The sequence below is a fragment of the Thermobia domestica genome, chromosome 9 (genome assembly GCF_964235325.1).
Source record: "Thermobia domestica chromosome 9, izTheDome1.hap1.1, whole genome shotgun sequence".
Lineage (NCBI taxonomy): Eukaryota > Metazoa > Arthropoda > Insecta > Zygentoma > Lepismatidae > Thermobia > Thermobia domestica.
Genome location: NC_137462.1, coordinates 174968392 through 175112570, shown reverse-complemented (window position 1 = coordinate 175112570; position 144179 = coordinate 174968392). Strand labels below are relative to the sequence as shown.

At 35.8% G+C, this 144179-nt stretch overlaps 2 protein-coding genes across 5 annotated transcripts; one reads left to right on the top strand and one right to left on the bottom strand.

Moving 5' to 3' along the window:
• The first annotated feature begins 13964 nt into the window (after positions 1 to 13964).
• Zfrp8 (Zinc finger protein RP-8) lies at positions 13965 to 40967 on the top strand. Its single transcript, XM_081725479.1, has 4 exons — positions 13965 to 14699; positions 22870 to 23040; positions 26621 to 26835; positions 40747 to 40967. The coding sequence occupies exons 1-4, from the start codon at positions 14177 to 14179 to the stop codon at positions 40906 to 40908; spliced, it is 1071 nt and encodes a 356-aa protein (XP_081581605.1). The 5' UTR covers positions 13965 to 14176; the 3' UTR covers positions 40909 to 40967.
• Positions 40968 to 51296: 10329 nt separating this feature from the next.
• On the bottom strand, positions 51297 to 130982 carry LOC145695224 (uncharacterized). 4 transcript variants are annotated; one of them, XM_081772220.1, is made up of 7 exons: positions 130684 to 130982; positions 113589 to 113754; positions 100345 to 102488; positions 84934 to 85045; positions 82209 to 82303; positions 69148 to 69408; positions 51297 to 57654 (listed from the first exon to the last, which is right to left on the bottom strand). In XM_081772220.1, the coding sequence occupies exons 3-7, from the start codon at positions 102482 to 102484 to the stop codon at positions 56840 to 56842; spliced, it is 3423 nt and encodes a 1140-aa protein (XP_081628346.1). In that variant the 5' UTR covers positions 102485 to 102488; positions 113589 to 113754; positions 130684 to 130982; the 3' UTR covers positions 51297 to 56839. The 4 variants fall into 4 exon arrangements, with proteins under 4 accessions (XP_081628346.1, XP_081628343.1, XP_081628345.1 ...); XM_081772217.1 differs by lacking the exon at positions 84934 to 85045 and adding an exon at positions 85112 to 85223 and having other exon boundaries at positions 130684 to 130980; XM_081772219.1 differs by lacking the exons at positions 84934 to 85045; positions 130684 to 130982 and adding exons at positions 85112 to 85223; positions 130443 to 130664.
• Positions 130983 to 144179: the final 13197 nt, after the last annotated feature.

Sequence of the window (144179 nt, the reverse complement as noted above, 5' to 3'; positions counted from 1 at the left end):
TCATCAAATTTAGCGATAAAATCGAAGAGAAAGCGGAGGGTTTGCAATGTTTCAATACTTCATCAACCATTGCAAGTCTTGCGATTCCTTCATATCGTACCTTGCACTTACCGGAGTGTAATATTCCTGTAATTCCAGCGTTTGGTTTTCATCATAAGACCAAGTATAGAACTAAAGCTTTGCAATGGCTTATGTATATGGAAGACCAATTAGGGATAGAAATCCACCATGCTAGGAGAGGTGAAAAAAAGTATATTGGTAGCTACATGGTCTGCGGATGACACGAAGGACTCAACTCTGCCTTCGAATTTTATGGGTGTTTTTCCATGCCTGTAGTCATGGTTTCCCTTTTAACCGTGATGACATTCTACACGATGCTCAAGACTCGTACAATACGATGGAGAAACGATATGAGCAAACCGTGCTTCGCCGTAGGTACCTGAAAAGTATGGGTGTAAACCTATACGAAATATGGGAATGTTCTTGGGACAATAAGGTAAAGACGGATAAGGAAGTACAATAGTTTGTTCAAGAACATTGTACTAATATTCCTGATTTTCTTATTCCCAATAATTGTTACAACGGTGCTCGCACGGAAGTTTTCCGTTCCTACGTCAATTATGCGAGTGACGAGCGAGTCGAGTATGCCGATGTAACAAGTCTTGAGCCCATGGGTGATGGCACGTAAACTTATGCAAGTTAAATCACCTAAGATTCATACGTGGTCGGACTTTCCAGATGTGGAAAGTATTCACGATGTAGTGAAATGCCCCATCTTGCCTCCAAAGACCTCTATTTTCCGATCTTACCATACGCACGGGAGATCGATTACTCTTTGTTCTTTGCCGCACATGCATGCATGCCACACATACTAATGATTGTACTCCGTGGTGCTGAGTGTGCTCTCACAGGAACATTTTGTACACCAAAGTTACACCTTACTCTTCCAAAAGGTTATAAAATAATCGATATGCATGAGATATGGGAATTTGAACTCTTGGATACTGAGGAGGGGAATTGAGGTGGTCTATTCGGGACTCATGTGAATTCTTTCCTTCAGATGAAGCAGGAAGGCTCGCGTTTTCATGCTTACGGTACTACTGAAGAAGGCAAACAAAAATATATCGAAAAATTTTATGCCTATGAAGGCATGCGGCAATGTGCAAAACTACACGTCAATACATGGGAGCAACTCACAGACATGCCACAGAGTGTAATCGTTAGTGGTGAGGTCACGTTTCTTATGTATTTAACGACGGCAACATATGAAATTCAAAGTGTGGTCCCAATGGCCATCTCATCTTCACGTACAGAGACATTGAAATTGAAAACGTACCATTAGAGATTTCCAATGTAATACTAGCCGTATTTAATAGTTCGTGGGATAGATTTAGACTATACAAACTACTGACAGCAATTTACTGTGACACTGACAGCATCATGTACCTACAGAAAAAAGATGAGGAACCTTTGGGTAATCGGAAACTGGGTAATCTGACAAATGAAATTCCAGAAGGTTGGGAGTTTACAACCTTTATCGGTTTAGGTGCCAAAAATTATACTATGAGGCTAACAAATGTCCAAGGGGATGTTCGACATATATTCAAAATTAGGAGGATAACACTAAAAATAGGACCTCTCAGAAAATTAACTTTGAGAGTTTCTACAAATTAGTGTCTGGACAATTAGAGCCCACCGTAATAGAAAATACAAATAGCATCGTGAGTAGACCAATCTTTAGCTGTAGAGAGTCAAAGACACACCGTAAGGTCAACAAAAAACGAAAACGTAGTGACGAGAATGACGTGACTGACGATGAACTTATACGAAAAAGTGCAAGTGTACCTTACAGTTATAGGCCCACGAATGAGTGAATGTGACTTGTATGAATGTCTTTTCGTGCTGAGAACCCTTTAAATTATTTGTTCCTAATTTATTGTTATTAATTTTTAATTAATTAATTAATTTCTTTTTCTTTGTACCATATGCAATGCATACTCGGTGTTAATTATTTATTAGATTGGTTTCTGTGAAACCTCATCTTATTTATTGTATTGTATGCATAGGATACTCATTGTTTAAACTAGTCATTTCGAGTTTTAATATATTTATAACGCAGTGAGTGAGTGTGTGTATATAAAGCAAATGCTCTATTTTATGCATTCATTTGAGTACAAGATGATAGTTTCAGCATCTCTCTACTATATTAATCTCTGGTCCTTCAAGGGCTGGTAAAACTTGGTTTGTAAATCGTTTACTTAGTGAACGTGATCAAATGTTTAGCATAAAATTTATGTTTAATATTTGTTGGTGTTATGGTGCTGTAATACCAAAATTAGATGCAAATGCAAATGTACATTTTGTAGAGGAAATACCTGACATCAATAATTTTGAAATGAAAGAAAATTCATTAGTAATACTTGATGATTGAATGTCAGAAACTAATGGTGATGCTAATTTATTTACAAAGTATGCACATCAAAAAAGTTAAGAATATTTATTATTTAAAATTTATTTCCAAAAGCATAACATGCACGTGATATTAGTTTAAATGCACGTTGTATTATAGTATTGAAAATTCAAGTGATAAATTACAAATACAATATTTAGCAAGGCAAATTATATCTCGGTATAGTAAGGAAATCGTGAGTGTGTTCGAAGAAGTAACACGGGAGCCTCACATTTATTATGTGACTTGACATAGAAAACAAACGATGCATTGCGATTACGTACAAATATTTTTTCCAATGAAATCATGTATGTATACGCTAACGTAAAAGACATGCGTACAGAAATTTTTATTTAAACTGCATCAAATGTTCAAGGGGAAACAACACAACAAGAAGGTCCGTGCTCTATGCAAGTGTAAAATTCAAAACTAAACCAAATTTTACAAAATGCTTGAGGGGATTTAAGAAGAACAATTTCTCATGTAACTAAAAGCACAGTAAAAGGAAACATCCCTTTAAATTCTCGTGAGAAGCAATGTTTACGTAGACATAAAAGATCTTATGTATTCTATCTCAGCAGCGTACTTCATTAAAGAAAAAGAAGTTGTTACTACAAAAAGGTGGTGAGCTTCTACTGTTAATCATGGGACCACTTCTTGCAGCAGTAGGAAGTAGTATTTTTAGCCGTTATGTATGTCAGAATTACTTAAAATGAATTTAGTTCCTGAAAATGCTGTACATGTACAACCGAATCTTAAATCCATAGATTCACATTAATCACGTTTAGATAAAGAAATGAATAACATTTTAAAACGTCATGATCTTAGTGTACACCAAAAGTGGAAATTATATCAGCAAGCTTTGCATCGGTATTTACAGTATACTTTATCTTGACATAAACCTATTACTTTACCTGTCATTCAAGAAAAAGAAAAAATAATAATCATCAACTTTCAAACATGATAACAATACCCCTATTTTACCATTTGTATGAGGCATTTTACAATCAGTACGGAAAACAGTTCATAGGAAGACATCTATTATTAAAACAGTTGACAAGTTCTGATAAAAGTCAGTGGGATAAGTCTGGTATAGTACGTATTCATGGAAAAACAATACCAGGTTTAAATATTATAGATTTATTAAATGATGTTCGTACTAGAAAATATTCAAGATATAATATAGGAATTCATGAATTTAAAAATTTATTAGATCTTAATGTTCCTAAAGAATTTATTGGAACACCAGCATCAAAACTGAATATTAGTAGTACTAGTACTAGTAGTAGTACTAAAAGACAACTTAGTCGTAAAGTAAGTAAATCATCTAGTACTGGACGGTAGCAATTTTTTAAAAACATTGGAAAGAATATAGTACGTAAAAATGACAAAATATTATGATTATTCAAATCCTGATTCTTTATCAGGTACATTACATCGTAAAACGAAATTGTCTAAAAACAAAATTAGGAATTGGTTAGCTTCTCAAGATGCTTATACATTATATGCACCAGCTCGTAAAGTATTGTTAGTGCACCAAATGAGACATTACAAATTGATTTCGTAGATATGCAAAATATTGCAATGTATAATAATAAATATATATTACGTTGTATTGATATTTTTTCAGTTTATGCGTATTGTGTTCACTTGAAAGCAAAGAATGATCCTGAAATGGTAAAAGCAATAACAAAAATTTAAAAACTTTCTAGTTGCCCATGCTTAATTTACAAACAGATTTAGGCGGTGAATTTTATAATCGTCATGTAAAACAATTGTTAAAAAATAAAAAATTCAATTTTATAGTGTTGTTTCTTAAATTAAATGCTCGCTAGCAGAACGCTTTATACGTATATTAAAAGAAAGATCGTATCGTTATTTTACTGCAAAGAATACTTATCGTTATATTAATATATTAGATCAAATTGCAAAAAGTTATAGACATTCATATCATTCAAGTATTAAAATGGCACCTGGAAAAGTAAATGATGCTAATATGAATCAAGTGTGTGAAACATACGGAAATAAAATAAAAAAAGAGTTCAACTTGTAAATTTAGATTACAAGTGTTAGTCGTGCGTGTTAGTAAGTATAAACATGTATTAGAAAAAGGATATTTACCTAAATGGTAACAAGAAATATTTATTGTTGATGAATGTATTAAATCAGATCCGGTCACTTATAAATTAAAAGATTGGAGTGGTGAAGAAATTAAACGAATATTTTATGCTCAATAATTACAAAAAGTAATTATAAATTCAAAGAAAACGTCTCATTGAAAAAGTATTGAAGCCTAAAAATGGGTGGATGTATGTAAAATGGTTGGGATATCCACCAAGTATGTATTCGTGGATTAGATCAGATTCTGTTCAATCTGCAAAATGAATTCCAACTTTACACACGACTTTGACGTTACTTTTCCTTCAAATGCAAGTAGCAATCTTCTTGATAATAACTCTACAACATCGTTTCAAGTTAAATTAGCACAACCTATTTATTTAAGTAATGGGGAACTGAGTGTTGCATTAACCCTTTGGGGGTCGCGGCTTATTGGGATATTTTTTAGACTCAGTCAAGCAGCTACTGCATCGTCACTATTTATCGTAGGATCATGGTTCATACCTCATTATCTTCAGAATTGAACCGGCTTTTAAATGGTATTACTTGCATGATCATAGCATATACCAGGAGAGGGAAAAATGATGTCAAAGGAAAATTTCGGAGGGAATTTTTTCACAATTTGAGCCCCTCTGGAACGGCCCTGTGTGAACGTAGAGATCTAAAAAATCTGATAAATACTACTCGGTACACAGAATGTGTGCCAAATTTCAAGTTTCTATCTTGAATAGTAAGGGCGGGAGAAATTTTATAAAGAAATTCCCATAATGCTCCAACCATACGTAGATATCGGATATCCACATAAAATTTTTCTTTATACAGATATGAAATATCAATTTCTAGGTTATACAAAACCATTATTATTATTTATAGCAACAACCTCTGACATTAAATACGGAAAAGTTCAAACAATTACCTTTGAATATATTCATTATATGCCACTTGCAAACTTTTGTTTTAACACATTCGAAATACTATTAAAAGATCATAGAAAGGCGAAATTTCTCATTTCGTTCTGGGACACTGACCGTTACATTACATTTTAAACGCTCTCGTGCATCTGCTAAATAATAATAATAGTAAAGATGAGAACAAGGGATGTCGGTGTTACTTATCATCGTGGATGTTGAATACCATATTTTTCAGGACCTGTGTATCAAAGGAGGCATGGGATAGGTAGTTTCTTTAAACGGTTATTTCGTTTTGCTTTAACATTTCTTAAACAAGGTGCAAAAACTGTAGGGCGTCAAGCATTACAAACTGGTGTACAAGTTGCGGGTTATGTATTAGAAAATCGTCCATTTAAAGAATCTGTTCGTGCACGTGTAAAACAAGCTGGTGATAGTTTAAAGACAAATGCGTTAATAAAGTCGGACAGTTGCTAACTGGCAGCGGCAAGAAACGGTCACGCAAGAGGCAGGCTCCTGCAATTGTAAAGTTTGGACCACCAACAAAACGTAAATATATAAGCGATGTCTTTTCATAAAGGCGCTCCTAAATTCAAATAGTTCTGAATGTTGTACCAATGAATTTTCTATCTTTCCTATACCAATTACAAAAACAGCTATTGAAGCAACTACAAATGCTGAAATGGGTTTGTTACACTTCTCGGCCTATCACGATAATGATAATGAGTTTATTGTAAAGCAGCTAGCCATTATAAATATTGACGTTCCCCTTCTTCAAAATTGGACTTTAAACCACCATTTCCTTTAAATAAGTTAACTGAGCCTGATCATAACTACAAACAAGTATCTAGGTGAGAATGTGTATGGCATTACCTGGCACGAAGGCGATGTAGAATATTCACATCTTAAGGAAATACTTCAAAAATATTGTTTAAATACTACAACCAGATACACATACGGAATAACTAGGAAGTGTTTTTTCTTCAAGAAATTCTTCAGAGATGTTACAAATTTAGAAGAAATAAACTGCCCAAAGTATACTGCTTTAAGTTTTCACATTTGTAGGTGACAACATAATAAACAACGTTTCGGACAATATAGGTGCAGTGTTCATGAAGCATTACTGTATAGTGAATATGTGAAAGTGTATGACTGTTACATGTGAATAACAGTGATAGTTACATAACTACTACGATTAAAAATAATAATCATCATCTATAGTGACGAATTGTTAAAAGAGTAAATAACTGATAAAGTGACTGTGATTTACCCTATTGACAGATTTCCTGTAACGGTAGAACCTCTTGGTGCACTTGTGATTAATCTCAATACATCTGATTCTAGTAGATCGCATTGGGTTGCAGTGTACATCGATGAGAAAAAACATGGTTATTACTTTGAGTCTTGCTATGAACATTTTGAAGGAAATAAAAAGCTTTTTATCAAAAATACTAAAATATATTTTACGAATAATCATCAATATCAACATGATAATTCTGTGTTGTGTGGATATTTTGTTGTATTCTTTTTGCATCATATTATTCGCACTCATTTATTTCAAAATTGTTTAAAAATGTTTAACAAGAAAAATTTGAAAAAGAATGATGATATCGTTTATAAACGTGTAAACATTTTTTAAAACAGAAAACAAATATTTTTTTATTTTTTATATTTTATTATATATATACATTTTTTATTTTTAATAATCATATATACATTTTTTAATTTTTCAATATTATTTTTAAACTTACATTCCTGCAATTGCTCCGAAAAAACATTACAATCTTGATAATGCATTAGTTAATGCTGTTGATATTTCATATTTCCACCAATAATTCAACTGTAGTGCATTACGATATGCATATCCTGATTTCTTTACAATATTTGTGTAAGAAGTACAATATTCATTAAATGTGTTTCTACATAATTCACTTAATGAAGGACAGTGTTTTGTTTCTAAATCAATGACACTGTCTAATGCAAATATTCTCTTAATCCAAAGAGATTTCTCTTAACATTTACAATAAAAGGTTGAATTCGTTGCACATAATTAATATACAAGGTTCTGTGTGCATGATACAGTATATCGTTTTGCTATTATATTTCAAACCGTGTAAATTTAATGTTAACCAATCAATTTATTTTTAACAACCTAGTGGTAAATTATAATATATTGATGATTCTACCAAGCAATTGATATTTACTATATCATCGCATGGAGTTAATTAAAACTCACGAATAATAAATTCGTTATCACACATTTTAAAATCTTGAATATCGATAATATACTTATTTACGCATGGTGAAATTCCATTTGTATGATGAATGAGAAACGGCATATGTCCAACAAATTCTGTATTTTTTAAAAGATCACAAGTTTTACGCATAAACCATATAAATGAGATTTCACTATGTTCTTGTTCAAACACTTCAAAAAGTTCACTAAGAGTTTTATCAAGAGATAAGTACTTCGCTGCAAATGTTTCAGCATTATGAAGATGAGTACAATCATGAGGAAGATTTAACTTGCCTTCCATGCATTCAATTGGATTATTGTTACGTAAGTATACTTTTATAGTTTTTAATACACAATTCACATTAATATTTTCACCACTACATAACGCAGATGAAACACTAGCACTATTCGAATACATTTTTTCAATTTGGAATGTCCGATTTCCGTCTGTCTTTTCTTACGAAAATGTCCAGTAATTCCGGAAGATAGTCTCTATCATTTAGTAATTCCGCATGTTTCATAGAATTTTTCTCTTGTTAATATTTCAATATGTGTGTTTGCATACAGGTGAAACACTTCTTCAACACTAGAACTTGCTATAATACTCCAGGCACGGGTTTCCAATGACTTTCGGTGCACATTCATACAACTTTGAGCAAAATCATGATAGGATCCTTCTCTACATCCGTCGCATATTAATGTATCGTTGAAATCCTATTTTTCAATAGCCTTCTTTATACATTCACGGTCCACTTTTTGACTATTACAACAACAATCTAAACACCAAAATTGCGATGTTCTTCAAAATACAACTGGAGATGGCGGTTGGGTTGGTGAAAGTGTTAGCATTGGTGATTCTATTGCATCAAAATCATATTCTTCATCTGACGATGATTCGTATATTTCTGTTTCAGCATCAGATATAGTTTCAGTGTTAACTTTGCAATGCGCCTCTTTCTCAAAGAGATGCATGATGTCTATATATATATATATATATATATATATATATATATCCCGCTATAATCCGAATTTAAAGTATTTCCATAGCCGCAAGGTAAGCACGTGTACATCAATCGTGGCGCGAAACTTCTTTTGTATTACCAATTACCACAGGCACATGTTTCAACATGTTCGCCTACCGCATCCCCACTCTTCTTTGTATTCTCCGCTGACAATATGTTATAAAAATGACATGAAATCTTTGAGTTTTACGTCCCACGTTTATGCCGGTTAGGTTAAAGGAGACGGTGATGATGAGTAATGAATGAAATGTTGGAATGAAGAAAGTGGGAGGAAACGGGAGAACCCCGAGAAAACCCACGTACACGGTGGTGGACAATAGAGTTCACTTGGCTGGGGCCTGGACCCCAAGCACCAGAGGTGAACGCTTTACCACTGAGTCACCGCGGCCCCGACAAATGTTATGTTCAGCCACCGCGGCACCAAACTTATTTTTTATTACTCTGTCGACATTCTGTAATGTCTACCCGGCGCGGCGTCGGTCTTCTTTTCTATTTGGCTTCATGCTTTAACATGTACATGTAAGGTGATCACCCGACAACGCCAACTTTCGATCCCACCCAACCGGTTTCCAAAATGCGTGCAAAATGTTTAGTTCGTCTCTTGAGTTCGACAGCGAAAGTCGTACGTGAATCACGCCCTGTATATGTACCAGTATAGCCTACCATGAAAAACAAATTCTTAATATGTTCACACTCAAAGAGTGTTCTGAACTTGCTAGGCAAACGATCGAATTAAAAAGTTACGCATGAATAAAGTTTATTCCCTCCCATCTCTTAGTCCTTCGAAACAAAGTTTATCTTGAGTATGTATAACATACGAATTGTGAAAAACAATATGATCACAACATAGCTGCTCTCCAGAGTATGCTTTACCATACGATTTAATTAAAATAATATGATCCAATTTAAAATATTGTGTAATTAAAAAATAAAAATTACTCCGATAAATAATTTGGATTCGAGACTAATTTTGTTTTAGTATCATCACAGCATAGTTGTTCTAATGAGCTTCATATCAAATCGAAAGAATATATAACTACGAACGAATATGCTGTGCATACGAACCAATGAAATAAAATAATATTATTGAATTAAATAAAATAAAATAATGTCATTTTGATTTTCCCAAGAATATGTTCTGCATATTTTAACAACCTTTGTAGAAACTACAGCATCCCTCCTTACAACCAACCTTTCCAGGAACCAGTCTGACCACCTAACGGTCTGTCAATAAATCTTTTCCCTCCTAATGACCTGACCGACCACACCTGGTCCAGAGACTAGGAAGTGGTTAAGTAATAAAACAATCAATCAAACAATAACTATTGTCTACCACTTGTAGCGACTGGTCTACTTGCTTCACATTGACAAAAACTTTATTCATATGTCATAACCAATAGCATAGACTTATTTTGTGTTATTATTTCATTAACACAAATTTTACATGCTGTGGTCATGTATCTACTGAAACGTGTATCACAGTGTCCCATTGGAAGTCTAGTCCTCTACAGGTCTGTGAAGTTGGCCTACCCAAATTAGCTCACCCACTTTTATCTACATAAGCCGTTAATTCCTCGTTAGTTCCTGTTAGTTCTTACATAAGTTCCGTTAGTTGCGCTATTTTAAAGAAATTATAAACAAAACCAAGGAGTAATCCAATTTCACATGTGAAGTTGTCGTACCCAACAAGCTTTCCCACATTTTAGGCATAAATCGTTAGTCCGTCGTTAGTTCCCGTTAGTTCTTACAGAGGTTCCGTTAGTTCCGCGCTTTTATACAAATAAGAGCAAATAAGAACATAAACAAAAATATGGATAGGCTAACTTGACATGCAAAGTTGTCGTACCCAACAACCTTTCCCACATTTTTCGACATGAATCGTTTGTTCATCGTTAGTTGCCGTTAGTTCTTAATAAAGTTCCGTTAGTTCGGCGATTTTGTAGAAATTAGAGCATAAAGAAAAATGTGTGTGTAGGCTAACTTCACATGTGAAATTTTTTGTACCCAACAAGCTTTCTCAGATTGCTCGACATCAATCGTTAGTTCCTCGTTATTTCACGTTAGTTCTTACTAAAGTTTCGTTAGTTGCAGACTTATTTATTCGAAAGATGTCATTCAACAATAAGATACTTGCGATGTGCATTGCCCCGTCGGTCTCACTTCCTTTATTACTGCTGCAGAGGCTTCCAAAATTCCGATGTTTGTCTGCAATATTAAATAATGCATGTGACACTGAAAGTTTTTGTTTAACATGTAGACTTAAAGTGTGTAATACAGTAACCTCACTTACTAATATTTAAAAGTAATATAACTTTATGTTGTGGAATCTTTCAGTTTAACGTCCGACGATCATGCCCTTTTAGGCTAAAGAAGACGATGCTTAAAGCAACTGAATGATGAGGGAACAATTGATGGAATGAGAAAGTGGGAGGAAACATGAGTATCCAAGAAAACTCACGGACAACGTGTTGTCCACCTGAAACTTATTACTTGTTCGTGGATCGAACCAGGGTCCCCATGCACAGAGATGTGCTTTACCACTAAGTCACCGTGCAACTTTATGTTGAGTTGGTAAAACTGTTAACCTGGTGGTGGTGGTTTTCCATATATGATAAAATTTCATATCGCTGGCGATATGTGCATAAAATTTCAGCGTTTAGTATTTATTAGTTAAACTTTAGAAGATAAATGGTCACCATGTTTAAACATACAGTAGGCTGCATTTAATAATATGGTAATAAAATGACAGTATGTTACGAAGTTATACTGTAACAATTTACAAATTCGGTTTATTAAAAGGTTTACGGAATCCTTTACCTACATAAGTGCGGAGATTAAACTGTATAAGTAAAACTACAGAGGAGGAGGTTTGCATTACTTTAATAAAAGTTTATCAAAACTATTTTTCTGTATTAAGCTCTATCAGTGTCTTTTTCTTCCTGTTCGTCCGCAACAATCTTGTTTCATTTTGCAAGTTTTTAAAATCCATTGTTAGTTGACAACAATTGAAAAACACGGAAGTTCTCAATTTCTATTGTCGTGGCACTCAAAATCGTTAGCGTTTATATTGAGCATTATTTCTGAGTTTTTATCTATAGTTTTAAATAGTTATTTCTTATTTTGTAGGGTTGCCAGACGGACAGATTGAGAACTTTTTTAGACTTTGCATTAATATATAAATATATTCGTGGATAAATCTGATAATGGTTTTCGAATACGACGCCATTTGTTTTTGCTTTTTTAACCATTGATTTATCTCAGGAACTATTAACCTGTTTACTTTCAAATGAAATAAAATTTTAATGAAGCAATTTTCAAAACGAACTCGCATTATATACATTAGGTTCCGGGAGAAAGTGGCAATAGTTTGCGAAATGGTGGTATGTGTGATTCTAACCTTGTCACATGTGAAGTTAGCCTACCCACACATTTTTTCTTTATGCTCTAATTTGTATCAAACCTCGGAACTAACGGAACTTTTGAAAGAACTAACGAGAACTAACGAGGAACGAACGAGTCGTGTCGAAAAATGTGGGAAAGGTTGTTAGATACGCCAACTTCACACGTGAAGTTATCCTACCCACACATTTTTGTTTATGTTCTAATTTATTTAAAATCGCGAAACTAACGGAACTTTTGTAAGAACTAACGGGAACTAACGAGGAATTATCGATTTATGCCGAAAGCTTGTTGAAGTTGGCCTACCCATTGGTTTTTGTGTATAATTTCTTTACAATCACGAAACTACCGTAACTTTAGTAAGAACTAACGGGAACTAACGGCTCATGTGTATAAAAGTGGTTAAGCTAATTTGGGTAGGCCAACTTCACAGACCTGTCCTCTACCTTAGACAGAACATATATGAAATAAGGCTTACAATGTAATCTGTTCTGAGTCGTCTGATTATATTTATTAAAAAGTAAAAGAGCCATATGCAGAGTTGTTCTGACGCGTGATTAGTGACATACTAAAAAGTTCGACTAACATGTTTCCTACAGTAGTCAGGCTTTTAATATGAACCTAATCATGCGTCTAAACGACTCTGCATGAGGCGAAACATTTGTAGTACAAGGTTATCAATATAATTGATACAATTTATCATGTGGTTCCTAAGAAAGTCGTAATAACTGCAGGGGAGGCTTTAGGATTTTAATTTTGGGTACACCCGCTCCCTCGCTTATGGATACGTATGCATATTTTATTGATTAATGATGTAGGAAATTACTTTTACAGTAGTGGTTGTTGCTATTTGTTAAATAATTATCTACCATTACTATAAACAGTGAAAATATATTCACTCTTTATTGTATTTTTTGGCGTTTGTATATTTTTTCAAAATTTTGGGGTAGGTCTTTGCCTACCTGGCTAAAGCCGCCACTGCATAACTGCTATGCAGATTATAGCAAACTTGCATTGCGTTGACGCTAACCACAGCGGAATCTGTACTCATAAAAAGTACACAAACCCTTATTCCATACTAGCCTTCACAAATTTGTGGTGTGTAATGTAACACAAAACATTAAAAAATTATTTATAATTGTTATTCCTATTATCGCAAGAAAATAACGAAGATATTTTGCTATGGTAGCTCAAAACTTTCATTTGTGTTTGTGGTAATTGGCATCAGTTAACACCACTTATGCGATTTGATTTACTTCGCTCTGAGCAGAATTTTGCAAAGCTTGCATGAAATTACTCCCCGTAGCAGTAGTTAAAGAGAATTTAGTTTTTTTCGGCGTATCACAATGTTAAAAAAAACTTTCTCACAACCCTAAAGCAACACACATTTGAATAATAAAATAAATATTACAAGTCTTGCTACACTACGAGTACCAGTCTTCGCAAGATTTGCAGATCGAAAAAAGTGTGAAAACAAAAATTGCGCTATGGTAGCAAAAAATTCTAGAATAAGGTCCTAGAGAAGTTTTTCCTTAGAACAGGGTTTCTCAACCTTTTCCAACGTCATACCACCAAAGCATATTATTAATAATTACTTTCAAAAGTCGTATGTACCACCAACAGCGTCTCGCATACCACAGTTTGAGAACCCTTGGCTTATAACATAGTGATAAAATTATGACTTCCCTCATCAGTCGCCACTAAATATTACCGTCGACCAACGTATGAAAATTCGTGTGCTTTTTTGTTTAATTTTATGTATGTTTAGCTAGTTTTTAAAATACCTGAATTTGTGCAATCATTTAGTTAGTTTTTAAAGCTTTTAACTAACTACACTGATTTCGACAGATGACTATCTCTATCCGTTAAATATCAACGTGCGTGCAGTTCGATATTTGTTAATCTGACTGTGTTTAAGTCAAATCAGTTTATGTATAGTTTTATATTGAACCTCCAGTAATATTGATTGGATGTACATTTAATTTATTTCTCAGTAAGATCTTCGTTAGGAGTAAATAGTGTAGTTTAAGTATATGACTGCGGAATGGAGTCCTCAGACACTGAAGTTGATATTGGCTTTATAGAAAAGTGTTCTGCTTGGAAGTTACAGAGTAGATTTTTTCCAAGTAAGATTGGGGGAAAGCCAGCTTGGCTCCATTTATCAGAGATTCCGAATTTAGACGAAGTGAAGTGCTTGAAGTGTAGTAAACCATGTTTGTTGCTTTGTCAGTTGTATGCCCCAATTGAACAAGATGAAAGTTGTTTTCATCGAACAATATTCGTGTTTCTTTGTCGAGATGATGAATGTTGTGAAGATAATAATAATAAAAATTTCGTCGTGTTTAGATGTCAGTTAGGAAGAAATAACTCCTTTTATTCGTTTGAACCGCCAATAGAGGAAGAGAGCTGGCAAGCTGAAGTTACGGCTGAAAAATATACCAATTTATGTCGAGTATGCGGCCACAAAAGTGCCAATCATTGTAGTAAGTGTAAATTGGCGAATTATTGCACAAAACAGCATCAGGTGATAGACTGGAAAGCAGGACATAAAGAAGAATGTATGAAAAGTAAGATTTATAAAAAAAAAAAATCATCTGGAGGAAGAGTGTAATTGCCTTTAGAGGTGTACTGAGTAAGGGTTAACTTTAGAATGACTGCTCTAGCTGGTATACTCACTCAGAAATGAGGAATTATACTCTATTAATTTTATGAAAATGGGTCAAAACTCCCTTAACCTTAAGCTAACCCGTTCCTACCCCTATCCTGCACTACTCTACTATACCCTTTTAAAGCAGTCTTACTTATCAATGCGCAGCTGGAGCGTGTAGTGTAAGGTTTATCCCTGATTTGATTTAATAATAGTCCGTGATAAAAACGATAATATCACGGTTAAAATGAGTAAGTGCTGTAACGCAACGTAAATTGTATTTTGGCAATATTTTATTTTTGTGTTATTTTCTTATTATTTATGAACGTACTAGCCAAGATGTAAAACATAACATATTTTTAGCATGGGTTGCCACTTTTTATAAAAAGAAGAAAAAACTTATTAAGGAACTAATTTTATTTTACGTATTTAGGTTTGTTGCTTTAAGACTTGTGCCATAATTTTGTTGCCATATGACACCTTATATTAAATCTGAACCATAGTTATTGTAAAAAGAAAAGGTAATTGTTAAGAACAGCTACTTCTCATCTCCGATGCACGAGGATACTTCTTACTATTGCACTAGCTACAAAATTGATTCTATTTCATGTACAAGTGGTAATGCAACACATAAGAAACCCAAATCATGTTGTATTCACACTCCAATATGAAGTGAGAATACAACGTGATCTGGGTTTCTTATGTTATATTACCACTTGTACATCAAATGAAATCAATTTTATAACTAGTGCAACACTAAGAAGTATCCACGTGCACGAAATATGCGATATGCGTTCAATTGCCCCCACACATACTCATACATTAAGTACAAGGGCACTAGACAAACATATATATTAAGTACAAGGGCACTAGACAAACAAATATAGTTAGTACAAGGGCAACATTTAACAATGCGACGAAAAGGAGAATAACGACCAGGAAGCATTCATTTTCACATACCTCAAATGATTAAAGGATTACAAGGGCACTACAGGGATACGCATTTAAGTACAAGGGCCAAATTAAGAAATGCAACGAAAAAGAGAAAAAGGGCCAGGAAGCATTCATTTTCACATACCTCAAATTGTTGAAGGATTACAAGGGCACTACAAGGATACACATTTAGGTACAAGGGCCAAATTAAGAAATGCAACGAAAAAGAGAAAAAGGGCAAAGAAGAATTCATTTTCACATACCTCAAATGCTTAAAGGATTATAAGGGCACTACAGGGATACACATTTAAGTACAAGGGCCAAATTAAGAATTACAACGAAAAAGAGAAAAAAGGCCACGAAGCATTCATTTTCACATACGTCAAATGATTCAAGGATACAACCGAGCGACTTCAAACTGTGTCTTCTTTCCCTAAGGTAATTCTTATTTCAACAACACCACACTCAATAATATTCCATAAGTGACACACTCACATAACTATAATCACTGTCAATCACTCCCCCCGACATTTTTTTATTAGCGTGTTCTCTTCACATTCCACGTGCACCTCGTCGCCATATTGCTCTGCCTCCTCCTTCACTCAGCTGCTGCCTATATTAATCTGCGCAGACGCACTTCCATGATTCAATGACGTCACATAGAACATGTGAAAATCGCAAAACGCCTATGTAAATAAAGAACGTTGACAACACAACGAGAGCGGAATACACATACGTCTTCTTTAATTTCAAATCACTCATTAACTAATTAAAATTGGGTATATTACCAACTTTTTAAGTCGGTAGATATTCAATGAATAATTCCTGAAAGTATGGCGTTTCTCGTCCTTCCCTAAATGGGAAGTACGTCTCCTTAACTATAACCAAAGAAAATACTATAGTGGTCATTCCTGAAGGACAATAAGATATTTAATTTGTTTATCATTTACTGTACGGGTAATACTGTATGTCGAAAAATCTTACCGTAGTAACCAATACTCGTAATACCTTGCAGCTGTGTAGAATATTTTAAAAATGCAGATTAGTTTTTAGTTATTTTTCGCTTTTTTTGAACAATACTATTACTTATAAGTGCAAAGACCACATTCTAGCACTATAATTATATCAATATCCGTCTACTTTCAAAAGTATATCCATGCCGTTTTTACTATTTTTTGCTTTGCACTTTGAAAAATAAAATGCACAATAGAATGCTGTACTGTTACTATTTATTTTTTTTAAAAGATTTAGTTTTTGTTCATAACTTTGAAAAATAAAATGCACAATAGAATGCTGTACTGTTACTATTTATTTTTTTTAAAAGATATACCTATATTACTCATCAAATTGCTAATCCCAACAATTATTTGTGATATATGCATTTTCCAATCTTCTTTGCTTTTTTTTGCGCACAATTCTGGACGGTGAACAGTTCAACTTACTCTCTTTTTTTTACGGAAATTCTTTTTAAAAGCACAGAATACAAATGATAAAGACTAATTTTGACAATTGTAAAGACACTAGTTCAACAATTTAAAACACACTAAACCAGAAAAGTAAACAATAATAATTACATAAACAAATGAAAACAAACAAAAACATAAACAAAATATTTAAAATATTGTAGGGGAAAAACTGAACGCTACAGTGCATATGAAACAGAATTGGGATATTAAATTCCACTGTTGATTTTTTTTTTCTTTTCACGAAAGAGGAAACCAGTAGTTTATGTTTACAACTGTATATAAGGGCTAAAATGAGTAAGTGCATATCAAACAGGATTATGTAATGTAGTAATATCCACCGGCTGAGTATTTCTGCACTATATTTCGTTTACAAGTGTGAAACCATTACCGTTTTTCTAACCTATGTGATTTTATGCGATATCATGGATTTTTAGCACTATCCTTGTTTATGTGCATACTGTCCGACGCTGTGGAGCCTGGTACCACGCGGGCCACCCTTTCTGTTCTCCTGTCCTGACTGTTAGATAGCGTTCGCGGTTTTATTGATCATCTTGCACAAACAGGTGTGTCATTTTTGCATCATTTTTATGGTATACGTCCGGACGCGTACTATTTATACCTGTAAGGGTAAGTTGTCGCAAAGTTAATGGGTACCCATGAATACAGTTTCAACCGTACAAAACAACAACTAAGGCACTACGAGTGAATTTCCTGATGTAATATTTGCATATAATGGGATGCAGGTTATAGGATAATACGTAATCATTTTCAGTGCACATCAGGTTGCACGCATATTATCAACCTCTACGCAATTATTTAGACATGTACCAAGTTAATAACAGTCCAGAACCTCTTAGGGAATCATTTAAAGAAAAAAAAAAAAGAAATGGAAGATTTTTTTTTTTTTTTAAACTTGACGGACTGTTGTAATTGCACCCAGGTGTAGTCCAGGAACTAAACTAAACTTACCTAACCCTTAATATGCTTCATCAACTCTGCGGCACAAAAACCGTAGTATGATGACAGAAGTGGTAGTAAACTTTTAGTACGTGAGTTCATTTGTAAATACTTCCTATGCTCTCTTTCCCTTGGTATCATTGATCAAAAATTCGGATTAAGAATTTAACTTTCACTTACGTCAGGTTATACTTTTCTTATATTTGTATCAACTACTAGCGCTGATCGATTTTATCGATGCTAGCACTGGGATTCATATACCATAACAGAAATCATATTTAATTTCCACTACAGGGACCTACCAGCAAACGATTCCTTCGTTGATTGCGTGGGCCCTCTCAACTTCACTGTCGACCGTACCGCCAACCTCCTCGGCCATCATCGACTTTGTTGACCTCCTCAGCAGAAGGGAAACTCACTTCTAGGTTTCCTATGGCGCCGTTTTGTTGTTGTAATGTGAAAGGCTTCGAAATTTGTTATTTCTGTGAAAAACTCATGTGAAATATTTTTATGAAGTAATTTTGAGCAGAGTGGATTGATTTAAATGACCTGATTTTATAATAAAATCGTTGATTAAAGTCGAATTTCGAAATAAATTAATTTCAAGTGAAAGTAACTGCCAGACTGTATAACTATAAAGTGTCAAATTTTAGAGGAGCCGAATCATACTGGACTGAAGTCTAGGTCAACTTATATGTTAGGCTTCTAAAATAATATCTGACTTAAGGCATTTTTATCCGATAACGGGACAATCCTGCTTTCTTCTCTTCGTAACATAGGATTTGTAAATTATTAAATATTGCACCGGGGTCATTCCACGTCAATTCAACTAAAATTTTGGCGAAATTTAACCCACTATCGCAGATTTGGATGAAATTTAGTAGAGTTATAAAACTTTTTATGCTGATTGCAAATATGTAAATTTTATTGCAATAGCATTAGCGATTCAGAAGTTATTGCATTTCAAAAATGAGAAGAAAATCCATTTTTAACAGTCGCGACATGATATTTCCCCGTTTTGTAAGAACACTTAAAAAAATCATAGTTCGGTTCCTATTAATGCCAGAAATATGATTCTTTTTTTTAATTCAGATTGTCTTGAAGTTGTTTACCAAGAAAAAAACGAAAATTTTCCGTAGAGCTCATAGAAAATTTATAGTCATTTGAAAGGTAATAGTTTGAGGGGGAAAAAAAAAGACGAACGCCATTTTGTAAATTTCAAACCTTTATTTCTCAAAATCTCCATCATGGATTTCAATGAATTTGTTTTTGTTTGAAAGCTTATTACATCTAGTTTCACATATATAAAAATTGTGATGGGCCCTCAAAGCACTGAAGAGAGATCCCAGTCAGTATTGCTAACTTTCTGAAATAAACTTTTTCCAATAACTTCCATTCGATTTGACATATCCACCCCAAACTTGTTATAAGTACTCTTCGGTGTTCTAAAAACACGTCTGTGAGCATTACCACTCCTTCCAAGCAACCCAGTTATCGGGGTTGCCTGTCACAGCGTTAGACGTATCAGTGTCCACACTGCATTATTATGTGCGACATTACAAATATACCAAACCGTGTGAACCAAGTACTCCTAATTACTGAACTACCAATTTCGTAAAAACATAATATATATATTCATTTATACGGAACAAATGTTTGTATTATGTAGTGATGTACGAAGTAGCACTATAACTATTTTCGAATGTTTCTCCTTGTTCATAAATAGTAGACGGAGTAGATAAAAGAGTACATTACTAATATAAACATGCGTCAATTCATATCTTAAACTAATTATGGAGGTTTGAAACTTGATTTATTTTCTTGTTGAATTGAAACGTAGTTGAAACTAGTTTATTTGTCTATTTTCTTTAACCTTTAAGAAAATCTGGAAATTGCAGGATTGAGATTCATTTTTGATTAATTTAATATTTGAGGTTTTCCAATTTTGGCTGTATAGTGTTCTGAGATATAGAATGCCATTTTCCCGAAGTACGGCGGTAACACCCATTTGTTTTTCTTAATTGAAAAATCCCAATAATTTCGCTCTACAAGTCCACATCGGGGAAATTATGATCTCCATCCCCGTTTTTTTAGGCTTTCTTATAAACTAAATGAAATAGTTAAAAATATAACGCACATAAACAAGGATAGTGCTAAAAATCCATGATATCGCATAAAATCACATAGGTTAGAAAAACGGTAATGGTTTCACACTTGTAACTGTTCACTTGTAAACGAAATATAGTGCAGAAATACTCAGCCGGTGGAAATTACTACATTACATAATCCTGTTTGATATGCACTTACTCATTTTAGCCCTTATATACAGTTGTAAACATAAACTACTGGTTTCCTCTTTCATGAAAAGAAAAAAAAAAATCAACAGTGGAATTTAACGCGAAACAAAGTTTCGAACCTCAATTTAGTACGGAAAAGACTTTAGCAAAACGTAGTATTTTGTTACTCAACAAGTTGAATCCGGAGTATGAAGTAAAATAGGGAATATGAAGACAAGAGGTAAAGAACACATCACAGATCCCAATGATGATGATGGTTTATCAGATTTATCTCAACATTTATTTTAACAAAAACATAACCTAAAATACATATTATATGTATGTATGTATGTTTTAAAAAGTGCCAGATTATAGCAGTTGCGAACATTAGGAGAGTTAAGACGACCTGCTGAAACAACGAAGTGCGTAATTTTATGAATGACTGTGCTAAGAGTGTTAAGTTATTCCTTTATTTTTGTATAATAATAAAAATAAATACCAAATACTGATATTTGTTTGAAGTGTTTTTTTTTTGTGTGTGTGTGTGTATATATATATATATATTATCGAAGCAAGCTAGATTCCTCAATAGGGATGGCCAAAACCGGTTTCCTTTTTTCCAAAACCGTTTTTTTTTTCTTTCAAAAACCGGCCAGGTTTTTAATTGAAACTGGTTTCACTTTTCTCCAATAGAGTTTGGATTTTTTTTACTGAAATGAATGTGATTTTTGCTGAAGCCAGTATCTTCTGGTCTTCTTCGTGTATTATTCATTTCCAAACAAGTAAAGGTGGATCACCACCCGGAAGTCAAATCATATTTTAGCTCATTTCCTTAACTGCTGCGCAATGAAACGTTGCATATTATAAATATTGTACTATAAGATAGAGTATTGTTTCAGCTACAGCACAGGACACTGATTCATTTGGTTGTTTCTCCTGATATCGAAAAATGTAACAAATAAAAGAAAATATTTAATTCGTTTTACCATGAGCACACAAGATGGCACTTGCTGGTAAATCTTACTTGAAGTGCTCCGTTTTAAGAAATGTTTATTTGCATGTGTAAAGTATTTTAAAGTAACGATCTTATAACGAAATAAGATATATTGTTTGACCGTTTTTCGTGTTATGTTCCATATTTTATTTAAATATTAATTTACATTTAAGGAAATAGATTTTGAGACGAAATTGCGCAGAATGCCATAATGCATTGTTGTCAAATTTGTACGTTTACTGTAGTAGTCACAATAAGAAAATTCCTGGATTTTAGCGTTGCAGTTCGAGAAGCGGAATCACGGTAAGGATCGAAAACTAAGTTCTGCAGTAAGTATCTAAGCAGGATTCCATGATTACTCGCTTTATTATCTGGCATCAGTAAACACTCGACACTACCTGGTAATGCCGCACTATTCAAGCAGCGTTTAACATAGCACTGAGAACACCTAGTGATCCACTAATATAGCAAAAAGTTTCTAATATAGAACCGAAACAGGTTTTGAGTTTCCGGTAAAATCTGAAAAACCTGTTTAGTGCCCACCAGTAGTCCGTACCTTAGTACCCGGTAAACATCACGGGATATGTAGTTAAAAGCTTTGAGAATTATTCAAGAATTGAACATAGTAGAGTGAGCAAACGTTTTTGGATTTAATATGCGTGAGCAAACGTTTTTGGATTTACTCTCAAATTACTGACCATGTTACATTACTATTAAGCATTTTGCTGTTTTATATATTACGGCGCTACGAATATTGGTTATTATTTCTTAACTATGTCTTTGAAATGTTTGATAAGTTTGTTCACGAATGTTATGAAAACGTTAAGGTGGTAATAATAATCCACTGGTATATGCATACATGTTATAACCGCTAACAGATAGTACATTACGAAAGTGCATCAAACCATCTTCTTTTGCGAGGAATTATAATCACGAGAGCACCCATATAACAATTTCACGCGTACATTTGAATGACGAACTACCGTCATCCCATTGATCATTGAAACGTATTCGTCGAATTTTTTTTTTTTCTTTCTTTCTTGATTAATTAATATGCATCCTATCACTTTTGTGTTCCATGATTTTGTTTCCACTCTCTCAAACTATTTCTTTGGATGATTGTTATGAAATCTTTCAGGTTTGCTTACGTCCCACGATTATGACTATTAGGCTAAGGGAGACGGATGATTTAGGCAAGTGAACGATGATGGAAGAACTGGTGGAATGATAAAATGGGAGGAAACGGGAGTATCCCAAGAAAACTCACGGGCACGATGTTGTCCACCACAAACTTACTTGGCTGGGGATCGAACTAGGAAGTCCACGCACCCAGAGGCAAGCGCTCTACTGCTGAGTCATAGTGTCCTCATCCCATAGAGATGTTACTAAAGTTGTTGCAGTAATTATATATCTTTTACACTGTGACAAGAACTTAATTATATAAGAGTGGCGTTTTATTCACAGGTATTGTGAGCACCCGACGCCAGTGTGAGTTAGAAAAGTTTCTTTTACCTGAATATGAGGTGGTTATAGAGACAGAGGAATATGTAGATGAAGGAGACGAAAAGAATGAAGAAGAGAGGTTGAAGGAATATGAACAACTTGTAAGAGAAGGAAAAGCAGGATCTTTGCATGGTAAGTGCTGCATATTGAAGCCCAGTTTAATGTACAAAATAATTGAACAATAATAATAATAATAATAAGAAGAAGAAACAATGGTTGTGTATTCCAAATGGAATTTAAAAAGCTCTAATACATATATGATCAGCGCTTTTGTGAGAGCTGGAGAAGTTACAAATCATTGGGTGAAAGAATTCCAAAGGGACTGATAGTATTACTGATGAAACTGAAAGAATCATTATCGAAATAACCTTGAATGACTGTGTTTAATATTTTATGTATGTGTTGAAGGTGATGGATATAAACATGTTAGGTTAAAATTTTGTACGGCGTCACATATTTCAAACATTCTTTGGTCGTCTCTCCACTGATGTAGTTTAATTAAGCAAAGATCTGTCAGAGTTTTCTAGAACAATGATGGTAACATCGAATAGCTTCCGTTTCTATGTCTTCTTTCTTTCAATAGCATTATTAACTTGAAGTAGCTTGTAAATTTCTATGAACATGAGGAATCCATAAATTAGATAAATTCTGAACCCTTAAGCATGACTTAACTATATAATGAATTTGGCTTATGGCATTAAACAATAGAATAGCTACCTCATTTGTAGATGCACTCGAGACATCAGCTTGCTGCCCTTAAGTATTTGCAAAAAACTGATTCGTTATACCACATAGTTTTTTTTTTTTTTTTTTTTTTTTGCACGTCTCTCGTTTTGAATTTTCGTTTCTGTAATTCTCTTCATAATGATTGATATGTGTAATGAAGTGACTCTAAAGTGCTGTCTGGTAGGATTTAGGTTTTGCATGCACATTTGTATATATTTCATACATCATTAATTTCATTATGTGTGGTTTAGTGGCTGAATTAAATAAGTCAATACTATAGCCATACAGAGCAATGCCTCATATCTGCCACTGTTTTCTTCTAATTCAGAAGTAAAGAAAACATGAAATTGTGGGATACAGAAAGGAGGACAGTATCGCTCGTTAAACCAACATATTTAATGGTACGCTGTTATAGGAGGAGAATTGTAATTCTACTTGTGTGCTATTTTCTTGTTATCATGTTTCGTATAATCATAATGAGATGCGATCAGTTTGTAATATCATAGAGGTGCTGCTGCATATGCTAGTACAGTGAGGTATTTTAAACAGAAAAGTAAGATTTGTTTTCCTTTCGTTCTTTCTCAATATAAACAACCAATTTGAAATATTCGATGATTATTTCAGTATGAGAGAATACATCAAAATTTGTGTTATGAAAGCGAATAACAAAGAATTGTACTTTATATGAATAGTAATGTAAATCTTCAACAGTTTACAAAATTTTTCTATATAAATATCTTTCATCGCTCAAACGGTATTGATGTTATACATATTAACCAGCATGTTGAATATTTTGTATTTCATCATCTGAAAACAGTAAAGAAAGTCAATAACAGAAAACCGAACATGCTACTTCAAGCTTATGTCATAATTGAACCTACTATAGTATGATTTTAGTATATATATATATAATAAACAGAATAGTACCTTATTCTAGAAATGTTGCAAAATTTTTCATAAGCGGTTACTACTTTGGTAAGGACTTGGAAAAGAGCTGAAACGTGTTGGGAGTAAGCGTTGGATTTTGAAGAATTAAACTAGGCTAAATAACTAAATAATTAATTATTTTTCAAATTGGTGACTACATCCAAGATTTGTGATTTTTTTCTTTTCTTTTCGAGAATTTTTTTTTCAAATTTAGCTTAATTCAGCCAGGATATTATTTACTTTGGTGTGAAGTCATTATATATAAATGCAACGGAAAGATGATATATATATACTTATCAATGTAATGGAAACAAGTTGAAATGCGTCTGCATTGCAATGGGCAGGCAGAACCACAGCATCAAACTGTTGGTGGTGGTTTATTCTCTGTTGTACGTGAAGAGCACTAGAACGGCTATATGAAATGAAGTGAGCAGACAGTGATAGTGTAAAATATATGATTTCTTTGATTTCTAAAGACAGAAACTTGGCTTTCAATTATGTAGTGCGAGCGTGACGAACGTGGCAATTTGTTGGGTGTGACGTGAGAGAGTGTCCAAGGTGATGACGACTTACAAAATCCACGGCAAAAACACATTGGCGAACACAAACAGTAGTCGGAAGGAACTCTCAGTGACAGATCGAGTCGAACTTAAAGCAGATTGTCACTCAGAACCTTTGTGCAACTGCGGTGCAAGTGACGGAGGAACCCAGGCAGCACCTCCCGCAGCTTATGTCGATAATCAGTCCGCCGCGAGTTACCTGATATGAACATACGGAGTCGGGTTGCACGAGCGAAATCGCTGATAAGGGAACCACGCTTTAGCATGACGTCAGTGGTGCCGCAAACATTCAACAGGGATCACTGATGACTGGAAACATGTGATATGGTCGCATGGCAGGCCGTGTTTATGACGGTGAACGCCCAAAGAACCGTAAAACATGGCGGGGGCTCTGTGATGCTATGGGCCCCCTATATCGTGATTTTCATTGGGTCTTGTACTGAAGGTTAACGATTGCGTTATTATATCGCAATTTAAGGACCATGGGCATCCTATGATCCAGATGTTGTTTTCGGGCAATGGCACCGTAATCCGGGATGATAATATGCCCATTCACACAACCGGCATGGTTTCAGAAACATCGGAATGTGAACACTTTCCCTGGCCTGCCCAATCCCCGGACCTGAACAGTTAAACATCTGTGTTCCGACAATTTCCGCCTCGATCCTCTTTCACGGAACAGAGTGATGCACTGCATGCGGAATGACGCAATATTCTACTTCCTACCGTTCACGACCTTTATTACTCCATTTCACGTCGCATCAGAGCTGTTCCGAGGGAGAAGGGTGGTCCAACACTATATTAATCTGGGTTGTAAGCTTTCCAGGTTTCCATTAAATTGATAAGTATTTGTATATTAACTCCATGAGAATAAGGCATAATAATATATCTTAACCGATACTTTACTTTTAACTGTGAATGTTTTCTGTAACCTTTTGTTTCCAAGTCAATTCTACAAGGTAAGGTCATTCGTACTGATTTTGAGAAAAACTCAGTTTCATAGTGTTCCTTTTATATGACGTAGTTCTGGACTTAATTCTTTCAAATACGTGAAATAGGATACGTTAAACAGAACAGAGGTCAAGAGAGGTGGGGTGGCAAGAAAAATAATCCTCAAGTACTTATAATTCTTATATTGTTCTGGCCCGTAGTGCATTACAAATAGGCCATTACTAGTTTAGACGATAGCGTAGCACTTAAAAACAGAGACGTCCTGAAACCTTTCGTTCTTTTAACGCGTTTATAGGATGAAAGGATGATGATGATAATAGACTCTTCGAGAAAACAAATATGTGTCGTATAATTTCCATAGTTTCCATAGGTAGAAGAATACTTGCTACAACCACGACGACATTTTAATTTAGAAATATTAACTCAGTGTTCAGTCTAAAATAGTTATATCTTCTCTTCTAAAATTTTTATCCTCTCTGCGGTTTGAGCCTTTGACAAAGTTCAGTATTAGTGTATTTCTTGTAAATAATCAGTACTTTTGCTTGCAGGTGACAGTTCTGTTGATACAGATTTGACAAATTTTGCCTTGAGAGAGGACAAACCATTTAGGCGGTTTCTCAAGAGGATATCTCAAAATCCTGAACAAGTTGTAAGATACAAAAGAGGTGGAAGTCCTATATGGTTGTCAGACATACATGTGCCTCAATCTGAGGACATTCCTAATTGTGAATACTGCAATGGCCCTCGACAGTTTGAATTTCAGGTAAGATACAGAACACAATATATATGGAATAACAAAACTAGAATCAAATCAGGGATATAAAAGCAAAATCTGCTAAATCCATTTTTTAATTTTGTCAGGAAACGAAACAAAAATGACTTCCTTATGTTTCAGAATTGTTGAATAATTTTGTTTAGTGGTAGATTTCAATCATCTGCGTTAAGTAATAACCAAAATAAATAAATAAATAAAATAAAAAAAGAATTCAACAATTCTGAAACATTAGGGAGTCACTTTTGTTTCATTTCCTGACAAAATTGAAAAATGGATTTAGCTGGTTTTGCTTCTACACCCCTGATATATAACCATCTATATCAGGTTGTCTAGAAAGTATTGAGCCTTCGGAGGTCAAAATTGAGAATACATTTATTGTGGTTACAACATAACACAGTTCAGTTCGATGATCTTCTGCCAACACCATAACCCCGTGACTATATAACTTGTGTGGTTTCTGGTCAAACAGTTCTGACACTTGGTTTCCACAGGCCTCTTTTGAATTTAACTTAACACCATTCACGGAGTTCAACCTTAACTGTAAGAAATTATAGTCGAAAGGTACAAAGTCTGAACTTTATGTTGGATGCATTAAAACTTTCCAGCCAAGTTTTCTGGATTTCAGACGGATCGTTAAAGATGTATGTGGAATTGCGTTGTCAGCGTGGTTATACAACATTTCTTTCTGTTGACCAATCCCAGCTGTTTGTTCTGAATTACTAGGGCATTCGCGCTAATTGTAGACAGTACAGGTCTGAATTATCGTTTTGCCTGGTGGTCCGTGTTGAAAAAACCACAGTTTTTTAAAAAAATAATTTTTATTGATTTTTTAAAATAACGGACTAAAATTTAAATCATGTTTCTTTTCTTAATTGGTAAATCTACGGGGAATTCAGGTTTCTTTAGTAAGTGATGCTAGAATAAAAGCGAAATCAGGAATTTTCCAATATTTATGTTGTCTTCTGCAAGGTTTTTCTTACACGATAGTTACTCAGTGGCAGTATAATATTGTTCAACCCAACATTTAAGAGCGGGCGCGGTCACTGTGAACTTGGGAATTCAAGTCACTATGATTGGACGAAAGACGGATCTATGTGGTAAGCATATTAACCAGTAAACAACCAAAGTAAAATATGCAGTGTAGAATGTGTTATTATTTTCCAAACTGCAAAAGCATCGCATTACACACTACACAGCGAGTATATAGCCTTTTTAGTGTGTTTTGTTTATAAATTTTTTATACTCCCTTGTTGTAACTTTCTAATCATGAGTATCAGTGCCTTTTGTTTTAAAATATTAAAAATATTGAAGGTAAATTTACATATTAGTATGAATTGTACATGAATATAAATATTTGATTTCAAGTTGCTTGCACTCAGTATGACAAAGGTAATAACACAATATGTAAGATATTTTAGTAGTAAGGTGTTTTTAATGAAGAATGGCTTTCTTTTTTCTAAAAATCTCATTTATTTCTGTTTATTAACAACTAAGTGAAACATTCGCTCTTAGCACGGGAAGCTTTTCCTCATCTAGGAAAAGCAGAATTTTCTAAAACGCTGTCCCACATGTCCACTTATTCCTCATAAAGAGATTATATACTGAGTTTAATCTTCTGAATTGGAGAGATTCGTGATATACTCTATTTTTGGCATACATTTTAACACCCCCTTCCACCTTAGAATGCGCATTTATGAGTGACATGATAAAATCCTGGCTCGAGCAAAGTGCTGTGTTCAAAAATTAGTTCGAAATGGTTCCGTCGTTTTCTCATGACGAGACGTACAACTTCGATTTGAATGTGGAAGGGAAAAAAATATAGATATGGCCTTCTTTTTTCCTTTCAGGCGGAATTTCCGATAACCCTGGTATATTGTCAAATTTACTTTTAATAGTGAACTTGTATACCAAGTTTCATCTAAGTTGATAGACTCGTGAAACCCTCTATTTTTGTCATAAATTTTAAATCCTTCTTCCCCCTTAGAATACACATTTTAATCAAGGTGGTTTGATAAACACTTGGTACTGACTATGCTGAAAAATTCATTTCAATCTGTTCAACCAGTTATATATATATGTATATGTAGACGTTTCATTTACGGTAAAAAGGCTCTCTCACTCCTTCAGTCTATGTTCTTTCACTCAGACCACGTAATTTGTACCACAATTTGCTGTTGTGCTTGGACAATCCAGTGTCATATTCAGAACATCTCTGACGATTGTATTAGAGGGTGTCTACTAAAATTCCAAAATGAAATTTCGTGACTTTTTAGTGACCTTTCCTTTACCAAACCATAAAATTTAGTAATATTTTCAAGAGCGAATTTGGGTGCGAATTGGGATCATTAGGATAGAAGGGGGAATTGGGTGTTATGCTGTTTTTTTTTTCAACCTTTGTTTTTTTCTCACAGGTCATAGGTGTTTCTCTAGTTTTTAAGAACTGATGTATGTTGCAGGTTCTTCTGCACCTATTATGGTAATGGTAAGCTTTCGGCATCTTTCCTTTTCATGCTGCAACATCTTTATTGTTGTTGATCTGATTTCTACAACAGAAGGGGGTAATTGGGTGCAAAATTATTAAAACCATTGCCGGTGTACATAAACCCGTGGGGGTGATTGGGTGTAAATGAAGAAAACTCAAGGTTTCATGTGGTGTATATAATTTGTATTCCACTTAAATACTATTAGTTTTATGTGGCCTAGAAAAAAATTATACCTTTGTTTACGCAAAATAAGGAGTGACTTATTTCTAAATCTCAAAGATATTTGAATGCCTTTTCAAGCCTTCCAGTTATTGTTTATCATCATCACCATAGGTATTCTGCCATTATTGGCAGGTCATTTGCCGCAGCTGAGAAGTTTCCATGCTTCACGGTCTTCCGCTGACCTCTTCGTCTTCACGTATGATCTTTGTTTTTATATCGTCCATTAATTGTAGCCTCCTTCGCCCTCTCCCTGTCTTTCCTGCCACCATACCCTTTAGCACGTCCCTCATGATACAGTTTCTTCTCAGGCAGTCCCAACTAGTTTCTCTTCCTCTTCTCAATAATACCTAAAAGTGTTCTTTTCTCCCCCACGATATCTAACACCCTCTCATTCGTCTTCCGCTCGACCCAACTAATTCTTTCCATTCTTCTCTACAGCCACATTTCAAAGGCTTCCAGTCGTTTTTGATCACTTTTCCGTAATGTCCATGTTTCCGCCCCATACAATAGAACACTCCACACGAAGCATTTTATGAGTCTTTTTCTCAACTCTATTCAAGTTCCCACAAAACAAACTTTTCTTTCTTCTAAAGGCTTCTTTCGCCATTTCTATTCTTGCTTTCATTTCACTTTATGCCATTACTAAGAATACTACCCGGATATTGAAAACTATTCACTTGTTTTATTTTCTAGCCTCCCATTTTTATATTTGATACAGACCGCTTCGTTCCAGTCACCATAGCTTTTGTCTTTCTAACATTTATTTTCATCCCATATTCTTCAAAACCCTCCCTCAAGTTTTCTAACATCCTATTGATTTTCTTTTCAGATTCTGCAACAAGTCCCATTCAATGTTATACATCTAATCATTCTACCTCCTACCGAAATGCCTTCTTCATGCAGGCTCTTTTTCAGTATCTCTTCTAAATGGATATTAAATAATGTTGGCGAGAGACAGCATCCTTGTGGAACTCCCCTTCCAATTGCACTTTCCTCTCTCAGTTTCTCCCCTACTCTAACACTTACTTGTTAGTTCATATATGTTTCTTATGAGTCTTCGATCTTTCCATTCCAACCCAATCTTCTTTAAAACTCCCAATTCACGCGGTCAAAAGTCTTTTCTAGATCATAAATACAACATACACTTGTTCCCCTTTTTCTATAAAAGTTTTACCGATCAGCCTTAATAATCCGATTGCATCTCTTATGCCCTTACCTCTCCTGAATCCAAACTGTTCCTCCTCAACCTTTTCGTTTGTTCTTCCATACAACTTTCTGTTCAGTATTCGGAGCAGAATTTTAACTGTATGAGATATGAGACTAATAGTTCTATAATCCTCACATCTCTCTGGGATCGATTTCTTAGCCATCGGTATCATGATCGTCTTCAGGAAGTCTTTCTGCCACTCTCCTGTTTCATATATTTCATTGCAGAGTCGGAACAATTCTTTCTTGCCCTTGTCTCCCGTTATTGTTTTTAGCCCAGTTTATTGTCCTGTGAACTTAATCCAAAATGTATCAGATACGAATATATATATATATATAATATATAATATAAGCAGTCAGAACTTTGACCGAAAACGTAAAGATAAGAAAAAACTAAAGAATAGGCCCTGATATTTAAACAAATATATCAGAATGTTGAACACTAACGCTAAATAACTATAAACTATTACAATAGAACATGTGTTGGAACTCTGGATTGATAAACAGATCCTATTTACAGCATCAGCACTATTGGCATACGCAACGGCCACTGGAGCCCTAAGTTGAATAAAATAGCATAATAAACCCAATGCACTATCAAACAAAAATACCACAAAAGACAAAGATAGCACAGCATTTAAATGAATTCTAATCAAAAAATGTTCACTTAAGGCATTCCACATCATGCGCTTAATTACCACGTGGGGGTAATTGGGAGGTACAAATTTTAACAAAATTTTAACTGTCTCACAGTGAGGATCCAAGATTGTTGCTCATCACGGCACCATCCTTATGATGTTTTTAAGCAGCAGTAAAATATCAGGATCAAAACATTAATAGATGCGCGATTTATTGTGACTCAAATCAAAACACACACAAACCTGAAATTCGGTTTCAAATATGTCATTTCTCAATCAAATCAGTATTTTTCATTGTTACATCCTCTCAAAATTCATTTTCTTTTCTGATCAACATCTACCCACCCAAAATTTGGGGATAATTAAATTCCATAAAAATATACTGAAATGCAAAATATAAATTTTAAAAAAGTTTTCGTCCAATTACCCCCTCCGCCCAATTCCTCTCTTCTACCCTATATTGATGAAACGAGCTTTCTGATTTTTGAGTTTTTAGGTAAAGGTACGATTTTAGTCAGAGCAACATCGAGATACGTTTAGTGAAAAATCTAGTAGTACACACTGTCATCTCGGAAATATTATAAGGTTTTATACTTATACTTTTACTGAGATTGCTACCTAAAATGCTCGTAGTAATGACGTAGATTTACGCATTCTCAAAGCAAGACCCTGAAATCTGGGTTTATTTACAAATTAAAATTCGGTCAGACGATGAAAATTATCTCAATGCAAGTTTTATGTAATTAAGAAAGCTTATTATGTAAGTTAAACTGACCTACGCACATAGAACGAATTTACAGCTGAGATTATGTAACAGTTTTTAACATTTTGCAATGAATTTTTTAACGTGTATAGTAATATTTCTTTTTGTTTGTTTTTTATTGACAAATGATGTTAAATTTTAGAATTAAAATACACTATAAATAAAAGTTTAAAATTGGCCGGTTTCATCATTAAAAAAAGCGAAAATTCTTTAGAAAACGTTCTTCTAAAAACCGGCTTTTTATGGGGAAAAAATCCATTCAAAAAAAAGAAAAAAGAAAGAAAGAAATTTCTTCATCTCTACCTTTCAAGAAGAGACATTTCCTTTTCCCTGACATACCACTTGCTCCTTTTATGTCTATTGTATTTTACCGTTTCATAAAAAGCCAATTCGCTGTTATAATGGTGGAAGTGGGAAAATCTAGTAATAAATTTAGCCATAGAATTTTACCCTATTTCATTATTATTCTGTATTTTTATACGGGCCAGTACTCAAATGTTTCGTTATGATTGGGTATTTCAGTATGTTAGACCTGACAGTATACCATTTTTCAACAGAAAATGCTATTAGGGGATTGTATTTCTTACAGTAACACCGTTCAATTCACTTTAAACACAGACTGTGTTCAGGGATGTTTTAGAATTAATTGAAGAATGACGCGTTATAATGGTCTTCAGTCAGAACATAATGTTTCTACGTAGAAATTTAATTCGTATATTAACTTATCACAGCTGTACTGAGGTTTGGTGTTCTTATAAATTGTGTAAGAAGTGAATAATAATTTTTGGACATAGTTTGTGCCATTTTAGTTGACGGGATGTATTTCATGTCACTTACTGTATATACTATTTCAAGGAAACAAATTGTAAAATACAAATGTCCAGTATCCACACCATATTTGAGTTAAAGGTAATTAATACAATCAAAATGATCGCGAATTTTCGGCATTATGGGTCTTTAGTGGGTCTAATATTGTTTCAAAATTATATTGCTACAACCCCTAGCATACATGAAATAGATTTGGAGAAGTGAGAATATTTCTATAATTTTGAAATTTCACTTAGTTATTCACAAATTGCCATATGTGGGGATTTGCTTAAGTTATATATTAAATAATGATTCCCCATTATTTATTCAGAAAATGTTTAATGTAAGGATTCGCCTAAGTCGGAGTTGTGAATTTTGCACAACTTTTAATAACTAAAAATAAGGGAAACCGTATTCCAGCATTTTTGAAAATTACGCTCCTGGAAGGGGAAGATGAGGGGGAGTCAATATGTAGGATTATATAGAAGTAAAAGTGGTTCAATGAAAATTCAGGCCATTTTAATATATCTGGCAAAGTCAGATTTGGACAGAAAACTTCTGTTAGAAGAGCAATGAATACGAAAGGAATTTTTAAGTACATATGCATAGGGAAGTAAAGGGCATTCAATTGACCAGAATAAAGTATCACATAAAGGAGATGAAACTCGGCATATAAACTCATTAAAAATAAGTGGACACGGGTGACAGTGTTTTAAAAAATTCTCGTTCTAAGAGGCATTTTCTATTATTTTGTCCTTTCAGCATTTCAGCCACAATTTTATATATATATATATATATATATATATATATATATCTATATATCTATATATATCTATATATATATATATATATATATATATATATATATATATATATATATATATATATATACTGTATATAAAATACAGGGTGGACTATTTATCGTCACACGCCCTTGTAACTTTCAAATTAATGGACAAAAAACCCTGAAATTTTTGTATCATGCAAACATGACCAGGGGATACATTGCTAGACACAAGGTTAACAGTGTTGCCACCGAACATAAAGTTGTATCTTTTCTTCAATGGCACTTTTTCACAATTATATTCAAATAAATTTCTCTTCTCATTTATGTATGAGTGTACTTTACACTCCCTTCCTTCCTGAAACACTACTCAACCTTGACTGCAATGCAAGATGGCGCTCAAGTGGACACTTTACAACTTCTGTTCTTGTTCTACTTTAATTACTCTATCTAATGAAGGGACTTAGTGTATATTCATAATGTTATTTTTCACTGTTTCCTGGTAAGTAATTCATATATATATATATATATATATATATATATATATATATATATATATATATATATATATAAATATAGGTCAATTCATACGAAATGATCCAGTGTAGGTTGCTCGACCATCTCCGAAAATTGTAAAAAATTTGAGTGTGATGAACCTTGTGTATGAGAAGATCAATAACACTATTCACGTTGTCGTATGTACAAGTGTTCCTGAATGGAGCCATCTTTGTTGTTGGTAGGGTGCCAATTTTTGCATTTGCAAGCGTGTACGAAAATTACAGTTGCTCATGAGGTACGAATCAGACGAACACCAAACAAAACCGAATGTTTAGACGAAAGACTGAAGTACACGGAGAATATGTAATCGTGCTTCTAAATAAATATGCAAGGTTGCAAACCAATACATGAAATCACCAGGAAAAGTACAGAAAATTACACTTTTGAAGAGGAGGTATTTTGGAATGCCATAAACTGAGGGGATTCATAAGTTTTGTGCTGAATACTATCGCATGTAAAAAGTCTGCAGAAATATCCACAGCTATGAACCGTACCGTAGATTTAGGGGGTCCGAAAGTTGAAGTTTGATTTTGATGCTATTTTTGAGGCGTAAAATCTCAAGAGGACAAAGTGCTAAAAATTGCTGATTAGGCTACAAATTAATTCTGTATGTGAATAAACTATTTTAAAAAAAGGACTGATATTACATGGAGAAAAAAGTGAGGATATGGTAAAAACGCGAAGAAAGCAAGCACATGCGTGACGATGGTCATAGCCCGGAAAAATTTAAATGTTTGGATATGTTTCATGCTAGATCTCAAAAACTACTCATGGTTCAGCAATTAGGCCCGCTTTCGTTTGCATTCAGTTGTACAAAAGCTTGCGACTGACATTTGTTCCGTCTTTCTAGCTCCATGATCATTGCCACGTCTATATGGGAAAGCGGGGGGGGGGGGGGGGTAGCGCCCCTTTGCACCTACGATACCCATCGCCTAACTGGACCGCGGTACCTAGGCACTCAATGTATCAGCAAAGTGTCATTGAAATCTAATCCCAGTTACGAAAGTTAATGTGCTCACAAGGTTTCGTATATTTCAACTTTGATTATATAGGTCAACTCACTTACGATAGCCACTTTGTGCGCTCACCTGCTCAGACAATCTCTTCCTCCACCAACGGGTGTGCTGGGTGTGGTGGCCACGACCATGGACTATCGCCCTTCAACCGCAATTTCCACTGAAGCAGTACGCGTCGAAGGTGTGTGAGGGAAATTGTAGAACACACCGCTTGTCAAGCTTTCCAGAGCCCCACTATGGTGGTGGGATGCCTTGGCGTGAAGCCTTGTTTCAGAAGGCAAAAGACGCAGAAATCCATCGACGACGCATCTGGTGACTTACAGGTGTGAGCGAGAAGGGTATAACAGACATACCAGTCTCCGGGCCATACGCCAATAATACACGAGAGAACTGCGAGCAGTGTGACTGAATGGATTGTCCATGTAGATCCAGACCTTCCGGGTGTCCCTGCTATACAACTGTGGGATGTGCGTTGTGTATAAGGGTTCCATGATCTTCGTTTGAAAGCAGGTTGCATTCACCTTGGTCTTTGAATCCCACACGATGCATTGGAAACTTCCCACGGGCGCAGAAACCTGCCACCACCATGAAGTCTTTCGAAAACTTCTCGCGACATTCACGGACGAACTCACCGTGGCCCTTCGCATCATGTGGTGAATTAAAAAATGGCCCTGGGCTTATTGGTGTCAAGGTATTGTAGATCCAGGCATCATCCAGAGTGACAACCCACTGCCATTTGTCACCTGAGGGGTATTGTTCATACAACTTTCTTGTGTTCGTGAATCTCTCTTGAATGTGCCTTCGTAAAACATGCCTCATCGCCTTATGACGTTTTTTCAGTCCCAAATTGTCCATTATGATACGACACACTGTGCTTTGTGGTATCCTGCATGAGGTGGCAAGGTTGCTTTGGGTGGGTGGGTTCTCCTTCACAACTGATGCCCTGATATTACAACGCGTGGTGTCCTAGCTGGACATGCCCGTTTCCTTTTCACTCACGACTTGATATTTAGGGCCAGTGCTTTTACAGCGCCGGCTTACTCTTGCTACTCTACGCCTGCTGATATTGTTGCCCTTTGTCGCACACATTTTCACAATTACTGAAGCACTGAATTGTGTTTCGGAAAGTGCACATATGTACCCTTCTCAATAAGGTATCACTTCAACAGATATAATAGCTGTTCACCACAACAACTTCCACACACCATTGTACGTGACTCATCACTGGATTCACGGGCTACTGGCTTCTGATTCCTTCTCCTACGCTGTGCTCATCATCATCTTTGTAAAATTGGCCACCGTAGGTGAATTAACCTTCTGTATTTCAGACCCAGTTACAGAAGTTAATGTGTTCACAAGGTTTCGTATATTTCAACTTTGATTATATTTCAATTACACTTTGCTGATACATTGAGTGCCTTCGTAGCGTGGTCTAGTTACACGATGAGTGTCGTAGGTAACCTCTCCCATATATATGGTCAGTGGTCATGGAGTTAGAAAGACGGAACAAACGCCACACAGTGGGGCCAAGGGGGACAAAATGGAATGTCATGAAAGTGACAATTTGGGCGATAATCTATACGTTTTCTATAGTAAATGAACCGAGGAATCCGGTTGTGATAATGATTTTGCAATTAGCTTTCTTTTTCAATTAGTAAATTGTATTTAAAACGTAACAATGTTGAATTTGTTGAGTTTACGTAGGTTTATTGAGAGGTAAAATAGTTTTGCTTTATGAAAAAAAAAAAAAAAAAAAAGCTGCCCTAACGTGACTGATGTGAATACAGGCAAGCATGCAACAAACAATTGGTTCGAAAAAAAAAAAAAGCATAGGAGGGGTAATGTGAGCAAAATAGTGAATTTTTCAAGGAATTGCACACATGTCTACAAAAAAAGCTCCGCTGAACTCCGCTCTAATTAAAACGTTTTCATGAAACTACTGTAGTAAACTACTTTCTCTGTAAATTGCATCACAATGTGCCGTAAAATGTAGGCATAGCACCGTTGTAAGCTGGCTGACTGCGTTAAGAAAACCCACTTCCCGTGGAGCTACATAGTAGGAAATATAAATAGGGCCGTGTGCAGTGAGTACTATAAAGTCAATTGGCTGTCATGAAGTTTCTATTTAGCAGTTACAGTAGTTGTTGCAGTGAGAGTGTGCGCTCTTTCTGCATAATGGAAGAAGTAGTAAAACATGCCGAACTTTGTGAAGTGCTACTTACAGGTGGATCAGTGGAGTGTTTTATTCACGAAAGATATCAGCACATGCATGAAGATAAACTTTCTCGAATTTGTGATGAAATAAAGAAAAGATTTTTGCCGCATTATGTACAAATCTAAAAATAGTTGATCACAGTAAAACATTTTCGCAAGAAGTATCGCGAGTGGATGAATGGTGAATTTGTGGATGAATGGTGAATTTGTGATTAGTTTCCCCAGTGATGATGCTCCTTCGCCAAAGTCTTCCAATCCTGTTGGAAGGCCTAAAAAGTGTTTTGAAGATCGTTGTGAGAGAAGTAAAAGACGTAAAGCTCACGATCTAAGAGCATCACATTCCCAAAGCGTAATAGATGCTGCTGCTTCGTCGCATTCAGGAAACACATCGGAAAGTTTCAGTGCTGATTTTACATTATCAATCTTTACATAGGCTAAGCTTTCCAAATATCAATACGAGGTAATCAGAGCTGCCACAAAAGAAAAAGGGTTCAATATTTTCCCCAGCTATAAAAAAAAATCCAGCGCACAAAGAAAGATTGTCACCCTAATGATATCAAAATTACCGAGACCTCCGCAGAAGTCCCGCTCCAAAATTTAACCATACAGCCGAAAAGATCCTAAAAACAATAAATGAGAAGGAATTAGAAAAGTTGAACTGTCAGGCACTGACAATGCATACAAAATGGGTCTGGCCAGAACGAGTCCTCTCAACGGTTTGTGAGTGAAAGTGACGCGAGATCAGATGCTAATTTATTTATGACTTCTATTGTGCCTTTACAAATAACCCTACCTGGAAATGAAGATAAATCAATTCATAAAAGAGACCTGAAATAATAAAAACTGAGAAATTGCAGATTGAAAGGAAAATCAAGAACTTGCAAGAAACACGGTTGAACCTAGGGCCCAACTGTATCACTGTAAAACGTTTTATATTTGACAATGTTGGGCGGAAAAGTTGCTCAACATATTAGTGAGACATCTGCAGCAAGTAACTGCTTCATTTGTGGGGCTCGCCCATCGGAGATGAACGACTTACCGAAACTTGAACTGAAGCAATCTAATGTAAAAGGACTGAAGCTTGGGATTTCACCTCTTCATGCTCGAATCAAGTTCATGGAATATGTACTACATCTAAGCTACAATCAACAATTTAAGTCATGGAGGACTACGAAAGATATTCTCTCAATCAAAGAAGCTCCAAAGAAACGCATCCAACAACGATTCATGAATGAGCTCGGGATTAAAATTGGATGTCGTAAAACAGGGTTATGGTTCGACGAATACCGGAAATACCTCCAGGATATTCTTCCGACATTTTTCTTTAACAGCAGAGATTACACACACGAAAACTTGATTCGCCGGCTTGGTATAATACTGGAGGTAATTAACAGCAACTCTGCAACATCAGACCCATACATAACTTTCCTGAGGCCCGAACTAAAGAAGAAACATCTTACTCTAAGTACTGAAGCTACAGGATTATTCATTTAGATTTTCTTTGAAAAATACTTGTCTTTTCAGTTTCTCCTGTAAATTATTTTTAAAGTATGTTATACATAAAAGAAGAATGTATATTTTTTACACCGTTGTTAATAGAATGTATATTTTTTACACCGTTGTTAATAGAATGAACAGCCTTTTCCCGACATGAATAAAGCAAGTTGTTTTTTCACTTTCAAAATATACAAAAATCGTTTTTGAAATCTATGTTTTGTAATTTCCAAGTCACGGACTTATCAAAACACTCATATAAATGTAAGTTTCTTTGTATTATAATTAAGATATACAAAAAAGTGTGCTAAACACAATATTGTGTTATTTTATATGTTATTTCTCTATGATTTACTTAATCTACACTAATATGCAGAGTCGGGCTTCCTCTTTCTTTCTTTTTTTCAAAAAGATATTTCCGACTAGCATCATCCATTGTATGCATCAGAAGTTCACACAGCTCAATTTAATGTTCTATTTGCGAAGATATCTTGCGAAATCTTGAGTGCAGTCAGTCGTAACGTTCCGGAAATGGTTTTATTTGACACACCACCACAGCATACAAGGGAGCACACCATCGTCTGTTTCTTCTACCAACATTGCACTATTATCGAGAATTTTGTCCGTAAAACGGGTGTTTGGCCCCACTGTGCGCCACTCGCAAGCTTTTGCACAACTGTACGCAAATAAAAGCGGGCCTAACTGCTTAACCATGAGTAGTTTTTTAGATATAGCATAAAATATATCCAAACATTTCCACCATCACCATCGTCTCGCATGCCTTTTTACCATGTCCTCACTTTTCTTCTTGTAATATCAGTCCTGATTTTTTGCAATAGTTTATTCACATACAGAATTATTTTGTGGCCTAATCAGCAATTTTTAGCACTTTGTCCTCCTGAGATATTACGCCTCAAAAATAGCATCAAAATCACAAACTTCAACTTTCGGACCCCCATAAATCTACGGTACGGTTCATAGCTGTGGATATTTCTGCAGACTCTTCACATGCAATAGTATTCAGCACAAAACATATGCATCTCTCACTTTATGCCATTCCAGCATACAACCCCTTTAAAAGTGTAATTTTCTGTACCTTTCCTGGTGATTTCATATATTGGTTTGCAACACTGCATATTTATTTAGAAGCTAGAGTACCTGAGTCTCTCCTCTAAACATTCATTTTTGTTTGGTGTTCGTCTGATTCGTACCTCCTGAGCAACTGTAATTTTCGTACACGCTTGCAAATGCAAAAATTGGCACTCTACCGACAACAAAGATGGCCGGCATTCAGGAACACTTGTGCATACGACAACGTGAATAGTGTTATTGACCTTCTCATACACAAGGTTCATCACACTCAATTTTTTATAATTTTCGCCATTTTTGGACCACTTCACATGGATTGACACATATATAATTACGTACATATTTCTGAAAAATTCTTATAAGCGTAAAAAGTAATATGTTATTAAATTTTACATGCTTTTACTTAGCGTTTATGAAGAAGTTAGTCATATCCAATTTCTAAATAATTCTCTTCCATTTTAGTCGAATGAATTGGTTTTCATATGAAATTCAATCAAATAGTTTCATAAATGTGCTTGAGCATTGCATTATGCGTACCCAACCATTTTAGTACAAATATAGTAATTTACTACCTCTTTGTCTGTGCTTACTCATAATAATAATTATTTCTTTGCCTCTTCTCTAGATTTTACCACAGATACTAAATTATCTCTCACTCGACAGTGTTGGAAAGAGCATTGACTGGGGTACATTGGCAGTATATACATGTAAAAACAGTTGTTCTGGCAATCCAGCGTACAAGAAAGAATTTCTATGGAAACAAGATTATGCAAAGGAAACAGGTTAATCATTGAATATCTATCATACGGTATTCTCTTTTAAAGAATAAACTAAGTCAAAAATAAATTCTGGTTTTCTCTTTAAAAATCCTAATTCTGAATCTGTTTTATGTAACTAATTAGTTATGTTATGGATTGTTGAAGTAAACTATCCTCCCTTTTTCTCAGCCCCGAATTAACCTTCTAATGTCAAACAAAAACATTACAAGAGGAAAGTTTTTAATTATCACCATGAACTAATGGAGACAGTGTATTGAGGTTCATGCTTTTTCCTAAGACTTCAACATAATCTGCCTGCAGTTAAACAATTCTTCCATTGTTTTGTGACCTGCAGAAGTCTTCAGATTGGATAGAAAACATACTCTTCCATCTTCATAATGATGTCATCTGTTTGGTCAAAATGACGATCCCGGAGTGAATTTATCTGTGGGAACAGGAAGTAGCATGGTGCCAGATCAGAAGAATGGAGCGAGTGCGACAATATTTCAAAGCTACATCTAGCAGCTTCTGCCGACGCTGCTTGGGTTTTATGGACTGGAACATTGTCCGCAAGGAGACGAATTCCTTTGTTGAACATTATGCGATGTTTTCGGTTAACAGCATCTTGTAACTTCCTGCGAAATGAGTAGTATGTGCCAGTGATAGTACCACCCTTCTGAAGGTAGTCCATAGGACAACCCCACGAGAGCATGACCTTACCTGCAGGCTTTTGCCTTTTTGGAGAAGGCGAGGGAGAATCCTTTTACTACTAGCTTTTTTTTTCCTCGTCTCAGGATCATAGAGATTGATTCAGCATTCGTCCGTGGTTATCAGACGGGCAAAAAAATTTCCATCTTGCTCCAGAAAATTTCGACATACCACACCGTGTTTGTCTCTGAAGAGAAATCAACAAACGTGGAGCACAACGTGCTGACATCTCAGACATGCGCAATTTTTCATGAATAATTTTCGACATACTTTCATAACAGTTCACTTTGCTGCATGATGTTACAGATGGTTATCCTCGAGAGCGAAGGATCAGTTTTTCGATTTTCTTCACTGTGGCGTCGTTGTCCGAGATTGATGGACATCCAGGTCTTGACTTGTCTGTAAGGAATGTGTGGCCTGTTTGTAAATCCCTTTTCCAGCTCACGACAGTATTAATAGGATGATCATACACAAGCTTCATTTACGCGTGAATTTGGCAGGCCTTGTAACCCTTCAAATGCAGAATCGTAATGACGCTATGCGCCTTTACCTCCTCCATCTTGCATCTTAATCATAACTAGCGTTACTTGTAAAGGAAATAAATAATAAACATAATTTTCACTAAATCATGCATATAAGGGTGAAGACATACCGAAGATATGTCGCGGTCGCTGCCTCAATTATGGTACAAACCCATGGATTCAAATGGGTACGCGCATGCCGAAGATATACGCTATATCGCAACCTAGAGGTCGACCGCGATGGTGAATTAGTGGTCACGATGATAAACAACCGAGTTTGTCTTTACATCGTTGTTCAGTGGAAGCATCGATGTAGCTCGTGTTCTCATTGGTTCTCCCTGAAGCGCTGCACGAAATAAAATCTTCATTTGTTCAGAATTTCGTCTGGAGAGGATTGTGTATGTCTATGCTCGAGAGGTTTTGCTGCACTGTTAAATTTGATTATGAAATACATATTAACCCTTAACTGGTATGGTGAAAAATATTGCATTAAAACTCTAGTGTGGTCTGAGAAACCCCAATGAATGAAAATAAGATGTTATCACAAATAATTGCATTTACGTGTCAAATAAGATACATATTATTACATGTGAATGTGTAATACATGAACTATGTGTACATACATAAATTGTGTGATTACATAATTTACTTGTGCATGTAAAATATGCCATGTTATTTTGCACAATCTGGGCAAATACATAAACTGTTCCAAACAAAGCAACTTATGACACTTCACACAAGAAAATTTTGTCTTTCTGTCTTTCTCTCGAGGGCACAACTGACAACGCCCCTTTCTGACACGTGGCTCTGGACTCCCCACTCCTTTATCTCCACCTCTAGTTTTTGCAACAACCTGCTGCAGCTCCCTTGGAAGATACCTGGTTTCACGTCTATCCATATGCTCTTTGATAAGTGCCATGCCTAATGAAGTCAAAAAGGTCCTTTTTGGCATCTTCTGTGCTGTTGAATTAGGTTTGGAGTATGACACAATAGCACTGTTCAGCCAGCAATGTCCAACATTGCGAAGAAAATAGCCATAGGCCATCTCCTTGTTCGTCTCGAAGTAGTGTACGTACCACACAGCTGGTCAAGAGTATCCTCCCCACCATTTGTCTCATTGTAGTTTTCAGGTTTTCCAGAGTCTGTTATCTTCTGGTCGTGATGTATGCTAGACAATAAAATAACTGCTTTGTTGTTCTTCGGAACATATGAACAAAGCGTGAGGTCTGCCAGTATGTCCAAAGAGAATAGATTCAAGTTGTCTAGGCCGGCCAGCTTTGAATTCTTCTGGTATTTCATGTTTGTTGGCTCTCACTGTTCCCAGGATGGTGAGCTTCTCTGTTTTCAATTTCTCAGCACGTTCAATGGAAGTGAACCAATTGTGAACGGTCATATTTCGATTTGTCCGTTTGATGGGTTCAATTAGTCGCAGCACTGTTTGCGTTGGCACTGACACATTTCCGCGAACTTCACTTTTTGAACCAATATAAATGAAAGCATTATTCATATAGAAGTTCCTTGAATCTACAAGACATAGAACTTTTATTCCACATTTATTAGGTTTTTTAGGCATGTACATTTTAAAAGGGCATCGTCCCCGAAATGGTACCAGCATCTTCCAACAAAATACTGCATACAATTATGGATGAATGCATCTCAAATTTCACGAATAGGAGCAAGTTTATCCGTTTCCCTTTGCTCTGTTCGTGTCTGGGCACAGTCAAACCGCAAGGCTGCAAGAATGAACAACAATCTCTTGACACTGATAGTGGCCCGGAAGATGTCTCTACCCGTACCGTCTGAAGCAAAAAGGCTAGAAACATCTTCGTTTCCTGATTTCAATACACCTGCCAGGTATAATAGTCCTACCACTGCTTTGATTTCAATCATATCGACATCACCCACAAATGATGGCAGAGGTTGTTTATACCTGCTTCTCATTTGAGTGATTTACTATAATTTGTAGCATGGTGTTACTGAAGTATAATTGCCAAGTACCTAAAACGTCATTATCACGGACATCCTTTGCAGCTCCACGAACACCTGGCAATGTAACAATGTTATGCGCACGTGTACGTCCAAGTGCTGGGGGATTCTTGCTCCACTTGCAAGATTTATTCTTTCCATAGAAATAATTTGCATCACAAGTGGGCACACAATCTTCTTCCTCGCTAACATCAGTTTCATCTGAGTATATCACCAGGCTCCACTACAACATCTGAGATTTCCGAGGACGAAGATAACTTATTTTCACTGCTATCGCTGGCAGTTGATCCGGAATTTCTAAAGAAGAAGAAGAAAAAAAAGTTAGTGTTAGAGTACGTTTGTTTTTACTTGGCACGCTTTCCGCCTAAAAGGTAGATCTGTCTGCAACACGTCATTGCCACTCCACGGTTAAGTGGAGAGTTGCAATACGCTAGGAAACAGCAAAACGCTGCACCACTCACAAATCACTGTAACACACTTGTTGACGCGTGGCAACTAAGCACTTCAAATACCCGCCAAACAGCAATAACCTTATTTGATAGGCTGGCTGACAACTAACGTCACCTACACGACAAAGCCAATAAGACGTCTATTGGGCTAAAACGTCCAAGTGAGTACTAGCAAAAATACTTTATAAAGGCCAACCAAGTGCACTGCCGGGAAGTGTGCCAAAATAAAACAAACGTATTCTAATCATATCTATGCTTAAAATCTTCAAGTCCCCCCCTCTCCCCAATTCCGAGATTAATAAAAAAGAATTTCTTATAAATTCGTTACTGATATAAAGTAAATAGTGGTAAAGACAGGCACGTATCCATAGGAAGACCATGTCGAATGATGGAATTGCAGTGAGGACTCTTTACCTTGTGGAGTTAATACCCCCTCCAACCCGAAACCTGAAGATATATGTCTCTGATTTTACTGGGAAATGATTTTCTCGCCCAGGTGCTGAAAGAGGACATTTCTTCACGGAAAATTAAAAAAGGTAAATGTCTGATTTATTGATAGGGATAGATAAGAGATGACACTCAAATATTCGTCTCACGTCCATACCTATTTATAAACTGTTTGATCGTTTCAATTTCAAAATATGGTTCGCAGTGATTTTTATATACTGACGGAATAATTTCACATGCGTCACAGCAATGTTTCTCCTCAACAAATCAATTTTGTTGATTTTTTTAAAATTTAAATCACATCTTTCTCTTCGAACAATACAAGTCGCGAACTGAAGAAATAAAACATTAGGAATCAGTATTAAATGTTAATTATGCCATTTAAGTGAAAATATTGAGATTGAATTTTGAATTAATCCCCAATCGTTAATCTATTTCAATCCCAACGTTTCTTAAGCATTAAGGAAAAGGTACAGCAACATTTATCAACATGGCACTTTTTTTTTTTCAAAAATTATTCATATTTGGCAGGGACTTTTTTTTTTTTTTTATCGGGCGGTCCAGAACTAGCTACGTTCGATTTCGGAGAGAGGATCGAACTCCGCTTAATCAGTTATCTTGCGAGAAAGTGTCGTAGTCGAAAGTTGGACTTCTTGGAGAACTGATATTAAAAAACTAAAGTATTATGATGGAAACAAGTTTTTGTCTTGTATTCAGAAAACAAACAAAAGGGTTCTTTGCTAAATTACGATTCTGAAATTAAAATATCGCAGACATTCGTTGATACAGTACATGTTGGTTCTCAGTCTCCGTACATACATACTTTAGAGAAAGAAAGAATCCGAAATGAAAGAAAGAAAAACTACATGAGAAGATGCAATCTAGATTTTTATATGATCGCCGCTAGAGGAGTGTCAGTGTAAGAGGTCATCCGCCCCTAGCCTGAATTTCAGATTTTGGGGGCAGTAATGCAGATATAGAAACCTTTTGCTGAGCCAAGTCCACAGAAAAAAATTGAAGTCCTTACACCAAATAAATACGGACTTTGATCAGTTATAATACATTTCCATTGCCCGTGAGGAGCTATAGGCCTATATTGCTCTCTTGTATATTTTTTGGCCCAAGGATTCCAAGATGGCTCTACTTTCGAGTTTCGGGCCTGCTTAAAATTCTGGAAATTGGACCTAAGCAACTTTCCAGTTTTGATCATCTATATTTCCTCTGTACATATTCAGTGTAGACCCTCAAACTTATTCTGTTGGACTTTGCTTAGCAAAAGGTTTCTAAAACTGCCTTACTGCCCCAAAATCTGAAATTCAGGGTGGGGTGGGGCGGCTGCCCTCCTACCCCACTCACACTCCTATGTAGCGGCTGTCATATCGTGGCATGAGAACCAGAGGAACGTAACTCCATTTTCGTAGGTTTACAAGCGAGAGGACAAAAATATTTTTTTCTTAGAAAGGTGTGTCTTTAATAAGATGGTAATTGAGCTACATTATAACATGATCGACAAGGAGAACAGATGGTATTCCGTTCCATTTACACCAAGTGGGGCTTTCAAAATTATGTCCAAACATGAAGAAAACGAAAACTGCATTTTTGGAGTTACGTTCCTCTGGTTTTCATGCGACGATATGAAAAGATTCCACGCCCTTTGCGAGGTTTGAGTAAATTTATTTCGGGCTCTTGACCAGGGGCGTCATTTAGGGGGGGCAGGAGGGGGCAATTGCCCCCCCCCCAAGAGTTTGAATACATATACTTATTTCAATTGTCTACTAATATACTAGTACAAAACGTAAAGGTCATATGCCGGTGGTACTCTTGCCCCCCTCAAGCGAAGGCTGAAATGACGCCCCTGCTCTTGACTGCGAAGATATTACGTTTTGAAATAGAATTCTTTTGCTGAGCAAAACTGCACCTTATTGAAAGTGGACTTGGATCCATTATGCTCTGAACACCCCAAATATTATTCTTCAATAAAAAATATCCAATTACATAGGCTTGCAGAAAATATTCTAAACTTAGCACAACATGAAAGTGTACTCCAAACATTACTTTTCAAAAATTTATTATTATAAAATAATTTTATTAGCATCACTGTTCTGCAATGTTAATAAAATTTTACAACTAAAATCTCATCCGCCTCTACGAAACGCGAGCTTAGCCCTTAAGGGCATAATTAGGAAGCTTTCACAAGCAATAACTCCGAAATGACTTGTTTTAAAGCTAAAATAACTACACAAGCGTATTTCTGGTAAAATTCTAGCCTTAAAACATGTAACATGATTCTCTTTGCATTTGGAATTTCGAATACAAAGATGGCCGCCATGATGCTTGATAGCACCATCTGATGTGTCAGACCACTTCCAAATTTCATCATTCTCCCTCAACCCGTTCTCAACACACAAGGGTAGTGAACTTTTTTTTCATCCTGTATATTGATAAACTGCGTGAAATCTCCATAGTAGGTAAATTTTAAAATCTACCTAAAAAAGCTTATTACAACCAAGAAAGTACTTATGAGAGTCACTGGCAAGAGGATGTAATAAAAGGGGGTCATGGTAGGAAATAAGTTGAGATTTACTAATCTGTACTGAAATATTCTGTGCTGTAGTCTTAACGAGGATAAAGTAAATGAAGAGTTTGGTTGCAAGTAAAGAGCAAAAAATCGTAACACGTTATTATACGATTTTGAAATATATATTTAAAATACTGTTTTATTAAACTGTTCAAAATGTTTTTTTCGTGTGTTTTTAAAACATTTTGAACATCTTTTTCATGTTTTAAACGCATGTTTTGTTCTTTTTTTCTTTTTTTTAAAAAAAACTTTTCAGACCTACCCTGCCCTAAATACGCCTCTATTATCTAGGAATAAACAGACGCTCACACACAAGTTTCGTCTTAAATGTCGAATGGTGATTTCCCCGGTGGAGCAATGGTTGAGCTCACCGCCTTGCATCAAAAGGGTTCCGAGTTCGAACCCCGATAAGTACTGAAGTGGTTAGAAATCTATATTAAACTATAGGTCTCTAGGCACTGTAATTCAAACTTTATACTCAGTGGGCACTAATAAGGTTCAAGAAGGACTCGAATACCGTTACTTCATACATACATTATATATATATATATATATATATATATATATATATATATATATATATATATATATATATATATATATATATACAGGGTGTTTCAAAACAACACCGACAACGTTTAGGGTGTGATTCCTGACACCAAAATAAGACGAAAAGTATAGACCAACCTGGGTGCACAAATGCTTCCTTTCGGAGTTATAGGCTGCCGAAAACAAGCTCCAATAGTATGAGACCTACCGTGGTTCGGTCAAGACTTTACTTAGGAACTAGTATGTGCCCTATCCATGTTTCAGAATCATGTGGTACTTTCGCAACGACTTTTATAGAGGTAGTTGGTGAGTACTTCGAATTATATGCCTGTAGCCAAACTGCCTCTATAAAATTTTTTGCGTGAATACTTTAGGATTCTGAAGCATGTACTTTTGGATAGTGCACGTACTAGTTCCTAAGTGAATTCTTGACCCGACTACGGTAAATCTCGTAGTTTTGAAGCTATGAACCTTTAAACTTCATTTTTTCAAGTTTTTGGCAGCCTATAACTCCGAAAGGAAGCATTTGTGCACCCACGTTGGTCTATACTTTTTGTGTTATCTTGATGTCAGGAATCTCCTCTCAAAGATTGTCCGTGTTGTTTTGAAACACCCTGATATACCTTATGTAAGTGTTTATATGCAACTCAGGAGGGCGACACTAAAACGTAGGGGGCTTCGCCTCCCCTCTGAGATATGGTTGAATTCAATATAATCCCTAGTCCCTATATCAGGACATCTTCACCCGATGGAAAGCGGTGGCACAGACAAACCACCAAGCTTTGGACAATACATTAGTCATAATTATGTCGAAAGGAGAGAAAATTAACTGTTAACCTCAGTGGATTTGTACAGTATACTGTACATCGAACTTAGGACTTCAATGAACAACAAAACACTGCACTTATATGAGGACAAATGTATTTGAGTAACAGTCCAGTGTTTCTCATTGTTAAAACAAAGAAATGAAAAATATGTACAGTATATTATACATTTTCCTTCAATGAGTGTAAAAAGAAAACGTAAATTTGCCACAGAGGAGGTTAAAGAACCCTAAAACTAACACAGCTGAACATAAAGCAAGTGAGGGCCAAAGCTAAAGTGATTTATTTTCTTCAGTGATTTAATAATATAAAATACATAAATTTCGCCTAAAGTTATGTAAAATGTACAAAATTTTCAAGTTTCGGGGAGAGGAGGGGGGGGTCGGACCTCCCTAAATCACCCATATTATCTTGGAACAGACAGACAGACGCGCACACAAAACGATTTTCGTCTTAAATGTCGAAATGATTTTTCTGGTGCAGCAGTTAACGATTTACAAACCCTGTTTTACGAAGAGAAGAAAGCAGGATTATCTCGTTACCGGTTCAAAACTTCGAGACTTAGGTCAAATATTTTAGAAGCCTAGCGTATAAGTTGACCTAGACTTCAGTCCAGTATGATTCGACTGGTCTAAAATTTGATACTTTATAGTTATACAATCTGACTGTTACTTTCACTTTAAATTAATTTATTTCGAAATTCGATTTTTATTATAAATATCATGTGATTTAAATCAATCCACCCTGCCTTCATCCATCGCGACTTAGACATCGAGGTAGCGACCGCGACTTAAACCTCGACCTTGACTGCGAGATTTCTTCGGCATGTCTTTACCCTAATTTCTGGATGATAATTAAAATTTTCCGATAACCTCTTGTATGTTTTACGAAAAATCGTAGTATTTTTACGAATTTGTCACTAAAATACTTTATTTCCAAATAGGGAAGGACGAATTCAGTCTCCCATTATTGATCCATTTCAACATCAATTAAAACGAGTGTGAATCCTCAGAAAAATTTACGCCATATTTAACCAAAATCATTTGATTTTATTGTACGAAAGCTACGGTAGAATACATTTTTTTTTTTAAAGATTATGGTGTGTATTGGGGTCGGGGGGCTGATTGCTTGTATTTGACTGATATGAAGTGGATTGTGTGAGAACCTCAATGAACATACTCATCATATTGTATCAAAATCGAATAAATTTAGGTAGGAAATGCGGAACATATTTCTACATCCCGGGGACTAGAGAAAAGTTCACTCTCCCGTTGTCAATTGTGAAGCCCTAAAAAAGGTCATATTGAATCAAAATTATTTTTTACTACATTTATTGTGGAACATATCTTTTTAATCAAATATGAGGAGGTATTCATCCTATATAAGGGAGGGAATTTACAACTTTTTTTAAAAATCTCGAACGCTGAGGACTGTGGGAAATCCTCAAAGAAAACACTAACAAAATCGAATGATTATTACTAGTTATCGTTGAACTCTCTTACAAAAAAACGGGAGGGGGGCTAATTCACTTTTACTCCTCCGTGGTCGTAAGTTCATCCAGAGGGGATGATTCGGAAGCCTTAAAGAACTTTCAGTACATTACATCAAAATCAAACATCTTTTTAAAATAAAATTTTCATGAAACATATTTCTTAAATATATATATATATATATATATATATATATATATATATATAAATCAATTTTGGTGAAAGGGTAATTCACCCTCTCACTATTGGTAATTTTAATCTGAAACTGTGGGGATAATCGAAATCTCCTATTATATAAAGTTTTGTCAAAATCGAATAGTTTTTTTGTGATTATCCTGCATAATTGAAGACCTGAAGTAAATTAAGATCTAAGTGCCATTTGAAGAGTTTTGAGATAATGATGTTTTTCCTCGAGAATTCGTGCCGTGCACATACACATCACGCATTCTGTTGGCATGATCTGAACTACTACGCACAGGTTTGGCACTTAGATCCGAATATACTTAAACTGGCTTGGCCCATAGACCATCGTTCCGGTTATAACTCGAAACTTCAGAAAATGACACTTAGATCGATTCAGACTTCAGGTCTTCAATTGTTTTGCGTTCAGAAGTTTTCAGACTTGGAACATGAGGCTGATTTTACCCTCTTATCCTTTATGGATCGCAATCCCAAAAAAATGGGTTATTTTTGCATGTTAAAGAAAAGTACATATCAAATTTTGTTAAAATCAAGAAAGTTATCGTGGAACAGACGGACGGATACACATGCGAATGGCAATCGAGTCGAATGATAGAAGCCTCGCTAACGCTCGCTTCAATAAAGGAAGATCCACTACAAAGGTTTTTAAATTCTGCTGACTTAATACACTGAAAGAGAGACATTTTATTTTCCTCCACTGTGCATACAACAGTTGGGACTTACAATGTGTATAAGTTGATACATACAACTGTACCAATATTTTCCCCCTGAGCTTCTAACAATCAAACTTATAAACAACAAAATGTAAACATCTTAAAATTTGTAAACTGGACGAACAAATAGCACAAAATTAGCTTACTTTTACAGTTGTCTAAAAACTCCTAAAATTAATAAACAAAATACATTAAGAAGAAAAAGAGGACTTTATGTTTTCTCAGAGGATGGCTTATTTATGTAAATATTGGCATGTAAAGGACTTAAATTTTATTTCTAAATTTTGGTTACTTTAGCCTCATGCAATCCAAACTCACTGAAGCTACTGACAAGATAAATAGCAATTCTCTTCGTACCAGCTTCTTCATTAACATATGACTTATAAAAATAGAATAAATTCCATATACACCTCGAAGAGAGTCAACAATATATTGTATGTTAAAAGTCACCAAAAAAATCCATCGACTGTTAGATTGGCAAGTATACATATACATATTGGTATTGTCCAGAAAATAATATATATATTTCAAAACAATGAAATGTTTAATGCTATTATTATTATTTTGAAGATACACGTGCGCGGCTGGCACTGAGAATATTCATCGCATCCCTACGTAGAAAGATAAAAAATTATTCGGGATTACAATAATGCAAAAACTGACTTTGCAGTCTGGTTTTCTTCTTCCAAAATCGGTGAATCTTAAGTGTTGCATGGAATTTACTTCCTGCATAAAACCTGTCTTCAACTATTTTATCGACTGTCTTCCCAGGAAGCTTGAAGCAAGCAAGCATAACTGTTGGGACACTGAAGTAGTTGCGTTTGATTATAAATGTGTTGCTGCTACACTCGTCAGTTACACAGCAATTTTCTCCTACATGTTCTTTTGTAAATAACTTCAGAGCAAAGCATTAATTCGAAAGTAGTTTTCGGTGTGTAACAGAGATTAATGTTTCGTTTACAACCAAGAAATATGTTCTCAAATTCGCCCATCCGTTGTAAAGTTATTTAGAAGAAACATTTAAGGAGAGGGAACAACATGTATGCAATTTTGCTTGCTGGGGACTACATACTCTCCTAAAAATAAACATTTATACTGAAAATCACATGAAGACTATACAGGTAAAACGAGAAATGCCACAAAAATTGACACTTTTTGAATTTTCATATTATGCTCTGATCCTTCCTAGTGTCCAAGTTAATTTTCAACAGTAAATCTATGTATGAAGGAATAGCAATGATTCAAGCATAATTGTTCTGTGTGAGGTGTTAATAAATTGACATAAGGAAATAAGAGTAGTTTTGTTTAAAAATGTTTAAACCGAAATACATAGTTTTTCACAGATATTTTTCTGGTAACTCATCAGTGATGGTAAACTACTGCTGCTTTATAGTTGAAAACTGGAGCGCAGCGATATGGACGAAAGCGAACATGAATTTTAAAATGTCCTATTGAAAAAATGAAATCTTTGAGTTTTACGTCCCACGCTTATGCCGGTTAGGCTAAAGGAGACGGTGATGATGAGTAATGAATGAAATGGTGGAATGAAGAAAGTGAGAGGAAACGGATAACCCCGAGAAAACCCACGTACACGGTGTTTGTCCACCACAGTTTACTTGGCAGGGGCTGGGATCGAACCCGGGACCCCAAGCACCAAAGGTGAACGCTCTACCACTTTTACTCCTGATACGTACTTTTACTCCTTTTTACTTTCCCATTATAAAAAATGTCTTTCTTGTGACTTTCTTTTTACCAGGGTCTTCAGATTCACCTCTAATAAGGTACATTCGCGAAGTCTCCCCTTGGGATTCGTGTAAAATTGATTCAAACACAAAATTCTCAACAGCCCAATGTGTATTGTACTAATTTTAGCGGCCCATACTGGTAATTTGCATTTTTATGGACCTTCATATAGCCGAAATTCAATCATACACTTCTATAACGCTCAGACACAAGTTTCTTTAGATGCAAGTGGACATGAAATGTGGGCATATGCAAAACAAATTGGATTAAGTATTGTTTCTCTGACACACCTTCCCACCCCGGCCGCCATTTTGGATTCAACTTTCGGTTTTTCAAATGGGAATAGGTCCATGTAATACATCAAATTCATGTACAGTCATGTCCAATATGATTGTCGCATACATATAACTGTCTTCTTGTAAGAACATAATTTGATAATGATTTTGCAGGGTACTTTTATTGCTGATACTGTGTGTATAATCGTGAAATGTATATTTGTGGTAAATTTCATAGGAAAAGAATTATAAATACTAAAATTAGAATGAGTAAAACAAAATGTTGCTAAATGGACTAGAAAGTTTCATTTTTGTTTTATTGTTCTTATTTACTGCTCTTTTGACATGAAATTTGCCACATACATGTCTTGGCCGATTATACATACAGTAACGTTATAAGAAATACCGGACGAATTCGTTATCAAATTATATTCCTGCAACAACACATTTATAGACATGCGACAATAATTTTGAACATGAGTGTACAATTTTCTCAGAAAGTCATTGGTGTAGTGAGTTTTATCGTAGCTTGTACCATTTGGAAGGTAATTGCATGTTAGATGTCGGGCACTTCACAATTATTGAACCAAATAAGCTATGCAAGGTCTCGTGTGTATATGTAAACTTTTACGTGATTTATCGTTGACGAAATATTCTCTGAAAACGTACATACAGACACACAGATGTCAATACGGAAATGGTAGGTCTTCACTCAAATCTGGTCGTATCTGGATTTACATTAGGCATTTTGACCGTACTACAATACTTCCTTGTTATAGTAATATGGAAGTAATAACAGTCACTCAGAGAAACGTAATAAGATCATGACACCAATGTTGTACATTATACTTCTAGTTAGAAATTATTTTGATTTGTTAACATCAAAAACGTAAGCGTGACTTATATTACTCTGCAATGTCTACTCGCTAAGTGCCTGGAGGGATTAAATATGCAATACCTTCCAAACGGTACAAGCTGCGGTAAAACTCAGTACACCAGTAAATTTCCGAGAAAACTGTACATGAATTTGATGAATCACATGCACCTATTCCCATTTGAAAAACCGAAAGTTGAATCCAATATGGCGGCCGGGGTGGGTAACATGTGTGAGAGAAGCAGTACTTTATCCAATTTGTTTTGCATATTCCTACATTCATGTGCAGTTGCATCTAACGAAACAAAAAGCAATTTTGTGTCCGAGCGTTGAAGTAGTGTATGATGGAATTCCGGATATCCACTATCAAATAGTCACCGGTCAGTTCGCTAGGGCATCGCCGTAAGGAATCCAGAGCAACCTGCACGACACCAGTCATTTGTTTCGATGCAGAAGGCATTATCAGTGATCGTGGCGAGGAGTCAGTTTGACTGAGAATGGCGCATAGACAAGAACTTAGCGAGTTCGATAGGGGAGTCGTCATCAGCTGTCATACTGCGGATTTGTCGAATCGTGCCCAATTACGCCACCCAAAATCAACGGTGGGTGATGTAATCCTGAAATGGAAACGTCACGGTGTCACCAGTGTCTCTAAACGGCCCGAACGACCCAAGAAATTGACGCACAGGGACCGGAGAGTGCTGAAGCGAGTAGTGTCCAGCAATCGCCGTCAAGCTGCATCTGCCATCCACGAGTTTCACACTGCATCGGACACATCAGTTTCACCGAAGTGTCAGGACAGAACTGCATGCACTTGGTTTCCATGGTACAGCAGCTGCCCACAAACCACACATCACTCCAAGGAACAAAGCCAGGAGGTTGGCATGGTGTAAGGCTCATAGAAATTGGACCCTAGACCAATGAAAACATGTTATAGAGTGACGAATCACGCTACACTGTTTCATGTCAGATGGTAGGGTGGGTGTGTGGCGACAACCCGGGGAACGCTTCTTACCAGACTGCATTGTGCCAACAGTGAAATTTGGTGGTGGTGGTGTAATGGTGTGGGGTGCATTTTGTTGGTTCGGCCTATGTCCGCTTGTTGTTGTGTCTGGTAACATGAAGAGGGCAAATTATCTGGATATTTTGAACAATTCAGTGCTTCCCGCATTGTGGAAATTCTTTGGAATGGACCCATGTTACTATCAGGATTATAATGCCCCTTGCCATAAAGCTGCCATTGTTATGCTGCGGTATGACGAGAACAATGTGCAACGACTCCAGAGGCCTCCTCAATCGCCTGATTTGGATCCCGTGGAACATCTGTGGGATAAATCGGAGCGGCGTTTAAGGTCCAGACCAACTCGTCCAAATTCACCTGCCGCATTCGGAACCGCCTCGCAAGAGGAATGGGCTGCCATCCCACCTGATACATATCAGCAACTGGTGGAAAGCTTTCCTCGGAGGATACATGCTGTGATCCAGGCCAAAGAAGGTCCTACTCGATATTAGATACGTCATGATTTGCTTCATTCCGAAAGTTGTGGGGTGACCGGTGATTTCTTGATAGTGTATGAAGGCCCATTAATATGCAAATTACTGGCATGGGCCGCTAAAATTAGTACAGTACACATTGGGCCGCGGAGTACTTTGCATTGAATCAATTTTACATGAATCCCGAGGGGACACTTCGCGAATATATCTTATAAGTAGACACACGCGCCTCAAAATTTTGATCGCGAGCATCATACACAAAACTAGTTTTCATCTGAAAAGTACATGCATTTTGTTTTGAACTATTTTACACTGGACATTATAAAGGATTTATTACCTATGAGTTTTACCGCACGTTTAAAGAAGAGTGATTGTGAAGTTTTGAAATCCTTAATTGAGCAGTTATGGAATTTTTTCCAAACTTGTTGCATTAACAATGAACAAGAAAATCATGAATAAATATCTTATACTGAAGAAATGTATGTAGTGTATTATAAGTTTTGAGTATATTTATTTCTACTTAAGAGTGCATTTACTGTATAGTCATCAACCAGTTCTCGGATTATCTTTTTTTTTTAAAGAAATGTATCATAGAAACAAAATGTTCACTCATTCAGCATAAAAAAAAAAACCTCATTCCAGATGCAAAATGCCGAAGCATCGGCATTCGAAAACAAAATGCAAGGCCTTTGTATGTGCTCTAACGTAATACAACAGCCCTTACGGATTTTCTTTTAATTTCAATGCTATATAGCACTCTTTTTGTTATCTACCTCAATACAAATTACATATAACACTACAACTGCGTGAACTGCAATAGAATTACTGAATAAACTAAAGTTTAAAATATAACTAAACTGTCATGTTTCATTTACACAACCTATTAAATTAATGAAGCTCAAATTTCACAATCACCAACCATTGACTTGAATCTACGTTTTCAGTCTGCCATTATAAGCAAATTTATCACTTGATTACTAATGTGCATGTTATCCAGGTACTTTATCACTTTGCTGTGCCCCACATTTGAATCATTAAAAAGTAATATTTATACCTAATGATCCCAACCATGATTAGGTCTTTCCCGATAGTTTTAACATTCCCTATACTACAATAATTTTTCACTCAACTTTGATGTCAACACACAGAGCTCCTTCAACTTCTTGACAAGTCTTTTCCCACCACCTCTGGTTAAGTTATGACAAAGTTCAAAAGGATCCTGAATACACATCGCAGATTCTATTTTTAGTCTTTCTGCCATGGGTTTAGTCACATTGGTTTTGTACAAGCTCATTTCATCAGGTAATTCTTTTTCATTTCCTTTAGCAAAGTAAGCTTTAGGAACAGACTTACCTAACAGTGGACAAATAACTTCTTTGTCATAATCATAACTAGCATAAAATGTATAAAAACCGTGCAAAAGCTCTATGACCGTCTGCTTGTTTTTGGTGTTTGGTAATCGACTAATATCATCACAGAAATTACTGTTCCACCCAGCCACGAAATTTTTCGTTGCACACAAACTCTGAAGACTGTGTACACTCTGAAGCAAAGGTTCTTTAAGCTGTTGCAAATAAAAGAAGGCCATCATTACCAATGCATAATTAGTAATGCGACCTGCACCTGATATGTCATTGTTTCGAGCCCAGTACTTTAACACTGTTATCATTTGTTTAATTCTTTCATCCAAGGAGAGACAAAATTTCACAAGACCAGTGTTGCGAACACTAAGGCAGTGTTTGAAAGAAACGTCGCAATTAATTTTTGTTGGTACATGTAGAAATTTTACTATAGGTGTTCGTGCCTTCGGTATTGCAATCACATTCGTACATTCTGTATGCTTTTTCAATATTTTCTTTGCGGCCATGACTACCTTTTCTTGAAACGTGAAATCATCACATTCTTCATCGTCATTTATTAAATCTGTAAAACAAAAACATATAATTTTAGTAACGAAGCAATCTAAATAATAATAATAATAATATAATAATGATAATGATGATGATCAACATGCCTATGTGTATATATAAGACACCTTTCTTTAATATTATATCGTTCCATATTAAACCTAAATTAATATAAAACTAATATAGGGTTATTTGTAATTCCTTCCGATATTGAAACAACCATGACAGACACTTCAATTTTACAGCAACGATGAGTGACACGAAGTTGGAGATTTAGTCACTAGAGCACAAGCAACAACTTGGCGACATTTTGTGGTGAAAAGAAGGCTTACTGTGTCTTAGAATTCGCTGAATGTAAGTCAAATGTGATGGGGTTACATCAAAGATTACGTGTATGTACAATCATGTCCAAAATTATTGTCGCATGTCTATAAATATGTTGTAGGAATATAATTTGATGACGAATTCGCCCGGTATTTCTTATAATGTTAGTATGTGTACGATCAGCAGATATGTGTGGAAAACTTCATATCAAAAGAGCAATAAATAAGAACAATAAAACGAAAATAAAACTTTTTTGTCCATTTACCAATATTTTGTTTTACTCATTCTAATTTTCGTATTTATAATTCTTTTCCTATGAAATTTACCACAAATATACATTTCCCGACTATACACATAGTATCAGTATTTTAAAAGTACCCTGCAAAATCATTATTACAAGAAGACAGTTATAGTATGCGGCAATCATTTTGGACATGAGTGTACCTCCTAACCCTGCCATGGCCGGTTCCGATCTCTGCTGAGAAAGAGGCAGGAGGATAAGTCCAAATACACTGAACACCTGTCAAACACTCCTTGTTTGAATTGATATTCACACGACTTAAGAGAATTAAAACACTGCCTCCTGTACTTAGCTCTTCCTCATAGAGCCCGAGTCTATAGAGCGAAGATGTGAAAGCTTGTGTGGTCACTAGCCTTCCAAATAAGTCATTAACACGGACCACTGGGCCCGGAAGTATACATGATACGTCACCACGATACCATTGTGAGGTAGGTATTGTTGCTACCCCTGCTGGGGAAGTGCGATTGATGCCTTGCAAATAGCAATATTCCGTCTCGAACGGATGGTCTATATCAGTAATTTGTTCCAGTAATGTACGATGTAATTCTTCCGTAAAACGAGGTAGGCAGGGCATTAACACCTCTCGCCCCTCCTGGAAGGGAAGTTTCCGGGATACCTTAGCAAATGGCCGAATAACGCCTGGCCTTGGAACCAGAAGGTGGTTGGTTGGGCGCGTTAAACGACCAGTAGGGAGGCAGGACCAAGAACCAAGAGTCTTGGGTCAGTCCAGGGCTCCTGGATTGGGTTGGACCCTGCCGGACTATGGTCATACCGTTGGATTTGGTAACTTGGAGACCTTCTGCTCCAAGAGGGAGGTGTGCTTGCCTTATAACGTTCGGATGCCATCACTGCTTAATGATGGTAGACCTCTGCTCGCTACGGAGGCTCACTCTACCAGTGGACAGAACTGGAAACACTTAACACTGTCTATAGAGTCTGGGGTTCGGAAACTAGGGCTGTTGAGTTTGATGGACTTACTCCATTATCTCCTCTATGGGAGGATTAGAATATAAGCTTCCAGAGGTGGTAGCAACAGTATTTCTAAGTCCTGTGGCTTTGAATAACGCACTTACGAGACCAGTGCATTTAAAACGGCCGGTCTAGAAGATAGGGTAATTACCTATTTCAGTACGGGTAAATGGAATGCAGGGTGACACTCATTATCTCATCTAGGTACCTCCTATGCCACGTGATTTACCAGAACTGCGACACAGAATCGCGGAAACATTCGTTAAAATCGACCGTCACATGTAGGACCGTGTGTGCCAAGAACTCCAGGATTAACAGCTGCTGGATAATAGGCATACTCGTATCTAACACTTGTAAGGTATGTAAGAGTCTTGGGAGAAATTCTACTACTTTCTATATGAATAAATTTATTATATATGTCATGATTGTTTCAATGTTAATGTTCAAAACTCCAGAAGTAATTATGAATAAACTTTATTAAAACTGATGAAAACAAACAAAACAATTTCTTGGAAATACACACTGTCATAAATTTTCCAAGACACAAATGTTGACACTTTCGAGATATTTTGTAGATTTTGTTAAAGAAATATAATAATAATAAAAGTTTACATCAAAGTCCGATCTTGAGCGCAAATATTTTCTGCAATATTTTCTTTGTTTAAGCTTAAGAAAGCAAACTTTTTTTTTTTTTTTTTGGTGCTCAGCGGCTCAAAATAGAATCTATGCAAAATGGCATGTCACCTAAAAAAAAAAAAAAAAAAAAATGGATTCCTACAGTACAAACGATGAAATAGAAAATAAAACAAATTTACCATATATAAATAAACATAACGGGTTAACTCTTTACGTAGATTTTTAGCAATTGTTAACCACATATATTAATGTCCCAGGCAGAACTAATATTTAATTAGAAGAAAGAAGTTGATTCAAGAAAGAGAGCATTATTTCTCTCGTTCTGTTGCTGATGGAGTAAAGCTACTTTACAATGACATATGTATCAAGAATTACCTAGTAAAGACAAGAAAGAGTAATTTCGACATAGCTAGGAGTTTTTGACGTAACATCTATTTTTCATTATTTGTTAAGAAGATTCTAGTATTATCACATGGAATTCTCTTTGAATAAGGAATATTGTGGACAATTTACACGAAGAGTATCAAGTTTCACAGAGATTAAAACATGATGCTGACACATTCTACAGAGGTATTTAGTTACTGACTATCTCCAAACGACTAATACATGCAGCAAGAAATGCAAATGTCAACTTATAAGAGGCTATCCAGAGGAAAAAGTAACAGCTAAAGCTGAGAAAAATCATTTAAAAAAAAGAAAGAATGCTTCTGCAGCGCTAGAAGAGCTGAAGTAAAATAAAGAAAAGCCTTCAGAAGTTAACAAAAGAAATTGAAAGAAATGAGAAAAACATACTAGTAAAAAGTTGAAGATTGGAAGTGGAATTAATCACCAACGTACATGTTACTTAAAAATGTTTGTACTATACAAAAACATGTCTTTCATATGCATACATTGTTATCTGTCTTGTTACGTATTCGTATGTATAGTTTTATATTTTGGAATATTAAGAAAAATACAGCAGTTGTACTAAAACATGGATGAATAGGGATTGCTATATAAGGAGATGGGAGCCATCAAAAATATTTCTAATTTGAAGTTAGCATTTCTTTTAATGACTGTCATATATTTTCAATAATAGTTACACTTTTAACACCTGTAGCGTCTATGAAAGCCTACAAAATATTTTACGAATACGTTTGTAGCTATAGGAGATTAATGGTCAGCACAACGTTCTAATTTCCCTAAAATATAGTCTGGAAAATTTTATCTTGGCATGGAACATAAAAAATCCAGCGTGAATGCCGTGAATATTTGCATAAAGAATTCATAACCTTTCTAGTTCTACAGTATTATGTGGGAAAAGAAAGATGCAAATTTAAATTTTAATGAACACATTCTCAAAAATTCAAATACATGTGCTACGAACATGATTAGATTAGTATTCCTCACTGGTCCGATGCCTAAAACGCGTGTTTTTGATGCATATGGTTCCGGGTTCGATTCCCGGTAGGAGACTACTGAAATCTGAACGAATTACGGTGGTTGGAATTCATATTAAATTGCAGGCCTACGGCTCATATACCCTTTGCTGATCATGTCATCAGTTTCTTCAGAGTCTGTATCTCATACATACGTTGGCAAAATTCTCGTCAATTCTAAAATTAAAATTACACTGAGTAATACTCGAGAACCTTTGAAAAATATCAATTTCTCGTAGTGAAAGTTTCAAACTACATACAAATAATAATCTATTGCTGTGAGCATCGAGCATCTACCACGATAACCGGCCATTTTGCCCACACATCTACCGTTCAGATTCCATACAATTTCACTGACACCGTTATGGGCCGGACATTCATCACAATAGCCAGTCCATACACTTCAGACAGATTGCATATAATTTCCCTGTGATCTCGTTAAGGGTCGGGCATCCGTCTTGTGGAAAATCATATTTGTTAAATTTTGGACACAAATACAAAGAGAACTTTAAAGACACGGCCAAAGAAATGTACAACAGAGCAAGAAAGAACGTAAGAAATGGTAGGTTATGACGTCAATAAAAGCACACCTTTGTAATATTGTGATGAATTACATTATCTATTCATTCACAGCATATCTTAAATACTTTGATTATTTTTTTAAATTTTAACTTGCGTATTCTTTCCACTTCTTTCGCAAGATTATAAAGATTACCGTACAAGCAAATTTTACTCCTCATGTGTATGATAATGTGACACCTTAATTTTTCTTTAATCCATACTGTTTATACATGTAATTTCTTTTTCACAGATATATCGAGTATTTCACATAAAATGTCCATTTCTTATAAATCAGTATATGGTGTTCATGAACTCAGTGCCATAAATTTGGGAGGTGATTCTACACACTAAAAAAACCGTTCATATAAACATGTCTGAAACCGCATATTTTTCAAGTGAGAGGCTGCCGAAAATGAAGATATTTCTTCGACTAGTTATTAAGTATACCTGGCGGTCTAGGATTTCGTAACTGTACTGTAAAAACTGTATATGGAAAGCGTCGCAATGATGCGAAACGGAATACTCATAGGACGTGAAGGATTTCCCCACAGTCTCTAAAGTAAAGATGGATCGAAATAAATATGGACGAAGAAGTGCTTACTAGGAAACAGGAATCTGTTGACAGCAAGTCGATATTGCAATCAGATTCAACACGGCGGAAGTTTTTTCAATGTTATGCATGATTGCATAAGTACAGAGAAGAAGGACCATTTTAGAGATGAAATGAATCTCACGGATACAGATCATTTAGGGGCGGTACAACAATAAGGATTGTTACGTATTTGTGGCGACGCCCGTCATCAGCCAGAGGTATGGCATCTCTAGGCAACAAGCTAGACAAAAATGTAGTGAATGAGCACCAGGGACTTAATGAATGTGCTACCCGTTAAGGGACAGATGAGGCTGTAGACAGTCTTGAAAACACTACACTCATCATGATAGGTGTGAACATTGGGTGTGCGGGTAAAGAACTTGAGAATCAGGGTGTAGCAACAATGTCAGGAGCAAGACAAAGCACTGCTAGGCATAAGATAAATGACTTCGAGATTAATTGTATGTAGAACATTATTGCTTGGTACACTCACAACAGGTGTTCAAAATGTTGTCACCAACTTCATTGCAACGTCTATACCGACGTACCATGTTTCGTCGTACTCTGAGAAAGCACCCTCACTTCGGATGGTGTCAAATTCTTTTGAGATATGCTCAATACAAGGCCACAGAAACAAGTCTAGGGAAGGAAAATCCGGAGAGCGCGGAGGCCAAGGACCAGCGCACTTCCATCCAATCACTTACTGTCGGAAGAACCCCTGTGAAGTTAGCGATCAAAAGTTTAAAAAATCGATATATTTTTAGAGTTCTGAGTAGCACTTGAAGAGTTCTAAAGTTCCTCATGAAAATTCAGAAGAGTTCTAGCAAAATAAGAAAGTACACGGGAAATAAATGTTTCCTCATAATCTACTGACCACACAGACAACCAGTGCAAATCATTAACAAATATGTAACACGTGCCTAATAAAAATCAACCAATGTTACACAAAACATTATAGAAATCGACAAGTGCTACTCAAAACTCTGATCGGACCTCTATTTCATTACGAAATATGAGAGTTCTATCACCTTGTTCACAGACGGTTCGCGAATAGCCCATAAAATGTTGACTAAAATTGTTATAAATAAATATTTAACCATACTACGAACATAACTTGAAAGATCTTGAGGAGTATTATTAAGAATTCTCATCAAAACACTATTAACACTCTCATCAGAACTCTATTATTCTACGAACCCAACCTTTTATAACTTAACGAGTGCTACTCAGAAGTGTCATCAGAACTCTATTTCATTGCAAAATAAAACAGTTCTATCTCCTGGTTCACAGTCGGTTCGCGATTTGCCCATAAATTGTACCGTGTTATGCAAAAGTGAACTAAGCGCCAAATTTTGAAAATCCACGTAAATGCGACGATTGGTTCCTGATAAGCATTAGAACTTTTTGCACAATCGAAAAGAGAGGAAAACCAACACCTTTCCAAAAAAAGAAACATAATTTCACTTTAGATTACGGCTACCTTAATGCTGGACATCAACCTTTAAACGTAATTTTCTTAAAAGTATGAAATTGGCGCTTAGTTCGTTTTCGCATGACACGGTACAATTGTTCATTTAAATTGTTACAAATAAAGATTTAACCATTATAAATTGTTAACTTAAATTGTTATATAAAAAAAAAATTAAATTCTACGAACAGACCTTTATAGAATTTGACGAGTGGTACTCAGCACTCTCGTCAGAACTGTAGTTCATTACGAAATAAAATAGTTCTATTACCTTGTTCACTGTTGGTTCGCAAATGGTCCATAAATTGTTATTTTAAATTGTTATATATAAAGATTTAACCGTTATACGAACAGAACTATATAGAACTTGACGAGTGCTACTCAGAACTCTCATCAGAACTCTATTTCATTGCGAAATGAAAGACTTCGATTACCTTGTTCCCAGTTGGTTCGCAAGTGGCAAATAAATTGTTAATTTAAATTGTTATAAATAAGGTTTTAAAACTCTACGAACAGAACTTTATAGACCTTGACGAGTGCTTTTAGAACTGTTTTATTTCGCAATGAAATAGAATTCTGATGAGACTTGTGAGTAGCATTCTTCAAGTTCTATTAAGTTCTGTTCGTAAAGTGGTTAAATCTTTATTTATAAAAATTTAAATTAACAATTTATGGGTCAATCGCGAGCCGATTGTGAACAAGGTGACAGAACTCTCTTATTTCGCAACGAAATAGAGTTCTGATAAGAATTCTGAGTAGCACTCATCATGTTCTATATAGTTCTGTTCGTAGAATGGTTAAATATTTATTTATAACAATTTAATTAACATTTATTGACCATTTGCAATCCGCCTGTTAATAAGGTGAAAGAACTCTTTTATTGCGCAATGAAATACACTTCTGATGAGAGTTCCGATTAGCACTCGTCAAGTTCTATAAAGTTCTGTTCGTAGAAATTTTAAACTTTATTTACAACAGTTTAAATTAACCATTTATGGGCCACTCGCCAACCGACTGTGAACAAGGTGATAGAACTCTTTTATTTCGCAATTAAATGGAGTTCTGATGAGAGTTCTAATTAACACTCGTCAAGTTCTTTAATGTTCTGTTCGTAGAATGATATATATTTTTATTTATAACAATTTAAATCAACAATTTATGGGCCCCTCTCAAGCCGACTGTGAAGAAGGTGATAGAACTCTTTTATTTCATAATAAAATAGACTTTTCATCAGAATTCTTAATAATACTCTTCAAGTTCTTTCAAGTTCTGTTCGTAGAATGGTTAAATATTTATTTATAACAATTTTAGTCAACATTTTATGGGCTATTCGCGAACCGTCTGTGAACAAGGTGATAGAACTCTTTCATTTCGTAATGAAATAGAGGTCCGATCAGAGTTTTGAGTAGCACTTGTCGATTTCTATAATGTTTTGTATAACATTGGTTGAGGTTTATTACGCACGTGTTATATATTTGTTAATGATTTGCATCGATTGCCTGTGTGGTCAGCAGATTATGAGGAAACATTTATTTCCCGTTTACTCCCTTATTTTGCGAGAACTCTTCTGAATTTTCATGAGGAACTTTAGAATTCTTCGAGTGCTACTCAGAACTCTAAAAAAATATAGACATCTTAAGCTTTTGGTTTTGCGTGGTTAGCACCGAAACTTTAATATCGCTATAAAATCTTTATTTACCCAGAACTATTGGTTTAACCTAGCAGGAACTCTAGAACTCTTTGAGTGCTACTCAGAACTCTAAAAATATAACGATTTTTTAAACTTTTGGTCGCTAACTTCACGGGGGTATCGGAAGAATATCAAAGGATACACGCGGAATTGGCAATCGAAATGTGAGAATGTTCACCCTCTTGGAACAACATTATCTATTTGCAGAGAAATGTCCTCAAGAAGTTGTGATAACGAATTCTGCTAAAACTCTAGATACGCCGCACCACTCAAGTGTCGCGGAAAGGTGTGAGAGCCGAGAAGAAAACAAATATTCACTCCTGCCATTTTTGCTGCCGAACATGTGTGAACTATCCACGGCCCAAACATGACTATTGCAGAATTAAAAATATCCTCGCGTGTGGAGCCTGCCTATCGGTAATAGTATAAGCTTGGGAAAAGTGAAGGAGCTACTAGAGAAATGTTGTGGTGCAAAATCAGCTTCGCACGTAGCTTGGAATTGTTACGCACGAAGAGGATAGAGACGAGCTTCACGTAGTACCTACCACACACTCACATAACCCACATTCAATTCTTGCATAATGGCCCACATGTTTGTTTTGAGAATTGTTAGTGAAATCTTCGAGAACTACTTCTTCTGGTGTCCGCCTAGTCCTTGTTGCACCTCTCTTGTGTCTACTCACAACCACTCACAAACGATTATCAATGCTGATAAATGTGCGCTGGTTGGGTAGTCACGTGTTTGTGTATTTATCTCCTTATAACTGTCGAGCGGAAACCGAACTTCCTTGTGCTTCCCAATAACACAAATATATCTCAGCTCAGCGAGTATATACGCACCTCCCAAGTTGGCTAACTAGACCTACTTGTTTGCACACGGTTTAAATCACACTTGACAGCAAAAAATATACCCTGTACCAAAGATTCCACTGCACTGCCAGAGGTAACGTAATTGTGTTGTATCAGGCTCTACTGTCATGTTTCCTCGTCTACCCACTCTCCTTACGCGAAAGTTCTCTCTTCACACCACCAGAGTTCTTGCATGTCGTGGCGCTCAGCCGTATATACTTCCAAAGATGTAACGGTTCCACCAAAATTCCAGCATGATATGGCTCTGATTGTTACCATTTTCCTCCAATGAGTCGATAACTGCCAGTTAGATATAACCGAATTAACTCACAATAACCGTTATTTTCACATGAAACAGGTTATAAAAGCGAAGCCCAAAATACCGGTAATTCTTTCTTCATAAAATTTCATTTTTTCGTCTGTGTTCAATTCTGATTTTGAAATGTAGATATTTAGTTTCTTGTCCCACAGTTGTGCCGTTTAGACTAAAGGAGACGAATAATTTTTGAAAGTTAATGAAACGAAAGAATTGGTGAAATGTAAATGATGGAGGAACGAGAGAATCTCGAGAAAACACACGAACACGATGTTGTCCACTACAAACTCACATGGGCTGAGATCAAATCATGGATTCCTGACACCAGCGGTGAGCATCCTAACATTGAGACATATGAGCCTTCTGAAATCTAGGTTTGATTTCAGGATAAAAATCAATTACAGTATTTATGTAACAAAATATACACTTTTTGCACCAACATAAACACTTTTTTTTTTCTTTCTTTAAATTACTGACTTACTACTGATGGCTGCTGAGTTCATTCAGTGCTGACTTCCATCCGGGTTATAGGAAGTCAAATTCTCTACAAAGTTGGCGGTGAGTACAATCTTCTATTCTGACCAGTACAGATGCATCAGCGAATAAATCCGACTCATAACATCTGGCTAATTATCTCATCAGAACAGCTTCTCTATTACTAGATATGTACTATGCAAAACATCAAGAGACCATATCACCAGTTTTGGACTGTAGCCTAATGTAATATTCCTTGCTTTATTTGCTTCTCAATTTATGTTCATAACATTTTCTATGATACTCATTTTAGTAATTTACATATAGCAAAGCGAACGTGTCCAAATAGCTTCGTATTATGAGTAATTAGCGTGAATTATCTGAGCTACGGATGAGTACGTTGCAGCACAATCGCAAAAGTCCTGGTCTTCATTCACTATATTTTCGCCCCGATGATTGCGTAGGAATGGCACAGTCCTGCCTGATGACGAGCATATGCCACAAATACCTAACAATCCATCTAATTGTACAATGTCCCGTTAATGATCTTATCCCTAACATTGCAATCTTTTCCACCATATTGAATCTGATTGCAAAATCGACTTGCCGACAAACGAATTTCTGTTTCCTGTTGATGCACCCTTCCGCTCATGCTTATTTCGACCCACCTTTACTTAACGAACTTTTGGGGAATCCTCTTGACAGTCATTGAGTACGCTTTCCATTTACGGATTTGGATAGTATAGGTTTCTTTCTGTTATGAAACGTAAGACGGCCAAGTGTACGTTGATGGCTAGTCGAAGAAACTTCGCTCTAAAGAAGCTTTTCTCATTTTCGGCTGTCACTCACTCGGAAACTGTTTCAGACATATGTATATATGTATATTCCGGCGTAACTGTGGAACGACTGGAGCAATTTTAACCGAACTTCATACATATTTTACTTACAATACGGGAAAAAATAATGTTCGAGTAAATCCCCTTAGCACCCCTGTAGGAGAAATGGTAGAAATAATCTATAAACAACCGATATGAGTGTCGAATCCATAGTTTTCGGAGTCGATAAACTCATTTGTGATAATTCAGATGGCATTTAATTTCAATGTTTCGATGGGAATAAAGCACCTTCGGCATCCCTAGAAGTGGGAGGAGGTAATCACATGTTAAAATAATCCAAAACGACCAATACTGGTGTTGAATTCATATTTTTCGGCGTGCTAAGTTGAATGGTAACAGTTCTGATGATATTTAAGCCCAATTTTAGCCAAGAATGTACATGCCAGCTGGCCCAAGAAATGGCAAGGGCAATGTCAAAGACCTCCTCGTCGAGTAAAATAAATAATGTGTAGAAAGGAGGTGATATATAAAAATAATAGAAAAGAACCAATTGGCCTATTAGTATCGAATCAACAGTTGTTGGGGTCAGTGGGATGCCTTTAAGACCGATTTTAGCATGGAAGGTGGCGAAGGAAAAGCCGACGAGATCAATTTCCCGCAAATGTCCCAGCATATCCAAAATTCTGGTTTTATTGAGGAAGGGGTGCAATTTCTATAATTGTTTTCGCCACATTCAAATAGACGTTGTCTGTTGATTGTGATCGCATCACGGTAAAACGGTTGACGCGTTTGAAATAAGTTCTGCACATAGTACCTATTTCAAATTGGATTTATCATACTACTTTGATTCAAGAGCATATCCTAAGAGGGGTATGGGTTCAAAATTTGTCAAAAATACAATATTCATTTGGTTTTGATTATTACGCTTTCACTGAAATGCGTATCCAAAGAGGAAAAAAGGCTCAAAATACTTTCCATAAACTCTCCTCGTGCAAAGAACAGTCGTTTCAGCTGGTAGTTCATAAAATACCAATAATTTCTTCCACTTATTTGTAAGGATTCTTTTACTACTTACGTAGGTCTAAGAAAACGTCCAAATCACTATCTTGAAATCCTAGACCAGTCATCCGAGATCCAAATGGATAAGCTACGCAGTCGGGGTAATCAGGGGAGAATGCTTCTTCCAACATTTTGCATAAAATTTTCTCTCTCGATCTGTCTTCTTCTCCTAGACGAGCAGCTTCACATAGTTCTTTCATTTTTGCTTCAAACGCAGCCTTGGAAGAGAACATTTGCTTTGTTTTTTCGCATAGTGTAACTGGTTTCTCTTTCATTCCTAAGACAAAAACAAAAAAATCACAAAAATAATTACACACGTCATTTCTCTACTTAATACAACTGACACAAGTTTTTGTTGATTACAATCATTGCTATAAGATTTGCTTTTCATATTTAACGTGTCGTGAGTGAAATAATATATGGCTAAATATTTCGGCTTTTTGGGATGGAGTTATATATATATATATATATTACGTGTATTAAGGAAAAAACAGAAATAACTGGCTTATAACTTTCTTAATTAAGCATCATACTTGTTTCCCTGTGTTGATTCTACAATTAAAAATGTGCCTTTTACAGCATTCAGTACTTTTCCTATGTTCAGTTCTGGCTCTCTTGATTGATATTTGAACTGCCTTTCTAATGGTTGCCGCAGTTGCAAGTTATGCAATCCATCATTTGATAGGTAACGTTTTGGTTGTCTAACTACCTTACCAAAGTGTCTAAAATTGATGCATCTTATTATTTGTTTTATTGGTTGCCTAAACTCAAATTGGCAGGCTACAAAAAAGTACCCTAAATCAAGAAACGATACAAAACGATTTTGTTTTGGTATACAATTTTACTTGTATTTCGTTTCTCATTCAAGAAATATTTATCCTAAACTTCAAATATTCTATTACAACCTAATACGAGTCAGTTTGCAAAAATGAAGTCATACTTTTTATACGGTAGTAAACATCATTATTCAAACAATTTATTATTTTTTGATTGTTATATCAAGTTAACACGGTTAATCTTTTTACATTCTTACATTTGCGAAAAAAATTGCGATAAATAGGGAAATTTGCCTCTAAAAATGCCTCTTTTAAATTTTGGCGGCTACAGTTACCCGAGTAGAATCTATCGTCAAAAATACTTTGGCCTATACGTAATCCATGTACGAAGTATCGGTTCAACATCTACAAGTTACTTGAGAAAAATATTTCTCAATCTTGTTTTACAATACAAATGAAACACTATCAGAGAATAGAACTTAGTAACTGGCAGCACTCTCATTCACCTTACCAGGCATTACAATCAAATTACATGCCCAATTACCATTCGCTCATAAAAATACAGTAAAACAACATAAATAAGAGCTAAAACAACACTCGCTTCCCTTGTTTGGCTCACAACTAACGAAAGAAAATTTTCTGAATATAACGGGGGGAAATGCTATAATGTTTATTTTTTATATATGTGCATGAACTGTGTACCTGAAATACTGATAAACAAAACTGATGAACTTCCTTTTCCTGTCATTGTTGCAAAACAAAGACAAATATTTCTACGCTTCCTCAGAACATTACTTAGTTTCAAGGCCAAATTTGAAGTGACGTAATCATTTTATATCGTAGAACGCAAAGAACATTGATGTGAGTTTAGCACCCCCTTCACCGACAAGGTTATATGAGACGTGAATCTACAGCTTAACGAGAGATCCGAACCACATGCGCTCCCGCCGAAAATCGAACCCGGGTCTCCCTCGCCAACGCAAAGAGCTTAAAATTCATTTTGATATAACGTTATACCTTCTAGACAGGAGACAAAAAATAAATAAATAAATAAAAAATAAAAAAAAAATAAAGCATACAGGTTCTAGAGGATGAAAACTGATGATACGTGTGTGCAGTACAGCGTTTGTACAGTACACGGCATAGAAATCGTTACACAAATTCTAAGTCCAAAGTAATAACAAACTCTTGCCCCGTTTTCTTATGCATCCAGAAATACATGTCTCAATCGATTATTTGCTTCTAGTATATTAATCCAACTCCTCCACCTCTCCTTGTCTAAAGAAGTGTGTGTGACGTAGTACACTCTTTCCATTCAGCTGAAAAAGAAACAGGAATCAAGTTTACAACGTTATAACTTTAAAACAGTCTTTTCCATTCGTTTGTTCTGAAATATTATTAAGAGCCTAAATTTAAAAAAAAAAAAGTCACACAATGTTCCCAAATCTTCATTAATACCTTTAGTTTCATTCTTTCCCTTCTTTAAAGACTGCAAGCTAGTAAGATGCTCCCTAAGAAATCTATGGAAATTGCCAATAACGGCAGTAAGTTTTGTGCTTCCTAAAGTCTGTAATGCACTCACAGAGCTCTAAAATATCTACTGACAGAAATTAGTGTTATTCAATGATTCATTTCATTTCTTTTCAGTAATTGCAAGCAAATGTTCCAGGGGCGTCATTTGGGCAGGACAGGAGGGTGTAATTCCCCATCCCTTGAGCTTCATAAATGCGTATGGTTTGATCAAATGATACACTAATAAAAAGTGAAAATCTTATGTCGGCGGAGAATCTCGATCCCCCCCCCCCCAATAAAATCTAAAAGACACTGGTTTTAGCAACAAACCTATAGAGTTACGATAGCACATTGCTAGAGAGCTTACATTTGGTTTCAAGAGTCGAAGGTTTGACCTCAAGCCATATGAGTTCCTGGGCGACATTGAGAGAGAGATATTCAAGTATGGAGACAGAGAGGGATGATTTATAAACACAGATTTAGAGCTGGGGGGGGGGGGGAATGATCGGACAGCGTTCATATTATGACGAAAATTGATTTTGTGAAACAGAAGAAGAGAAGTTTTCGAACTGCGAGGATCACATTAGGGCAGTTGTCGAATTAAATTAAGATGGAGAACTCTTTTTAGACCATCAGATGATTACGAAGGGAGAGAAAGATCTTGAGAACTTACGAATTAAGAATTTAAAAAATCTGTAGCTTCCGAGACGGATTTCGAACCACGAACCTTGTAGTTATCGAATCATGACTTTATCCATTCTGCTACGGAGGATTCTATTACTGGTTCACATACGTTTCCCTTAGCTGCGTTGAAAGCTACCTTAAGGGGATATTAAAAAATTGACTCGGTAGATGCGCCGTTCAGTTAGGACGTAAACCTCTTGTAACTTAGTAACAATGTGCAAAATGAACTTCCTCTTCTTCAGGACACTTTTTAAAGCTTTAAAATTTGTTACTATTGTTTTAATTAAGTGACATTTGATAGAACCATCTGATAAAGTAGTGTCAAGCCCTGTGCGTCATTGTCTGTTAGGTGAATGGTTAATGTAAGTTACTCCTACGTGGATGGTACGAGCTTCCAATGAAGAGCATTCTTATTGATTATTTTCTTTGAGCTATGCTCATACTGTGCATTCCACAAGTTCAATTTTGAAGTAATGTAGTCACAGCTAGTTTAATTCGAAATTATTTTCAAATATGATATTTGTTATTACATAGCACTCCTCACTTGTTTGCAGCTCTGCTTAAATGCAAAATTGTTTTAAAAGTATATTTTACTTTCAAGTATGATTGTTTAAAAAAAAACTTGTCCTTCAACTGTATTTTATAATTATTTTGTATTTCTCAGTTATAATAACATTTTCTATTTATATTGTATTCTATATTATACATTTATTATATCTTACATTTGAAGAGGAGCTTATGATAATTCAGAGCAGCAGGGACATACACAGGATGCAGGCCTTGGCAATCCAGAGCTTCTGCCCCCACGAAATCACTACTTTTCTGTAAATTATATCCAATTTTAGAGATGATGATAGATTTTAGTAAAATATGCCCTTAATCGCTGAAATAAATTCCTGTCAAGCTTTCGATCGCTGAAATAAATTCCTGTCTACGCCCCTGCAAAGCAGTGACGATTTTAGGGAGTGATCTGTTAGTAATGCCTCCCTGGAGCAACGACACTTCCCCAGAAGTCGTATCTCCGATAATTCCGAATGTCATATCAGTACTTGTGCATTATTACTTTTCACTGTCACCAGGGAAGGGTCCGAATGGGGCACTCGAGTTGCCCAACGACATGTATGAGATATGAAAGAGGATGTAAAATTATGTACATATGCAAATTTATAGCGGCTGAGGGCAACATGGAAAAGCAGGAGAGCCGGAAGAAATGTGGCCGACCCTACGGCACAGCAAGACAGAAAGCTAAGGAATCACTAGTTCCGCGCGTGAATGGCCACAGAAATGAAGCTAAATGTGGTAGATGTATAAGATCTGCTATATGTAATGAACATCATGGCCACCATATTGAAAGTGGCCATCTTGAATTTGAATTCACAATATAAAAGATAAAGTGGGTCATGTAGCATATGAAATAGCACTGAAATTTTACCAGGAATACATTGGTGTTAATCATTCTGTAGTAACTATTGTAAGTTGAGAAGTAACATGCAAGAAGGACGCATATAAACTCTGTGATAGACTCACTAGTATGACGCAAAAGCTAGAACTTGGAGTGGAGTGGGTTTTAGTTTAGCGTCCCTTTCAGCAGCGAGGCTATATGAGACGTGGACCTACTGATTAACGTGGAATCCGAACCACATGAGCTCCCGCCGGGAATCGAACCCGGGTCTTCCATGCCAAAGGTGCGTATGCTAACCGCTTAGCCACGAGGGAGCTCAGCTAGAGCTTGGAGAACTCTCGCTTGTATACAGACCAAAAGAAATCTGATCACTCCCTAAAATAGTCTTTGCTTTGCAGGGACGTAGACAGGAATTTATTTCAGCGATCGAAAGCTTGACAGGAATTTATTTCAGCGATTGAGGGCATATTTTACTAAAATGTCTATCATCGCTGAAATTGGATATAATTTACAGAAAAGTAGTGATTTCGTGGGTGCAGGAGCTCTGGATTGCCAAGGCCTGCATCCTGTGTATGTCCCTGCTGCTCTGAATTATCATAAGCTCCTCTTCAAATGTAAGATATAATAAATGTATAATATAGAATACAATATAAATAGAAAATGTTATTATAACTAAGAAATACAAAATAATTATAAAATACAGTTGAAGGACAAGTTTTTTTTTAAACAATCATACTTGAAAGTAAAATATACTTTTAAAACAATTTTGCATTTAAGCAGAGCTGCAAACAAGTGAGGAGTGCTATGTAATAACAAATATCATATTTGAAAATAATTTCGAATTAAACTAGCTGTGACTACATTACTTCAAAATTGAACTTGTGGAATGCACAGTATGAGCATAGCTCAAAGAAAATAATCAATAAGAATGGCCTTGATTCGAAGCTCGAACCATCTACGTAGCAGTAACTTACATTAACCATTCACCTAACAGACAATGACGCACAGGGTTTGGCACTACTTTATCAGATGGTTCTATCAAATGTAACTTAATTAACGCAACAGTAACAAATTTTACTGCTTTATAAAGTGTCCTGAACAAGGGGAAGTTCATTATGCACATTCTAACGATGTTACAAGAGATTTACATCCTATCTGAACGGCGCATCCACCGAGTCAACTTTTGGAATATCGCGTTAAGTTAGCTTTCAACGTAGCTAAAGGAAACGTATGTGAACGAGTACATAGAGTTCTCCGTAGCAGAATGGATAAAGTCATGATTCGATAACTACAAGGTTCGTGGTTCGAAATCCGTCTCGGAAGCTACAGATTTTTTAAATTCTTAATTCGTAAGTTCTCAAGATCTTTCTCTCCCTTCGTAATCATCTGATGGTCTAAAAAGAGTTCTCCATCTTAATTTAATTCGACAACTGCCCTAATGTGATCCTCGCAGTTCGAAAACTTCTCTTCTTCTGTTTCACAAAATCAATTTTCGTCATAATATGAACGCTGTCCGATCATTCCCCCCCCCCCAGCTCTAAATCTGTGTTTATAAATCATCCCTCTCTGTCTCCATACTTGAATATCTCTCTCTCAATGTCGCCCAGGAACTCATATGGCTTGAGGTCAAACCTTCGACTCTTGAAACCAAATGTAAGCTCTCTAGCAATGTGCTATCGTAACTCTATAGGTTTGTTGCTAAAACCAGTGTCTTTTAGATTTTATTGGGGGGGGGGGGGGGGAGATCGAGATTCTCCGCCGACATAAGATTTTCACTTTTTATTAGTGTATTACTATACATTTGATCAAACCATACGCATTTATGAAGCTCAAGGGATGGGGAATTACACCCTCCTGTCCTGCCCAAATGACGCCCCTGGAACATTTGCTTGCAATTACTGAAAAGAAATGAAATGAATCATTGAATAACACTAATTTCTGTCAGTAGATATTTTAGAGCTCTGTGAGTGCATTACAGACTTTAGGAAGCACAAAACCTACTGCCGTTATTGACAATTTCCATAGATTTCTTAGGGAGCATCTTACTAGCTTGCAGTCTTTAAAGAAGGGAAAGAATGAAACTAAAGGTATTAATGAAGATTTGGGAACATTGTGTGACTTTTTTTTTTTTTAAATTTAGGCTCTTAATAATATTTCAGAACAAACGAATGGAAAAGACTGTTTTAAAGTTATAACGTTGTAAACTTGATTCCTGTTTCTTTTTCAGCTGAATGGAAAGAGTGTACTACGTCACACACACATCTTTAGACAAAGAGAGGTGGAGGAGTTGATTGAATACTAGAAGCAAATAATCGATTGAGACGTATTTCTGGATGCATAAGGAAACGGGGCAAGAGTTTGTTATTACTTTGGACTTAGAATTTGTGTAACGATTTGCCGCGAACTGTACCAAAAGAATCTAAAAGGGCTAAAATAAAGGACTTGTAGTTATATATAGCGTTTTAAACTTTTCCTTCTCGAATTTTAACAATCTCAATGAATGTTTTATGTACTTATAATGGAATTCTAGTTTAAAGATAATTTTGTTTCACGAAATCTACATTTTCGGAAGAGTTATTGCTACCGTGTCAAGAATGAGCATTGTAACTAGAATATTACAAGAATGAAACCCACCTTATCTGCAACGTTATAATAATAATAATAATAATAATAATAATAATAATAATAATAATAATAATAATAATAATAATAATAATAATAATAATAATAATAATAAAGGGTGAGCCGTGTGAAAAGAATTTTTGAACAATCCTTGGCCTGGGATTTTTTTTTATTTCATTAAAATGATCATAATAAGGGGTAAAGAGGGTCAAAATTTAAGCCGAAAATTTAACTGCCTCAGAGCCCCTTAAAGGAGCAGTTCGAGTTAAAAAAAATTTGGTGCAATTGAAAGAGTAACAAAAAATAAGAGACCTGTATTTTTTAAAATCTTGATAGGCCGTCTCGTTCAGCTTCTATAGGCATTATTTTTTGATGAATCGCAAATGCTTACGTCACTCGTGGGCTACGCAAGGATTTCAATGTGAGTCAGCAACCACTCCCTTGTACACAGCTGATAAACCTTTAATAGTGCAGTGGATTTAATAGATTGTGTTTTGGGTTCGTTAGTAGTCTTGCTTTGTGTTGAATTCTTGAGGGACATTTTTGTTAGTTGTTTTTCCTACAGCATTAGTATAAAAAAAGAGTAGAGAGAACGTAGTAATTACGTAGTGTTGCGCGAAGCAGTGTTTCTTCCAGACATGTTTTTGGTGGTGGCACTGTCTCCCGGAGTTCTCAGATGCCCCCGGGAAGATACTAAAATAATACATCTATAATATAATATAATATAATAGTATTGTGTGAAAATAATGTACTCCTCCGAATACTAAGTGTGCCCCCTGGAACATATTTTTCTGAAAGAAACTGGTGTGAAGTAGGAAACTGGTGTTAGAACAGCGCGTGCTCTGTCTGTGAACTGAGGTAGAAATGCGTAACACGTGCCAGGAGAAATGCTAATGCCAGGAGAATTATTTACACGCACATGCTGTTCCAAGTATATTATTGAAAGTTTCAGAATCCGAGCCATTGAATAAGCGCCGAGTTACCAACGTAAAAATATCGTACAAGACGCAATTGATGGTTGTGGTCGAGACGAGGTATTACAGGGTAATAGCGACGGTGTCACTCGTGATTTTGAAGGTACTGCTTTAGAAATAAATGTAAACATAACTGCTATAAAATGTGAATTGGGGAGTGAAATATATCGGCTCGTAGAAGCAATCAGTGACAATGTTCCTCAGGATACTGATTTCGTTTAATTTTTCTGTGTTAAGTAACAATGACGAAACAAGTGACGAGAGTTGTTCCGCGCAGAGCGATGCGAATGAAACAAATTTAACCGGTAAAGTATTTTTCGTATTCTGACAAACTTTACAGATATTTTCATTTTTGCCACATATGTCGCGCTCCTGTACATATCTTGAAGCACAAAATTATAGTGTCAGCGTTAGAAATTTCAACAAAACGTAAAAATGAACATACTTATGTTTGGGAATCGGAAGCATGATTTAAGAAAAAGTACTTAGGTGTTGTAGCAATATCGTCCGCCATCTATTTACATGGTACTGGTTTTGAAATTTTAGTTTCTTTCGTGAAACGCTGAACTTATGCTTTGTAAGAAAAACTACGTTATATAATATTATAAAAACTTTTCTGCAGCCCACTATTACATATCATTTTCTACATGCAGATGACAGATTTAAGTCTTTGCAATCAGTTCTGAGAAAGGAAATCGCACTTTAGAACGTGCCACCGCACCTCGCACAAACGAAATGCTTGGCACTGTGTATGGAAGCTTGCTCTCGCTACTTGACCACGTATGACGTCATCACAAAATATTTTTTTCTCTGTTACTCGTTAATGACTGAACGTATCGCGATAAAACAAACACCATTCCTTTTATAATTTTCAATTCTACAAATGGAAATAATTTGTAAAAAGTGCATTTCTGTCGAACTGCTCCTTTAAGTTAGGGACATGAAACTCAGTAGAAATATTTCTTATTATGAATAAGTGGACATACATCCAAGAGTTTTCGAAAATTTTGTATTTAAGGAGGGAGATTATCAATTTCTACAATATTTTAGTTTCTCATTTTCTATTCATAAAATTGCTAACGTGAGAAAATGGTTAAACCGTTTAAAACGAATTTGTGACTTGGGTGACTGGGATTTTACCAGTTCACTTTGACTCATAGGTGTATCTTAGCGGGACAGAAATGCTCAAATATACGAGGGCCGATAAAAAAAAAAATGTTACAAACCCTATTATAGCTTATGTGTGACAACTGGAAGATCAACATACCTGATGATAGAGGTCCTCAACACTAGTCCACGATGTAACCACGTTTTATTGTTCAAGCACTTATTACAACGGTAGATGAGATTTTTCCATACCGGTTGCACAGAAATCCGCCAAATTCTCAGTCACCGAGAACTCAACCTGACATTATCACATGTCAAATAATGGTGGCCCACCATGTTCGCTTTAGAGCAAGGGAAAAAATTAAAGTCACTGGGGGATAGGTAAGGCCTGTACGTAGGGTGCTCGTTTCCAGCGTAAACGCTGAACACGTTCTTTTTCTTTCTTTTTTTAAAATACTGAATTGGGTTGTATTATCATCCAGAAGAATCACACCACGGTCTGCTTCTTTGATGGAATGAAGAGATGCAACATTGTTTCATCATCATCAGTCCTTACCCGTTGGAAAAAACTGTTCCCTTCCGCTGTGTAACGCTGCAAGATATTCAGCGACATCGACATTCCCAACGTCTTATGATTTCCGGATAGTGTCCGTGGCAGCCATTTCGCGCACATTTTCCTGTACTTATACTGTAAGAATATTATAACCAACAATATTCAGCGCAACATCATAAGGTACTTTCAGCTCAGTTGATGTTGAGTGTAATGTTTTGTTCACACGAATATCCTCATCCACACGAGTATAGTTCACGTTAGTGGTTGAAGTACTGGGTTTACCGCTGTGTCCAGGGTCGTCATTAAAAATACTGGTCCCTCCTTCTCTGAAGGCACGGCACCTCTACGCTATATTTTGCCTTAAAATTGAGCCTTCTCCATATACTTCCACAATCTACGTATGAATGTCTGCAGATGTAGTGTTTCTGACCCACAAGAAACGTACCGCTGACCTTACTTCTACTGTTGAGCAATTTTCCAGAGGAGTCACCATTTTAAACGTCTCCTTCTCGAGTATACATGGTAAGAATCCGAAGTCCTCAAACTTCTAACAAGACAAACATGTTATAATCTACAAATAAATTTTCGTTCAGTTACATGAATAGCGCAAAGGTTTTCTGATTTGTAACTTTTTTTTTTTCAATCGTCCCTCGTAGCTTGAAAAATTCCCATACACCCAATTTCCCCATGTCAAAAAGGGCATTTCAACTAGTATATTAGAAATATTAAACCGACCTTATATGCATCATCGAAAGAAAGAAAAGAAAAAAAATGAGTCGTGTACAAATATTTGACCACTGTTCTTGACTTGGGATTTTTACTTTCATTAAGAAGATGGGTATACTAAGAGTTCAGATGCATATACCAAGGTGCAAAAAGAGTTCAAAAGGTATGTCAAAAATAGACTACCTCAGAATACCAAGTTACGGACATGGAACTCCGTATAAATACTTCTCATTACAAATAAGTGGATGTATATCCTAATATTTACAAAACTTACACATTTAAGAAGGGGAAAGGAGAATTCTACAATTGTTTTATTCACATTCAAATCAACGTTACCTGTCTCTTCATTACGTGAAACCTGTGAACTATTTAAAATTTATTTTTGAATATAATAAGAACTGTCCTTAAGCCGGGTTTTTATCTTGTCACTCATTAAAATGCACAGCAGGATGGAAAAATTCATGATTTTTTTTAAAAAGAAATCATTTTAGTTGTTTTTTCTTTTTTATTTAAATCAAATCTTTCTCCTCGTATAATACAAGTCGCGAACTGAAGAAAAAACATTAGGAATTAGGATCAAATGTTAATCATGCCATTTAAGTGAAAGTACTGGGATTGAATTTTGCATTAATCCCCAATCGTTAACCTATTTCAATTCCAAACAGTGTTTCTTAAGTATTAAGTAAAAAGTACAGCAATGTTTATCAGCATGACACTATTTTTTCGAGCAAAAGTTAATTATATTTGGCAGAGGCATATTTTTAAAAATCGGAACTAGCTTGCGTCACGGAATACATACACAATACATAAACTTCGCCTAAAGTTATAAAATTTAATAAAAAAATAAGTTTCGAAGAGGGGATCGGACGCCTCTAAATACGCCCCTATTATCTGGAAACAAACAAACAGACGCTCAGACAAAAGAATTTTCGTTTTAAATGCCCATGGAGATTTCCCCTTTGGAATAGTTAACGATTTTACGAAGAGAATGAATAAATGACTTACGAAGAGAAGAAAGCAGGTTTCCCCCGTTACCCGTTCAAAGTGGGATTTTCCCTAATCATCCTCTGCATGATACTTGTTTTCATACTGCGCTGTACATACATTTGAGTCTCATTGTATTATGATTATCTTCCATAGTCGAAATAACAGGACAGAAACGGGATTTTACTTATTTTCACTTTAAATTAATTTATTTCGGAATTTGATTTAAATCAACGATTTTTATTTTAAAAAAATCAAGTGGTTTAGAGAAAGAGAATTCAAAATTTATGTCAAAAATAATGTTTCTCACGAGACCTTTAAGTTAGGGACATGAAACTCGGTGTACAGATTCCTAATTTAAAATAAGCAGACACGTGTTTCAGAGTTTTAAAAATGTCGCTTTAAAAGAAGGGAAGGGGCAACTTCTACAATGATTTTCTTCACATTTCAATCAAATGGCGTCTCATTATCATGGAAATACTTCTAAACCATTTCAAATGATTTTTGAAACATAGTAGTTATTTCGAACCGGGCTTTCATCATGTTAGTTTCACTAAAATGTTTATCAAGGAGGGGAGGGGGTAGTAGGTTTAAAATTTATGCGATAAAAATTAAGTATCTTACGACCTCGTACCGTCAGGACGACGAGGCTTGGTGTAAATAAACTACTCCTTAAAAGTAAGTGGACACATTCTCCAGAGTTTTCGAAAATTCCACTTTTAAAGGAGTGAAAACGAGCAGCTTTTATTTATTTTTTCTCAATATATAACAGTGATATCGACGCTGCCTGTCTCACCACGGGAAAACGGCTAAATCGTTAAATGATTTCCGAACATAGTGCTTGAGTCGAACTTAGTTTTCATCAGTTCATTTTGATTGAAATACACATCCCACGGAGAGGCCAGAGGTTAAAATACACTTTCTAAATATTTTTCAAATAAAACTAATCTTCTCGTGCAAACAACGAACATATTTGTCTAATTCTTGGACAAAATTTCTTCCGTTATACATTAATAACATTGTAGAATTTGCAGGATTTATTGGTGTTTTCTAAATTGATATGAAAACAAATATTTCAGTTTTACGTTCCACGGTCATGCCGGCTAGGCTAAAGGAGACGGTGATGATGAAAAATGAATGAAATGGTGGAATGAACGAAGTTGGAGAAAACGAGAGAACACCAAGAAAACCCACGAACACGATGTTTGTCCGCCACAAAGTCCATTTGGTGCGAGCTGGATCGAACCAGGGACTCTAGGCACCAAAGGTGAAAGCTCTACCACTAAGCTTCTGTGCCTCCTGTTAATTGATAAGCATAACGTGTACGTATCCTACCATCTTTTTATTTAATTCATATGAAATCATTCCTAGTGCAAAATAGTAAAGTGCAGAGGCCTCTTTTCAGGAAAACATTCCAGACATGCGTAACAGAAACTAAAATTTAAACAAATAAACAGAAAGGAAACGACTGCTCGTTTTACGAGATTTTCTGTCACGCTTGAAGAAATTAGATAGAAGGGATGAGCAGGAAAATCTGAAGAAAAAAAATTATTTTATAGTAAACAACAAGGAACTACAATGATTTAGCTTTTTTTAAAAAATTCTGAGAGATACATTTATGTAACAATACTTATAGATTAACTGTTTATTTTGTATTGCTAGAAGAATCAACAAGAAATGTTTGCAACACCCTTTCATTTTTTTTTCTTGTTCCTCTATATAACAGTGAAAACTTACCTCTTTCATAATGTGCTTTCCATTCTCGTATTTTCAAAGGTTTCTCGTCGAGAAATATTTCCTTCTTCACTTCCATTACTTTTTCAACAGATTCCCTATTGAAATACAGAAATGAAATACAAAAATAAATAAACAAATAATATATGAAAAATTTAATTTATTTTAAGCACTTAATTTCGTTTGGATCACGAGTGGTCTACTAACTGAATTTCTGAAATGTGTTCAATGTCAGTGTTTAAGGTATGTATGCTTTGCGATCTAACGCATTTCTCAAGAAGCCCTCCTGCTGGAAGAACATTGAAATTTGAACGCATTACGGTGGTTCGGCTGACATCTTAAATCATAAGTTCTCGTTTCATATAAACTCCGTGCTTTTTAAGCTACACTTCAACCTTCCCTCGACACATATTTGTGTTATTACAATTAGGTCATCAACAGTGACAATTTCAAATCGCACTTTTTCATGAATATACTTTAGTCTGTTCATTCTGATGAACAATCTCCGAATTTAAAGCCTACACAATAGTCTTCTATTCAGGTAACATAGTTATATGACAGCAATTTAGAAAATCCTCCTTTACAACATTGGTCCCTTTAATGTTCAGATTTTTCGCATTTTTATTGTATTATCGATACGTTACACTTCGTTCGGAGATTTCAATTTGTTACCGTAATTTCCTGCGTCTGTGAACATGCTCTTACTGAAATCAACGAACAATGAACCGAAATGACAATCACATCAAAACCCCGATGATGATTCATATGAGAATGAAATTCAAACAGGCGCATTTATGAAAATCTTAGGGTTGTCTTTCAAATTTGAAAAACAGGAAAAAAGTTATGAAGCAGCATACGAGAAAAAGTATGTTGAAGTTGGTGGATCACTCAAACAAATTTTTCAGACTGCACAATAAGCAAAACAGACAACAAGAAAGGATTCTCTTTCCTTAAGGATTATTTCCCAGTAACAAGTAATGTGTTATCTCCAGTTTGATTCCTACTGGGCACTTCCTGAAGGGCATATGTGTGACATAAAATCAAGCAGTAAAATAATTAACTTTACTTGCATACAAATTTACACAAAAATATATATGCACACACACAAATTGTTAGTGAGCACGCAACAATGAAAATCTTAGAACCATATTAATATAGGCAAGGAATGTTATAAAAACATACAAAAGTACAACATATTATTTACAAGTTCACATAGTTCAAAAATTTTGATTAGGCAATAAGCATAGTTTTTAAATATTAGTAGAAGAATTTGCGGTGATGATTTAAAAGAGGGGGGGGAGGAGATAACGAGATAAAATTTTAAACATTTTATAAATTTACACGTACTTAAGTACACTTAATGTGTGTGTGTATTCTGAAGTGTTTTGATATATCAAGTAGCTCTGCTATACTTTGATTTAAAAAAAAATACAATTAACATATGTAAACGAACAAGACGACTGATTATGTAATTCAGCAGGTTAAAATGCTACTCTACAGAATAATACAATTTTATCATCATTACGAGCACCGTTTTGCTCGTATTACTCTATGGATGGGGAAGTTATTAACACGACGGAATAAATACGAGCTATGGATATACACTATATATATAATGTGTGTGTAGAGAAACAGAGAGAAGTAAAATTTTGAAGCCAAGAGACGAATAAACGGGAAAATTTAAAAAAATTACATAATAACAGACCTTCAATATTTCGTACAGCATTTACTCAATTTTTCCCCCAGGGCCATTATTAGACTCAAAGGTAAAAAGTATAGTAAAAGAAGGAAAAGTAATCAAAAAGGTTTCTTTATCCGCCTACACATGAAAGTGTCAGTGAAATAAGTAGCTTTTTGTATCTTATTTTTAACAATTATTCTCTGAAAAACTTTTATTGATGTTTTTCTACTCTCCTTACTTTATGAGGTCGATAATGATCCTAGAAAAAGGGTGAATTCATAAAATAAAATATTACATAACGGAATGAGTGTACAGATAATATTCAGAATTTGAATGGCACAATAGTACGAGTAATTAATCCAATTCAGAGAATGATAGAACTACCTAGCTGCTCTCATTTTTCTGTTGTTAATAAATTAAAGCTATCTAACACATATAGCGTTTACTTTCATATTTTCTCTCTTATTTCCAAAAAGTAAATTACTATTGGTGCGTGTGGTTCAGAAGTTCAATTTTTGATTAAATCTTCGGTTCAACGTCCTGCAATTGTAGCTGAAGGAAATGGTTGATAAAACTAAATGAATAATTAAGAAAGAATTGGCGAATGAAACTAGGGTATGAAAATAGAACCCTGTGAAAAAGCACGATTATGTCTACTACAAGCTCAACAACGGCATACGAAACAAGATCCTTTAACACCAAATGTGAGTACTCTATCAGAGTATTACGTCCTCAACTTCTTAGTATGGTTCCAGTTTCCATCAGCCTTTAGAGTGTATCCGTAGGCTGTACATATAAAAGATAGTATATAAACGAACACTTTCTACTCACACGAACGGTATATATATATATATATATATATATATATATATATATATATATATATATAAACACACACAAATGTGAAAGCTCACACCGAAGCTGATATCGTCTTGTAAGTAACAGGCAGTGATATCCAAGCCAGTGGGCTAAGCGGCCATTAAAGAAAACAGATAGGTGGCCACATGTGGGTGAATTGGAAAGCACAAGTTGCAGAGATAATCCTACCTGTCTTGAAATTTAACAATAGATGACCTTTCATGTACTTGAACATCTTCCACGGTTCCGTATGTTTGGAAAAGGTTGTACAATATATCCTTGTTAGTTCCCTTCTGAAAACCTTTAAAGCAAAAAGAGTAACAATGAAATAAACTAACAATAATAAAGGGAAAAAACACATTCTTACCTTTCAGAAAATTCTATTACTGCTGACCTTTCATATACTCTTATGTGTTCTATGATTCCAAATATCTTGAAAAATTTGTACAATGGAGTTAATCCTACTCCTCTCTGAAAACCTTTAAAATATAGAATTTTCATTAAGAAGAAGAAAAAAATGCGTGAAATTTTTCGTAATATGAAGTCACTGACAAAAGACACCAGTTTAAATACAAATTTGTATTGAAATTTATGACTGCTTTCTTCATGCTTCTATTAATTGCGTTAAATAATAATTAGTAATGGTATAACAGCTTCCATGTATCCATCATCTCTGTAAGTGAGAACTTTTTGCTTGTAAGAATGAATTAAATCGCTTGTTAAGTTACATAATCTTGGTTAAGGCAAAATGGGGATGAACAAAAATATAGAAACACCTGGTATAAAAGAAGTAGCCATTGCAAACACGATTTGCGTCTGAATAGTAGGGGTCGCTGTGGTCACAGACATCCTGTGAGGTATACAACCAGGCCAATCGAGCAGATGGGCCAGTTACAGTTCAGCGACCGGTTCGTGCAGGTTATCGTGTATCATGTCTGAGCTGACAGAGTTTCAAAGAGGGCAAGTTGTGGGTGCGCGTATGATGGGAGCTTCTATGAAGAAGTAGCGGAATCTTCGGAAAAATAGCGAAGAGACACAGTCTCGAAGATCATGAGTGTTCTGGACAAACCGCATCGTTGAAGCACCACCCTGGACGCAAGTGTGTGTTTCGTGACAGAGACAGACGCATATTGGGTAGAATTGTGACCAAGCAGAAGATCACCATGGCGCCAAAAGTTACAGCTGAGCTGAATACAGTGCTTAGCGTAAAACAGTCAGAAGAGAACTCCACAAGCAGGATATTTATGGCAGATCTGCAATTCTCAAACTACTCATGACTGTTGGCCATGCTGCTATACGGAGACTAGTGCAACGCTCATAAAAACTGGACAATGGATAAGTAGAAGACTTGTCACCTGGTAGGATGAATCTTCTTTTACATAGTTTCCAACTGCTGGTCGAGTTTACGTATGGAGAATGCCAGCACACGCATATGATACATACTGTCTGTTACTAAGACTGAAGCACGGCGAGAGTTTAGTGATGATTTGGACAGCCATATTCTAGTATTCTGCCGACCCCATCATTACCTTGCATGGGCATGTCTGCCAAGTACTACGTAACCATTTTGAACCACCAACTGCATCCCATGGTGCAAACTTTGTTCGCAGAAGGTAATGCTGTGTTTCAAGATGACGGAGCCCCTGTTCATATTGCTCACATCGTCCAGGACTGGTTTGATGAGCACAAAGATGACGTGTCACATCTGCCATGGCCTTCACAATTGCCAGATGAGCCCGCTACTCACCACCGTCGTCTCTACAACTTGCAGCTGTTTTGGCGGAAGAATAGAACAAATCCCTTTGACAACCATACGTGACCTATATTTCTCCATTCCCCGTTAACTGCAGGCCATTCTGTGTGCCTAAGGCGGTCCTCTCGCTATTAATAAAGGTAATGTGCAATTTTTCAAGTGTTTACATATTTTTGTCCATCCTCTATTATAATAATAATAATAATAATAATAATAATAATAATAATAATAATAATAATAATAATAATAATAATAATAATAAACTCAGTAGAGAGTAAAGACAGTAGAGAGGATTACGCAAAATATTTCCATGTATGAATATAGGCATATGGATAGCAACCATTAGTCACCGTTACCCGTTAAGATGCTAACGGACTGCCTTTATTAAAAAACTCAGTCGAGACATTGTTCTAGCAATCTGCTGCAAAAATATACCTAGTTCAAAAATCTGCTTACATGTATGGAATATAGGTAGCCAGTCGTAAGTTCCATTACCCGTTAATACGTTAAAAGATTGACTTCACTTACGAACTCGACCAATATAATTGCTCTAGCTATCTGTTGCAAAAAAACAGAATTAAAAAATCCAACTGCTTCACTTAACACTAAAAAGAAAACGCATATTTGTTGCAACAATAGAATAAAATATTTAAGGATAACAACAATGATGAAGTTCGAATTAGCAATATATGAACTGCTATAAAATGATATTATTTCTACATGTCACTCGTTTGTGTTTCTTTCTGCAAGAAAGCGTTCAACTCTTCTATTCGCAAAATTTAAAAAATAAATAAATAAATAAAATAAAAAAAACTGCGCTTCTAAACTTTTTAAATCACGGACGAAGATAGCTTTTTAAGAATAAGAACTGATTTTTTAAATACAAGTTTAACGACTATTTATTCTTACACTTACCATATAGTTATGCATCACTGGAACTACATGCAATGTATAAATCCACCCATGCCTAAGAGGAGAATAAATTATAGGACTCAGAAACAAACTCTATTATGCAATATTATGTCTCATTAATATCTCCAGGAATGCTGGAACTCCGGATATTCACACTGTTACTTAAATCTGATAAATTCTACAAATTACTCAATTTATTCCAGTAAAACAGAAAGGTAGTGTCCTCTCAGACGTTACTGTTCATACTTATAAATCCAAAAAAGAAAATTAGAACATGCCTCCCCTCCCCCCCCCACACACAGAGAGAGAGAGAGAGAGAGAGAGAGAGAACTATGTCCAACATTATGTTAAATCTGACCATGCTACACATCAACACTAAATTTATTTAAAAGGTGCCAAGAACTGTTTAAAATAGAACAGAAAGGGGACAATGGTTGGCTAGGCCACCTGTTCACGGGTCCATGCTTTTAACCTCTTCAATAACAAACAGAAGTAAACATTTTGTACGCAGTAGTATCATCTATCTACCACCATTAACCTACCATTTATTTGAACGATATCTCCGGTATTATTATTATTATTATTATTTTACTTAACCTATAATTTCTGAATATTTTATCTACAGAATTCTAAAGTAATCCTGTTTTGATTACTCCATCTATACGTTTATTCTGTAACTAACTGGTTCATACTAGCTTTGCTATTTTAAACACGAAATACATTACGGAACAAAGCAACGTTTATTTAAAAATAATAAAAGCATAACAGTTTCGCTAAGTAACCGAACATATTGCCTTCATCGGATACTGGATGTCTGACGAAACCTATAGGTGACGAAACGGTTACACATTTATTATTTTTAAATAAACGTTACTTTCTTCAGTGATTTGTATTTCTAGTTTAAGTAATTTATTCTGCGTATTTTATATTTATTTACAGTTTTAAATTAATTAATATTTTGTAAATATGAATTAAGTTGTATATACTTCAGTAAGGTCCTCAACTAATGAAGTTGTTTCAGCATACTTTGCTGCTGCTAGTCAGCAAGCTACCTTCTTTTCTTCTACAACAAAACGCGTGGTACGCGCTCTCGGTATTCTGTGCACTGAAAAATGATTTAACATGATAGGAAGTGATGGTTCCTATTGAAATTTTATTCTCTCTTCGTTAACGGTCTAAATATACGATGAAAAGATTGTAATGATTTATTAAAAATCTAACTCTTTGTAGCGAACTATTCTAACACCTTAGCTAATAACTTGAACTTTTGATCGTATCTGTTAGTGCATTCTTTTGTAATATTTACTAAACTAGTTTATTTACATTTGCGTTAACCTTTGAATGTACATAGTTAACATTTGATTTTATTATATACATGTAAAAGTTTCGAGGTAGCTCAACAGAATTCTCGCAGCTCAATTTAGGAATTTGTGCTGTACGAAACATTTACAATCACCTTTAATCTAGTAACCTTTTATTTGTAGCAAAAAGCTGACATATTTTCTATTCTTTAAATATTAAGTTTTATTGTGAATGTATCGTCATCCGCAATAAAAAGTTCGCATATACTGTAACTTCCACATTTTTATTAATAACTAAGTTTTCTTAATATATTATCGCTTCTTTGTGCTTTCCTTAACAAAGCAGTGTGTAAGGAATAATTATTTATGATTTTTGAGAAAAAATACAGCAGAATAAGAAAATTATAAGCAAAAAACTTTGATTGTTATGCAACTTTAGTCTGTCAGATAATTACGCAAAGAATATTCCGAGGAAAATGACTCTACACAGTGCACAAGTATTAGGAACACTCACAAATACGTAAAATTGAAAGAACAGAAAATAATGTATTTTTGAGATGAACATATAATTCACACTTCACGCTAAGTTCCAATATGGGAAATCAATCAATATCTTCAGTTGAAATTACTGAAAAAGACAGAAAATGATCATTTAGAACTCCAAGTGTAAACCTAGGCTTGGAGCGATTCTATAAGCTATATCAAACCCATTTTCTGAGTTACCTCTGTGGTCAAGCGTGTTTAATAATGCTGTTGAGGTTCTAGAAACAGAGGCCGGCGGTTTGAGCCTGTGTACAGTAAATTTCTTTTTTCAATATAGGGATGGCTTTTTTTTTTTTTTTTAAACATAAAGTTCTATTTTGAAGTGCTTGAAAAAACAAAATCAGATGAACTCTCACGTTTCAAAACTCAGTCGTATTTATTCGCCATCAGTGGCGTATCCTGAAAATTTATTCATGTTTACCGCAGCTTGTATAGGAAACTGAAATCTTTAAGTTTTACGCCCCACGTGCACACATATATATATATATATATATATATATATATATATATATATATATATATATATATATATATATATATATATATATATATATATATATATATATGTGTGTGTGTGTGTGTGTGTGTGTGTCTGTCTGTCTGTCTCTCTCTCTCCGTCTCTGTCTTCATAGTCCGGGAACGATCAAATATCTCCCGAAACATACAGATCAGGAAAACAAAAACAACACGTGTTCAATAGTTACATGGGTACGGGGTACTTCTATTATATTCGGTGGGAAGGGGGTAACTAAAATTTTAAATGTGAACCCACGTTTCTTATTGCACATTTGGATTCTCCAGAAAAAAAAAATGATCAATGATTTGACCCAGAATTGACAGGCCCTTCACGGATGGCGATGGAATCCACATAAAAAAAGGAGCAAGAAAACGTTATGAAAATAACGGTTGTAAGTGCCGCCGTCTGTGGTCAGATGGTTAGTGTACTGGAATTCGGCCTCAGAGGTCTTGAATTCGATTCCCGCGCAAGGCAACCACTTTGTTTTCCCAAATAATAATTTTAGACATTTTAGCTTCAATTAGTACTTTATTCAAGTTACACACAATACAAATTTCGATAATTGTTTTGCAAACTAGTTTTATGAAGTGGTACCTAGTAATAGGGTTATTATGGTTAGAGGTCATAGGGTTATTTACAACAAACCATTTTTGTTGCAATTTGTATTATCTTGCAAATTAATAAATTACGGAAAATACATTATTTTTATCGAAGTTAAAATGTATGAACTTATTATATGAATACAAATAAGTACACATAAAATTGTTACTTTGCGCGGGAATTGAAATTAGGATCTCTGATTCCGCAGGCCAATACGCTAACCGTATGACCACACAGCACAGGCCTGCCAAGTGCTAATTCGCGTGTTGTGTCTAGCCCCTCCCCGAAACAAAATCCTAAATATGCCACTGTATATTGATATCACTAGATAAATTTACCACAATCGTGTAAAAAATGTCCTTGGTGCTTCGTGTCTTCGTAAGTGGACACTGTGCGAATTACAAGGGGGATAAGGGGAAATCCATTTGGTAATGCTGGATGTATGCTATAACCAGGGACGTCATTTCAGACAACAATAGTATGGGAAACTATAACAGCTGTAGCCAAGGGCGTCATTTATGGGAGCAAGAGGGGACAATTACCCCAAAAGAGTTTGAGGAATACATATACTTTAATCAATTGTCTATTAATATACTAGTGCAAAACGTGAAAGTTTTATGTCGGTGGTGCTCTTGCCCCCCTCAACCCCCTCAAGCGAAGTCTCAAATGATGCCTCTGGTTGTAGCATATATCCAGCATTACCAAAGGGGATTTAACCTTCATATCCCTTATAGTTCACACTATCCACATATACGGATACGAAGCGTCAAGAACATTTTATGCACAACTGTGGTAACCATAATACATCTAGTGATGTCAATATACAGTGGCGTATTTAGGATTTTGTTTCGGGGAGGGGCTATGCACAACACTTTCATTTTTCCTTTTGGGTGCCGACAAATTTTAATGAAATTGTGCATATACAAAATTTATTTCGGAGGGGTCCTGAGTTCGATAGCCAGCCCCCTAAATACGCCACTGTCATTATATTTACGGATACAACTGACTTGAACATTTTTATTGTTGTACGCATTATAAATATATGGTGAATTAATATTTTACTTGTAGTTACAAATGACTACTTTATTCGTTACAAAAAGAAAAATGACTCGAGCGGGACCTTTGGCGCGTGAAGTGTAGATACTCCTCACTGTGCCACTTGATGACTTAACGCGTTCTATCATATATGCGAAGAATCAGTATCTTTAAGACGGGTTTTCTGGGTATTGCAGTGTGTAATATTGACACTTTAAATGTACACTCTTACCTCGCGAAAGGTGGCCCCAAAGTTCATTTACCAAAGTCTGTTTTCCCTTTGTCAGTAATTTGTGTATATTTCCTACTCGGTTATACACGTTTTACACTTATTTCCTGTAATCTTGAACGGCAGGGACACGAACACAGATACACTGAGAACATTTAAGATTTCAAAAGTTTTCACACCGGGAATAGAACTCGGGAACCCGTCCACCAGAGACGCGCACGTGTTAGCCACTAGACCACACAGGCAAGTTATAAAGCCAGCACGTTTTATTTGTTCTACTAGAAATGCTCAAGATATGCACTTGTAATATATTGAGTGATTTATTCAAGAGAGGAAAAGCACTTTACATTGAATCCTTTTCCTTGCTTCGTTTTTATTGTGTTTTCTTTGTATTTTTCTCACAGTGCATGAAATAGCAATTACATTTTTCGCTACAGTGTCCAGAAATACTATTTTAACTGATCATTAAACAGAAATCTGTCAGTGAAGTAATATGGGATAATGTGTGATATTCTATTTTCATACCGAGTTTCTTTGTGGCTAAGCGGTTAGCGTATGCACTTTTGACATAAGAGATTCGGTTCGATTCCCGATGTGAGCTCATGTTCGGATTGCACGTTAATCAGTAGGTACGCGTCTCATATAGCCTCGCTGCCGAAAGGGACATTAAACTCAAAATCAACTCAACATTATTTTTATACCATCAATAGAAGCAACGGGCAGACGATACTATCCGGCTAAAAACATGTATTTATTTCTGTGGCACATATTCCAAAGCATAGGACTATTTGCGACATTAACTACAAAAGCTTCAAGGAAAAGAAGCTTTATGAACATTAAGTCACTTCAAGCGTTAAAATCGCTTTATAACAATCCAGATTATGAATTACAATAACTTTTTATGTTGTAATTAAAAATACAAGCATATATTGTTTTTTATCTCTCTCTCACTCTCCCTCTCTCTACATATACACCTGTATATTGCAATACGTATCAGGAACATGAAAAGTTTTCATTTTGGACTTGCGGTTTAAGGTTGGTATTCAAATCAGAAATCTGTTCCCATTATAACAATGTTAACGTTCCTCATTTTAGCGTCTTAGTATAGATATATATGATGAAAGGGTGAATAAATGTGACTGAGCATTGAAACGTGATAGTTTATCTGATTTTGTTTTTTCAAGCACTTTAAAACAAATTCTAAAGAAATGTTTCCATATATTGAAAAAAAAAAAAAAAAACTTCCTGGACGCAGACTCGAACTGGCGCCCTTCGTTGCTAGAATTTCAAGAGGACTACTAAATACCCTTGACCACCGAGACAACTTATGAAAGAATACGTTGTAATATTGCTAATATATAGCTCCAAGCGCAGGTTCACACTTGAAGTGTTAAATAGTCGTTTCCTCCGTATTTCAGTAATTTCAACTGAAGATATTGATTGATTTTGCATATTGGAACTGCATGAAATGTGAATTGCTGAATTCAATGCAGAAATACGTAGTTATCTATTCAGTTTATGTTTCTGTTCAATAACTTGACATGTTAGTGAGTGTTCCTAATACCTGTTCCCTGTGTCGAGTCATTTTCCCTCTAATTTCCCCCCGAGATATTCTTCGCGTAATTATTTGACAGACTAAGGTTTCATAAAAATAAAGGTTTTTTTTGCTTATAATTTTCTTATTTTGCTTTATTTTCTCTCCAAAATTATAAATTATTATTCATTACTACACTGCTTTGTTAAGGAAAGCACACAGCAATAATATATTAAGAAAACTGAGTTATTACTGAAAATGTGGAAGTTACAGTATATGCGAACTTTTTATTGCAGAGCACAGTACAGCAATACGAGGGTCGTTCAACTTATTTCGGGACTTCTTTTCTTTCCAGGTTTAAACGGACGCCTAAGCTGGAGGTTTTGTATGCAGAAGAAACTGGCACCTGTGTCCTGTTACAGCTAGACGTCGCTCCTGGATAGACTGTTGCTCAAGATGGCGGACAACAGTGTGAACGTCTACGTGGAACTGCGTACTGTGATGAGTTTTTAGTGAACGAGGGCATAAAACCTGTTGAAATTTACAGACGACTTCAGGCTCACAAGGGAAGGGCCGGCCCAAATGGGGTACTCGAGTTTGCGAACGACATGTATCAGATATGAAAGAGGGTGTGAAACTATGTACATATGCAAATTTATAGCGGCTCAGGGCAACATGGAGAAGCATGAGAGCATGGAGAAGAAATATGGCCGACCACAGGGCTCAACAACACAGAAAGCTAAGGGATTGCTCCTTCCGCGCGTGAATGACCACAGAAATGAAGATCAAATGTTTAATAGTAGATGAATGATAAGATCTGTTATATGTTGGGGAACATGAACATCATGGTAGCCATACTGAAAGTGCCCATCTTAAATTTGGATTCACAATGTAAAGAAAAAGTAGGTCGTGTGGCACATCAAATAACACTGAAATTTTACCTGGAGTTCATTGGTGTTAGCCATTCTGTAGTAACTCTCTTGTGAGTTGAGAAGTAACATGAAAGTAAGTCATGAGGGGATATTTGCACAAACATCGATATAACCTGTTTGCCGTTTGGTGCATTGGTAAGATACAAGACAAATGACCAGCAATATATATGTGCAAAAAGCGACAAGCCAGTATGTTCTAATGAGTGTGTGGAAAATCGTATATGCTCTAAACTATCTGCAACATGTTGGCACGGGATGTGCATCTAGAAAAAGAGTACAACGAGTATTTGCACATGCGAAGAAAACATGGATAGTCATCGTCACGTTCAAACATCCGAAACAAATGAGGGCTGTGGATAATTACGATATGGTTCTTCATATATCATCACATAAGCAAGTATATTGATAAAGGTATATACCAATGTATGAAGGACAGTTGATGTGAAGAGTATCTATCAGAGTGTGATGGAACCACAAGAGCTGTTCACAGTATTCAGCCTGAGAAAACAGGGACTATTGCCTAATGCTGCTGACAATCCGATGATGTTTCACAACCAAAACAAAAGGACATTGAAGTCTGTAATTTTCCTGGATGCACTTCAACATATCCAGCCATGTAGAAGGCATGTTTGAAACTGGTGACCGAGGAGCACTAAACTGAAAGTACGTAAACGCTTGGAGATGGATGAAGTTGTCACGATGCCATACATGAAACCCATCATTATGTAACGCAGCATCCGTGATAAACCTTACGCACTGTTGGTGTGTGCTAAAGAATCTAACATTGAGAGATTGAATAGGTCCAATGCATTTAGGGGCCAGGCCCGTAGCCAGTCCAAAAGTGTAAAAGGGTGGTGATTCAACCATATTATAGTTCATTTGCAAGCCTACCATGAAAATTTTAAGACGGGTCAGTAAAAAGTTAGGTGAGACCCGGCCCCGTAGATACGGCCTGGGGGTATCAGTTTCCTATGAAACTCAATATTATTCGGAACAGTGGAATGTATCAGTTTATCATCTTTTTTACAAGACAACGAATCAACCAGCAGCAAGATGCGATTTTCGACAAACAAACAAACAAAAACTTCAAATCATCCCTGCAAATATTTGCTGATTTTCTAGCAAGTGCTTTGATATTCGAAAGGATGTCAGGCATCTTTGCAGGGAATTGACAATCTTTCCTTACTCTTAAATACTCTGCATGTAAACACACATTTTCTTTCGTCTGTATGCAAACCAAAGTTCTCCAAGCTCAAGTTTTTGCGTCTTACTAGTGAGACTTACACAGTTTCTATGCGTGCTTTTTGCATGTCACTTTTCAACTCACAATAGTGTTACTAGAGAAAGGTTAACTCCAATGAACTCCTGGTAAAATTTCAGTGCTATGTGATATGCCACATAATTCACTTTCTCTTTTATATTGTGAATCCAAATTCAAGGTGGAAGTCTTCAATATGGAGGCCATGATGTTCATATTCCCCAACATATAGCAGATCATATCATTCATCTACTACTAAACATTTGACCTTCATTTCTGTGGCCATTCAGCAATTCCTTAGCTTTCTGTGTTGTTGAGCCCTATGATTGGCCATATTTCTTCCAGCTCTCATGCTTCTCCATGCTGCCCCCAGCCGCAATAAATGTGCATATGTACACTCATGTCCAAAATGATTGTCGCATATCTATAACTGTCTTCGTGTAAGAATATAATTTGATAATGATTTTGCAGGGTACTTTTAATACTGATACTGTGTTTATAGTCGGGAAATGTATATTGGTATTAAATTGCATATGAAAAGAACTATAAATACGAAAATTAGAATGAGTAAAACAAAATGTTGCTTAATGGACAAGAAAGTTTTATTTTCATTGTTTTTCTTATTTACTGCTCTTTTGACATGAAATTTGCCACATACATGTCTTTGCCGATTATACAGATAATAACATTATAAGAAATACAGGGCGAATTCGTTATCAAATTATATTTCTACAAAAACATATTTATAGACATGCGACAATAATTTTGGACATGAGTCTACATAGTTTCACACCCTCTTTCATATCTTATACATGTCGTTCGGCAACTCGAGTAGCCCATTTGGGCCCTTACCTGGTCAGTACGGTGATGAGACATTCAGTCACAGTTAAGACATTTGAATGGTGTAAGTGCTTCAAAGATGGCCGTATATCTATTACTGACGATTCCGCTCGTGTGTGGGCTGTCATTCCAGAGGTCATTCAGTGCGTGGAGCAGTTGATCCTGGACAATCGTCGCATAACCTGTCGTGAAATTGCAATGGTGTGTAATCTGTCGTTAGGAACAGTGAACACAATAATTCATGATAATTTGTTGTTCCGAGAAGTGAGTGCACGCTGGGTCCCAAAGCAGCTGTCTGCTTTTGACAGACATAGAACAGATGAAGTCTGTAGAGAACTGAAGGAACGCTATGAAAGGGGAGGCCAGGATTTTCTGAATCGCATCATGACATATGACGAAGCATGGGTTTACCTTCCACCCCAAAATTCAAGAGCATCGATGCAGTGGAATCACCACTTCCCAAGAAATTTCGAACAGTTGCGTCTGCTGGTAAAGCTATGTCAAGTGTATTCTGGGATAAAAGGGAATTATTCACATTGATTTTTTATCCCATGGTGTCAGTATCAATAGTGAGTAAATTATTACTGCCGTGTTCTGCGTGATGTGCACAAGAAATTACGGAAGAAACGTCCGAGTTTGATTACAAAGGGTGTTCTCTTTTTGCAAGACAATACACGACCGCATACCGCTGAACGCACATTCTAAACAATCCAGGTACTCGGCTGGAAGATATTACCATCACTCCCTATAGTCCTGACATAGCGCCAAGTGATTTCCACCTGTTTGGCCCCCTGAAGGAATTCCTTGGATGAAAACATTTCAACACTGATGATGAAGTGAAGAATGATGTCTTACAATGGTTCCGTCGTAATACTAAATCTTTCTATGGCGAAAGCATTAGTTAAACGCTGGGATAAATGTATAACTGTAGCTGGAGGTTATGTGGAAAAATAAATCCAATTTCCACACTTTGAAATTTGTTCTTCTATTTGTTTTTAAAAAGTCCTGGATTGACTTGAACGATCCTCGTACTGACAGTACATTTCAACATTATATCAATTTAAGTGAAAGTGAATATTATAATTTGTAGTTATTGATATTTTGAAATTTGCGATATTGACATTATGGTGATTTTCTTAAAAAAAAAAAAAAAAAAAAAAAAAAAAAAAAAAAAAAAAAAAAAAATTACAAGCTCCAAATCTTAAAAGTTTTGGCATTGATTTTATTATGCGCTTCATTGATGACATGTTTATCGTAAGTCAGAGGTAGTTTACTACAGTTTGCTTAATCCCAGTGAGTGAGTGATCACTGGAAAATAGCCATTGATTCGTGTTAATAAAGAGCTTAAATTAAATATCAAATTAGAAGACAAAAGAGCTCGATATATTTGTCTTCCGATTGTGTCTACCGTCTTTAGGTATAGAAGAGCAGCCACAATTTGATACAGCTATTAGACTGTTTTACATTAGAAACGCTTTACGAATAAAAGACGGAAAAAGCATTGGTATCCTCTTAGTATTCGCCTGGTAGGACTATGGAGAACCGAATAAACTTCCGAAAGAAAATTGAGAAGAGAACTTCATGCAATTGAGATTTGGAGTCAAGTACCACGAAAGATTTAAGTTCTCAATGCATCGTATACCTCTACAACGAGCTCAGGAACTCATTGTAACACGCAAAGACTGTTCCAACGAGTCGCATTTTTCTCTATTCCTAAGATGCAAAGCAGTGCACCTAAAGTCTAATAAGGTAATGCAATCTAGGAAAGTGTGGTTCAAGCTGAAGAAGGTCCTGTAACAGTGTAGTGTCAGGGTGTCTACTAAAATTCCCAAATGAAATTTCGTGACCTTTTCTTTCCCAAACCATAAAATTTAGTATCATTCTCAAGAGCGAATTGGGCCGAATTTTCATGCATGCGATAGAAGCGTGTTTTGCCTGAGATTTGGTAGCGTTTAAAGCCGACCATAGACAATTTTGGTGTTGAATTTTGACGTTTTATAGAACAAAATTTTCTATTCTATACTTATATTTGTGCAGATAAAAAAAATCTCAACTCAAAAGCTAAATTTCGTCACTTTTTCTTGACTTTCATGACCGTTTTCTGATTTCGTGACTTCTTCATAATTTTTGTGAAAAACACCCTGAGTGTCTTCATGTCGTAACTTGAGACATATCCATACAGAGATGTAACATGAACCAGCATGTTTATTTAAACGTTCTATGACCAAAGTTGCAATTTGCTCATAACCTTCACAAGAAATATGCAGTGCACACTCTCGCCTTTCAAGATAATAAATGCCATGTTCACAGGATTTTAAGTTCTGAACGTAGTTTCAGGAACATCTGTTATAGCATATACCATATATAGCATATAAGAACCATGTCGCATCTGTTATAGCATATAAGGACAATCCAACTGAATCTCTGTACAACTATTTGGAGCAACGGGTGAAAAGCATAAACAGATACCTCCGAACTTTGCAGGAATACGTAATCTACTAACGAATAAGTAGTTCAACATCGATCTGGCATACCTCCAACACTTCATGGAGTTATTTTCAAACAGAGCCCAGGCAGTCTTATTTGGCATTTTGTTTAGGTTGTTTCAAAGCTTAAAATCCATGTCTCACACTACTGCCATAAAAATAATTCAGTACTTACTAGGATAGTAATTGCTGGACGTTGCCACACTCTCAATCATATTAAGTGGAAATGAAAGAAACAAGTAGAAAATAGTTATTGGTTCGAGTTTACTGTCCTTTTTCAGCACTGAAGTCATATAACAAAATGGACCTGCAGTTTTATGTGAAATCCGAATTACCGTAATAGTTCAAATTTCAAGGCTCTCCCATTGGAAATCGAATCCGGGATCCCGTGCACCAAAGGCGCGTGCCCTAGCCACTAGACCAGTGGGGGAGGGCTAAGTGGAAAACAAAAAGGTAAAAATTAGTTCTGCAGAGAAAAGGGCGCTCGGCAATTTTCTTTTTTTCCTGTCCATTGAGGGCCGTGTCTTGTTTCCTGATATTTAGACGGTGCTGAAATTAGGCAGTATGGATGTATCGACCGTTTTCCGGCAATAAGGATTTGTTCGAAAATCATGTTTGGGTTTTACGTAAGTAAGTGACATTTATTCTTACCTAGGTAGTTACTTACAATTACAATTTAGTAATTCAGCAATTTATAAGCAAGCAACACTGGTAAAAATAAATAAATAAATAAATAAATAAATAATAAGAAAAGCAAAAATGAAAAGACGAGGTACAACGGAAGCTGCAAAAGAAAGATGCAACGATAATATGTATATGTATCTTATGTATATGTGTTATAAAGGACAATGGTCCAGTACATAAGATACCCTTTTTATTGATAGACCTTTATTTATACTGTTAAATGTTGTGGCCATACTTGTACATTTAGGCTGCTAATACATAATAAGTAACAATGCTATCTTGGAAGGATGTGTTTTTCGAATTACAGCTAATAAATGATAAGTATTAAATTCAGTGCCTTAACAAAATAAGAATAATTTAATTTCTTGGACTAATTATCGTAGAAAGATTTGGTGTTAAAACAATCGAACTGGGACAGCAATAAATATTATACTGTTTGTTGCAAGGACAATAGTAAAAATAAACATATATTTTATTTCCAACCGGTAAGAGATATCACTTCGCTCCTCTTTACCGTCTATTAAAACTGTAAATTTCTTATCCTATTGTTTTTAAGTGCTCCGATGAATATACCACAGACAAATCGCCGAAGTTATAAGGTACAAAAAATTATACAGCTTAAGATGTATTTTTTGTAAACTATAACTCAAGGTCTATTACTTCTGTCCCTAAACAGTTATGTATATATGACGAGATAACCTAGATCGACGTGTCCTTGAAGGGTGGTGTAGTAAGCTTTCCGATGGGCTTAAGGTTACCAGACTGCCATGTGTATGCCTTGTGCATTCGTTGTTGTTAAATTTACTCAGTTCGAGCTCGAACTTCAAATGTCTTCTTGTAACATAAGAATGCACTTAACCAGCATACATGAATGTAATACAGAAAGAAACACATGTAAACAAGAAGACTGAACCTGTTATGAAACTTCTGCAGTCACTAGACAATTACTATTAATATTGAAAATAGAGTTACTCACCTGACACAAATATCTTAGTAGTCTTTTCTTCATTTTCGCCTTTTCGTCCCTTCCTGTACCTTCGCCTTTGCTTTTTATTGTCCTGCCCATCGCCGCCTTCACTATTCTGTAAAGATTCAGTGTTCCCACTTTTCACATTTGTTGCTCCGTTAAGCTTGGTGTTCGTCAGAACTGAATTTTGGACTGGGTTACCATGTACGAGAGATTTACGGTACATGCTGTTAACGTACTCTTTGCGATAAGGATAACTTTCACCTGACTCAGAGAATTTCCTATCACTGGTTCGTTTTATGGCACTTACCAATTTACGTTGATCATTAGTACCATCTGGCTGACTCAATCTGACATGAATCCTATCTTTGGAATGTCTGTCCCATGTTGATTGATCACCGTAAAGCACAACTCTACAGATTTCACATCTTATTTCTCGCACTGCATTCCATACTCCATTCTGCACTTTTCCTTCAGTTCTTTTCTGCTTTTCTGTGGTATGCCTTCGCCCTTGACAGTGAGTCTGCCAGGAGACTTCATCGTGCATTTCAGCCTGGCAAACATCACACCAATATATTCTAGCGCGATTCTGCCTTTCAGTTGTTTCTTTCTGTTCAGAAATAGGCAACATTTGCTGATGCTTGGCTCCATTAATGTGCCAGTCCACATTGTTTCTGCCAATAATTTTCGTCTCACATATTTCACACCAAAATAAAACATTTGTCCTTCTCTTTATATGTTGAGCTAACAAACATGATTCCTCCTGTGAACTACTAGCAGCAGGCTCCTTGCTGTTAACAACACTCGAACTAGTTTGTTTTTCATCCTTGCTGCTAATAACACTTGAGCTACTTTGTTTTTCATCACTTACGCTTTTGCTTGCAGTACTCAAATCTGGAGTCGCACACTTCTCACTACTGCCTCTGTGCACTACAGGTTCATTTGGGGTATTCACTTGTACACCAGATAGAAGACTAGAAGCTTTTTCCTTCTCATCCCTTTTTCCAATCTGTCCACACTCTAACCAAAAGTTAAGCCTACATAAATGTTTCCTACCTTTAACATGTGTTTTTACCATCTTTCTACCCGGTGGCAGCACACGATCGCATATAAGGCACTTAAACAATTCCATATCACCATCCTTAATAACTACAACTTCTTCTGGAAAATTTTTTCTTCTCTCAGTCATCTTTGGACTCCGTATACTTTCACTCTGATCGTTTTTAGAAGTTCTTTGTTCCTTGTGTACTTCATCTGTAGTATTGTTGTGGCTTTTATCACTTTTCGCTCTTTCAGCGAGAGAAGGTATTTCACTTTCAAATGCTTTAATGAATCCCTCAGCGTACAACTTCTCATGCATTTCTAGATTTCGTTTATGTCTTTTCCCTTTTGCGTGAATAAAAGAATCGTATCTTGTCATTGCAACGTCACAAACGGTACAGAATACTTCATTTCGCGGAAAACTGGGAAAGCTCACTTTCCGGAATGGTCCCTTGGGAATTGATGAATGTTTATTAGTTTTCTGTTCACTTACAACAGTGTTTGATGGGATTTCAGTGTTCTCCGATGCTGCTTCCATTTTCAATTTTTCCACCATTTTAAGGACACTGCCATAATTATTTTCATCATTACCAGTAACGGATCCCGTACCTGAAGGAAGTGTTTTGTTATTTTCATCGTTACCATGCATAATGTTCATAACTTCTACCTTCGTTAGTTCTTTCACTTTCGTTGTTCCTTTTTCACATTCAGGTTCTTCTTCAGAGGTACTATCACTTTCCATTTCTTTCTCCTCCGCATCGTCACACTCATCTTCTGATTCTTCCTCCATTAGCTCTTCCTCCTCAACATCAGAGTCTTCGTAATAATCATTATCTTCTGTATGCCACAAGTCGTTACTATCATCTTCCTCTGAGTCGTCCTCGACATTCAAAACTGGCTGCTCTTCACCGATACAGCTTTTCTCCTCTGAATCGTTAGTGATAGTTCTATCGTGAAGCGGGTTATCTTCTAAAAATTGCTTTCCATCGCAGTCAGTTGTAACAGGTTTAAGATCTCCTTTGCAATCACTTAAACTGCTGGCTTCCTGTTGGTTATCACTTAAACTGCTGGCTTCCTGTTGGTTCTCCATCTTCGCAACTTTAATCATTGATCTAAAAGAAGAAAAATATGGATTTTTGTATTTAGTATAACTTTTCATACTTGCAATATATAAAGTTTATCAACTATATCACTATGAAGAATTCTAAAGAAATTTAATTTTTTTGAAACAAAATATCTTTTCAAACCAAGAATTAATTCAAATATGTAAATAGTTCACACACATAATTCGAACAAAAAGTTACTTCCTTTTTCTCAATGAAACATTCTATTAACAAGTATAAAGTTCTCAACGAATTATTTGTCCTTAGTTATAGCTCCGAGGACTTATTTTTAATATGTGCAGTGAAATACCACTAGTTAATCATTTCATAATCCAAATTTATATATATATATATATATATATATATATATATATATATATATATATATATATATATATATAAGTTGTCAAATATTAAGACAGCAATGTCAATAGAATAGTAAAGAATAAATGTGAATCGAGTTCTGCTACTTGTAGTTTCATGTACAGTCATGTCCAAAATGCTTGTTGCATGTCTATAAATATGTTGTTGTAGGAATATAATTTCAGAACGATTTCTCCCGGTATTTCTTACAACGTTAGTATGTGTATAATCGGCAAAGACATGTATGCGGTAAATTTCATGTCAAAAGAGCAGTAAATAAGAACAATATAATGAAGAAAAGCCTTTCTTGTCCATTTACCAACATTTTGTTTTAATCATTCTAACTTTCGTATTTATAATTCTTTTCCTATGAAATTTACCATAAATATACGTACACTCATGTCCAAAATGATTGTCGCATATTTATAACTGTCTTCTTGTAAGAATATAACTTAGTAATGATTTTGCAGGGTTCTTTTCATACTGATACTATGTGTGTAATCGGGAAATGTATATTTGTGGTAAATTTCATAGAAAAAGAATTATAAATACGAAAATTAGAATGAATACAACAAAATGTTGCTAAATGGGCAAGAAAGTTTTATTTTCGTTTTATTGTTCTTATTTACTGCTCTTTTGACATGAAATTTGCCACATACATGTATTTGCCGATTATACACACACACTAATATATCAGAAATACCGAACGAATTCGTTATATTCCTACAACACCGTATTTATAGACATGCGACAATAATTTTGGACATAAGTGTACATTTCCCGATTATACACATAGTAACAGTATTAAAAGTACTCTGCAAAATCATTATTAAATTATATTCCCATAACAAGACAGTTATAGATATGCGACAATCATTTTGGATATGACCGTACAATTCGAATTTTATGTACAGTCGTATCCAATCGTCACATACGTCAACATACGTCAAGATTCATCTTCAACCAAAACGGAATTTTAACCTAAATTATTTGTGATTTTCTACTACCAAAGATTTCACGTATATTCAAGAGCGCATCGCAGTTTGCACATAATACGCGAGTAAATTAATTACGATCGATTGACAATAAGGTTTCAACTTTAGCTCTCAGCTTGAGCAAAATTTTAACAACTTCTAATATGCGATTGATATTTAATTTTCAACGTAAACTGACATGTGAACGTGTCTGGTATGTGATGGAAGCACCCATGCACTGTAACACTCTACAGACTGCCTTATATTTGGTGATGAGTAGTATATGAGGCAATATAGTACGGATATTCGTGTGCAATACGCCAGACCTGGTGGTGAAAAGTGTGATACCGTTCCAAATACAGAACACTGTAGGTGCGCCGCAATTCGGTATCAATGTATCCACGGCTGCCAGAGTATTAACTGTATAGAGAGAATGATATCCAAAGTGACGACGACATACAGGACTTGTGGCACGATGTTACCAGAGAAGAGGAATAGTGTATAGAAACCAAATTTAGGTGAAAGGGATAGTCGAACAGTGAAGAAGTTTCTCACAAAGAACCGTAGAGCTATACGGCACAACTGAGTGGATAACTTAATCATCTAGAATCAGCTGTTTCTATTATCAGTCCGACGAGAGCTGCATAAGCTCAACCTCGCAATCGGGTTGCGATTTTGGAACTTCTGATCACAGTCGCCAACGAGGTAGGAGGAAAATGATGCCGTGATCATAAAGCATGTACCGCATATGATTGGAAGAGAATAATATGGTCCAATGAATAATTGTTCTCTGTTTTCTACCAAATCTATTCGTTGGATTGGAACTGGGCGTTCCCTTCAGGGCTATATGAGACGTTTAAGGTGGAATTCGAACTACCGTAATGCGTTCTGATTTCAAAGCTGTTCCACGAGAATAACCCCCGGGACCTGCGTATCAAAAGCGCCCACGCTAGCCATTAAACGGAGGGCTAACGCCTGGGCTTATGTATTGCGGACACCTAAAGAGGTGAATGCTTCTCCAAACAGCCTGCTTCCTACCTTAAACAGAGTCACCTCTGCGCTAATGGGGACCGCAATTTCATGGTGTTCCCTTAGCCTTATTATTTAGGGCAGTGTCAACACGCCGTCTTATTTGTTGCTGCAATTCACCCGTCAAGTGGTGGTATGGTTCGCGCATAAATTGTCTTCCTTTGTTTGAAATAGGGACGATTATCACTCATGTTGATGTTTCTATTGTAGCAGTTTGTGGATAGTGTAGTAAGTTATATATGTGGACAATTTAAATATTATGCTTATGTTTTATTGACAGGAATACGCTGCAGATATTCTGTGTAAACATTTTTTATGGAAGTTTCGAATATGTTAAGTCATTTCAAGGAAGTAATAACAAAAACGATTAAACGATATTGTCGCTAGACTAGTGTATAGAAACACTTGCTCTCAATATGACTTGAAAACATTGAGAGCAAGTTCGAAAGAATGTCAAAGGAAATCGGTGAACTACAAGACTACACGAGTTATCTTGAAGGTAAAATAGAAGACTTAGAAAATAGGAGCAGAAGACTAAATTTAGTTTTTTATGGAATAAGTGAAAGTGCTAATGAAACATGGGAAGAAAGTGAACGAAAAGTTTCTGAAGTGATACGGAATAGACTGGGAGTGGAAATAAATGAACTTGATCTCGATAGAGGCCATAGATTGGGAAGGAAGACCGAAACAAGAAATCGGCCTATAATATGTAAATTTTCAAGCGACAAGAAAAAAACAGTGTGTGCTACGAAATAGGAGCAAACTGAAAGGCTCGAACATTTATATTGTACAGGACTACTCTTACAAAGTAAGACAAGAACGCAGGAAACTAGTTTTATTTAAATAATGCTAGGAGAGCGGGTTCTTATGCATATCTGCAGTTCAGGTACTTAAACATAGACGGGAGGAAATTTACATTATGGGATCTGGAGAATGGAAAACACCAAAGAGACCAGGAGCGCGAAGACAATATGACACCCGTGTCGCCAGCAGAAAAGCCGGAGGTCACGGTCGTTCACAACCTTCAACTGTCCGTGAGGAAACCCAAAATAACCCCATCCCTCTATCGTCTCCCTCCCCCTCAAGAAAACAGGCGCACAGTGCAAGTTTGGTCAACCGGAAATCAGATTACACCAGATGAGATAAATGCCTCAAGGGACAGTTCCATGTAAGTACAAACAGCAATGTCTATGTACCTAATATTTCTTGTGACCGTATTGAAGATAAAAATAATAAAAGTAGTGAAAACAAAATCAAAGCGAGAAATAAAGCTTTTTCATTTTATTTTCAAAATGTAAATGACTTAGGACCAAACAATCTGAATTTTTTACAAGTGTGCTATCAAATAATTATGATGTAATTGTTGACAATGGTCTGTGTGATAGTTTTTATAATTCGGAATTTTTTTTTGATTGTATATACACTGTATTTAGAAAAGACAGGAATCTTGAATTGCTTGGGAAGTCAAAAGGTGGAGGGGTATTACTGGCGGTACTTAAAAAACATAGAATGTTTCATGTTAATTCAGATGACAATGGATTTGAATGTATTCTCACAAAACTTGTGACAAATAGTGTAACTATGTATGTTTGTGCTGTTTATATAGCACCCGACTCCAATTTAATAATTTATAAAAATTTTTGTCAATTCATTGAATCCAATTGCCCAGTAGGGAGCACTATTCTTTGTATGGGAGACTTTAATCTTCCAGAGATAAATTCAAGTTTCTCCTTTTTGAATTCATCAGGCGCCTGTAAAAGTCTTTTCAACTTTATTAATTTATTTGGTCTAAATTCGATTAACAATGTACAGAATAAGAATGGTCGCACATTGGACTTAGTAATTACTAATGTTGATGACGCTTCTATTGAAAGAGTAGAGCTTCCTTTGGTTTCTGAAGATAGGCATCATCCTGCATTGGAAGGCTTATTGTACCTAAATCAACCATCAATAAGAGATAAACTGCAAAACAATTTACAAGGTTTCAACTTTAGAAAGGCAAATTTTACTAAAATGTACATTGAATTACTAAATGCTAACTGGGACTGCCTCAAAGATCTGAATGATGATAACGTGATTGTTGATAAGTTTTATGAAATTGTTTATAATGCGATACATGTCAGTGTTCCCTCTAAGAATTTTTTTAACAAAAATTATCCCGGTTGGTTTACGTCCAATATTATTTAAAAAATTAAATGTAAGTCCTATCACCATAAAAAATGGAGAAACGGTATGGATGATCGTTTCGTTTCATAAATCGGAATTTTGTAAACTCCAGAAAGAATTGAAAACAGAAATAGAGTTATCGTATAAATCTTTTGTTTTTGAATCGGAACACATGGTAGAGAGGGATCCTAGTCAATTCTGGAATTTTATAAAAAGTGAAAATAGGCATCTTTCTACAGGCGTCCTTACGTATAATGGTAAGGACCTGAGAAACAATAATGATATTGCAGAGGAATTTGCTAGCTATTTTAATTCAATTTATATAGTAACAGCAGAGCGCATTATGATACAAATAGATTCATGCCTGATGGGACAGCTTACGAAACATGAGATATGTTTTTCTTAAATGAAATCGCTCTAGAGGGTGTTGAGGAAGCCATAAGAATGTTGAAACCTAAAAGATCGTACGGATCGGATGGTATACCACCGTACATTCTTAAGGGTTGTATAGACATTCTTAAGCATCCTCTACATACAATTATAAATATGTCATTAAAAACAAGCGTGTTTCCGGACAAGTGGAAAAAAGCCATAGATTGTCCTATCCCTAAATCTTGTGATGCGAATAATATACAGAATTTTAGGGCTATTTCTATTTTATCAGCATTTGCCAAGGTGTTTGAGCAAGTAATATTCAAGAGGATAATGTGTCATGTAAAACCCGTCATTTCAGTATATCAGCATGGCTTCTTAAAGAATAGATCAACATCCACTAATTTAGCCATTATTACAGATTTTATTGCAAATGAATTGGATAGAGGGGGTCAAGTGGATGTGATCTATACTGACTTTTCAAAAGCCTTTGATTTGGTAGACCATGATGTACTGTTGCAAAAACTAACGACTTTTAAAGCTAACGACAAAAACTAACGACTCTATGCAAGCAAAAAGTTTTTTCGCATCCTATTTGCAAAATCGTCAACAGGCCGTCATGTAAAAAGGATATGTATCTAAAAAATCCACAGCCTTATCTGGAGTCCCTCAAGGTTCAAATCTTGGTCCACTTTTATTTCTATTAGTGATAAATGACCTACCGTCTTATATTAATTATTCTAACACTCTTCTATTCCATTTTTTTTTTTTTTTTTAATATTCTCCAAAATTAATTCGCTTGAAGACTGTGCAAAACTGCAAATAGACTTATGTAATATTAGGAACTGGTGTGACAATAACAAGTTTAAGTTGAACATAAATAAATGCAAAACTCTTTCCTTTACCCGCGAAGAAAACACCATTAAATATGACTATTCTATTGAAGGAACTATTTTAGAGACACCTACTTTAATTAAAGATCTAGGAGTGCTATTTGATCCTAAATTAAGTTTTACTCATCATATTGAAACAATTGTTAATAATTCATACATAAATCTTGGCTTTGTTATGAGAATAGGTAAGGAGTTTCAAAACGATGCTACGTTAATGAAACTCTACTTTTGTTTTGTGAGATCGCAATTAGAATATGCGATTCTGTCTTGGTCACCAAAAACACAAAAACACATAGATATGTTTGAAAGAATACAATCAAAATTCTTGAGATTACTTGCTTATAGAAAAACTGGCATATATCCAAAATACGAGTCGTATTCAGAAATAGTACAAAACTTCAATATGAACACGTTGAAACAACGGAGACAACATACGGATCTTTTATTTTTACACAAATTACTACATGGTAAAATTGACTGTCCCAATCTTACTTCGAAGGTTCAATTGCATGTCCCATCAGGTAAAATCCGCGTAGGAAATAGCAGTACATTTTACTGCAGAAAGGCAAGAACAAATATCCTCGTTAAGTTTCCTATATGGAGAATGAGTGGTTCCTACAATGCAATTGAAAGGATAACTTCTACAGATGTTTTTGGAATGTCGGAGACAGTATACAAGAATAGCCTTAAAAATATGTGACAATGAAAATATATAAATGTATAACCTTGTTAATATATATATATATATATATATAACTAAGGGTAAATGTATTTGAAAGGAACAACACTGTAACTGGGCCTAGAGCCTGTTGTGTTGAATTAATGAATAAATGAATAAATAAATAAAAAATAATAACAGATATAATAGTTAAGCGAAACTGATGCAATCGTTGAATTAAAGATGATGTATTCTTCAATGGGTCATAGTGCTGGCGACAAAAATTACGGGAAGGAACTCCCTGACTTTTCCGTTTTCCAGAACATTTTCTAAAATCTTCCTTGACATGTAATTGGCCATATACTTTCCCATGTTGATGGATAAACAAGACCAAGAACACATGGTAACGATGATACATACGTATATTTTTCCCTGATCAACTAGAAAAATGAATAATAATAATAATAATAAACAAATAGAACTATTTTATCACGGAATTACAAAACAAAGGTTTTCCTAAAAACAAAAACTTAAAGATCTTTAACTTGAATCTGTAACTTTAAACGCATGACATAAGTTTCGTCACATATGAAAAGAAAAAGTCTGTGTGACACTCACCGAAAAAGAGTGCATGAATGTACAGAAAAATGGCTTTGATATATTAACAAAATATCTTTAGAAAGAAATCAATACTATTATATAATTCATTTCACTCTTCTCCAAACGCTTTATATCCTCATCAACGTTGTATACATCATCCATTATTTTAGTCTTCCTAGTTTCAAGCTCGTTCAGAATCATTTTTATTTTGCTGTATTTAACTTTCATTTGTTTCCTATTCCTCTCGTCGTTTTGTTGCTTTTCCAAATGAAGACGAGCACTTCGTGTGTAATAAATCCTGGATTTCCTTATTCTCACGGCCACCAGAAGAAGCTCCTGAATGGTACACAAGTTAAGTGATACTAAAGTTTGTTCTTTAAAATAATTTTGTATACAGTGTGCACTGACTGAAAATACTCTATCTAGATTTAAATTGCATCAGAGAAAATCAAGACCATTTTAATAAGATCTATAGATCATATTACTCTGAAGTATCCAAATTCTTTAGCGAGAGGTCATATAAACACTGACCAGTTCTAGAATACTGCCTGATAATAGTTTTTCAATTTGGATTCGAACAAAACTCTTTGAACTGACTCACAACTGTATCTGCAAAATTCCATCTAACAATTATTTTCAACTAATTGACCTCAAAAAGACTTCATATGATCCACTCCAACATCAGATCCAAATACGAAAGAGTTCTATTCTATTTATAATTTAAAAGTGGCTTCTCCAGAAGTTTAAGAACAAGTTTCTGTACAGTCTTTCTGGAATTTCGGCGAAAATCCAAAATGTTCAAAGCCACTACTGGTTGACATTTTATAAAAGCAGCATATGTAGTGAAACTAATGTCAACATTTTTCGCAGGGAGATGATTTTCCTAATTTTCAACATCAATTCGTACACACGAATCTGAAAAACTGAAAACTTTTTGCTTTACAAACTTATTTTATTTTTTATTTATTTATTTATTTTTTTTTTAAATGATACCCGACAAATTGTAAAGAAATGGACTGACAGGAGAGTCAGTCTGAAATTCGTTAAGGAAAGGTTCTAATTCTAAAGCAAGAGTTAGGAACAATCATTTTACGAACACCTTCTTCTCATATCTCTTCCAACATACCTGATACGTTGAATATACAACAGAATATACGGAGCTCGCTTGGCAACACTACTGTTTCCAAGCCAACACAGAACAAATATGACTGAAAAATTTCCTGATCCTTTATAACAATGATTCTCAACCTATAGTGAACGCCCACGACATCATGGCACAAGTGTTGGATCTTTTATTATATTAAAAATAATAATAATACCGGTAATATAAGGTATAAGCTTGTAAGTTTCCATAAAGTAGTAATTGCGTGTAGTACTAAGAATTATTGCTCACTGGAGGCGTTCACTAGTACAGACTGTCTGAAAAGTAAATATAACTAATTTTTCGTGATTTTCAAATTCTAAAATTTCGCGACACCCTGTGGCAATGAGCGACACACCAGTTTGTTGCGACATACCAGTTGAGAACTACAGCTCAACAGAAGTGTACTCGTCATGGTGTGCTGGACCATTCTTAAATAAGTTATGCAGAACTCTTAAAAATTATATGACTCTCCAGTTTAGTTACCTCAATTGCGGTCTTAAATGCTCCATGCAAAGTAAGTAATCCACAGCTTTTTGTATGTAGTATTACGGGTCATCCGACATCTAACGTCGACGTCTTGATATCTAATTTGGAAATACGCAAAAATGTAAAATTTACATTGGGGCCATCCACTGGAATTTGACTCATGTTCTTTTACGTTTAAAGGTGGAAGAGTACCTGAAAACAGATCAGGAGCTGCAGAATTTCTTAAAAAACGCCCATGTTATATATAGCGTGCATATTTGCCCTTATGCGGTGCTCAAGAATCGCACATTTATGGTTCCTTCAACAATGAATTAGTTCGCTCCTAAAATACGGTGATAATCCATAAACCTTTGTATGCTATTTTGTCACGTTGAAGTTGCATCTTTCCGACAATCTTACTGGTAACACTTTCACTTCTTTAGCAGCAATGTGCATTGACGTATATCGTTATGCATTGAACAAAACAAAGTAATTCTGCATTTGTAATGCTATTTTTTACTAAGAATCCTTGAAAACTATCCTGTTTCGTTCCCGAACTCGTATCCACTCGCACCATAGAATCCACATTTGAGCATGCAACATCATCTGAAAACTCTATGTTCTGTACAGAAGGTGCAAGTAGGAATGACAGACGAAGTTAAAAGGTACTGGCTTGATTTCTTGATTTATATAGGCACAACTCAGCAAAAAGACGCTCCGGAAAATATTACAGCGAGCAAAAGATTTACCACCTGGTACTTCCCGAATCCATGATAAAGAATTACCTAACAAGCAGGGAAGATTGAACGTCGTCTTGGGATACTTCGAAGCTGACATGTTCGTTATCTGCATTAGATACAAGGAACACTAGATACAACGAATACCGAACACAACGACTACACCACCTCTACATTCCTCCGCTTCTCAACAGCCTTACTATGCAACAACATGCTACTGTAAATAAAAGCCTGTTGTTGATGATTGCATTAATTTTTTTCTGCCGCATACCCTGTCTCGATCCCTGCATAAAATTAACTTGCATTTGCTACTTCTTTTTTCTTTTTGGGACACAACCAGTTTTTATGTTCAGTCTAGGCGTTTAAGCATTGTTAAGTTTCTAAAAACTGAAAATGTCGAACTATAACACGTAAACAACGAAATACGATCGCGCTCTTAATACACGATAACAATGCACATACAATCATTCTCACGTTGCTATTTATTCATTTTCAATTTCTTGTAATAAAACCTTCCATACACTGACATCAGCTTTATCAGCTACTTTCGTAAACTCATAAGCATTTCCGAAATAAACCCATGCGCGAATTAAAACACATTACAATAAAAACACAGAAGCAAAAATATGAGTAACCGTATTTAAAAATCCTTTCATTTGTGTAATGTAGGACAGGAAACTGATAAAATGAAAAGTGGGAACGAAGAAAGAAGAAGGGTGGAATTGTGTGCGTCGAAAATGAATTTTCCGTTGATCATTGATCGTTGTAGATGGTTCACCAATATGATATTCCGTTGCACAAGCGACACAGAAAAATATAATGCACACATCTACAAAACACAAGTTACTGCACATCGTTAGTGGAAAACACAGCTAAGTTTCAAAGTCTGAAGTTATCACTTAGCAAAACAAGTATTGAATCATATCTGAAATCGTCTTAGAATTTTCATTTCATATGTTTTTCAAAAAATCTCATTCTTAGTAAATCGAAATTCCCTGACTCTTAGCACAATTTTCTGACTTTTCCCGGTTTGTCGCAATTCTGGTATAAATCCTAAAAGAATGTGTGAAATCTTCCGTGGAAGAAAGAAATAAAAGATTACAGAACCATAGAGTACTGAATTTATAGTGGTTGCTATACTTACAGCACAGTATCGTGCTAGCTTTATTCGCCTACTTCGGCCACGATAGATTGTAATCAAACCCTCATTTAGAAACCAACACCACTTAATATATTACTTAATCACAAATTTCTACTCGCTATTTAACCAATCCTTATCTATGTTAATTTTCGGTTGTTTTCAAGAATAAACAAATTTTCAAAGAACATTCTTTCAGTTTTATTTTGGGCTCCAAATAAATTTACTGAGTCTACAATATAGTGTTGTGTTTCTTGTGGATGTTACGAAATTTCTCTGAAAGCGGATTTTCTACCTTTGCATTCCTAGAGCGAATTCGACAGGAAGATTTAGCTTTCTTTTAGCCCCCAATCAACCATCTAGCCAACTGTATTTTCTCACGTATACTCCTGACTTTTTTTTAAATAGGGATTCGTGTAATAATAAAAGGAGTATATTTCTTAAGTATTTCTTTGAAACTAAAACTACATTTCCATAAAAATTCAATAAACATAATTCACAATAAGTAAGTATAACATGCAAATTTAAACACAAAATCACAGTATTTCAGTACTTAAACAATGTACGTACTTGAAACTTCTTTACTGCATTACTTCAGCTTTTCTACAGATACATTCAGTGATATATTTGTATGCACGCAAATTTCTTCCCAAATTTTACATTACATTTTAGCTCCCAAGTACTCTTCGTGAGTAATGTCGCTCGTCACTGGTTGCTCGTAATGTCGCTCGTCAACCTATAGGAAAAGAAGTTACGATATTAAACTATGCTATAACAAATCAATTCACTTTTAACTCTATGTGACAGTGCCGTGCCATGGAGGGGCGAGCGAGGAGACGGCCCCGGGCGCCGAAGTAAAAGGCCGCACAATTTGGAAGGAAAAAAGAAAAGGAAATTAAAAAAAGAGGAAAATTTTACTAATGTGAGGAAAATGCATGTGCCCATGTATAAAATGGAAGGAAAAAAATAATAAGAAGTACTCAAAATCAAGGAAATCAAAGTTTATTTTTTAATTTTTTTTTACGCTTCGCGGCTGATGTCGACCTCGCTCATATGTACGGAGGCGCCGTCGTATACTGTCGTCCTGGGTGCTGATTTTCCACGGAACGGCACTGCGTGACATAAGTTCTATATAGAGCAGGGTGTGAAAAAAACATTAAAACAAGTGAATTTCGTTTCACAGTGTGAAACTATGGTAGACTAGTAAACAATGGCAATACTCAAACTTTAAGCATTCCATCTGTAAGTACTGGCTGCAAAAGATTAATAAGATTAAAGATAGAATCTGTTCCTCAAACGTAAATCTATATCAGAATGCCAGTGCTCGCTATTCCTAACTATATTTGTTCTACGGTGATAAAGGTTGAAACCGGAAATCGTTGATTTCAACTACTTTTGCTCTGAATAGATAGTTCAAAAAGCAGATAGAACCTGCTGTTGGGAAGCTGAATCGTTTGCAAAAAATTACATATCGATATCTTAACATTTTTGTTCCACACAATTTAGTATTCATACCAGAAGAACTACTAAATTATAACCTCTTCCGGTGTTGTGGGTTGGACGATGTCCTCTTGACACCTTGAAACGATTCAGGAAACTACTTGTCACTAATACCATTTGTATTCTTTGGGGATGTGTGTTGGAACTGGAAATGGTTAATTTAAACCACTTCTGATTTGAACAGAGGGTTGATGGAGAAGGCTGAAACTATTCTTGGACAGCTTAATCAACTGCAAAAAACCGCATCTCGATATCTTTTACCGCTTCTTGCTCTATGGAAACAAATGAAATCTTTGAGTTCTATGTCCCACGCTTACGCCGGCTAGGCTAAAGATGATCATGATGACGAGAAATAAATGAAATGGTGGAATGAAGAAAGTGGGGGGAAACAAGAGAACCCGAGGAAACCCACGCACACGGTGTTTGTCCACTCTATGGAAACAAGTATTAAAACCAGAAGTAGTAGTAAATTTCAACCACTTGTGGTTTTGGTAGCGTGTTGCGGGTTCCGATAGTATATTCTCTTGAGAGCCTGAATCGTTTCCAGAAAACAACTTATCGCTTTCTAATATCATCTTGTCCTATAGAGATAAATGTTGTAAGCGGAAATGGTATATTTTAATCACTTCCAGTTAACTTCCTAAAGAATAGAGCGTTAACAAGGAAGATGAGACCTATTCTTTAGACCAGCGTTTCCCAACCGGTGTGCCGCGAGGAAATCGAAATAAAATTATTAATTCTATAACAACCAAATTGCAAGACAGGAAAAAAAAATATATTTGTATTTTACATTACTTTTAATTTCTGCCATGGAAAAAATTACTGTAATTGCAATATATTATTGTACATACATTACCGTGTAGCAAACAGTATTTCGGCTCGTACACATTTTCATGATTAGCTGCTATGTTACGCTAAGTTCATACTAACACCGAGAAATGGAAGCATTTGTACGGTACGCGTCAAGTGAACGTACGTAGAACACTCACTAGCACGTGAATGACAGAACAACACCTTGTTCAAAAGCTGTGGTTTGACTTCAACGCATTGCATCCTGTGTGATTGCAATGATGTGGACTGGGTTTGTGGTTAAAAAAGCAAAGTTAAAAGTACAAGAGATTTGCTTGTTCTTTCGTTATTTAGTGATCTTCGTTCTTAGTGAAAGGTTGGATACAGTTTTCGAAAAAGAAAGAGTATTTTTTAAAATCTGGGTCTTATATTTCATTGCAATTGTTTTCTATTATAAAATTAGAATGAAAAATAAGCATAATGATTTACCACGGGGGAAAACCAGTGTTCGAGCTTTCTTCTCTGTGAGAAGATAAGTAATAACAGGAAAAAAATACCATGGTATTTTATATCTACAAATAATAATAATAATAATAATAATAATAATAATAATAATAATAATAATAATAATAATATCTATGAGTGTGCCGCGAGAATTTAAGTTGACCCGTAGTGTGCCGCAAGTAGAAAAGGGTAGGAAAACGCTGCTTTAGACGCTGAACCAACTGCGAAAAACCGCATCTCTATCTCTCTTACCGTTTCTAATTTATAAAAATCAGCACTGAAACCAGAAGTAGTAGCAAATTTCCTTCCCCATTTCCGGTTTGGGTAGTGTCCAGGATAGTCATGGCATGGAGACGCTAAAGTTTTGCAAAAAGCCGCTTCTCGAAAGGATCTGCAATGTTAGCAGTTCAACGTAGGTTTAATCGCCAATGGCATAAAATCATGGGTTCCACTCGCTGTGAGAATATATGTTTAGACTACATTGAACAACAGCTCCATGCTCCATACTATAACTGCTCGCAGCGAACTTTCTGCGCATGTACGTCCACTTTTTGATTCCTGGTAGGAATAATACTTGCGGATACAAATCCGAGTAGCAGACCGGAATTCACATTCAACAGCAGTTTATTTATTTTATCTTACACTGAAAGGAGAAATTAAACGCCAACCCGAGCAATCAATAAGTAAACTGCGTTTGACGCAGTTTCCGTGGCGATTATTTTTAAAAAGTATAAACATTCAGAATATTTAAGAACTTAAAATGAAAAGCTTATTTCAGCAGGGGGTCGGGTCAAACTCTAGACATTACACCTATCACCTCATCACATCACTTGTGGAACTGAGACACAAAATGGTACAATAGTGATAAGAATAACACACCACGAGATTTAAGCAGCTGTTAGTTGTTCCTTTAGATATTTTTCCTAAGATGAAATTTAAAATAATGACCTGTCTACTGTTGTGACCCGAGGTGTTTTTGGTATCGTTTGATTTGGTTAATTGGTTGGAATTTAGCGTACATTTTCAGCGCCAAGTGCACATGACATGTGGACTTATCTTCTGAATGTGAACCACCGTAATGCGTTCAAATTATAAGTCGTCCCACCCGGAACCCAATTCACCAAAGACGCACGCCCAATCCACTAGACCAGTGATGTCTTGAATAAGTTTATTACTATTATTTTAGCATCTCACCATTATACCCCAAGGCTAAGGGAGACGGTGATAATGAGAATGAACAAAATAGTGGGGAGAAGAAAATGCAGGAAAAAGACAGAACTCAGTGAAAACGCACGCACTCCTTATAAAGCTCTAGGAACACAAATGTGCCTGCTACATATTATCTAGACTTGTTATTCCTTTATAAAACAAAATACAAAAAATACATGCATGTAATATTCAAATACGTTAAACAACAAAAATTCAATATGTTAAAATATATATTTCAATCGGGTCTGAAAGTTCATTCTTTTACATTATTAGCTTTCAAAGAATAACAAAGTTGAATTTAAATAAATTTTCCATTTATAAGTTTCATACAATATCTTGTAAGACAAGTAAATTATTTAAATAAAAGGTATGGGCAACCGAACTAAACTTTCTCGCTCTAATACTTTGACCTAAATCATATTACAGTATATTGCTGTTAACGAAACATTCTCTTGTAAAATACGAACAAAATTATACGGAGAGCCCGGAAATCTTCGTCCGTAGAAAACTCGTCCCAAGAGTAAATTACCTTTATGGATATTTATGTAAGGAATTATTAGTGAAATACGAAGAAAAAAAAAATTGACCCGAGTTGTTTTTGAGGACACTTATCCCCAAGAATAAAACAATAAACTACTCCTCGCATATTTTCCATAATAAATGAGTTGTATTATATTTTCAGGTTATATATTTTTTTATGAAATATAAACAAAACCGTCTGAATTGTTCTTAAAAAAATAGTTCAAATACTCATTTGTAAGAATAAACCACCTTCATAATTTATCTCAGAGGAGTAACTTATACCACAGTGTAGAATTGTTAATGAAATATTAATAGAGAAAATGTATATATTAAAAAGTCACATGAATCCTTTTTGAAAAAGCATGTCCGAATCTTACCCCTGAGAATAAACCAGCTCTCGTATGTATTTTCTTGAAAAATATGTCATACTATATTGCGGTTATTAATAAAATATGAATAAAACTGCCTGAGTTGTTTCTGACAAAATCCTACGAAAAATACTCACTCACAAGAATAAATCATCCTTGGTAGACTTTTCTCACTTTTCTCAAGTAAATTCTTATAACATACTATAGACTTGTTCATAAAATATAAATAAAATCGTTAGAGCTGTTTTCACGAAAACTGTATTTATTATTTTCAGCCTTCAGTAACTACTCTTAATTTTGGGAATAGGAAGAAATTCAGAAAAGCCCCCTGGAGAATCCGTAAGTACGAAATTCAGTGTGGATACGTAAAATGGTACAGCCTTTAGGCGAGTAAACACATCTATATCAGGACGAATGGACGGACATACTGTACATCCAGAAATCACTTTCTCAGCTTGTGCAGGTCACGAAACGTGTAAATCTGGTGAAATCTCTAATTCAATTTTTATTATTATTATTATTGTCACAATACTACTTTCTTCTTTCACACTGTCGCTCAAAAATAAAAATATAACTTAGAGCAATCAAACCTAGAAAGGACTTAAATTTGTTGGTTCCTAATGTGAACAATTCCTTTGTTACGAAACAGGTGTTTCTTGGTGTAGATTGTCATTATGAAATGCATACTTTTTTCTTGACGTCCTATCAACTCTTAACCTCCTTTCTTTACTTACAGATTTTGGTAGGTCGCTGCATTTGAACTACCGTTCTCGGATTTTAGCATTTTCGTATCACATAATTTATTTTATCACTTAGTAATACTTTCTCCTGGTTCATGTAGAAGGACCGCGAGTTAAGGGGATCTGGTACCTCTTCGCTTAGGTTTCTAACTCTCCATTTGATAACATGTAAAATTTAATATGGTAATTTCTAACGAAGTATTGCAGGTAATGACTTGAAATTTTTAATACAAATACACAAGAACCATATAAATCCAACCACGGTTCCCAATTTACGCTACATGCGTTAGATTAATTGTAATATATTCTTTAGTAAGTTTGGCAACTATGCTGTATATAGTATATGGATAGATCTTTTTGAAGGAATTGAGAGTCCTCGGAACCTCTAGCCCTACTAGTCTTCGCGACATGTGGTAGTGATTTATGAGCGCTTCAGGCTAAAAACCAATGTCGCCTCTGATCCTTTCTTTCTAATTTTCTTTCTTTTTTCCTTTTATTCAAAAACTTGTTTTGGGTAGCTTTGCCCTTTTGTCGTCTATCTATAGAAATAGCAGTCATACTCCCTGGAGTTGTTGGAACAGTCACTTCCTCTCCGTCGTGAACCTCAGTGTTAGATTCGACAAACAAAAATAAACTCGAAGACAGTAAATGTAAAAAGACAACAACAGCAGTAGTTTGTATTAAAAATTTGGAACGAACAAAAATATTGTATCTAAATAACGTATTTGTTTTAAATGTACTTTAACATAATAAGAAGTTCTATATTGTTCTCGTATAAGATGCTATAAATGCTCTACTTTGTAATAAAACTAAAAGTAATGTCTTTGAAAGACGGTATTAGACTTGACAAAAATTGGTTTTGTAGGGCCAATGTAATAATTTCATAATACAATATTTTTATTCAATTTTCAGGCATTAGTGTATTGGTAATATACAAAGTGTACAGTACATGTAATCAGTGTACAATATTAAGATATTTTATTGATAATTGCTTTTTGGATGAGTTAACTTCAAGCATATAATCATTCTATTCTTTTTTTAATGTAATTAATATAAATGTGTACACAGAGTATAAATGTTGTTTGACAATAGTAAGGTATTTTGTTGGGAAAAAAGTTTTTTGTAGGATCGTTTTAATTTCAGATATATAGTTTCGTCTTCATAAAGTAATTAATATAAATGTATCAACAGTATAAATGTCGTTAGTATTAGAAATGTAGTGAAATATTTCGTTGATAATTGTAGAATCATTTGAATTTTAACCTTATAGTCATTCAATGGAGTTTCGTAGTCTAATGGTTAGAGCGTTCGACTCCTGATCGCCTGGTTCTAGGTTCGATTCCCTGCTAGAATACTCAAATTATTGGCGTCTGCCCATCGTCGTGAGGCAAGCTGGGTAGCCATGTGATTAAAAGACATGACAGTCTATATAATTAATATAAATATATACACAGTACAAATGTTGTTTGACAGTAGTGAGGTATTTCGTTGATAATTTATTTTTGTAAGACGTATGCTATTTTTATAATGGTAGAATGTGCGTATAATATTTATAAAATGTAGACCTATACATTTCTTTGTATAGACTTTTATAATGTATAATGGATTTTTATAATCAAGAGCGAAAGTTTAAAACCTTAGAATGGGCGAATCTTGCCACAAAAGCAAGATGTATCCGTAGAAAGATTAATAATAATAATAATAAGGGAAGGAATGAATACGTACTAAAGGAAGCTAGTAAAGGACGACAGATCATGAAGATAATAGGAAAGAGAAGAAAGAGCATGCTTACCTATCTTATTCGACACTCAGATCGGACACCGTGTTGATAGAGGAAAAGGCAGGAAAAAAAAAACAGGAAGTGGAAGACCAAGGATAGAAAAATCTATAAGTTTTACGTCCCACAGTTATGCCTGGTAGGTTAAAGGAGCTAGTGATGTTGAGAAATGAAGGAAATGGTGGAATGCAAAAAGTGGAAGGAAACGGGAGAACCCCGAGGAAAACCCCACATATGGTGTTTGTCCTTTACAAAGTTCACTTGGTGGGAGCTGAGATCGAAATAAGAACGCCATGCATTACAGCTGAACGCTCTACCACTGAGCCACCGCGGCCCGACCAAGGATAGATGCAGTAACGAAGAAGAGACCTTATCAAATTATAAAACAGCTCTCCCAGGGGAGAGAAAAGTTTTAAAATTTCCTTCTTGCCCATCAACCTATGATTGAAGTGAGGAAGATTATTATTATTATTATTTTATAGAGAATGTACTTCTGGGTTTCCTCCTAAAAAATACACACACTATTTCCAACTATGGTTATTTTACTTTTTACAAATTTGTCTAATTCAATATTGGTTTAAATAGTAGTTTTCAAGCTACGAGTTCTTTGACTAACTGAATAGTGCACGCCCCTTCTGGCTCACTCGCCACTATTTAACATTAAATTTCAGATGTCTCGATATATTTGCATAAGTTTATTATTTCTAAAATAAACTTTACGTACAAGGTCTATTCAAATTGATATAAAGTTTTTCTGACATGTGTATATTACGCATATCTTTCTTAATTTGCATTACTCACATTACCCCAGAGAACGAACAAATTTTAGAGTTCTGGTTTGAACTTGTCTTACAATAATAAGCAAATATACGAGGAACAAATTTATCATTACTGACGATGCGGAGGAGAGGAGATTTTCTGGACTAGGAAGGAATGTGTGCGGGTGCAGAGCAGATGTCTGCACGGGCCGAAATTTTCAGCCCGGGCCCGGCCCGTGAATTTACAATGTGAGGCCCAACCCCAGTCCGAAATATGTCTTAGTATTTAGGCCCGAGCCCGGACTGAGCTCTGTGATAATCAAATGAGCCCGAAATAAGTCCGAATTACAGAAACTTAATTATTAATGCAAAACTGTATTTTTATTTACGGCAATTCGAGGTTTGATTTTGCAGTTGTGTTTTAAGTCCTCCAGAAAGAAAGGTGTAATTTGTATCGTTTTACACAGTATTTACAAAGTTAGGCCAGAAAAAGTCCGAGAAATATGGTTGTATATTTAAAAAATTCACAGCCCGAACCCAGGGGCGTCATATATTTTATCAATAGAATAGTAGTAAGTCAGTGTAAAACGCGAAATGTTACATATATCAAGGGACCTAGCCCCCCCCCCCCAAGTCAAATCTGAAATGACGCTACTGCCCGAACCCCTCCCGGGCCCGAAGTGATGCATGCTTTGTAGGCCCGAGCACGTGCAGACCTCTAGTGCAGAGGCGTTTCAAGTGGTGGGCGACTGCCCATGGCCTTGCATCTTTAGGGACCTCGCAAAGACCAACGAGCCTAAAACGATTTGGCACTCACTTTTGTCGATGCAACAATAGAAACAAATATGAATTCGGACTTATTTACAGAAAAACAATACATAAGGCTTGAAACTAACTTTTCATCTATTCGTATATATTAGATCGCTAGCATACGCGACAGGCGGCGAGTTTATTTTAAGATTGCAATAATGAATGTGTATAAGTCTTTATCGTTGAGATGAATTGTTTTCGATAAATTTTATTATAATTAGCAATTTTTAAAAAGGGGAACAGGAAGGACTCGTAAACCTTATTCGCCTTCTGTGCAGATGGTATGGTCAAAATCAATACTGGATAGTGAAAGTGTAAGTGTAAAGGCTAATATGGAACAGAGAAACAAAAGAGAACTTCTTCAGAAGGGAATTGGGGGAGGGGGAGGATAGTACAACACTGTAACACTTGAAATGCGTCTTGATCTGTATACTTCAACAAACTTTTCTTATTAGATTACGCAATTTCTAGTTTCTTACTCCGATTATTCAAAGTATTCAAATGTTCTTGGAGGGAGTGACCACCCCTCAATTTAATCCGTCCGTGGTGTCATTCAGTTTTACTTTTTGCTACTAATTCAAAATGCTTTCCGAAACAAGTTGTCTTCTTGTAACTGCAGGGGGTGGAAGAAACAAACAAACCGTGAAAGGAAGAAAGAAGTGGTTTTGGGCTCTTACAGTCCAGACCATTCTAACCACTGAGAAGTGAGAATCACAACGTGATTTTTCTGGTAAGAGCGTCCTTTTAAAAGCAGCTAACAAGCAAACAGATGGTCAGCCCTCTCCCCTCTGTAGCATACTTTTTATTCTCTGTTGCCAAACTTACTGAAGAATATATTACAATTAATCTAACGCATGTAACGTAAATTGGAGACCGTGGTTGGATTTATATGGGTCTTGCGTATTTGTATTAAAAATTTCAAGTCATTACCTGCAATACTTTGTTAGAAATTATCATATTAAATTTTACATGTTATCAAATGGAGAGTTAGAAACCTAAGCGAAGAGGTACCAGATCCCCATAAGAATGAAAATCGCAATTTCCTAAAGCTATTTTTAAAGGTTTACTCCATACATACGTAAGTTCATGTTATGATACTATTCTTGCGATACTACAGGGATCGTAACAGAAAAGGAATGTTAAAGAATTCATGAATGTCAAAACGTTAACTTCGAATGATCCCAAGGTTGGAAATTATCTTTTGCATTCACACAGAAACATGCACAGCATTAAGTTTCGCAATATGAAAAGAAAATACTATGTATAGATAAATCAGTCTGAGATAATTACACAAATGAAGGCAGCTGCTAAGTTAAACATGTATTCAATTGTGGACTTTAGTTTAACATTGGTCTACCACAGAAAAAAAAAAAAAAAAAACGAACGAACGAACGAACGAACGACAAGCAAAAGTGCAAAATCTTCTATTTCTTTCTATCGGCACCAGGAGGAGCCGTCGTTGTGCGCAAAGTGAAGTAAATATATATATATATATATAAGCTACTGAAATCTAAGAAAGAGTGCTTTTAAAAGAATTGTTTGTCTTTCAGTCGCCGGATACTATTAATTTAAAAAGCGTAAGGCTTATTTTTAACTTAATGCACTATTAATGCGTAAGCGTCATTATTCTTGCATTTTGAAAGCTCAAATTTCTCTTACTAGCTTACAAGGTAGAGTTGTTATTAAATTTAACTTAAAATAGTTTCTTTAGGAGGGGAGGGGTCTAATTTAAAAATCGAGTAGAGATTTGCGCTTAGATTAACGTCTCACGAGTATGCAGCGAGGCTACAGAAGCCTGTGACTGTGATAATGAGATGCACGATAATGGTGAAATGAAGAACGTGGGAAGGAACGAGAGAACTTCAAGAACACCCACACTCACGGTGTTTATCCACCACAAGGTCCAGGAACTACACGCGCCAGAGACAGAAGTAACAAACAAATTATTCTATTTCTTTTAATGAAGATTCATAACTTTAAAGGTTCTTCTCATCGTGTTTGTATGTTTAATGTCAATAATATTACAGTCACTTGTAGAAGGTTTTACAGAAAATAAATTAAAGACGTCTTTATCTGTTTTCGTGAAACAATCATTTTAAGAGACTAGCTTTAAAAAAAGGAAAGAAAAGTAACTTAATTCTGGTTTATTTTTTTCTTAGTACATTCTGAGTGGTTTTTCCTTTATTCCTTTTTCCAATCCTTTTAAAACAAAAACCAGTTTCTTCTCAGCCTCCTATGCAAAAGACAAGTCGGATATATTACATGTCATATCAGAAAAAAGCGGAAAGCTTTCTTGCTTTTGCCAAGTTGATATCGATGTTTCTCTTAAATTTCTTTCTAGTCTTGGCTCCAAGGAAGAAAACCGGACAAAGGAATTGTTTTGATGACACACGGAAACAATTAACAAATCACGTAAAGCAGACGGTTAACCATTGTAGTCTATTTGTAATTATGGTATTTCCTCTACTTTCATCGCTTTTTAAATCGTTCTAGATTAAAAATATAAAACATCAAATCTGCTACTTAAATTTATCGTTATTTTCCGTGTTGGAGCTATTATGTTTATCTACAACGAGATTTACATATGCATACTGCAACATTATCGTTCAATTTATATCACTGACAGTCGCAAAAATGAAGGGAAATAATCCTCACCTAAGAAAATTCGAAAAAATTTTGGGTAATTTTTCCGGACTTAGTCTCTTGAACGCAGCCTAGGTTTTTATGAACAGAAGTGAACGTAATGTATCATAACCGAACTAAGTAATCCATGGCCTATGGAACCCTGAGGTTTAATGCCGCATTCACAAAAACTCCGCACCGACTACTACCCTTAGCCAACTGGATCCAATTTCTATTTGTATTCCTATTTCTACGAGATCCATCTTAATATTGTCCTCCCACCTGTGCCTACGTCTTCCTAATGGTCGTTTTCAAATTGGCCTTCCTTGACTTGAAAGCGTTGAGCCTCCTAGATTTATAAATCATGTATACGTATAAATCATGTAGTCCCTTCTTATAAAGTTTCTGCCAATTCCCGTTCCTCTTGAGTCCGAATAATCTTCTCAGGATCTTTTTCTCTGATACTTTCATTCTACGTTCTTCCCACAAAGTGTCCATTTTTCGCCACCATACAGAACCTAACTTAGTGTTCACCTCTGGTGCATGGGGTCCCAGGTTCAAACCTTGCTCCTGCCAAGTGAACTTTGTGTTGGACACACACCGCGTGCGTGGGTTTCCTTGGGGTTTTCCCGTTTCCTCCCACTTACTTTATTCCACCATTACATTCATTCCTCCTCATCACCGTGCCCTTTAGCCTAGCCGGCATAAGGTGGGACGTAAAAAATTCCATATTTTTCATTTCATTTCAGAACCTAACATATATCAACTCAACTAACTGAATTGTACTATCTACTACTCAAATTTATGTTACTATTACAGCATATACGGAAGTAGATTTATTCCATCACTCAGATAAAGAACACCCTATTTCATGCAGCTGAAGTTTAGATACACTACTCAAAAAAATTACTGAAAAATAATAAGCCTTAACTAATTTCCGTTTTATTCTCCCCCAAAAGATTTGCACTGGGCGACATGACAATACCACACTTAGCATAGATGAAGTTCTAGGGATCACCGGAAGCAATTATCGATAATTCACACTTAATTCACGATTTGGGCATAAATAGAGCGTCCGGATATATGCCTTAAAATACAATAGTGCAAAATAAACACATCCACCTGTACTAGATTCCCAGTAAAATGCACGAATGCTCTCTAAAGAAGTCAGATCAAGATGGTGGACTTGTATGAGGGTGAGATCGAATGAGGGAGACGTGCCCAACGCGGTGGGTATCAGGTTATGCCCAAGTGGGCCCAGCCCAGCCGGTGTTTTTTTCGGGTTGGACCCACCTGAAAATAACCACTTTAAAACCAATATGGGTTTTTGAGCTTTTTGTTAGTGTATTATTGGTACAACTAAGGTGATCACATTGAAAGTGATTTTTATCAGATTTTAGACTTTCCTTGGGAGAATCAGGTGCTTTTATGTTAAGGTATACAACAACATTCAACATGAGACCTTTATAAAGTTGTGAATGCACTGAATGAATAAATAAATAAAAGCTTAGCCTGAGATAGTTATAGAACAAATTAATGTATGGATTATGCTTATAGCCTATTCGAAGTAAAATATGCAGTTTTGTACTTTAGAAAATACTTTTCGCAAATAGTGTTCTCGTGGTCTCGGCGACACCGTGGGACGTTATCATTCATACGTTTGACGGCTTTAAGGCCATAGGTGCCGGTACTAATAGAAAATATATAAATACATTAGTAAAACTGTTAGTATTATTTCTTACGTTTGATGTAAAACTCAAGTATTCTTCAGTAAAATTTGGTTTTCCAACAACAATAGTTTAGTTCAGTCATTTGTTGCTACTTTCCAAATAAGCATTCTGTAGAGTCAACGCAAGCAATAGCGTAAATATTCTTTTCAAATTTAAGAAGCTTAACGCTTGGAGCTCCGAAGACTATATATTTTCTAGTGCTGAATTCAAATTTCAGTACTAGTGGAAGTTTCGATGTTCAGTAAAGAAACCTGTATTTTCGAAAAAAATCTGCCTGGTGGAAGAAGCGCTCGGGAAATTCCCGCAATTGAACGCAGAAGCATCGGAAATGAATACTTCAACAATAAAACTATTTGTTTTACGATGGAAGATATTTAATTTCATTTAAGACATTTTGGAACAATTACTTTATAAAATATGAATTATATCTTTGTTAATTGTTTTAAATTATTTTCAGGTAAGAATCGCCTTGCAACAAGTGCTCGACAAATTCCCGTAATTGAACGCACAAATTATCGGAAGTGAGCTTCAACAGTAAAGCCATTTATTTTACGCTGGAACACGTTTATTTCATATAAGACATTTTGAAATATTTATTTATTATATACACCATGAATTGTATCTTTGTTTTAAATTAATAGACCCCTTTTGGTATTCATATTTGGGGAACGTCAGTCAGACTTCTGGATGACTTGATCTACATTTGTTCGTTTGTCTGCCAAGCTCCTTCATGGCTAAGCGGTTAGCGTACGCATCTTCGGCGTGGGCAACTCGGGTTCGATTCCCGGCGGGAGCTCATGTGGTTCGGATTACACGTTATTCAGTAGGTCCCGTCTCATATAGCCTCGCTGCTGAAAGGGACGTTAAACACAAAATCAACTCAACTCGTTTGTCTGCCTCTGCTACACACACTACAGGGTGCAACTATCGGTCTTTTAAGTTAAAATTTTCAGAGTACAAGCACGAGACATTCTAAATTTCTGTATAGATTATGGCGGCATACCAACGTAAATTTCAAAATGGCTGCATTTTTTCAAATTAGCAAGTATCCACGCTACAAAGCGCAATTTTCAGTCTTTTAAGTTGAAATTTTGACGGTGGAAGTACGAGATATGCTAAATTTACTGTATAGATTTTCTCGGCGATCCAATCTAAAATTTCAAAATGGCGGCCACTTTTCCAAGACAGCAGTGAATAGAAAATTGTTTCATGTTGTTGTAACAATGACAATTTTGAAATATAAATCATATTTTAACACCTTTGCTTCAAAGACATTGAAATATTTCGGAAAAACGCGGTTAAACCCGAAAAACCCATATGCGCCCAGGTGGGTTGGGCTTTTTCAAAAAAAGCCCGGGTTTTCTCACACCCTGCTGGGTATGCGCATAAGCAAACGTAGTGAAAACACGTGGATTTTGCGGTGATACGAATTCTATAGCCATTGGAATGTTTTTTTACCGCAAGACTTAGCTTTCACTGATACATTCCCTTTTGCTCCCCCGATCGAAGAAACATAAAGCAATTTTCAACGTTATTTTCCTAATTACTTAATGTTATGTTAATATACTTTACTGATAATGGGTTAAGTTCCAAAATCGGTAGTCCGTTCCTAAGAAAATTCTGAAAATTACCGGGAATCAAACGGATAATTTGCTCGTTTCTGTGCTTCATAATATATAAGCAGAGTCAAAGTTGTGGTTACTTATTTATTTTTCTTTTATATATATATATAAGGAACAAGGACAAACAAGGAACTATTTGGCAAGCAGATGGAACTACTCGGCGCAAGGTAATTGCAATGTTAAATTGTGGGAAACTAACAAGTATTTGTATTTTGAAGGTTTGCAGGTGCACAGAGACGTTGGCTTCGTTGTGAGCTAACAGTAATATAATTGTGAAACAATACGGTGATAATGAAGAAAATGTTTCGAAACTGTGTTAAAGTCAGGGCTAACAACAAATTACAGGAAGCGTCGTGAGCAAGTAACTGCAATGAAACGTGAAGAAAGTCATACTTTTCAATGTAACGGCATGTCACATATGGATAAGAGTGCACTTTGAGCAGAACAAGTAATAGAATCAGAAGTACAGGAAGAGAATCACTGTTATTTGTACATAATAGGTTAAGCTAAGTTAGGTATAGGTTTCTATGAATGTTCTGCTCAAAGTGTACTTTTGCCGTCACATGGTGAAAGGTACTACTGATGGAAGACAGCAACGAAGTGACCATTTTCGAGCAGGCTTATTTATCTCTGTCCTAACCTAACCTTAAGCTTTTTATCGAAAACATGAACAACTTCGAAATAAATTCCCTTACAAACATTTCCGGTTTATCTCCCTACTTCAATTGTAATTGTTATACCCATTTTTAAAATAATTTTCATGCTTTTTTATTCTTCATTAAATAAGTATGCATCTATTGTGTAATATTTTACAGAAGTAGTACCATTCTACTTTTCAGCGGATCAGACTCTGGACGTACCGTGTACAATAAAAATTATTGTGCAAAAAATACAACCAACTTGTGCTACGTTTCCACTACAAAGAACGAATCAAACCAGCTCGTTGGAATGGAGCACCAAAGGGCGACAGCTTATTATATGATAGTAGTATCACTAATGTATCATACCTTCCTAGGTTAGTTACAAAGACAGTGGGTTTGAAACACTGACACGTCACGTCTATTGTCAGTTTGCCTAATATGCCCTGACTATGCGAGCCTTCATATAGTCTAGTCCAAGATTAACCTTCATTTTTCCCTGTGGTTATCGTAGAATAATGACCTTTATTTTCTCGTCTGATGCTAAATTTCGAGTAATTTTTCCAATTTCACCGTAAACTTTGTAATCTTGGGTGGGGTAATAGTATACATGAGAACTCCCTGATCTGCGTTTCTTCTGTGTTCTATCACTTCTACATGAAATACCATAAATTTTCTACGTATTGCAATAGTAAGAAGTATCCATGTGCACAAGACATGCGATATGCGTTAAATTCCCCCCCCCCCAAACACACATATAGTCATAGATAAAGTACAAGGGCACTACACATGCAGATATAAAGTATAGGTACGTTCTTTTTTATTTTCGTATCAGTCGATAAGTAAATAAAAGTCACTTTGTTACCCCCTTTGTAAGTTCGTACATACTCAATGAATAATCCCTAAAAGTTTGAGGGTCCTGTTCCTTCGGGAACTGATGCAGCTTCATGTATACTATATCCTTGGGTGGCTATCTACGGAGTTTTACCCCACAGTGGTAATGTTCGTTGTAAACATAAACCCACAGCTTTGGTACACTGTGGAGAAATAGTCCGCCAACAGAAAAGAATAACTAAGGAACATCTTTTATATACACTCAGCTATTTTAATCGATGTTAAGCAGTTTCAATGATTTTACACTAGTAGCACTATACTTGTAAACATGAACCGGACCTGTGGGATGGCATTTACAACTCCACTCCCAAAATCATTTAGGGCTCCAGAACGGAGTAGGCTATCTTGTTTTGTTTACATTGTGATAAAGGTAGAAAACAATGGGCCCTGTGGGACTTCTGAACTTCGCTCGCTCAGCTCGCTTTTAAAACTAGTAATACTGGAAATCCTATGTGGAAGATGGGAAGGTTCTAGAAAACAGCCCCCCCCCCCCATATAGGTTAGTACCTAGGTGGTTCCTTTCTATAGCAAAGTTTAATATTTAATTCAAATAGTATTGCCGAGCGAGCGTGAGCGAGTGAAGGCGGGTTAGAGCCCCGCAGGCCAAGTTGTTTTCGGTCTTTATTACAGCTAAAGGGGAAGTGGGACCTGTGTTCTAGAATCTTACCGTGCAAGATTGGGGGAGAAACTAAAAGATACCCGACCTGTGTTTCTTACTTTTTTTTTCTGCCACCAGCAAAAATTTCCTCCTTGTAAACATGTGTTTCCATGTAAAGTATTCCATTTATCTGTAAATTTTGGAAAATGTCGTGTGCCTAAACTTGACCAGAACCACTTTGGTGGTCAACTGTAATGTACTTAATGTTATTCTTACCCACATTCGCGGAAATTTCAAATATATTATTCAGTCAAAAATCATATAAACAATACGCAGTACTCACTAAACAAACCTGTTAATAACTTTATGCATCGAACATTGACTCATTAGCACTGTCTTGAATGATCCAGATACAATTTCTCAACTCAGGTTTTAAATATCAGTTATTGATCTCATAGTAAAAAACCATGGGTTGTACATGAAGTGTTAATGAAGAATGTGCGTTTTATACAATAAGGTTAAAACTGACAATATGCATACAACTGATAACATACTAACAGCAATCAAACAATCAAACACAATACCTTTCTCCTCTTATTCCACCATTAGCTGCCAGCTGGAGCTGGTGCTGCAACCGCTCCATCTGCACTATTCCCTAAACATGAAATTTGGACGCCATATTTCCGTCGTGACGTAATTTTACGTGTAATTGGTATAACAATACACTTTCTTTCTATATTTGCATCATTTTACTCCGCTCATTATAAATTTTGCAAATTCTCCGCTCCATATAATTCTTCGATGTTTAACAGGGGAAGAGTTTTAGCTGCGTCTGTCGGTACAACAAAATGCTAACAAATGTGAGGTAAAAGTAGTTTCGATAGGGACAGTCCCGAGGTCTCATTAAGAGTTTGCGTAAACTAAACGCAAATTAAGCATTTTAGTTTGCGATAATCGGTCTATCTTCATGGCGTTATCTGTGTAAAGACAAAATAGCCACTCTAACAATTATCAAAATAATTCTCAGTCGTTCGTGCTGAATCGTGCCGTTCAAATTCTCGTTTGCATGGGCGCCCGAAGAAAGTCAGGGGGACTTGGCCCTCTAGCTCACGAAAATGTAATAAATTTCATAAGATTGTCATAATAAAAATAAAATATATCAAACGTAATATACTTCTAGGGAGATGAGACCCTAGAAAATTTTCTTTGGGCACCCATGCTTGTTTGTGCCATCCCCTAGAATAAATAATAAATGAAATAAAGTTACGATGTTAGCTTAACAATTAAGTAAATATCACTAGTAATCAAAATATTTCCACATGTAGGCACTGTCACAAATCTCGGGGGGATGAGGGGGACATGTCTTCTCCAATCTTGGAACTGGAGTACTGTACCCCCAATAATCCGATTTGGAAAGTGCTTTTCGGGGAGAAGTGCGATGATTTGAGTCCCACTGCGACAAAAGAAAGTGAGATGAAATTGATTTCTCCTGGCTTTTCCATTTCACCTTAATGATGTAAAGGTTTGAAACTTCATTACATTAAATTTGTCATTAATTATTGTTAATCTATTTCCAACTATTTGTTTAATGTCTGTAACGATTCGTATCCTCATCATTTTGCACAAATAAGAGTATTGTTGCGTCATACATAATTGATTTTCTTTCTTCATATTTTTGGGGAAGTCATTATTTACATGTGAAACATTGTGAGTGCCTAAGTAGAAACATACCGTAAGACAGGGGTTACTTTGAGTAGTAGTCCCCGACGTATGGCGAACCGAGTCAGCAAAAATTTCTCGATTCTGATTGGCTGGGAGAGGTCACGTGACGTTAGGCCCCGCCCACGCGGGAAATTCAAATTTTCAGGTCACGTGGTATGACGTCATGAGTCACCCTGCGGGGAAATCCCTCATTCTCTTTTATGACCGGGATTTTTGAAATTTGTTCCCTTTTACGGGTAAGATGTGTGATTCTGATTGGTTGAGAGATATCACGTGATTTTAGACCCTGTGATATTTGAAATTCGTTCCCTTTTACGGGTAAGATGTGTGATTCTGATTGGTTGACAGATATCACATGATTTTAGACCCTGCGATATTTGAAATTCGTTCCCTTTTACGGGTAAGATGAATCCTTTGGTACCACGATGCTGATTGGCTGATAGAGGTCACGTGATCTTAGGCTCAGGGATTTTTTAAAATTCGTTTCCTTTTTATGGGTAAGATGAGTGGTTTGGTACCTTGAATTTGATTGGTTGATAGCGGTCACATGATCTTAGACCCTGGGATTTTGAAATTTGGGTATCCTCTTTGATGAGTACTTTGGTACTACGATACTGATTGGCTGATAGAGGTTACATGATCTTAGACCCGCTACACGGTGAACAGATCACATGGTATGACGTCATGTTTTACCCTTGCGGGGAAATCCATCACTAATTCGTTTCCTTTTACGGGTAAGATAAGTGCTTTGGTACCTTGATTCTGATTGGATGATAGAGATCACGTGATTTTAGGTCCTAGGATTTTTGAAATTAGGGTGTCCTTTCTGATGTATACTTTGGTATCTCGATTCTGATTGGTTGATAGAGGTCACATGATTTTAGACCCGCCACACGATGAACAGATTACATGGGAAAACCCCTTACTTATTTGTTTTATTTTATGTGTAAGATGCGTGTTTTGGTACCTCAATTTTGATTGGTGGATAGAAGTCACATGATCTTACCCCCCCCAGTCCATGAGGGAAATACAGAGCGATATGACGGCGATCCATCCTAGACCGGGATTTTTTTTTAATGGTTATGCGTAAAGTTCCCATGAAGGGTCAACCTCCTACTTAAATAACCCTTTTTTGGTATCATGATATTGTACTGAAGTTTACATTAAATATTATCGTTCTCTTTGACAGATAAGATGATTACCAGCTTTTTTACCTTGATGGAGATCCTGTCCTTGAATTAGTAGTCTATGTCTCTGGAAGTAACAATGGTGAAAGAGAGGTGTCGCTTGTAGATTTCTTATAACACATTGTTGTGAGTTTAAGCGATTTTTTAAACGCTCAGTAAGCGCTTCATTAATGGAAACAGTGTTGCCAGATTTTTTTTACCTAAACTGCTCCGATTCTTTTCGAAACGGTTCCGCAGAGTACAAGAAATTTTAAACTAAAAAATTTTTCGAACTAAAAAAATTTCAAAACTAAAAGAAATTTTAAACAAAAATTTTCAAACAAAAAATTTTCGAACTAAAAAATTTGAAACAAAAATTTCAAAAAAATTCGAACTAAAAAATTTAAACTAAAAACTTTCGAACTAAAATTTTCGAACCAAAAAAAATTTCGAACTAAAAAATTGAAACAAAATTTTGTCGAACTAAAACATTTTTTAAAAACAAAAGTTTCGAACTAAAGATGTAAATCACATCTAAAAATTTTCAAATCAAACTTTTTTATCGAACTAAACTTTTAAAATTTTCGAACTAGAAATTTAAACCAAGTTTAAGAAAAAATCCTAAGAAATGTTTCTCCAGGAATCGAACTCAGGTCTTTCAAACCAAAGATGTGTATGCTAACCGCTTAGCTATGAATGAATTCGGTTTTTAATCGATCTTGGTGGGTTTCGAACCATGGTCCTTGAAAAGGATACACTTATACTTTAAGAAAATAAATCTGACAGTGTAACGCTTCCGTTCGTGGATTAAAATAAAATGCTGATAGACTTCTTTGTGTGACGACATAGAAGCACATATGATTGAAAATGCAAACGTCAGCGGATCGCATTACTTTAGTTTTACTACGAACGTGTCAGCATGATTCATGAAAAAAGCAAACATTGACATTCTCGTATAGAATATGAGGAAAATGAAATGTCGTCACAGTTACGACAAGTAGTGACATGTAGAAAGCATTCAGATGATGTCATGATCAGAATTGCGATACTATTGAGAAACGTGAATGACGTCACGATCGATTGTTACACATCGTTTTCGTTCGTGATTCATGACAAAAGCAGCGAGCGTTTTGATTGGTTCGTTGTGATGTCATTTTATAAATTTCCTCGTTTCTGATTGGTTGACGGTGACGTCGTTTTCACAGCGACCTAAATAAAAATCTAAATTTCATTTTTCAAATCCTACACCGCTCTCAACTATCGTGTGAGAAGGTCTGTTCTTTAAAAGTGTCTTCATTTAAGAAGCTTTACTACACCGACTTTTTGTTCATTGAATTTGAGGTAAGTTCAGTGAGATTTTATTTTTCACACAAGATTCGAAAAATCATTTTTATTTTATATTTGTGGGGGTGGATCACGAACACACTGTTTTACTTTTAGTACGAAATATTTAGACTATGAAGAAATTAGTGGAATGGGAAAGTGGAAGTACGAATCAGGAACCCCCACACATTAGAAGTAAGCACGATAAATGATATGTTTAGCGTCCCTTCAGCTTAATGTTGAATGTGAACTCCCGTCGGGAATTGAACCATGGCCAAAGATGTGTGCGCTTAGTTTTGAAAAGAATACATTACAAAATTTCAGAAACTATGTCTGAGAATAATATGGTTCGATACCCTTTGAAACCATTATTTTATTTTAGCGTCCCCCCTTCAGCTTAACGTGATATTCGAAAAACCGCCCGGGATTGAACCAAGGCCAGAGGTGTGTACGTCAACCATTTAGCTTAGTTTTGAAAAGAATGTATGATAACGCATGAGAATATTAAATTTCAGAAAAGGCTTGACAACGCTCCGACGTGGGAAAGCAAACCCCACCGAGGATTGAACCAGGGACTTCCACGTTAGAAGCATGTACGCTAACCGCTTAGTCACAATAATAATAATAAAAAAATACGCTATACAGATTTTGTTTTGACAATTACGTATGTGTAACGTTAATGGTTGGTGAATCTCTTCAACTTGCAAACGCATCATTTAAAGGTCGTTGTGAGTAGAAAAAATGCTTACGCGTGCTTTATCACATCTCAGTACTGTTGAAACATTCATTCATTCATGCATTCTTTTTATCACTATAGAATGGTAGGTCAGTTACATGCTGATGTAATGGTCTCGAGTTTGACAGCAATAAAACACACATTTCAGTAACATAATTACTTAAAAAAAAAAACTTTGATTTCTAGTACACGTGCTTTCATAATGAGATTCTGAACGTCACCGCCAGGAATCAAACTCAGGACCTTTACATGAATTGCTTAGTTAAGAATTTATCATGAATGTTATGATTTCCTGGGCTAAGCGGTTAGCATACGTGCCTTTGGCGTGGGAGACCAGGGTTCGATTCCCGGCGGGGAGCTCATGTGGTTCGGATTCCACGTTAATCAGTAGGTCCGCGTCTCATATAGCCTCGCTGCTGAAAGGGACGCTAAACTAAAAAATCAAAAAATCAACTCAAATTCACGCTGCTCAATTCCTTTTTTCCCATTACATATTTGTTTTACCGTACCTGTTTGTTGTTTTCATTTTTTAATCATGGCCGAATCGGGTTTTACTGTTCGCAATGAAATCACTCGTCATTATAGACGATTTATGTACGTTTATGTATTATGAGGTGTGTACGTCAATCATTTAGCTTTGTTTTGAAAAGAATGTATGATAACGCGTGAGAATATTAAATTACAGAAAAGGCTTGACATGCCCCGACGTGGAAAGCAAACCCACCGAGGCTTGAACCAGGGACTTCCACGTCCGAACCATGTACGCTAACCGCTTAGTCACAATAATAATAAAAAAATACGCTATACAGATTTTGTTTCGACAATTACGTATGTGTATCGTTAATGCTTGATGAATCTCTTCAACTTGCAAACGCATCATTTAAAGGTCGTTGTGAGTGGGGGAAAAAAATGCTTACGCGTGCTTTATCACATCTCAGTACTGATGAAACATTTATTCATTTCATGCATTCTTTTTATCACTATAGAATGGTAGGTCAGTTAAATGCTGATGTAATGGTCTCGAGTTTGACAGCAATAAAACACTCATTTCAGTAACATAATTATTTTTTAAAAAAAACTTTGATTTCTAGTACGCGTGTTTTCATAATGAGATTCTGAACGCCACCGCCAGGAATCAAACTCAGGACCTTTACATGAATTGTTTAGTTAAGAATTTATCATAAACGTTATGATTTCCTGTTTATCAGGTGATTAAGATTTTTCTTTCTTCTTTTCTTTTGTAGTAAATTCACGCTGCTCAATTCCTTTTTTCCCATTACATATTTGTTTTACCGTAATTGTACCTGTTTGTTTGTTTTCTCCTTTTATTAACCATGGCCGAATCGGGTTTTACTGTTCGCAATGAAATCACTCGTCATTATAGACGATTTAACATCGAGGGTTTAACATTTAATTAAATGCTCGAAATTCAATTCAACGCACCGCCCGTAGGAACCGATATCATACAGTATGTACACAACAGTTTCCAAGCAATGCTGGACCATTTGTTAGTTAATGTCGACGATGAGGCGATGGTTGGTTTATCAGTAATATCACCACGAAATACCAATAAGCCATTTTGGGTGAGTTTTCGCCAAGCACGAAACTTGACACTGGAAACGATGTGGGCCTCCTTTGAAAGAGTTTTACAAAGTAACAATGCGTTTCTCCTGCACGAACCATTCACGGTTCATTTTCATCGTGTGGATATTCCACGTGGCTATGGCGGTTTGCGGCAAGGAGTACTTCAAAATGAAGAATTGTTACTTAGCAAGCGAGGGATTGTACGTGTAAGAAATCAAGATTCAAGGTGCCTGGCGTACGCCCTTGTTATTGCTATTGGCCTGAAAAAATACAAGAATGTAGATGTCAAACGACATAAGCAGTATAAAGATCAATCGAAATGTATTGTGGACGATGAAGTCGATGCGTTATGTTCAAATGCAGGAGTCAATTTGGATCATGGTGCCAGTGTAAATGAAATACGACAATTCCAGGCATACCTCAAAGAATATAAAATTACTGTGTATACCAGTTTCACAGGCCGTGATATCATGTACGAGGGGCCCAACGACGAAAATCGCACTCCCATAAATTTGATTTGTTTGGCTGGACACTTTGACATCATTCAATCTTTAACTGCTTGTTTTGCAACCAATTTCTACTGTGAAGCGTGCCATAAAAAGTATAGTAAACGCAATGAACATGTGAAAAATTGTCCTGTAACGTGCTCCAAATGTCTACAGAGACCACTATGCGACAAGAACCAAACGCTGATATTATGCAAAGACTGCAATCGTCAATTTTATGGCGAACAATGTTTTAATAATCATCGTAATATTGTATATCATCATGGGGAACCTGTATGCAAAATGGTGAAGCAATGTACTAAATGCTACAGAGTATATTCTTTTGTGCATACAGGACAACGACTTCATGATTGTAATGAGATCTTTTGCAATGTTTGTAAGAAGATTGTTCCAGGATCCCATCAATGTTTTATGCTTCCTGATCGACAATGCTTGAAACCTGGTGTTCCTTCACTCATGCACGCAAAGAAAGCCTTATTGATATTCTATGATATAGAATCTATGCAGGACACGAATATTGGCGATAATACGTATGTACACATTCCAAATTTATTGGTTGCAGAACAAGTATGTTATGCATGTGTTGAAAACGATAATATCCAGCAGTCTTGCAGTACGTGTGGTCAGCGCCAGCATATTTTCCAAGGTGAGGATCCAGTTTATAATTTTCTCCAGTACTTGCGGGAACGTCGTCCCAATATAAATAGGATTTTCTGTGTCGCGCACAACGCTAAGGGATACGATGGACATTTCATCCTAAAGACCATGGTAGAACAATGCCAATGGAGACCTGACGTCATATTAAATGGGACCAAGATACTGAGTTTAACGTTGAATAATCTGACGTTCATTGACTCGTTGAACTTCCTACCTATGGCATTAAGTAAATTGTCAAAAGCGTTCAATTTACCCGCAACCAAAGGCTACTTCCCGCATTTCTTCAACACCAAGGAGAATCAATCGTATATTGGACCACTTCCAGAAACGAAGTATTATGGTGCAGATGAAATGGCCGTCGAAGACAGAAACAAGTTCATGCATTGGTACAACGATCATCGTAATGACACGTTTGATTTTCAGAAAGAAATTCTCAAGTATTGTATTCAAGATGTCAATGTACTGCGACAAGCATGCGTTTCGTTTATGACGTCATTTGAAACAGAAACCAAAGTGAATCCCTTCTTGGAGACGATCACGATTGCCAGTGCTTCCAATTTAGTATTCCGCCGGAATTTCCTTAAACCCAACACCATAGGAATTCTACCGGCACATGGCTATCGATGGAGAAGTACCCAATCGATCGCTGCAATGCAATGGCTGGCCTACATTGAAAAAACCGAAGAAAAACAAATCTTACATGCGGCCCGACAAAAAGAAGTGTTTATTGCGGGATTCCATGTTGATGGCTACTACCAAGATCCTGAGACGTTAGAGGAGCACGTCTACGAGCATGCCGGCTGCTTTTATCACGGATGTAAAGTATGTTTTACTACAGGCCGTAATCAGCCCATCTACAGCAATCCAGAAGACACCATGGAATTCCGTTATGAACGAACGCAAAGAAAAAATGCAAGACTGCGTGAATTGGGGTACATTGTACATGAAATGTGGGAGTGCGAATTTAATCAGTTCTTAAAACAAAATCCTGCAATGGCGACGTATCTGAAGAATCACCCGTACATGAACCGCAGACCATTAAATCCAAGAGATAGTTTTTTTGGAGGAAGGACCAATTGCGTGAAATTGTACCACCAAGTCGACGAAAAAGCGGGGGAAGTAATAAAATATTTCGATATTGTCTCGCTTTATCCTTACATAAATAAGTGTGCTAAATACCCTGTAGGCCATCCACGAATTTATCTACAGGGTGATGAAAATATACCACCAATAAATAAAGTCAATGGTCTAATCAAAATGTCGATATTACCAAGTCGCCATCTTTATCATGGTCTCCTGCCTTACCGATGTAACAAGAAACTACTCTTTCCACTGTGTGCTGCGTGTGCCGAAGAAATGAACCCAGACCCTACAGCAACGTGTAAACACAACGATCAGGAGCGATGCCTCACTGGAACATGGGTATCATATGAAATCCAGAAAGCAGTAGAATTAGGATATCAACCAGTGGAAATTTTTGAAATTTGGGATTATGACATTGAACAATATGATCCCATCACGAAAACAGGTGGCTTGTTCACGGAATATATCAATACATTTTTAAAATCAAAAATGGAAGCGTCTGGCTGGCCTAGTTCCTGTGTGACCGAAGAAGACAAATCAAAATTCATACAAACCGTCCTGGAGCGTGAAGGTATTGCATTGGATCCGTCCAAAATTGAAAATAATCCTGCACGAAGAAGTTTATCTAAGCTTTGTGGGAACTCTCTATGGGGAAAGCTTTGCCAGCGTACAAACTTTAGCCAGACCACAATTATTGATCGGCCGGAAGAATTTTATGAAAAACTCACTTCCCCCGACATTAAACTCCATCAAATTGTACCCATCAATGATACGATGTTGTATGCGTTCTGGGAGTACAATGAACATGTGCCTGTTCAAAACCGAAACACCAATGTCGTGTTAGGTGCATTTACAACATGTCAGGCACGTCTGGAACTGTACAAGTACCTGGAAATGTTGCAGGAACGTGTTTTATATTTCGACACGGATTCTGTAATATTTACGGAGAACCCCGGGAAGCCAACCATTGAACCTTCAACGTACTTGGGATGCTTATCGAATGAGATGGAATCTTACGGACCACGAGCATACATCAAGACATTTGTCAGTGGAGGACCAAAAAATTACAGCCTAGAAATATACAATCCGGATACCAACGTCACCAGTTACATATGTAAAATTAGAGGATTTACATTAAATTACAATGCAGGACAACAATTAAATTTCAACACGCTAAAAGAAATGATTACAAATCAATGCCGTGGACAAGTCACCATCACTATCCCCCATAAGATATGCAGGACCAAAGACCATACCATCGTCACACGCAAAGAAGAAAAATGTACAGTATCCAGTACACAAAACGTCGATTTAAAGAATTCAATTCCTATGATACGGTTCCGTACGGGTACGTTAAAAAACAGAAGATGGAACTGGAAAAAGAAGATGAAGAAGAAAAAACTGTAAATACCCAATAAGGCCGCCATTTCTTTTTTCCTTTTCCTTTTCTTCTTTCCCTTCCTTAACCACAAAGCAGCAACACCAAGAAGAAAATGAAGTACCCACAAGAGTTTATAAACCATCAACACAACCATCAGTGGAAGAAATGCAGTCATCTCGTACCGAAGGAGGAACCTTGACCATAAAGGAGCAACACCAAGAAAAATGCAGTACCCAGAAGAGTTCATAAACATCCATCGGTGAAAAAAATGCAGTGATCCTGTACCCGAGGAGGAAGATGAACCTAAACAGATCCATCATTTACGAGTAAGTTTTATTTCTCTCTTATCAATATTGACTCATTTTTATTGTTTCAGAAAAAAAAGAAATTCTTAAAGTAATCCGTCGTTTCTTCTTTTTCTTTACAGGATACGTCTACAACATTCGAAGATGATGACGCGTCCAACATATTCATTAATTAGATCCTGTATTTATTATGTTAATAAACATGTATAGGAAGACCACATACCTTTCGTTAAATACAACAAGTTGAAAAAAATATGTTTTATTATTTCTTGAAACCCTGAACACTTGTTTTCAAATCATGGTAATCTTGAAAATTTAAGGTGAAAAATATATTCAAGATTTGGTTTACACGATTTTGTTCGAAAAATAATTAAAGAATTTTTAGTGTCCAAAATTTGATTTTTAATTTAGTTCGAAAAATTTTTAATTTGAAAATTTTCAAATGTGGTTTACATCTTTAGTTCGAAACTTGTTTTTAAAATTGGTTCGAAATTTTTTTAAAATTTTTAGTTCGAAAAATTTTGATTTGAAAATTTAGTTCGAAAGTTTTGTTTAAAATATTTTTCGAAAGATTTTTAATTTTTTTAGTTCGAATTTTTTTTTGGGTTCGAAAATGTCTTGTTCGAAAATTTTTTGATTTGAAAATTTAGTTCGAAAGTTTTTAGTTTAAATTTTTTAGTTCGAATTTTTTTGAAATTTTTATTTAAAATTTTTTAGTTCGAAAATTTTTTGTTTGAAAATTTTTGTTTAAAATTTTTTTTGGTTTTGAAATTTTTTTAGTTCGAAAAATTTTTTAGTTTAAAATTTCTTGTACTCTGCGGAACCGTTTCGAAAAGAATCGGAGCAGTTTAGGTAAAAAAAATCTGGCAACACTGTTTCCATTAATGAAGCGCTTACTGAGCGTTTAAAAAATCGCTTAAACTCACAACAATGTGTTATAAGAAATCTACAAGCGACACCTCTCTTTCACCATTGTTACTTCCAGAGACATAGACTACTAATTCAAGGACAGGATCTCCATCAAGGTAAAAAAGCTGGTAATCATCTTATCTGTCAAAGAGAACGATAATATTTAATGTAAACTTCAGTACAATATCATGATACCAAAAAAGGGTTATTTAAGGAGGAGGTTGAACCCTTCATGGGAACTTTACGCATAACCATTAAAAAAAAATCCCGGTCTAGGATGGATCGCCGTCATATCGCTCTGTATTTCCCTCATGGACTGGGGGGGGTAAGATCATGTGACTTCTATCCACCAATCAAAATTGAGGTACCAAAACACGCATCTTACACATAAAATAAAACAAATAAGTAAGGGGTTTTCCCATGTAATCTGTTCATCGTGTGGCGGGTCTAAAATCATGTGACCTCTATCAACCAATCAGAATCGAGATACCAAAGTATACATCAGAAAGGACACCCTAATTTCAAAAATCCTAGGACCTAAAATCACGTGATCTCTATCATCCAATCAGAATCAAGGTACCAAAGCACTTATCTTACCCGTAAAAGGAAACGAATTAGTGATGGATTTCCCCGCAAGGGTAAAACATGACGTCATACCATGTGATCTGTTCACCGTGTAGCGGGTCTAAGATCATGTAACCTCTATCAGCCAATCAGTATCGTAGTACCAAAGTACTCATCAAAGAGGATACCCAAATTTCAAAATCCCAGGGTCTAAGATCATGTGACCGCTATCAACCAATCAAATTCAAGGTACCAAACCACTCATCTTACCCATAAAAAGGAAACGAATTTTAAAAAATCCCTGAGCCTAAGATCACGTGACCTCTATCAGCCAATCAGCATCGTGGTACCAAAGGATTCATCTTACCCGTAAAAGGGAACGAATTTCAAATATCGCAGGGTCTAAAATCATGTGATATCTGTCAACCAATCAGAATCACACATCTTACCCGTAAAAGGGAACGAATTTCAAATATCGCAGGGTCTAAAATCACGTGATATCTCTCAACCAATCAGAATCACACATCTTACCCGTAAAAGGGAACAAATTTCAAAAATCCCGGTCATAAAAGAGAATGAGGGATTTCCCCGCAGGGTGACTCATGACGTCATACCACGTGACCTGAAAATTTGAATTTCCCGCGTGGGCGGGGCCTAACGTCACGTGACCTCTCCCAGCCAATCAGAATCGAGAAATTTTTGCTGACTCGGTTCGCCATACGTCGGGGACTACTACTCTTTGCATGAGATAAGGAATTTTAAAGAAAATCGCATGTAACTTACAAACGTAATGATTTAGAACACTGTGTATTAGGGTGGTTCGAAAAAAATCATTTTTTTTATTTCCGGAACGCTATAGTGCGCAAAAGTTCTCGTTAGTAAAACAAGAAAATACGCAAAAAGAGAAACTTTTATTTACATATCTTCCGGTCGCGCATCGCCATTGAAATTTGAAAAATCCGGTGAAAACTGTCAATTTTTCAATATTTTTCTAAAAGGACTGAATCATATAGAATGATGACCAAAAGGTTTCTTCAAGTATGTAAAAACAACTTTAAAGTAAATAAACTATATATTATATAGTATCCTCTGGTCGCAAATCGCTGTCAAAAATTTGCAAAATTTGCGAATTTAGCTTAAATTTGAGAGTTTTATTTTTATTTTTATTTTTATTTATTCACTACCGCTACCCAACGAGCTAATGCTCACATTAAGGGGCAGTACAATCCAAATAAAACATTACAATATATGTTTGTCATAGACTAAAAAAGAGAGACAAATAAAAGAGACAAATAAAAGAAAGAAAAAATAAAGAAACTTTTTATTTTCTTGAAACAAGTGAGATATAAACGCTACTCACCACGAGGGAGTGGCTGCACTTGGCGTTTCATGACCCAACCAGCCATGCAATTATTAGGATGTATTATTTACTATTGTATTAACAAATATATAATTTTACATAATTCGTCCCCTACAAATTTCAATTTTCCCCATTATTTTTGTCCATTACTAATGACTTTAAACTCTGACTTATGCGGGGCAGCGATGGCACAGTGGCAGAACGTTAAACTCTTGTGCATGGGGTTATTGGATAGATCCCAGCCCGGGAGAAGTGAGTTTTGTGGTGGACAAGCACCGTCTGTGGGTTTTCTCGGGATTCTCCCATTTCTTCCTAGTTTCTTCATTCCAACATTCCATTCAGTTCTCATCATCACCGTCTCCTTTAGCCTAGCCGGCATAACTATGGGACGTAAAACTTAAACCGCCTTATGCAGAGTCGTTTTGACATATGATTAGTGTCATACTAAAGACCTGACTACTGCAGGAAACATATGTTAGTCGAACTCTTTAGCATGTCATTAATCACACGTTAAAACGACTCTGCATAAGGCCCAAAAATTTGATTTTTTCACTTTTTCTGATTTATGCGAAAATGGAGGCATGGGTGATCTTGACAATAGTGTAGCTCTGATAAAGCCGTCTCTAGCACTATGTCCACACACTGTACCGAAAGCTTCCGTCTCAAGCTTAACGCATCTGCCGACAGCATGAGTATGACATGGGAACTTCTTGAAATTCATAACTAGCTTATTTCATCATTAGTCAGTGATCTTAAAAAAGGAGATAAGATTACAAGTATCCGA

What these genes read in the sequence shown, in the direction of transcription:
- Zfrp8 (XM_081725479.1), top strand. Translation starts at nt 14,177, where the DNA reads ATGGAGTCCTCAGACACTGAAGTTGATATTGGCTTTATAGAAAAGTGT. An exon ending in TAAAGAAGAATGTATGAAAA is followed by an intron (nt 14,700 to 22,869) that starts GTAAGATTTATA and finishes TTTTATTCACAG; the next exon opens with GTATTGTGAGCACCCGACGC. An exon ending in AAAAGCAGGATCTTTGCATG is followed by an intron (nt 23,041 to 26,620) that starts GTAAGTGCTGCA and finishes TTTTGCTTGCAG; the next exon opens with GTGACAGTTCTGTTGATACA.
- LOC145695224 (XM_081772220.1), bottom strand. Translation starts at nt 102,484, where the DNA reads ATGATTAAAGTTGCGAAGATGGAGAACCAACAGGAAGCCAGCAGTTTA. An exon ending in ATTGTTAAATTTCAAGACAG is followed by an intron (nt 82,304 to 84,933) that starts GTAGGATTATCT and finishes GTATTTCAATAG; the next exon opens with GGAATCTGTTGAAAAAGTAA. An exon ending in GAAAGCACATTATGAAAGAG is followed by an intron (nt 69,409 to 82,208) that starts GTAAGTTTTCAC and finishes TTTTTGTCTTAG; the next exon opens with GAATGAAAGAGAAACCAGTT.